The 128,897-nt window shown below is 37.0% G+C and overlaps 1 protein-coding gene across 1 annotated transcript; it reads left to right on the top strand.

Moving 5' to 3' along the window:
* Positions 1-19,374: 19,374 nt before the first annotated feature.
* LRP2 (LDL receptor related protein 2) lies at positions 19,375-127,386 on the top strand (the record flags this gene model as incomplete). The annotated part of the gene is given in 81 exon segments (XM_079538982.1): positions 19,375-19,421; positions 19,423-19,478; positions 19,481-19,672; positions 38,350-38,457; positions 40,680-40,802; positions 41,987-42,103; positions 47,335-47,445; positions 47,564-47,677; positions 48,543-48,659; positions 49,131-49,274; positions 50,408-50,527; positions 52,716-52,844; positions 53,482-53,651; positions 55,983-56,206; positions 56,926-57,132; positions 58,784-58,986; positions 59,602-59,742; positions 60,640-60,843; positions 61,609-61,801; positions 62,233-62,358; positions 62,583-62,713; positions 63,351-63,488; positions 64,416-64,697; positions 65,881-66,120; positions 66,788-66,907; positions 67,270-67,386; positions 68,059-68,436; positions 69,327-69,575; positions 70,492-70,703; positions 71,177-71,361; positions 72,279-72,507; positions 73,562-73,739; positions 75,544-75,672; positions 77,511-77,677; positions 79,362-79,505; positions 80,454-80,563; positions 81,418-81,595; positions 81,942-82,155; positions 82,601-82,840; positions 82,962-83,150; positions 83,728-84,648; positions 85,707-85,872; positions 86,688-86,846; positions 88,025-88,314; positions 89,068-89,271; positions 89,684-89,926; positions 91,309-91,434; positions 92,834-92,953; positions 94,026-94,157; positions 95,094-95,295; positions 95,635-95,930; positions 96,425-96,941; positions 98,799-98,951; positions 99,432-99,602; positions 100,905-101,128; positions 101,549-101,726; positions 102,640-102,836; positions 104,374-104,619; positions 105,151-105,279; positions 106,247-106,366; positions 106,912-107,028; positions 107,297-107,413; positions 107,884-108,021; positions 108,546-108,672; positions 109,602-109,726; positions 110,923-111,054; positions 111,985-112,116; positions 113,566-113,709; positions 114,377-114,542; positions 115,412-115,540; positions 116,331-116,551; positions 116,989-117,165; positions 117,926-118,045; positions 119,429-119,519; positions 120,057-120,124; positions 120,287-120,407; positions 121,962-122,091; positions 124,076-124,195; positions 124,287-124,394; positions 126,207-126,278; positions 127,225-127,386. Coding segments are annotated over 81 exon segments (14,187 nt in total).
* Positions 127,387-128,897: the final 1,511 nt, after the last annotated feature.

Raw genomic sequence — 128,897 nt, 5'->3', positions numbered from 1 at the left:
TAAACCTGCCAGGGTATGATCATCTGAGAGAAGTCCCTAACATAGCCAGGACTTTTCAGCTTCTTTTCAGGACTTGTGGTGTCCTTACCTTGATGCTCCAAAGCATGGGGCTCTACAGATATGCAGGGTGCTGTCCTGGATGCTCTGCCAGCTGTGTTGTCCTGCCTGTGTTGGATGCTCTGTGAAGAAAGGAGGGAGAAGTAGGGTTGCGAGCTCCTGTGAGAATTGGTGTCTTGTGTCAGGAGGGGCCAGTACAGGCAAGGAGAAAGGGGAAGAACAATAATCTTCACTCCCCTTTCTGAGTACCCACCCCCTTTTCTCTTCCTCCCCAGGCTATGCATGTGTCTCTCAGGTTTACACCTCACATGCTCCAGCATCCCTGCAGCCTTTTAAATATACAAAAAGTTCTTGTGCGTACTCACGAACTTATGGATGAGGAGTGCTCTCACTCCAATGCATTTTCCTACCTACCAGCCTATGTAATTTGCTGATGAGATTATCCATCATGAGGAAATAAAATGACAGGCCAGTTAGAAAGCAGTGCAATTGCTTCAGACTTGTCTGCCACACCTGTCCTTTCAAAAACCGTAGAAGAGACCTAGGATTCTGATGTAATGTGATGGCTTCAAAATCTAAGCTAGGTGGCTGTGCCTCCTGAAAGCACTCACTTCTACTAGGGATAGGAGTTTGTCACCTAATTCTTCAAATACCCCAGAAAGCTTTTACAATATGAACAAATTTATCAAACAAGTAGCTTTTTTACATATAATAATTTTTTTCTTTGTGAGCCCATAATGTTCCACTTGTATGCACACAAAGACTACTTGATTCTAACCATTGCCCTCTCCTTTAGAGTCCACCAGTTCAGCCCATTTTCTGTATGACAGCTACAAGCAAGGAGTCTGAGGGGATTTCCCCTGTTTGTACTGACATTTTTAGATTTTGGTTAAAGCAAGAAATGAAAAGACAATTTTTTGCCCTTTAGGGAATACAAATAATATGGTGTTTAACTGAAATAGATATAATAAATCTCATGTAGCTCCTAAATCTTACTGAGGAAAAAATCTAATTCTAGCAAGAAAAAGCATGTTAACTATGGTTGGGATTTTGTGTCTCCTATAAGCATAACATTGTCATTCTTTCAGTTTCACTGCTAATTTTTACCTCAAAACATAACTGGCAAATAATTTCTAAATTATATAACTATTCTACTTGTATGTTTTGTAGCAAGTTCTTGCCTTCAGGGTATTTCCTTTTATTAATGAATAATGTTTAACCTGAGGACTTTTTTTCTTTCTTTTTTTTTTTTTTTTTGCCAGGTGCAACTTCAAAAGCTTAGTGGGGCCTCCACATTTTATAGCTGGTTGTGTAGGATGCATGGTATTAGTCTGTCAGAATTCCAGGTATGTGACATATCATACAGTACGTTTCTAGACTTGCAGTCTTCTGAAATTGAACGTTCTCAATACACACATTATTCTTAGGGTGACATTTTATCAGAACCTAAATGATGCAAATGTAAAGTATGTATGCACTGATGCAATTGAGACAACTCTTAAAAATGAACAGTAAGCTTTTTTGCCTCATTTACTACAAATTTTGCCAAGTTTAATGTTTACCAGTTTTGCTGCTTCATGTCATTACAATATAAATATTTTTAAAATAGAATAAATGTCTTAAAAGCTATGATTAGGAACCATAAAAGGGAAACCTAAGTAATATTATGCCCTTTTTTTTGTTTGTTTCCATTACCAGTGTATAGGCGATAGAAGCAGATAGAACATAATTACTTTTTACCTCTGCTCTCATGGAAGCATTTTGTCTCAAAGAGCTTGACATGATGCTTCTGAAATGTGTTCCATTTTTTTTTTTACCATCTCAGTGTGAATAACATACATTTCTCGTCTGCTGTGAACTGTTAAGAATCTGCATGTTTCACACCATCATGTAGTCTTTCATGGCCTCAAGACAAGTCTTGTCCGTTTAACCTGCCTGGATCATGCTGTAGTAGTATTCCAGGAGTATTTATTTCATTTCACTATACCTGTAAGTACATGACCACTATGCTACCTAACTTTAACTAGTAAAATAATGAAAGCATGTCATTTACAATATTTTGAATTCTGATATTAAACATCAATGTACAAAGAATGTGGTTCGCAGTCCCTTAACTTGTACCACAAGTGTGAATTTTAAGAAAAATAGTTGAAACATTCAAATATTCAAAGTGAATGTAAAAAACTGAAACCAGCTTCATTGAAGGTTGTATGTGAAGAAAGATAAAATGGAAACCTGTATTTGGCTTTCCAACTGCAAAATGTTTCAGCAGATTTGGCAGACCAAGATGCAGGCTGAGGACATTAAGTCTTGATAAATCAAATTGTAGTTGTGGCTGCGTTTTTAGACATTTTTCATTTGGACATACATTTGTGACAAAAGCTGATTGTTCTATATGAAAAATTATGTTATAATGGCATAGCCTTATAAAAACCTATTATGAAATCCTGGCTGATTGGAGGTAATGGCAGAACTATTGATTCCATTAGAGCCAGGATTTATCTTTGCTTTGTGGTACAAATCTTGAGCATGCAGTGATCAAGATAGCTGTATCGTGTTTTCATCTGGATTCATTGCCACAGAAAATGCTGTAAGAAAGGTTTTTGATGTCAAAGAATTAATCTTTGTTCAGCTTCCAACAAATTCGAATGACTCTTTGTGACAAGTGTGGTAAGCACAGCCGTCTCTTTTACAGGTGGTATTTACCTGTCTCTCCGTTTTCTCCTTTTTTAATATTATACTGGAATTTTCAGATGGAGCCAGGAAACTTACTACTCTCTAATAAGACATAGAAGAGAGGGTGCTGTCTTCAATATTTTCAAATTTTATCTCTATGTAGTACAGCCAAAAAGTCACTCTGGACATAATCTACTTGTAATATCAATATGATAGTGTTTTGAATATTTTCCTTTCATTTTTAGTTTCCCTAAGAGATATTTTCTGCCTTACAGCCTGAATAAGTAAACTCATGTATACGTGAGCAATGCTCACCTTCAAGATCTGTGGCATTCAGCCTTACAAGGGAATGAAAGCATATCTATAAAACAGGACTGATACATTTTTAACATACTGGATGTTGACTGAACACTTACAAATACTGATCATTTAACTAGATCAAGAATACTCTTAAAATGGAAACAAAAGGAAAATCTTAAATATCTGATTTGCTGTTTTGGTACCAATGGCAAAGCTCCTAGGGAAGTAATTATTTTGAATTGGCTGCTGCATTTGTTACTTATAATTTGCTGGAGTGTTCCACCTGCCTAACACTCAGCAGCACAGTAACTGCAGCAATACCCAGCTGCTACACTACTCCTTACATGCTTCAGGATGGAAGCTCGGGTGGAGCTGTAGTAGAAAGCAGATGCTTTAATCTCACCCAGCACATCGAGAAGACATGATCTGGCATGTGGGAAAAGAATTAGTCTGCTGGAAAAATGCCTTGTTAGTTACAGCATGTTGCTGTACTTAGCACACAGTATTTTAAACTGAACACGATACAGATTTAGCCAGTGTTTTCAGTGTAAACCTGTGTGTCAGAATTGGCATTTGCAGGATTTTTGGAGTGTTTATGAAAGCATGCATTAGACCCTCCGCACACAGCGGTGCTCGTGTTGGCGGGCAGACCTCGCAGCTGTGAGCGCGCACCGTGCGCTGGCGCTGCCCCGCTCCCCTCAGGCACCGCTGCAGCCCGCCGGCCCCGCGCCTTCCTGCCCCCTCAGCCGTGCGCGGGAGCGGCTCGCGGCTCCGGCTGCCGCTCGGCTCGAGAGGCGGTAACAAGGAAGTTTAACATCAGACCTGGCTGTCTCTTGCTGCCTAAGCTCGGTTTGAGTGCGGAGCTGACACGGCTGCGGCACCTGTGTGCGCACGTGGCTCAACGGGAAGGCCTCCCAAGCTCCGGCCATTTAAGCCGAGGACAGCGTTCTTACGAGTGGAGACGAATGGTGTGAGGGGTGAAATGGCTGAAGGCTTTCTGAAGCCTAGCAAGGATCTGAGTGGATCTCTGTGTCTTGCTCTGAGAACTGCTGTAGAAATCGAGATGTTAATGATGGTGGGTTTTGTTTCAACAATATTTTTGTTTCAGTGAGATTTTTATGTCCTTCATTTGTAGCTGTCAAAGAGTTGTGTTATTTAAGTTGTGTACTTTTAGTCCTGTGCACCAGAGAAGAAAAAACTGGCAAGGCTCTTTTCTATGATAAAATGATGTATTCTGTTCTTTTAACAATGCATAAAAACATAAATATTGGCTTAAGTGAAATTTGTAATGGGATATCATGGCTTTACTGGTGCTTAAGTTAAACCTTAATAGTATATGCAAACACAACTAGAAGAAAAAAGTCTCAGTTTTCTGTTTCATGGTAAGAAATTAAACATACTGAGAAATCTGAAGGTTAATATTGACTTCAGATACTCTGCTTGCCGCATGAACCATAGATATTTAAGGTCAACCATAGCCTAAATAGTATTTACTTAACTGGAAGGCCTTACCTTCCGGTGAAACTCTGCTGCTTTATCTCTGAAATACTTTCTTAGATACTTTTTGTGCAAATAAGCAGAACAGCACTCTGAAAGCTTTCTTTCCTCAGTTCAAGCTGTGAGAGTTCTTGTTGGATACTAAAAGGAAAGAAGGGAATGCTCCCTGTTTCCAGAGCTGTTGAGAGATTAGCTCAGGGGTAGTTAGTCTCTAGACTTCTTTTTAAAGCCTTTATTCTGTAGCACTGTGCACGTGTACTTAACAGCTGATTGGTTAGTCACTTTTAAGAAAACAAATGTATATATTGTACAAGTTTTTAGCTGATTTGTTTTTTTATTTTGAATGATATAGATCAATTGAAGATTTTTCAAGTGGATTTCAGAGGAGAACGCTGACAGTCTGAAATGGAATCTCACTCTGGATTCTCATTTCTTCAGAAGCAGGCAGGTATGCAAAGAATCAGTTAGAAGATATGGCCACTGGGGGTCAGTCTTAAGTCAAGCATGAATGATTGTGGGCCTTGCTGACTGCAGTGGCATGGTTTGAGGTGTCTGGCTGAGCTAGTTGTTGATATTACTGCTCGAATCTGCATACTTGTTTTCCAAAAACATCAGGAAATTAAGCTGTAACACACAGCTTAATGTATGTAATGTAAAAGCTCTATGATTGCAGTCAGTTTCTTTCAGAAATCAACCAAAATATGTCAAAGGGTGGCTTTATTGTGGTGGTGTTCTATCGAATGCTGAGTTTGGGCATTGTACTTGATTTATGGATTGGAAAGATGTAAATTTTCTTCCTTCTTGACCTGTGGAATGCTATCATAAATCATAAATTAGTCTGTAATGGGGAGTGGGCTACTGGAAGTGTCCCTGCATTGGACAAAAAGAGAGCAAGAAATATTTTCTGTGTGAATAGCATTTCCTCCTGATTGACTGAAATATAGGCTTTGTTAGCAAAGCCCAATTAGTGTGTTTACTGACCAATGCATGACAGTTTTCTTTGTATAGTAATTTAGACAATTCTAGAGTTAATCTCACATTGTAAACCTTCATCTTTCACTTCTAAAAATGACTTGAAAAGCATAGGTAGTTCTGTTGCGTCCCAGAAAATAAAGTGGTTTTTGTTGTTGTTGCTTATTTGGGACACAGTTCCTGTACGCTCTCCACAAATGTATCCTTAATTGAGCTCTGTGTAAGGGTCTGTTGCATTTTCTTGTATTGTGCATATCTCTATCTGACAAATAAGGAGGCTGGAAAAAAACTGCCACAGGAGACCTCAAAAACTAGTGCATGAGCTTTGCTAATCCCTGTTGGTGAATGGGGTTTGGATTACTGGTGATTCAGCTAAAATTAGTGTTGATTCAAAATATTCTGTGATGTTATCATGGCTAAAGTAGATCTTGAATAATCTCAAAATATTAAGATTTTTAGAAAAGTATAATTTGAGTTCTTAAGAAAGAATACATAAGAATATTTAAATTAATTTCAGAAGGTTTTCAAAATGAGCAAATTACAATGTTATTTTTCCTGTTTTAAGGAGATCCAAAGGTAGCCTAACTGCTTGCTCCTTGCCCCAGTTTTTTAAATCACCTGAATTTATTGCTTAAACTTTCAGGAATTTTTTTTGTCCTGGTTAAACCGCTTTTGAATAGCGATGTGATGATAGTGGCAAAACTGACAGGACTGGGGAGGAATGTTCCTCACAGTTAAAATGTAATGAACTTCCGAGTGCTGATTTCTTATATTTTTGATACTATATGTTGAACTGAGATAACTTCACATACATGCTGACTGAGTATTAAAATGGCAAGGTACTTTCCATGGGCAGCATCTCAAATAATCTTCATTGTATCTTTTATGTTCTAGCTAGGCAGTTTATTATGTAGACATATCAGCTGCAGATATATATCTTATAAACAATGGTGTTCTATTTTTATTATTTATTTTATTTCTTTTATTTTTATGGAGCGTATTTGACTAGTATGTGTTGATTTATAGAAACCAGAGATGCTGGGAGGCTGTGGGAAAGAATTGCCCCCAACAGTCTTGAAACTCACTTCCATAACTGAGGTAATGACATCTTCTCCTGTGCCTGTGAAGCTTGTTGTATTATGAGGTGATGCTTTTAGGCTGTAGTTGGGAGGCCTGGGAGAAGATGTGTGTTGTAGTAATGTTAGGTTGAAGAGAACAGTGGTACGTTTTCTGCATGCTTGTGAAGCCTGACCTAGTCAAAGCAGTAGCCACTTACAGCACCTAGGCTTGTGGTGTAGCATAAACCAGTGGATTTTGGACCCTTTTATCCCAAGAACATCTAAGGTATATTAATTTCAAACTGAGTTGGCCTTTCTGGAAGGTCTTTAATGTAGGGTCAACAATATGACAAGGAAAAATAAGAAGCTGGTATATGAGCAGAGAATGGTGGTGTGAAAATTTTAGCTAAGGAAACAGGCCACAGATGGAGTTAAAACTGTAGTCAAAGCTGCTGAGCATGCAGCTGTTGCTGTGGATGAAGAGCTGGCTAAATCTTGGATTCATCCATAATGTAAGCCTCTGAGAAACAACCAGTGATTTGTCTTAGTTGCTCTTGCCATAGGCTTCTTGTATTCCTTTTCTGATGTTACTAGTTAGTTTTATTGGCCTGAAGTAGAACTTCTTAGACTTTCATATACTTAGTGTGCTATTAGAAGGATTTAAAAATAAAATGGGGGGGGAGGAAACTGAAACTGCCTACCAAGAAGCGGTTGCTCCTGGTTCTGCCCATTATATATTACAAAGCATGCTGTTATGTAGTTAGGATGGTTACTCTGCCAATGAAAGCAAGAGGAGTTTAGAGAGTTTATAAGGATTTTAATGATAGTTGGTTGGTTGCTGTTTTTTTTTTTTTTAATATTGAGCACTTCTTTCCGATAGTCTTCACTGTGTCAGCTATTTAGCCCATCTCAGCCCTGTCAGTAATGGCTACTATCAGAAAGAAGATAAAGTCAAGAAGAAAGTTCTTTGTCAAAGACTGAGACATTAGGTGTATGGGATATGTGACTATTTTAAATGCTTAGTCACTCATGCCATAGGCCTTTCTGAGTAGGCTCTTGCTGTCCATGTCTGTTGTTCAGATCTGTTAAATGTCACCTGAGAGAGCAGGAAAAATTTCTTCTCCTCCCCTCAAGCCCTGTTAGCCATGGATGGCTGAAGTAAAGACCACTTCAAAGGCAAAGGATGGTTTTTATTTCCTTACTGAGCACTGCAGGGGCAGCAGGCAGTATCCCTAATTTTCCCATTTCAGTTAAATGTTATGACTTAAGCCTGGTACTCTTCATACTTGTATGTATCAGGAACATCTCTTGTAAAAATGCTGGAATTGCTGTAGCTTAAAATCAGTGTTGTGGAAATAGGATCATTCCCTGTGCACATTAACTCCAAGGCAGAAAACACATGTGACTCAACATCCCTTATCTTCAGCTCTAACTCCTTTCAGGAGTGCTTAGATAAGATTAAAAGAAGCAGACTTCCTTCCAAACATCTCCCACTTTTTCACCTGAAGAAATTTGCTGAGAAAGGAGCAGAGTCAGCTGCCAGCATGTCACAATGCAGATTGAAATTCAAGGAAAACAGGGCTCATTTCTGCAAATGTGCATGTGAAACTGAGCTCTTTTTCTGATGTTGCAATCAAATTGACAGAAAAAGTTTTTATTAACTCCTTTTTGTCATTCATTTTCAGTGAAAAGTAGTGTAGAACAAATATTAACTCCGAAATTAAAAAGGATTCTGACAGGCAGTTCAAATAAACTAAAGCTGAATTCAGCAAACTATTTGAGCTGCAAAGATAGGTAGTCTGAAAATGTGAATGTGACATTGCCCACAGGATTTTACCCCTGTATTTTCTTTCTTATCTTGGGGAATCAGATCTCTGCCTTTCTGGCAGATAGAAAAATGCAGGCATAAAGATGAAAATGACATTAAAACTAAATTAAAAAGGAATATTCAATAAACTTATCAGGTAAACCCACTGAACAAAATATTTAGGGTAATCAAATTGTTTTTAATTGTTTGTTTATTTTTGACCACTCTGTTCTGAGTGTAAATTTCAAACCAAGGAATGAGTTACACAACAAGCTGCAACAAGAGTGTGAAGACTACCCTAAAAATACTGTTTTGTACAGAGGACTGAACACAGCCTACTGTCAACTTATTTTTTGCTTCTGCAGGAAAGCGTTCAAACATTTCAAAAATGTAATGAGTGTTGTTGTAGGTTTTGAAACCACAGGCATAGATTCTGCTTAGGAGTCTGGCATGAGAGTTTGTGTTACAGCATTTTTAGACTGAGTGTAGTTGGAAGCATGGGCAGCGGATTAGAAGCTTCAAAGTGCGCACCGATACTTTTCTCACTCATTTCTCTTCCTAAATCATTTAAAATAAAACCAGATTAGTCTGGTGCTCTTTTCTATGTGATTAAGTGATATAATTGAACTTGTACATTGAGTTAACATCTTATCCTTCGCAAGTACGGAATAGATCAAACATAGTGAATGTTCTCAATAAAACTGCATGTGTTCTATGTTCCTGTGTTGTCCCTAGCCTGTGCGTGGTAAAGGCTCCTTACGATTGTGTCTTGCCCTACAACTGGGTGAAAGAATGCTGTGGAAAAGAAGCAGCAAAAGGAAGGAAAGGGAAAAGGACTCTGACTCCTGTAGCCCCTCTAAATCTTCCTAATATCTTGTAGGCTTGTCTGAGGCTAATTTTCTGCCAGTGATTTGAAACCAGAATTAAATAGTAGAATCCTCACTGGATTTTTCCTGTTCCTAGAAATTGTCTGTTTCTTAGTCTCTTTAGAGACTTAAAGAAATTCTTTAAAATGTAGAAATAGCTTTGGAATTTTTGAAATCAATAGCTAGGACTTAACTAGCTGGCAATTGGTGGGATAGAAAGAATGAGTTTATAATTATGTGTAAGTAGGTTACAAGAATCAGTTAATATATTACTGTGCATTCCTGAGCAGGAGATGTGAACTTTAAATGCTATCTAGAATCAGTGCAAATCCATACATAAAAATCAAAGTATTTGTTCAGGTCTGGTGTTCAGGTCTGGACTACTTAAAAATAGTGGAAACACTGTTATTTGCAGTAATTATTCAGCTGTTAGGGGTAAAACAGCTATGAGTATTTTTTCATGTTTATTTGATAGTAGCACCCAGAGGTCCTATTAGGATTGAGATAATTGGATGGGCAGTGTAAAAAAAAAAAAAAAAAAAAAAAAAAAAAAAATATGATTAGGCACCAAGATAGTAAGTTTTAATGAAAAATATTGCTTGAAATAACCTTGTTTCTCTATTTAGGAAAAAAATGTAAGATGAGCAGGGATGATAGCAAATTCTGTAGCCTGAATTAGGAAATAATTTATGGAAAGCTACCTTTCATTACAAGAAGAAAGACGAGTCATCTCCTTCCTTGAAGCATCTGATTGAGAACACATAATGCGATTGTCTCTCTTTGGATAGGGGTTAGGTGTGATAGCAGCATTATTTTTAGATTAAAGACCTATTTGATATTCTAGAATATGGAAAACTCAGTATTCTTATTATTAACCACTAGCAGAATCTCAGGAAGAATGGGACTTCGTGTAGCTTTTTCTTCAAATTGATTGATTGACCTGATTATTATACTATTAAAGCCGAAAGGTCAAACCCAAATGGAAAGCTGCCCCCAAATCCTTTGTCTTTCACTGTCTTTAACTCGGAATGTGTGTGAGATGATGACAGGTGGCTTGAAAGTACCTTTTGCCCTTCCCTAATCCTGGTTTAGGGGGATTTAAACATCACAGACGTACTAAGTAGTCAGCAAACTGCTCTATCTCATACCTAGTTGCCCAGGGATCACTAGGAGCTAGCAAAATACAGGAATTGTATTGTTTTAGCTTCATCTCTTTCTGGTGTGCACTCTTGTGGTCTGGAGTAGAATCTGCTCTGATGACCCTAGTCTACATTCAGTTTCAATGAGGTTTTTATAGTGGTAAGTTGGTTCAAGCCACCTACTTATAGTTGTTAATCTGATCTTTTATCTTGTATTCCAACTCGATCAATGTGTGAGTTTACATAAGAAGTATGTTGTACTATAAAAAGAGTAATAAAAACTGCTGCAGTTATTGATTACATTCTTTTTGTTTGAGGTGCTATTTGCTGTCTCTTGTAACCTTATCTTTAAAGAAGAAAATTAGCATCTGCAAGGAGAAATAAAAAAAACAAGAAGGGGAGGGAGGGCAGGGAGAGGAAATAGCAATTTAAAAGAACGTGATCCATAATGGAATAACTGAAGATATGGCAGCAGAAATAGAGAAGAATGGGATGCTCATTAAGAAAATGGAAAATGGTTCTTGGTGTCATAGCCCTACTAGTAACATTTGGTTTTAATGTTCTTTCGTCAAAAAGAGCTTGGTGTAGAAATAGAAGAATGCAGACAAGAGGTTATATAATTTCTTAATTTGTTTGCATTATTGATTGTAGTCAATGCTTCAGTAATTAAAATAATCTGATGAGAATTGCAAAAGTTGGATGATAAAAAAAAAAAAACATGAGAAAAGTTTCATGTATCTTGATTGTGTCGTAAGTTTTATTGATGCTCACTTACATGAATTAACAGATGAAAAAGCTTCTCTAAAGCTAATATTTTACAAGATACATCAGACTTGACAAAGCCCAAGGTAGATGGAATCAACAGTGATTATTGGCAGTGAGATGCATACAGGAATAGGCATGACTAGTTTGCCTTACCAAGGATGGTGACAGCGTTTATTGATGAGGATGCAAATGTTTGTCTGGAATTTTCACTAGGTATCATGCTGGAAAGAGAGAGAGAGAGATATCTCTATTTCTGCTGGAAAATGTAAACATGAGTCAGCAAAGTTTCTCTTTGTTATCATCATGTAGGATCATATAATCATATCTGTAGGATGATGACAGCTTTTAAAATAACACCTTTACCTTTGATACATGTACTCTTGCTCTTCATTATGCTCAAGAGGTAACAAGCCTTGAAGACTGTTCAGAAACAACAGCTAATCAGATTTCAGGATGCTGTCTGAGAAGTTGATGAATAAACTATTTACTGACTACAGTGACTTTCTGCTTGCATCTAAAACAACTAGATACCTGTTTTCTAACATCATGCCTTTTTTTTTTTTTTTTTGTCTCCTTCTGAAAAATACCTTTTTTTTCTTCCTGCAGTTGATGGCTTTGGGGAGCTGGTCATTGCTGATTAATCTTAGCTGACTACTGAACTTTGGAGCTTTCCCCTGTTGGTATAATAGAGCCAGAGTTTAATCTTATGTCCTCCCCCTTTTTTTTTTTTTAATCCAGGAAAAAAAAAAACAAACTTTCAACTGCAACTTGTGAGAATAATCTGAATGTTTTGAGAATTGAAGACAATCTTAGCAGTGTGTTCCTGATCACCCATCAGCTTTTCACAGGTATATGGAAATGATTCAGTAGTTCTGATAAATTATCCTCTCTTTTTTTCTACTGTGCAATAATTAACTGGTTATCTAGCTTCATAATTCAAAGGTCTAAGATTTGATGCTTGTCCTCTTAATTATTTCTGGAGTTTTGACTACAACACTCCTATATGAATAAAACATTACTTTCAGGTCAATATGAGGTTTCAGGCTCATAGCCTTCCAATTAATGAAACAACACTTCTTCTGTACCTAATCAGCCACAAAGGATTATGGGGACCTAGGGCATTTTCATTAGTATCTCTTAAAGTGCCTGACACAAAGTGATGCAGCTTCAGTTTTTCTGCGAAATTGAGATGTTAAACAGTCGTTTCTAAGGAATGAAAGGATGTGTTTAATGTCCAGGGGAATACAGTAAGAAACCTGCTTTTTCTTTGAATGGCTCGTAGCTCTGACTTAAAATGACATTTAAGGACAACTGTTTATCTTAAAACAAGCCAACCAATAAAACAAAAAAGGACCTTCCGTGCTGCTGAAAACAACAGTAATTACAATGGATACATCGCATAGCTTTGTTTGTAAACATTTTTTTTCTTCAAACTCGAAGTGCGGATCCAGTAGGAATGTAAGCACTGAATGTGTTCCAGTTTCTTGACTCTGCCCTTCACCATGTGATGTAGTGCAGCTGCACTAGAAACTCAAGTGTTGCAGATCCAAATTTTTTAAGCTCACCACCAGAGCAGTAACTCAGTGGTTTGAGGATCGTATTCTGAATAATGTTGATCAGTCTGTCTTCAAAACAGTAGGAGGTACCACTTACTCTGATGGGTTCTTTGCAAGTCTCTTTATGAGGAAAAGATCTTAAATTCTGGAACTGTGAATTATACAAGAATAACTTCTGTATGCAAGAATAGGTGCTGACAAGGAGAAATTCAGTTAGATACCTTGCAAAATACAAAACACACCATTATACTGTTCTTGATGGTAAACTTTCATCTCAATTCTCATTCTGTGATGTGGCTATAAAAATAACATTGCATGCTCTCTTGCTGGTAGCTTAAGTGACTCTAGCTTCTCCAGACATGGAATTTCTACTTTCTCCTGGCTATTAAGGTACAGTCTGATGAGATGTTCACATGAATGCTGAAGTCAGTTCGAGTGCTGTGTTCCTTAGTAGCATTTGCAGCGTGCTCCTGCATTTGTGGAACTGTGCTGTAAAGCAGGCACAACAGTCCCTCTCTCTTGAGAACCCAAATGACTGCAGGGACAAAAGGGATGATGATTTGCAATGCTGCAGCTCAGAAGGATGATAGATAAATGAGGAATAGTGAACTTCTCTAGGCAGTTACCTTGCTTACCAAAGTCTTTGCTCACTGAGTTGTTCTGTATCTTGTTCCGGCAAACAAGTACCCCCAAGGAGAAGAGCAAGGTTGGTTTGTTTGTTTTAAATTATTGTAATCCTTTTTACCTTGTGCATTCATGAGTTTGGTCTCTCCTTGTCAAAGCAGTTTTGCAGGTTGGCTGAATCAGGTATTATTTTCAAAGCAAGAGACTTAGGTACAGTTCTTTAGCAGTCAGCTAAGAATGGCTAAAAATGTAGCAATTATCTTGAATTAATGTTTAGTTTGTTTTTCCATTTTACGTTACAAAAAATATACTGTAAATACCTTACAGCTCAATGGTTGGTATACATAGGGTGTTGCAGGGCACCTGTATTTTAGTCGTACACCGAATATCTTTGCCTTCAGAAAGATTCTTTCATAGGCCTACTGATGTCATCTTTTTCAGTGAGCACAAAACTTGCTCACAAAATTTATGGAATAGTACTATATTTTCTGCTTCTTTAATTAAGTAGGAAGTGTTTAATCTCTAGCTGTCTGAAATATGTAGCAAAACTATAAAAGTCTGTCATCTACAATCTCCTGTACTGCTAAACCATGTTCTCTTTTGCTGTGTGTTGTTTGTTTCTTCTTTGGTCCTTTTCTTTGGATGCCTTTGGGATCTCTGGAGCATTTGATCCTGGCTATTGGAAAAACATCACATAGCACTTCTTTAGCATGTGAGAAACCTATTTTTGAAGTTCATCCTGAACATCCCTGAATTCTTTGATTAATAAGGATGTATGGCAAAGGAAACAATTTAAGATACTGGCACACAGCAGGTACTGTTGTCTATTTGGTAATTAAGTTTTGAAACCAGCTCTGTGGGAAATGACAAAAGTAATTTGTGAGACATTCCAGCTTGTATGCTATATTAGCGAACAGCAATCTTACCTCTTACTAGGTCTACTCTGTTGCCTATTGCAGCATCATATCTGCATTTACTTATACCATTTGCTGAGGTGGATATTGCACAGTTTTATCCTCTTTTGTACAATGTATTTTTCTCCGAGAAGACAACTGATTTTTTTTTTTTTTTTTTTTAATTTTCCTAGTTCTCATCTATAAAGTGCCTGGGAGATTCACCTAGTTTTACATTCAGAAAATTGAGGCACAGAAAAGTTCTGTTTAAATATATCATTTGATTTTTCAAGTATCTCAGTTAGGACATCAAGGACTCGGTTTCAGTGTACTGCGTATATGTTAAAAGCACAGCTCCCATCAATTTTGTTTACAGTACTGAGTACTTGCAGTTCTGCTGGACAGGCCCAGGTGTCTCAAACCAGAAATGAATGCTGAAGTGACTTCTTATACAGTAGGTTGTTGCCTGGGCAGAACTAGAGTAATGTTCTCTAGTGTGGTATACTTCTTTCCTTTCTTGTTTCATTTGTTGTATTTACATTTATGTAATATATGGGACAGTGTACTTCCTTCACTACTTTGTCTTCATTAGCGATGATACCTGCTGGTATATTGGATGAGGCAGCATCCTATGGAAAACTGCAGGTCTGGGCTTCAGAAATGAAAATGCTTTGGCTTTTATTTTGAAAGATGTGCTATGCATTTCTCTCCTTCATGGAATATGATGTTGAGGTGCATAACCTTGAAAGTGGATTGTATCATAAAGGGCACCTAAATTAACGTGGAAAAGACTAATATTTCTGTTATACAGGGAAACCTGAGGTAGATGCTCACTGAGTAATTATTTTCTACTATATGAGCGCTCTACTATATTCACTTATGGTTTTGCAGTGCTGCCTGGACTTCTAAGAATGAAGTCTGTTTTCAGGGAAAATATCAAGACAAGGATTCCAATCTTGAGCTTTCTCAGCATAGCTCAGATTGCTCTCATAGAATGTCTTCAGAGTTACTCCATAGTACCCTACTTCCCTTGTGAGTATCCTAATGAATTTTTAGAACATAAGTTGTTTGGAAATACCTCTTTACTCTGTTCCTTCTCAGCAACAAATTCTGTGTTGCTTCTTTGCATGTCAGGGATGTTGCTGAATGGTCAGTGAACCTGAGCAAAAGTAAGGACTTCCATTCCTTAGAGATGAAGTGCCAAAGAAGCCTGCTTGCAATAAGACAGGTACCAGGAGCTTTGATAACTAGAGCTAAACCAGGGGGAACGCACTCCTATCCTTGTTTTGTGACTGTCTCCAGGGCCCAGGGACTTGCAGTTTGAACCAAACAGCTCCAGCTGAGGGGGGGAGGAGGGAGGAAGGACAGGATTGGGAGTATTTAATCTTTCTCTGTTTTCTTCCACATTTCAGGTAAAGAAACCCCCTCATCTCTATACTGTTACTGTTAAAATCCTTCACAGGCCCAGTGCTGCAAAACAAAAACAAAACAAAAAAACCCCACAAAACAAACAAAAAACCAACAACAGCAAACAGGGCTGTTTGGTTCTTGATGTTGTGAACGTCTTTGCAAGTCTCACTTGTTCAGTGGCAGTTTTCAGAAAGGTGCACAGTTTCCATGAGCTTCTTTCTGTTCCAGGGAGAATCTTTCCAGATAGAAAGAGAAGTTGTAATGTGTTACTAACCAGGAGACCTTGAGAACTTCACAGCACTGGCTGCACCGAGTTGTCCTGACTTAATGGGTTCTGTTCTGGCCTGATTCACAGCTCCTGGGTTGAATGTTTTTTGCGTTCATGTAAACTGTATATCCACCTTCGATCCAGTGTGTTTGTCTTCTGGAAATTCTGTGCTTTAGTGATGAATATGCATTAGATGCTTGAGAACAATGTCAAGTAAGGCCCTCTTTTTCTTATTTCAAACTTAGATGGTTTATTTTTGCCTTTTAAAAAAAGTTTTGAGAAAAATACCTCCCAGGCAAGTAAGTGCCATTATTTTAGGTATTGTGAAATGTGATGTAGCTGATATCAGAAACTAGGTGAATACAAGGGCTGTTTTCTGCTGTTGTGTTAAATAAGTGCGACACTTCACATTATAAAGCAGCAAAGATGGATGGAATCTGAACAATGAACTTGCTGCTGTTGGGTTGTTACGCTATCACTAGGTAGAGATCGAGTCATTTATAGTTTAGATTTGTATGATTTTTTCATACCAGTATTCTTAGCCCGGCCGCAGGTAGCCTTGCTTTAGTATGATTAAACAAAAATAATGAAGTAGCTTATCATACTAAAGGCATGTGATTTCATGATGAAACTTGCATGTGAAATTCAAAACACTGTTAGTGACATAAGATGTTTTCTATTTGGAAAAACTTAGGTTTATTCAAGGACAAATTGGCTACAAGATTACCAAATGCCAGTGACAATTACATTACCCAGTAAAGCACTGGATAATGCATGAGGCAGATCCTGAGCCTCTGTAAACTGTCCTGAGAAGTTCAGAATAGACAAGAAATTTGTCTGACCTGCTGCTGCTTTGAGTGGATCTCTCCCCTCCTCCTTTAACCATCAGCTTTGTGTCTTTATCTAGTCATACATCAACCCTGGTGTTTTTGTCTATTTGTTAAGAACTGGATGAGCTTGGATACTGCAAATTAGAACTGAACTTTGGTCAGAAATCAGGCCTTTCAATTTTTAACTTCAAGTGCTTAGCATGCACCTTTCATGTGTAAGCAACATGGCTGTTTGCTCCAAATTATAATGTTAAGAGCTTTTTCAATTGCTTGCTTACAGCACAAACTAGGCAAACAAATGTGTCCCAACCTATATTTCGAATTTGTAACAGAAGTAATACGCATCTTAAATCTCAAATAATGCATTAAGAAACCCTAGATCTAGCTCAGTCAGAAAGTGTTCAACTGACAGTCAGCAGGAAGCTAAGAGGGAGAGCTGCACTGTATTGGTGGTACAGTTTTGGATGTAGCTACAGGAAAGCCTGGATGTGTTTCATCTTGCAGCTCAGCTCTGCTGAAGTGCTGCTTGATGGTGTCCAGCAGAATAGTGTCCCTTTGTTGAGTGATTAGGTTAAGTGAGAGGAGAAAATGTTTTTTTTTTTTAAGTAAACTGAAAATAGCATGATCTTGTGCTGGCTCCTTAGTGACTCATTCTTCTTCAGCAAAGTAACTGGATAATTTCTGTTTGAGTGCTAAGAATAATGGTGAGGAAGGCTGAGCCAGGAGCTCAAAATAGGGCTTGCCCTCACTGTTTGTGGTGTCTCCATTCATTCCTGTTTGAGAATAGTTATTTCCCTCAGCCCTCTGGGAAATGGTAAAGCCAATGGAGGCAGAAGTGTGCTTTCAGTGTGCCAGCTGTGTGAAACAGGTGCTTCCCAAACCTTGCATCCAGGCCAGCCAAAGAAGCAGTGACCAAGGGTGCACATAGCTCACAGTCTGGGGTTGCAGCTCTCAGGCCCTGTCTGCGCATTGCTGGGGTGTGAGTAGCTTTAAATCATTCCCCTTCTAATTAAAAACAGCGTTGGTGTATTGGCTTTTCAGGTACCCATCTGTACTGAGCGGATCTGCCCGTGCCCCTTCGAGGATCCCTTCTGTCCCTCCCCACCGGCGTTGTTGGGGGATTAAAGCGGCGGCGGCCCCATACACAAGCGCAGCTGGTTCCGTTTGGTCAGCCTGAGCCTTGCTGTGAAACCACGACAAGAATTCCAGTAAGTTGGCAACACTGAAACACAAAGAAAACAACAATAGGAAAAGTCCTTCCGTGCAGAAAGGAATGTTTCAAGCTCCGTTCTCCTACGGTGAAAGGAGAGCGGGTGGGAGGGAGCAGGGAGATTTGAAGAGGGCAGGTCCCCTCCCCCGGCAGCTCTGGATCTTGTGATGGAGAGATCTTATCCTCTCTTTGTGATTCAGAGGTGCCAGGAAGCTAATTGAATATTCTGATCTGCCCCCTGTGTTTCTTGTGGCTTGACCCCGGTGCTGTGTCGTACCACTACACCAAACAGCCCCGAACCTGCATAAATCACAACCTCGCAAAATCCCACACTCCACATCTTCTCCCCTCCTCCCCCCCCCACCTCCCCGTTTCCTTTTCTAGCCCGATAGATAGAAAACCTTAGGAAAGAGTTAGGAGGATTAGCGTCCTGCGGGACCTAGAGAAAAATCTCAGTCTGCCAATAAACAACAACGCGTTCCTTTAAAACTCCTGCAAGTGTAATGCAGGTCTCCCCACCCCAACCTGAAATTACAAGCAAAAAGAGGTGTTTGGTTTTAAATACCACTTTTCAAAATCACTTTAAATTCTGTTGCTATCAAGCAATTGTAATGAGTGTGATGTGAAACAAACAAGCGATATAGAGACTTTGTAAGGGTGGTGTCATTAGAATTCATCTGCCCAAATTTCCTGCAGGACAAACAGACCATCTCCTTCCCACTGTGCATATGCACAGCAGTCTCTTTTTCACACACAGGTCTGTGTGAACACGCACAGAAAGGAGCAGCTTGGCATATCTCAATTTTCTATACTGAAGCCTACTCCTCATGAGTGCCAAACAAAGTAATTAAACTTCACTGAGTGTATCTATAACATTTCTGAACTTGTGCAGAAAGCATCCCAAGTGCATGCCCTTTTCCCAGGCCCATGTTTTGTCCTGAAGCACCTGGCTATCTGCATCTTTCCCTGTGCCCCTCTGTACTGCTCCAGCTTCATTTGTAGGTATGTGATTCCTGTGACAGCAGTGATAAAACACAAGCAGGTGCCTCACCTGTGCTGTAGGTAGAACCAGAGGAAAGTGCCCAGCTGGTGTTTTCAGCATTCTCAGCCAAAGTGTTTTTCATCCTGATTATATCTCCTAAGAATGAAGTAATACTGTTTATGCTTTTCCTTTTGCAATACTAATGTGAGGAACGGTAATGACCAAATTATAAGCTTTATTCCTTGCGTTTGCTAACTGGGTATTTCCAAGTTGTCGGATACACTTCTCTCGTTCGGAGCGTGTCGCTGGGACGCTAAAAGCAGGGACACTTACCGCTTGCAGGCGGACGGTGCCCCGCTCTGCCCCAGCGCGCAGCGCTGCGAGCTGGGACGCGGCGCCCGCTGCCCCGCGGAGGGAGGGGCGGGCAGTGCGGCCACAGGGCCCGCTCCGCGCCTCATTCTCTCATGCTAGTTCCGGGGCCGCGGGGTATAAAGAGCTTTATGCAATGTCTGGAGGGTGGGAGTTTATAGAGAACGCGATGTCTCAACAGGGGAGCGCGCCTTTCTTCTGTAACTAGCGGGATAGGAAAAAGATCCCGAGTTCTCTGTGCGGAGCGGCATCCGAAGCGGAGCAGCCGGCCCGGAGGGAGCTGGAGCATCCCAGCCCAGATGGGAGCTCGGCAGCAGACGGGTAGACGAGCAGCAACTGCCTGCAGAGTGCTGCTGTTGCTCGCTGCGTGCATCCTGCAAGGCAGTTGCCAAGGTAAGCGCTGCTCCCGTTGCCCGGGAGGCTGCGAGAGCCCAGCGCCGGCCGCCGGGGCAGTGGAGCTGGTGCGGGTTAGCAGGGAGCTGGCCGTCCCCAGGGCCGTGTGTTGGGAGTTCATTCTGCCTTAAAAGAGCCTGCAACCCCCGTCAGCTCTTCGCTTTCCCTTATCTTGGTACTAAGTAGTTATCCCGGGATGGCTTTTCTGCTTTGTACAAACTTTTCTCGCGCTGCTGGGCGCAGAGGGGCCGCTTCGGCCGTGCAGCACTGCGGTCTGCCCTCCGCGTGCCCGGGCACCCGTTCTGGCTCTGGGCGAGATGAAGCCCGACAGAACTTCGCAGAGCCTTGTTCCTCGCGGTCCCTGCTCCCTTCTCACCAGCGAAGCGCGTTCTGCGGCACAGAGCGTCCCGTGCCCGGGAGCGCCTTCCGGAGCTGTGCCGAGTGCCGGTGTCGGCGGGCAGCGGGTCCCGCACGTAGCCCGAGGCGGCAGCGCCTTGCAGCTCCTCGCGGGGGGCGGCCCCGCCGGTGCCGGTCACAGCTCGCGGCGGAGCGCCGTGGCTGGGCTTTGCCGTTGCTAGGCGACCGGCAGCATGTGACTGGGCGCGGGCCGGCGCTCGGGGCTGGCGGGACCGGGACGGATGCGCTCTCCCGGCTGCGGCGGGGTGAGGGGCCGCAGCTTGCCCCTGGGCCCGGCTGTGGGGCCTAGAGCCGCCGGCCGTGCGTGTTGGTGCGCTGCGTGTGCGCCCAAATGGTTAATCTTCTTGCCTTGCTCAACTCTTAGCTTAAGCTCCTTAGACAGAATCAAGCAAGTAATTATGCAGCAACTGCTGCTAGCAGTTCTCTCTTAGAAGTGGAGAAAGAGGAGATGGCTAATGTGCAGCAGGAGCCCTGCAAAGGCCCTGGCAGGGAGGTCACACTGGGAGGCCAGCTAATCCCTTGTGCTACTGCACGCTGCGTGCAAATGGGGGCTGCGGTTCTGACCTCGAAGTGTGTTTTCTTGCTCGGCCACTTTTAGCTGTTTGGGACGTGCCCTGCAAAAGGTGTGATGGGAGAGGAGTGCAGGCTCTGGAACATGAATCTGCTCGCAGTAGAAACAGAGTATTCCTGATTCCTCCCCGCAGTGCCTACTAAGGAAGTAAAATAAAAATAACTGCATAAATGAGGCTGTCTACTATTAGTTGAAGCGTAACTGATCTTAATAAAGCATCTGGGTGACAATCCTGGCCGCATGGTGATTGTTCTTGTAAAGTATTTGATATCCTTAAGCTGAGCTCCTTGAATCCTGAGACGTCAGACTCTGATTTAAAAAAAATAAAATAAAATTAGTTGAATTTTGAAACCAAACTGAAGCTTAAAAAGAAATTGGGGAAAATCATGTTATCATGCCTAATCCTCTTCTCAAGGAAGGCTTGAGATTAGCAATATCTGAGTGTTCCCAGTATGTGCTGGATGTTTCTAGAATGAGCTTCATCTGTGCACTTGCTCAGATGATAATATCACAGTTCTCCCTGTTAATTTAATTCTGGATTTACTAGACGTCAACATAGCACTTAAAAGCTGAATAAAAATACCTCCCCTTCTGTTCCTTGTCATGCAGTGCCTGGTTCTGTAGGCCTCTCTAGGCCTCGTTGCCCCTAAGGTAGCAAATGTTGCAGCTGGAATCTGAAAAACTAACGGACTAACTCCAAGAAGGAGGGTCGTGGGACTGATGTTAATGTTTGTTTTGAGGAATTTGGAAGGCCATCATGCTCATAGTCACAGACGCAGGATGGTTGTTGCACTCTCAGCAGCTTTGCAGAGGGCACATGAGCTCACTAGGGCAACTTCTCAGGCAAACAATGAGTTCTTTAATCTTTCTGCAAAGCATACCAGGTCTGTATGTTCATGCAGTGCTCCGTGTACTGTCTGTTATTGGCCTCACCTTATCTAGCTTGGAAGGCCTGCTGGACTTCTGTTGAGGGAAGGATTTAGTACCTGAAAGTGGTTAGAGATTTTTTTGTTTCTAATAGTTTGGGGCCAGTGGAGCTGTCTTAATAACATCATTCATATATGTGAAAATCACATATAAATCATTCATAAAAACCGGTTTTTCTTTATAAAAAAAGAACCCTTCTCACTAAATCTAAAATATTAAGAACATTCTTTCTAAACTTACTGTATTTATTGTCTCTGGAGCCCATGTGTCTTTAATTTAATTAAACTTCCTTTTTTTTTTTTTTTTTTTAGTGTACCTTAGGTCTTGATGAACTATTTCAATACAGATGATGTAAATCAATAATTAAATATTTTAACTTTAGTGCTGTTTCTTGTAATCAATGCTCTTAAATTAGTGCATGTTGTAAAACGTTACCATCCTTCTGTTTTTCAGAATTACACATACTTGCACGGAAGCTTTGGCTTTGCTGTAATTTATTGCAAAGTACTAAGTTGCTTTTTAAGGCCAGACCTTCACTGTACTATGTAGTTTACAACATCTGAATTGGGGTTTGCTACTCAACACTCCCTCTTCTCTGCTTCTGATGGATCTTTTTATTTCTTCAGCACTCCTCATGTGTGGAGGGCAGATTCACGCTGCTGTGAATTATATGAAATAAATGATTTCTTAACCAGGCAGGTAATCATAGTTCTAGTGTAAACTTACAAATTCTTGGAAATGTGGCTGGAAACCTAAGCGTTCCTATTGGTGGTCTTTCTTATTACATACATGCTAGTTTTTTAATTTTTTGCATTCTATATTGAGCTAAGAGCCCAGAAGATCGCAGCTAGGTTGACTTTCAAGATGTATTTTTCCTCCTTTTTTCTTCAATAATTCATAGTTTTTTTAAAAGTTCCTGTTCTAATCAAGTCCAGAATATAATTTTTTTTTTTTTTTTTTTTTTTTAAGGAAAACCAGTTACTTGTATTCTAGGCATCTTGTCAAGATGTGATTTGCACAGCTTTGCCATTACATGAAATTTGTGCATCACATTTGATTTACATCTTAAATCTCCAGTGTGAAATTGTTGGTTTAAACACAACTCAGACTTAAAATTTGTTCTGTTAAAAGGTCTTCATTTGTCTATGGGAACGAAGACCTGTTTTAAGACCAAATCTTTATGATGTTAAATCAATCACAAAGAATGGTTGCATGAAGTGAGGCCAGTGATGCTTAGAACATGTATGGTAAATCCAAGCAGGGAGAAGAATAGCTTGGAGAAACACGCTTTTCCATCAAGTATTGTAAGAATTCAATCTCCAGATTAATAATTCAGTGTGTTTACAGACACTATCTTGATTCAAATCTGTGTGATGTCTGTAAGATGACGTATAATGACATTGCTGTAGGTGACAGGCCAGAGCCAGTGCTGGTACACCGTTGTATGGCACAGTGTATGTTTCTGTGACAGAACAGCTTGTCTGTGAGATTATGTCTCTGCCAAGACTCACTGTTAAAAGACCTTGAATGAGGCTTTCCTCAGGGACTAGGAATTTGGGAGTAATGAGGAGGAAGAAAGGATGGCAAAGAAAATGACTATGCCAGTGCAAACCTTATGTACAGTTTAATAGGTATTGTAAATGATCTCTGGGTTGCAGCATTCTTCGTATTCCTGCACTTGGGTTATTTTTTTTGTTTCTCTTGGTGATGCACTTGGAAAACATCAGGAGCAAAGCTTGGTGTCTGACTAGTTCTGAACTTTTTCCTGAGGGCTGAAAATTTGAATGTGTATCTTGATAAAACATATTGTAATCTTCTGGCATGTTAATTAATGAGTTGTAGTTCTGTGCTCTGACAGTCTTTTTTTTTTTTTTTTTTTTTTTAAAGGCTCTTTTTAATAAGTAGCCTTCTTTTAATACATATCTTGACTTTTCTTAATAATTTACTCTTTCTGTATACTGTTCAGCAAAGCATAGCAGGAATTTGCTAAGTAATCAGCTAAAGTGAAGAATGGGACAACCCCCAAAATTTTAGTTAAAAATTGAAGGCAGTAATAGGCTGACACCTGGTTAGATTGTTAGACTTAGGTTCTATGCCAAATGCTAGAGTTGCAGTAAATAATTAAGCTACAGAAGTCGAGGCATAGAGGCAGAGCATCTAAGGAGATTTTAGCTAAGATAAATGTGTGATGCTTGTGTTGCTTCAATTTCCCTGTAAGACAAACCAAAATCTTTCATATATTGAGCTGATTGGAAATTTGAGCAATGAAATCCCACTTTAATCCAGATTTACTTTCCATGTGTTTTGCAGGAAATCAGCAAAGATTCATTTGGGGGAAAGGTAGAATGCAATTTCATTAAAGCCTATTAATTTCCTTTTTGGGCTTCCTGGATTGATATGAAATCAGTAAGAGTTTTTGGAGCTTTTTCCGCTTGCCATCTTGCAGTGTTAGATTATTGTCATATTGAAGTACAGTGATGTTTGCTTTTAATTTCTCAGTATTTAGTATGTAAATTGGGGGTTCATTTGTCAAGACTTTTCTTGCTTAATACTCATATTCTTAACTACTCACTAATCGGACATTATAGCAGTTGGGGGTATTGGGTTAAATGCAATTGCCTACTAAGTTTGTTCTGAGACCTTGTGAAAACATTTTGGATGGGCAGATACCATGGCACTTTGAATCTTCCTGTGCGATCACATTTTTTAAGAGTGTTTGTTTCTCCTATTTTAAAGCTTTGTTTAATAAGTAGGGAAGTCATATAGCATTTTGGATGTGAAGGTGTCATTGATGGAAAAACATTAAAGGTCTCTTCTAATTAATGATCTACAGATTGACGTGTAAATAAAGAGAAGTTGATGCTTTTATGCTAGATTAGGTCACTGTGGTTAATTAGCTATGATAATCAGATAATTTGTTGGTGTGTTCTAATAGTTTACGCTGAGTGTGGCAAATAAAAGTCAACTTCTTTTCAAATTACTTTGAAGTGCTTCTGCATATAATTCAATAACTGTACTTTGTTCATAAAATATCTTTAAGTGTTATAGATTAAGAAAAAGTAAGGGCTCTTCTCAGTCAAGCTAGTGCAGCTTCTTTGATTTCAAGGAAAATACCCCTGAGTTGTACTGCTCTTCGAGATGGAAAATAGGATTTGGTGGAGAGTAAACATCTCTTTTAATAGCTTATTATTGCTTGAGATCCACTTTAAAGTTTACTTTCTTATGGTAATGTTCTGTTAACTGTTGTTCTTTTTTGTGTGTGTGTCTGTGTTCCCTGAACTCAGCACATTTTTAGAACAGTTGAAGAAAATTAAGTTTAATGAGTAAGCATAGAAATGTTTAATGGAATGGGTTGCCTCTAGCGGGTTCTATAAGCTTTTACTGTTGGTTTTGAGCCCTTTAATGTTTTCTTTGTTTTACAATGCTTGAAGTGGATTAGAGATCTAAGGATCACTGTTACAGAGTTTGCTGGGGATTAATAAAATGGCATAAAAGAGTTAACTGAAATTGTTCTTCCTTTATGCACTGTTATATTTTAGCTTTTAATATGAATAAATTGCCTTTGTTTTGCACTCTAAGAAGTCAGATCTTCAGCAGAAGACACTGTAAATCAGCACTGTGTTTGTCCAATTATTTTCTTATGCAAGCAGGTCATGTTGCCACATCCTGTTGTGTGGAGTCCAAGAAAGAGTCCACTGCAACAGGGACTTCTGTGGCTGATGACTGCAGGCTCACACTTTGGTAGATCAAGGTGAGGGATGGGGTTTTTAGTTAAGTTCTGTGGCATCTTTACTAAAAACAAAGACGTGTAGTACTTAAGATATCCCAGGAATTTCCATATTCACGTTTACAATCTAGGTGATGGATTTCATCTTTGGAAACCACTCAGATGTGCATACCAGGGGGTTTGATTTGGTTTAGTTTAGTTTGAAGGAGTATAGCGTTGGCAGAATTGAAGTGCCTGCGTGGATAAGTAGTCCTCCACAGGCCTGTCCAGAAGCAGGAAGTTGGCTGCGAACTTCACATCGATCATCAGCGGTGGGATGCCCCGCTTTGGGGTATCTAGGCCCTCTCATACCATGTCACCTAAGGGTATTTTTTACAGAGCTGATAAGCCAATTTAGCAGCTACTGCTACTGGGAGCAGGGGACTGTTCTTCTCCCTCTTGCAATGACATGTTCCCGTGTTACTGCCTGTGTTCCTGCTTACTTTATGTTAGTGCTTCTATCAGACCTCTCAGTGAGTGACTTTCATGTACAAATCTGGTGGAAAACTAAACCAGGTCTGATGAATTGAGTACTTTCTTGATGGCTTAGTGAATTAGGACAATGCAGAGAAAGGTCTGGTAGTCACTAGAGGCTGGAAAAGCAAGTGAACCTCAGCATTAAGTGGGAGAAGGAGTGGTTTTGGAAAGGGGAAAAAAGAGACCCTTTGTCTATGGTAGTGAGTCAGTGGGTTGGCTCAGTTGGCCATGCAATCACTGCTTAATGCTACTGTAAGGAAATTTAGGAAATGGTTGGCTAGCATGCTAGTTAAAAGAATGGTCCCATCAGGGCTGTAATGGTTAGCATTGCTGGAAACTCTTTTGAAAAGTTGTCTGGTGTAAACAGATGGCTTGACTTGAATGGGACTGCTCACGTGTTCACTTTTGAGCAAGATTGTAGGGCTGTTCTAAACCTGCAGTACAGTAAATGAGTTGGACAATAACCAAGTGCTTGGAACGCTGCAGCAATTTTATTGGTCTTCTGGCTGAATGAATAAACCTGATTTTTACTACTGAGAGATATAGCAGGTTTTAAACCATTTCACTTGAAACAAATGAACTGTAGTTAGTGTCCGAAACTAGTGACAGTTTGTGGTGTCTTCCATACCTGTACAAGAGCTGTTCTGTTAGCTTTGCAGTTTTTCTCTTCTGTGTATGAATGAAGTCAGCCACAGAATGCACTTTAAAGCCTGATGACTCTCACCAGAAGTGAATTTTAGTCTCTAATGTTCTGTTAATGTACTCGAGTACTAAAATTCCTTTTGTTACCTCTGCAGTATGTGAAAGATATTTAGTAGTGTAATTAAACTGAGCCTACTTAGTTAATAATCTGAGCTTGACAAGTAGCAGTTGGCTGAACCAAGAGGGAGATCTGACTAGTCTCAGACATAGCTCAATCATGCCGTCGCCTTGCTGGGGCCGGCTCGCCATCTGCCTTGCTGGGAGCTTTGCCTGAGTAAAGGATGCAGCAATGACAGCCGGGCTTCTTTGGCAAGTGCAGTAGAAGTGGTGGTGTTTCATGAGATTTGTATTGTAATTGCAGACAATTGGGAAAAAAAAAAAAAGACAATTTAACAGTGAAAATATAGAAATGATATTATTAGTCTTCATTATTCTTGTACTTCTGAATTTTTAACCAGCCAGCTGCAGAAGGCACTTTGAAATGATTATCTTATAGTACAAATATTAAAAAAAAACAAAACTGCACTCAAAATCGTTTAGAAATTTGGGCATCTCTTCAATTCATTTAAGGAAAAATTAAAAGACAAATAGTGAAATTTAGTGAAGTAATAACTAAGAGTGAAGTGAAAGCTGTGGTCTTGCCGAAGTACTTTATCCATACTAAGATCTTATTACCTGTTAGATAACAGCTACCATTCTTCCCTATTTCTTGTTTGGTTTCCTGAATGTTTTAACAGTAAAGAGCTCTCTTTTTAGATATGTAGACTTTCTAACTTGTTGGCCTACTCAACTTTTTTCATGGAGTTGAGAATTCTCTTAAGAAGTCACTTAAATTCCAAGAAATTTCATGAGGTAGCAGAGCGGGGGAGAGAGGCACCCCGAGTTATTGCCCCATTGAGGGAAAATCTCAGCCATTATATGTTCTTCATAGAATGCTGACTTTTTGACCAGCAATATACCTGGTATGGTTGGGGCCCTCTTCCTAGCACATATTTGGAAAGACTGATGGGAGCTACTGCTATGAGAAAGGGATTATGATTTAAAGATTGCAAATGTGTATGCAAACTCAGAGGGCTGTAGCACTTCTCCTATAAAGAAAGGCTGAGAGAGCTGGGATTGTTCAGCCTGGTGAATAGAAGGCTCCAGGCAGACATAAAGTGTCCTCCCAGTGCCTTCAGGGAGCCTGTGGAAAAGCTGGAGAGGAGCCCTTCTTTAGAAGACTGTAGTGAGAGGACAAGGGGGAATGGCTTTAAACTAAAAGAGGGGTGATTGAGATTAAATACTAGGAGGAAATTTGTTACTCAGTGGGCAGTGAGGCCCTGGCACAGCTGCCCAGAGGAGCTGTGGGTGCCCCATCCCTGAAGGTGCTCAAGGCCAGGTTGGATGGGGCCCTGGGCAGCCTGGGCGGGTGGGGGCAATCAGCCTGCAGCAGGGGGGGGACTGGGTGGGCTGCAAGGTCCCTTCCAACCCCAGCCATTCTGTGATTCTGTGCTGTGCTGTGTTTGCTACCACCGTGAAACTTGGGAGAGAAGCGATGCCTTTTCTGTTAATTATGATCACATATGATAGGATAGATTTACTGCATTTATCTGCTTTTGATGAACTCAAGGATTTTGACTTTCTACTTTGAGATGGTTATTAGTATTACTATTAGTATTATTATTCCACTGTGAAAAAAACACATTTAAAATGATGATTTAATTCTTGTTACTGTTTTTCAAGTCTGTTAAGATAAAATTGCATTCTGTGAGAGTATGTTGGACAACGTAACTGCTCTAGTTCAGATGGTCCTTCTTTTCTCGAGGAATTTCTTTTTCAAGAAGCCTGATAGGGAGTGACTAGCTGTAACTATTAGTTGCTAGCTGAAATTGCATTACTTCAGAATGAGGGAGAAATGTAGCAATTGCCTGTGCATCAGAAGCAATATCTGTAGTTGTGCTTGACAGCAGTAAGCAGCATTATTATGTCTGTGCACATTGCATGCTTGTAGCATATGATATATCTATTCTGCACAGACATTTCAGTTCTTCTGTTTTTCTGAAAATGTTTTCTGAAAATATTTAGTCTTCAACAAATCACAATGACTTTCTGGGTTCAAAATGATGATTGGGTACCCTGTGAAACTTTGGTACGCAGATTAACATGTCTTTTTTTTTTTTCAAGAGACTGAATAGGTAGGATGATACTACTTAAGTTGTGAAGAGTTTTGTTAGGAATATGGGTTCTGTGGTGAAAAGAAAAAATAACTTTTGATATGCATGCTTACTGTATTTATTATCTGTAAGGGGAAATAGTTCGTTTTTCTAATGACAAGTTTCATTTTTCATTTAATAACCTATGGTATAATACTAGTATTATACCTAGTAAAGTTTATGATTTGGTGAAGTGTTATATATTGCATAGCAATTTTCAGTCTTTCAGTGCGTAAGAGAAAATACAAATGACATGATTTGATTGTCACAAGCCAGATTGTAAGGCTATTACTGAGGCAGATTCCTTATACTGTAGTGACTCATCAGCTTTCAGGAGAGCATGACTGAAAGGAATGCAGCTCACCATCTCAGTGCGAGGTTTAAATTTGAGAACAAACAGCACATTGGTTGAAAAATTTATTTAAAAAACAATGCAGGCTCTCAGTATGGGAGTAGCTCCGTGAGCAGGTGATTTTATCATCTGCTACTGCATCTGTCAGATTTTCTCAATGGCATATGCTGTACATGTTCTCTCTTAAATTGTTTGAACACTTTTTTTTTTTTCCTTCTCCATTTTCCTTGCACTGTGTAGCTGTAAATACTTCCTATTCTCGAAGGTCCTTCTCATTTGGCTATCTTCTCCCCCTCCTTATCACCGCGCCCCCCCCCCCCCAGTTTCCCAATTGTTATTCTACAGCAGCCCTCGGGGCCATTTAGCAAGGCCCATTCTTACAGAAATGCTTGGGATGCTTCCTTCTGTGAGTAATTGGGGGTGCCTTTTACTTCTCCTGTGTTTGCTTGTTCTTCTTCCTCATCGTGTCATTTGGTCAATTAGAACAGATTTTTGCATATTTAATGTGCCCTTCGCGAAAAATAAGCTTCTGGGATTTAGGAGAGCTCTGAAGTGTGCTTCCCTAGGGATCATACTGCTTGCTTCACTTACCCACCTAACACCATCACAGTTGAATTATATGTGGATTAAGACAGCTAATGTCGGGACAACTCGTTAAGGTTATCCAATTTAGGGCAGAACGTGTTCTTTACACATAATGTACTTTGAAAGACATTTTTGTATTTTGGAGGCTAGTATTTCAGTACCACAAATACTAGTTTATTTGAGTTTGACCAAACAGTTAATAACTCTGCAAGAAAGGACTACAAATAATTTTTATTAGTATCAACAATGCAAATACTTTGTATGCAGTCAGGTTAAAGAAAGTGTCAAAGAAAAATTAGTAACCGAGAATCAGATGTCACTGAGATGTGGGAAATGTAACAGTGACTTAAGCTGGAGGAAGAACACTGGTATAAGAAACACTATCAGTGGAAAGGCGTATCACATCCCCTCTATTAGAATTTAAAGTTTGGGTTGTTGTGTTTTTTTTTTGTTTTTGGTTTGTTTGTTTGTTTGTTTGTTTGTTTACATTTATGTAGTGAATAATTTAAGGCTATTGCGCTTCTTTGTTTTATTTTTTTTCCCCAAATTGAGTAGTTATAAAGTGATGCTGCAGAGACCACAGTTATTTTGTTCTGAATATCAGCTTAAACAGACAATTTATTTTTCCCACGAGGGCTGCATGGGACTTAACAGAAAATTCAGAGCTTGTTCTCTGTATTGTTCAGGTTTGTACTTGAAAAAAATAAAATCAGGTTTTCTGTTTTCTATCAGGCTGTTTACATTCATTACTTTTTCAATTAAAAAAGCTAAAGTAAGGTAGAGAGAGGATGAGGATTACGAATATCTTTAACGTTGCTAGGAGGCATTTACAGTGTCATTCCTTTGAACTTGATGCCTGCAGGAGACTTGAAACTTTTTCTTCCTCACAGGAAAGCTTTCCTGCTTAGTTTCAGTAGATGAAAATGCTGAATGTCTTTAATTCCTGGATTTATGTTGACGCATTAGCAAAAAAGAATCTATAGTCATTTTTGTAACTGTACAAACTGAAAGCAAATAGTTTGATTATTAAGTATTCTTAAAAGAGTTTGCGTGTGAGCAAAATGAGTTTCGATGCCTTAGTTTTAGCAAACATTGTAGTTGACAAGTGTATGTGCAAGAGTGTACAGACAATACACAGAATATACTTTTAGAATACAGAATTCAGTAGTGTAATTCTATTATTTCTTCTTATATCTAAAATGGCATTACTGTTTTACAGCAGAAGAGACTGCTATCTCCAGAATTCTTTTTTTTTTGCACTGACAGAACAGTGCTTTTTGGCAACTGATTTTGAAATGGAAACCATACCTCTTTCTATAATGAAACATCATATTTTGAAGTCCACAGTGAAGGACAAAATTTTCACTTTTGTTCTTGAATTTTAAGGCGTTTGTTGTTGTGAATTAATGAATAATACTTTAAAAAGCAGTCATTGGGATGTACTCCCACAAGCAAGATTCATTTATAACAGCTTCTGATACTGAACATTCCACTGAGCTCACAACATGGGTTGTTCCCAAGCTCTGCTCCTGTATGGAATATTTAGTTCAGATAGAGATAGAACAGGACTCTGCTTGTCCAGTGAGCTTTATGGAAGAAAATAAACAACAACTAAAGTTTTCCTTCTGTTTCCATTCTGCCCACCCTCCTTATAAGTTCTATTTATAATCCAGTAATGTTAAAATATGAGTGGATTCCTAGGGAGAGATGGGTTGGAAGTGTAATTTTCTGTTAGTTTGTAAAAACAGACAAAGAAACAAACAAAAAAACCTGGCTAGTTTATTATTGTTAGTGGGTTTCTGCTATATTTTGAAGAATCTACATGATCAGGATTTGGGAGTCAAACCTCATTCCAGTTACTGTTAGCAGAAAAACAGATCTATTGCTTTAAGTTCAGTCCTCAGTGCTGTATATACAGAAATATTCTAGTTATATGAATTGAGAGCAGACTAATTTTGTGCTGTATTTCCTTTGATGCTATCCATTATTTCTTTAACATGATGGTCTTCATGGACATGTAGATAAAAAAATGTTTGATGCTGTGTGGGCTTCATGATCAAAGATAAATCTTGCACTACTTTCAGCAATACCTGTTGATGCTCATGTAATCTGATTATTAGTAATTTCTGAATCTGAATAGTTTGTATTAAATATTGAATATAAAGACATAAATAAATACTATCTTAAGGCAGTGGTGTGAAATATAGCAGAACTTTGACTCCATTCTACTTTGTAGTTCAATCTTTGTTTATTCTCCTATTGTAATTGCTAGCAAAAAACTACTTTTTGGTGTCCTAGAGTGTTTTACAAAAATATGCAAAGGTCTTTGTCGAATTATGAATTTTATTTTTTTCTTCCTTGGTGTGGGGGAATGGAGCTGGAATTTGCAGATGTTCTGCTTCACCTCCCTGAGCATTCCAACAGCCCAAAACATCGGGCTGTTTGAAGTGTAATTAGGCTAGGCAAAAATCTGACATCAAAGTGTATGAAAGGTGCATCTCCAGGACTTTACCTGCAAGGCCACCAGTGAGCTGACATGGTGCTTTCTCTGTTTGGGGGCTGAATAGGAACAAAGAGTACCCTTTGTTGGAAGGTAGAAAGAAAAGAGAACCTGTCAATTACTTTTGTGTTGTAAGATTTATACACAGAGGCTTGTAATGCTGTTTGTTAGCACTTCTAAATTATTTTTTAAATGAAATGCCGATGTATTAAGACTGAACGGTTCAAAGGAAGAAATTACTGCCTTGAAGGATGTTGGTCTTTTAAAACATTAAGAAAATTGTGAAAGATGATTCCTGAAATGAGGAGTCATCACAGCAATGTAAGTTGCACTTCTGAGTAGACAGTTTGAGTGGTGCAATCTGTTCTGAGTTTAATACATTCTACGTTAAGTCTTTCATTACAGCTTAACTGTTAAAAGAGGTATTAGCAGTTCCCAAAGATACAGTGAATGTGGGGAAGAAAGGGCTAGTGATTTCTCTTGGTCTATTCTATGTAGTCAGACAGTCACGATGCCTTGAAAATCTGCAGATGATGTAGTTGATTCAAAACACATGGAGTCAGTAGTTGAAAGCAATGTTGAAAAGGAAGATGGAGAAATGCTTGGAAAGAATTGGAAAAGACTAACAGCCTAGAGAGCAACTGAAAGGAGTCAAGTGTAACTTGTAAAGTTGTACAACAGTATTGTTTCCATTATGAGTCAAAAAAATTATTTAAATTCTACTTTTATTAATAATAATAATAAAAAAAAAAAAAAAAAAAAGGATCAAATTTAAGTTTTTTAGTTCTCAATGTAAGTAATTTAACACAAACATGTTGGAGCAAATGAAGCACAAATAAAATTGAGTGGGCATAATGGTAGTCCTATGAATTAGAGCCATTATGCTGTGAAATGTCCAAAGCTATTAACGTCTCTTTCTCCTGATAAAGTTTCATAGGACTTAGTGTGACATGGAACAACATCCATTAGTGGTGTAAAGATTGGCTACCAACATCTGGGAGCAGTGGAGTTTGTCTTTGGCAGTGGTTTAACTTCATTCTTATGCACTGGTTGTTGCAGAGCACAAAGTTAATTGTAGTTAATTGTGTAATAGAGTTTGTATTGCATTATTTCTGTTGTTCAGCAATACGTACGTGTTTCATCACAAATTGAAAGGCTAACATTGTATTTTTATTAGTGTTTTGTCCTGTCTTTGCTATGACAAAGTCACTATTACATTTCTTTATTTCCTGGGAAAATGGCTACCTGACATACTCTTTGTCCAAGTGGCTTAGCCAGGGCCTGGAGTGTTAGCCTTCATGTTTTTAACTGAGCAAATTCTGAATCTTAAATATCCGCTCAAGAATGGATCCCAGGCACAAAGAAGCACAGAAGAGGCAGTGATAAAATCAGCATAAAGCCCAGAGATTGTTAAGAGTAACGAGAAGGTTAGGAGTTGTGCTCTTGGGATGTATTTTTTCAGTGAGAATTCTGATCTTCGATTTTCATGTTTTGGTACCAGACTGGTTTGTGTTAAATATCATAGTGTTTCCTTGGTGTTTTCATGAATATTGAACAATTGAAATAGATACTTACCTTTCAAAATTCTTACTGTTAATGTCCGTGAATTCTTCATGGGAGGGCTGCTCTGAAAGTACTGCCTCCTATTTTAATACGTTAGCCCGCAGTGTCAGAGGCAGATGTTGTTGGTATGGCAGTAGAGATTAAACCTTCCTGCCAGTATTCCATTACATTTTGTTGCAGTGCAACTGATGGAGCAAAGGGACAGTCTGACAGTACGATGTCAGACATGGAAGTGTGCTTGGAGCAAAGGTGTGTCGTTGAATTTCTCCATCTGGAAAAAATGGCACCCACTGACATTCATCAGAGCTTGCTGATTATTTATGGTGACCAAACAGTGGATGTGAGCAGAGTGAGGTAATGGGTAGTGTGTGTCAGCAATGGTTACTGTGACAGTGGGTCATCTCTGCTGGTGCAGATTCTGACCAGAATGGCATACAGGCTGTTGTTCATCATGGGTGAAAATGCAGAGCTAATGGTGGTGACTGTGTTGATGAATTGTTTTGTAGCTGAGTATCTGTTGTAGTTTCCATGGAGATGAATAGCAGAAATTACTTTCAGAAGGACCTATCTATATGTTCTGGTGTGATTCGTAAAGGCGAAGTCATGTATTTTTTCAGTCTGTCACAGTCAGAAGACAAAAAAATGCATTATAGTAAAAATAAAGCAAAACAAAAAAATTGATCCTATCTGAATGTTGAACTTTCAAAAGTCTCCTAGGTACTTTTCTGTTAGTAATTTTAAGCATGGCAGTAAAGCTTTAAACTTTTAATTGGTTTACTGCTTGTTTTTAAACTCATTGGTTATTTCCTGCAGGAATCATGCTGACAGAATTGTGTTTGCCTGAAAGAGGTGTCTGGTTTTATTAGCATCTGTCAGAGTAAATCAGAATTTCTATGGAAATTACCTCATTAGTATTAATTTTTTTGGCAGTGTCTGATTTATGAGCTGCCTTGCTATTTTTAAAAAAAGTTTCTTATGGAAAGCAAAATTTTTCATAAAATTGCTTATTGCTGATCCTGTAGTAAATCAGGGCTTCAGATAATGGCAGCAAACAAGCAGATGCCCCTTGTCTTCTGACAGTTCCCTGCGGAGCCAGGTGCTGCAGGCCCACCTCGCATAGACTGAAACAATGGAAGCGGTCCTTGTGGACTCTGTGTGCTTCTTCTGCAGATTGTCACTATTCACTGTGAGCGCTGTGTGTCTTTTATGTCAGATAACTCAAGTCACAGTTGTTCAAACACACGGTTGTTCAAATCTCTTAATTTTCAGGTATTTGTTTCTAGCAGAACGAGTACATTCAGTTGTAGAGTAAATGGTCTCTGTAGTTGTCTGTAGGAACAAACCTGGTTATTGCTGTTACTGTTGAAGTGGTTAATTTTATTTTATCCTGGATATTTCTGCTGAACATTGGTAGTAATAGATTTTGTAATTCATTTTCCACCCATTTACTGTCTTTGTTAAAAAAAAAAACAATTTTTGATCAGAGATGAAGCACAGGATTTTTAGAGCTTTGATTATGAGTTTTGGAACAACTTTTCACCTTTACTTTTTCTCTATTAGTTTCAAAGGCTGACTTTTTAATGCATTGATGTCATTATTTACTATGCAATTTTCTTTGTTACAAAGATATTATAGAGCAGTGGTACGTGAAGTGTCAGTTGGTTCTGTATTTTTCTGAAGGTGCATCAGAGCTGCATGCCTGCAGAAAGAAAGCACAGAAGATAACATTTGAAAAGGCTAATGCCATAATTAAATGAATTATAATAGGTCTGCTGAAGAATTGTATAAACAGACATTGATACAGCATTTACTGTACGTAGGTGTGAGCAACTTAAACTTTAATTCTGTGAGGAATTACAGTGCAGGAGAACTGCATGCTTTGTAGATTTTCTGTTAACATTCAGTTACCATTTCTCATGCTATATGAAGGCAGCTATGTTTATAATGCTTTCTTAAAAGTTTATCAGTGTTATCTCCTCATTTATATGACTATAAGGATATGATTAAATATAAGAACTTAGTACAAGATAAGCAAAATGAATTAGCGGTTGTATGTAATACTTGGAAATTTTTTCCCAGTTATTCTTTACAAATAATATACAAATTACGGTGTAATTACTTGCTTGTTTGTAAATATCTTTTTCATTAGGAACTCCATTTGTGGGTATGGATTTAACTCTGTATTGTAACTTCTTTTTAAGTAAGTGACTATTAATATTCCTGTGGTTTTCAATGGCAGTATACGTCAAATATACGAGCCCATTTAGTTTATACTTTTTTTGTAGTAATTCCAACAGAGATGTGGTGTTTTAGGTGTTGTGTTTATTAGACTTTTAACTGCTAATCTCATATGGAAATGTTGCTTTGGAGGGCAGAATTCAGTGAGAGGGCCTGGGATTCCAGAGTGAACTTGTACATTCCTTCAGGGCATTTTTGCAAGGGAGGTTGTTGTGTTTTAAAGGTAGTTGATAAGAGACCTGCACCACCAACCCCAGACCTGCACCACCAACCACCATCATGCATTAGACTATAGAAGGTATTTGGGTGAACGTACTCCTGTACCACTCTGTACCACCATTTATCCAAGTGAAATTTTTGACCATTTGCAGGATACATTATAAATCAGGATGTCACTACCAGACAATCAGATTTGAGCATTCCTTGCATAAAGTAGCTTGCCTATATCCCTTAAGAATACATCACTTGGATGTGTTTATGTGACTGTGTTGATATGCCTGGTTTTACATAAAAGTTAGGGTAGCATGTTACTTACGTCATCACAAATTCAAAAAGTAGGTGGTGGTATTCAAAGATACTGAGGTTATCTTCTCTGGACAAATCATTCAGAATAATTGAAAGATGTTCTTTTATCCTATGATTAGTAACTAAACCAGGAAACTGTTTTTTCTGCAGAGTTGGGCTTTGCTGCTGCCTTTTTTTTTCTTTTTTTTTTTTTCTTCTCTCTAGACTTCCCTGCTCGGATGTGCTGACAACAGATTAACATGAAACAGAGTGCTGTTGAGCCTAATTATGTTATAGCTCATTGTTCTGGGGACCTATAAAGCTGTTCACTCCTTTTTTACAAGGCTGTAGTCACAACCAAAGGCCATAAACAGTGCATTTTTCTCTCTGCTGCAGGACTGAAGATTTTGTTAGATGAGTCTAATAAATGCCTGATCCAGCTTCATTTACACCTGGGATGAATGTTTCTTTAATCAGTTCTTAATCCTTAGTAAGTCAAGTGGGATAGAATGACAGCAGGCTAGCTTTTGATCAGCCATAAATGTCTAAAAGCTTAATTTCTTTTAAAATTATTTGCTATTTAAATGTTGACATGCTTTCCTATGCTTTAGAGGAAAGACTTTAAAGGTATTATAAAAACAAAACAGAATGGAGGTCTTTTAGACTTTCAAGCTGGTCACCAATACATGGCTTCTAAAACAAGATTTTCACACAGAATCATAGAATTGATTTGGAAGGGACCCTTTAAGGTCACCTAATCCAACTCCTCTGCAGTGAACAGGGACACCTACAGCTAACTCAGGTTGCTCAGAGTCCTATCCAGCCTGACCTTGAGTGTCTTCAAAGATGGGGTATACCCCTCATCTCTGGGCAACCTGTTTCAGTGCTTCACTACAATTATTGCAAAGCAAACAAACAAAACTCCCGAACTTCCTTATATCCAGTCTGAATCTCCCCTCCTTTAGTTTGAAACCATTTCCCTTTGTCCTATCACAGCAGACCCTGCTAAAGAGTCTGTCTGCTTCTTTTTTACAGCCCCCCTTTAGATAATTAAAAGCCGCTCTCAAGTCTCCCCAGAGACTTCTCTTCTTCAAGCTGAACAGCACCAGCTCTTTCAGTCTGTCCTCATGGGGAAACTGTTCCATCCCTTGGATCATTCTTGTGGCCCTCCTCTGGATATACTGTAGCAAGTCCATGTCTCTCTGATAAGGAGGACTCTGCGTCTGGATGCAGTACTCCAGGTGAAATCTCACCAGCCCAGAGCAGTGGGGTGGATCACTCTCCTTACCCTGCTAGCCAAGACGCGGTTGGTTTGCTGCCTCTTGTCCAACTTGTCACCCAGCAGTACCTTCAAGATAAAACTGTGCTCTATCTTTATGTTCCCCAGCTTCCCCAGCTTGAATTGATAGTGGGTGCAGAGGGGATAATTTTTTATTATCCTCGCAGGCTTTGGGGAGATCTGCATGTTTAGTAAGTTTAGCCTGTAGAAATCATGTGGAAAATGATCCCCTACCTTTATGTAAGTCTCTACTGTCTGTGAATTTAAAATGGAAGTATCTCCATTAAATAGGCTCCTGTAGTACAGGTGCTCTTCTGAGACTTTTTTTTTAATCATTTTTGTTTGCATAATAAGTGAGTGTATTAAAATTATTCACAACAGATTTACAGCTGTTTATTTTCTTTTCCTTTTTGACTGGGTGTATAGAGCATTGGCCCAATTCTTTTTCATGTAGTCTTTTTTTTTTTTTTTTTTGTACATCATGATGTTCTTCCATTTCTGTGTTGTAGTCATGAACAGAACAGTGATTTGACAGGAATGCACTTTGGTGTCTGCTTTGATTAGCTGGTTCTGCTAACCTGCTTGTTACTTTGTTTTACCACAGGATGTGGAGGCGGGCAGTTTCGCTGTGGAAATGGTCGCTGTATTCCTGCAGACTGGAGATGTGATGGGGCTAGAGATTGCTCAGATGATACAGATGAAGCTGGTTGTCGTAAGTGAAATACCTGTAGAGCAGCTTTTTGATAATAAAAAAAGTTCTTAGCTCTCAGTGTGCTCCCAGCTATACCTTGTGATACAAGAATGCACTTTATACAGAGGAAAAAGGGGGAGAAAAATGCTGGTTGTTGGAGATGACTGTAGAATCTGCTCAAGAGTCATCTCTTCTCTGTTAGCTTTGGTAGTCAGGAAGTCAAGTAGTGCTTGACTTAAAAGCATGACAGCTTTCTCTTTAAAATCCAAGTCCTTCTTGGAATGTCACTTCTTCTGGTGACTAATGGACTGGCTTCTAGGTAGATGTAGAAATGTATTGTGTTCTATTGTTGCAGTAATCCTGAATATACAGGGTACATACACACTAATACTTCCAGCATGACTTGGGCTCAGAAGCTTTGAGAATCCAGACAATGTACCTATAACACCTCAAGAGGAGTCTTTGTTAGTTGTCTGGAGTTGTTGTCTTGTCCCCAGTATGAGCAACTCAGAGGCAAAATTGCATTCAGCCAGGCTGTAAGGTCCATGCACAAAAACTCTTAAGCTAAATATGAAAATGAAAATTTGAAAATGAAGGAATTCCCTCCATGGGCTGTTTTCAGAAACTGGCTTTCATTTTTTCTTCTGGATTCTAGTGTTCTTTGAGGTCTTGTGGGCTGGTGTGGTTGTTAGCCTATTTATAGGTTAGGCCAGCTTTTGCCCCTCAGCTGATAAGGAATGCAGAAGACTACTTCATGTTCGCTCTTTTCACGCTGGATTGTTTCTTTGCTGCTTGACTCATATAGTAATTGGAGTTTATTTGCACAGCTTGACTGGCTGATTTGTTGCTTAGCATTTATTTAGCTCCAAAATAATTGCTGTTCTGGTTGAAGGATGCCATGAACTTGCAAAACAGAATGGTCTTTTCCTATATCTTGCTCTAACAACTCAGTTTTGAACTGTGACTGAATAGAAGTGGTTGGGCTTTGAACGAAGGGTAGATGAAATTTGTATGGACTTTATGAAAGCTAACAGAAATCTGACACGTGTGTTTATCACGCTTAGAAGCACGAGGCTGAATTGTTCTTCATGGAAAAAAGATGAAAATTAAATTTTACAGGCTTTTTTCCTTCAGTTAACTGTGCTCTCAAAAACAGTGTGTTAATATGCTGTAAGTGATGAGGTACATGCGTCTAGGATGATGGTTCTGAGTGGTTTAAAACTGGCCCATGCTTGAAACTATATTCCAAGATTATTCTTTGATACTCATGTCAGGAATAGAAAAAAACAAAACAAAACAAAACAAAAACCAAAACCCACCAATTCACATTGTATAGTATGTGATTGATTTTATCTACTTGCTTTACCTGTGATATAATTTTGTACTTCTCAGTGCTAAATCTGTGAAGTTTTTTCATTTTCTGCCTTGAATGTTTAGATTATGTTGATAGTTGTGCTTACATTTCATTCCATGAGCACAAAGTATTTCTAGTTGACTTGGCAGCACAGCAAAAACATGATCCCAGGAAAAAAAGATGTTTAAGGCCAGAGTCCTGTCTACTGGGCTGTTTTGTGCTATTGTCTTTCCAGGATTATTAACTAGGAATGGAGCAAGGAAACAGTAGCTAATTTCAACCTTTCTTTCTTTTTTTTTTTTTTTTTAAATACTTTTCTCTCTAATGTTGTTGCTTTACTGTTGAAAAGTGCAGAGTAGAGCTGGGATGACAGCAGTTGGGTTGTTCTAACACTAATCTAACTTTTGTTTTGTGAATTAGTGGAGAAGAATCATAAGCTTATTTTGAAAAACCTTCCTACCAGGAACAGAACACCTGGAGTGGAGTGAGGACAGTTGATCTGACTTCTGTGAGCATAGCGAAGCTAACATGACTCTGTACATCAGTGAACAAAAAGAGGCTTTGCAAGAGGGTAGTTCCGAGTCTTAAGCTTTTGCTGTGCCTCATCTTCCTCGGAAGCCTGTCCTTCTCCATAAGTTGATGCAGAACAAAATATACGTAAAATGTTCACTAAACTAAAATTTGCCTTCAAACATTCTTCTGGCCCACATTTATGACCCTGATCTGGCCATTTTCTATGGTTTGTCATTGTATTTCTGTGGTTTGTTCATGTATTCACTGGAAATTAGTCAATGGATATTTGAATCTTAAGTCTCTATTTTTTGTTTTCTTTGAAAATGCTTTACCAAATGTCTGTGAAATGACATTTTTATTCTTTCCTTACATTTAGCTCAACCGACCTGTGAGGGCAGTCAGTTTCAGTGTCAGACTGATGGTGAATGTATCCCACGTTCTTGGGTATGTGATGACGAGGAAGATTGTGAAGATGGATCAGATGAACATCAACAGTGTCGTAAGTATTGAAGTTCAAATGTTAGTCCAAGGATGGAAGAATTGGAACTAAGGTTAACTGCGTTTTGCTTCCCTTCTCCTCTGCGAAGTTGTTGGCACAACCACTGGTTATGTGTTAACTAAGGAATCAGTAGACAGAAAAAGCAAATGAGCAACAGCTCTAGGTTACTTTTGAGCTGGATCAATTTAACTTTGTTCTGCATGTACTCATTAATAATGAATGTTTTGAAAAGGCTCCATCAGCTGCTGCTTTTTTAGGGCCTGGTATGGGACTGTTTATCTTTGCACTTGGGAAACCTGGAGGATAAGAAAGGGGGAAAAAAATCTCTTACCGTACTGTCTTGAGCTCATTTTCCCTAATGACACTAGTATCTGATTATCTGAGATTTTTTGGGGGAGCACTTCTGACAGGAGAAGGAATAGACCCCTGTAAAGCAACAGACTAGGTGCCAGCATATTGACTGGTGTTATCTTGAGACATGAGTTTAAAAGAACAGAAGTGCAGGTGGCAGAAGGGAAGAAAAGTTATTTTTCAGCTGTATCTTCATAGACCCAATTAATTTGCCTAAGAGGAGCAGATTGTGATTTATCCCCAGTAGGATCAAAGTAGAATTGTACGGTTCTATGTGGTTGCCTTCCACTTTCATAGTTGTCTTGAGAATTGACATAATAATTCTTGGTCCTTTATTAGTTGTGAATATAAAGTATACCTGAATATTGAGGTCTGGTTGTATTACAGAGAAGTGCCTGTTTTGCTCTGCTGTTCTACATAGTGGCAGTATAGAAGAGTGCTTGTTAATTCATTATGCTTGGGTTGTTCACTGAATAACTGACATGTACTGACAGATTTTGAGCCAGTAAACAAAATGACAGAGAAAAAATTCAAGAAGAAAGAATCCGTAATTAAATCTTTTAGGCAGAACACTTGGAGGTAATTTTTAACCTAGAGGTCAGCCCTGCTGGTGGAGTGAAACAGTGACTATGCAGGCTCCAGAAGGCCTAACAGAGTTATGTTATCTGCTTTTTAAGTGTTGAATCTCCATGAGTATGCAAAGAAAAAATGATATGCTAATGTTTGTGAGAAAGGTGGAGTAATTAAGAAATGAAGAGAGAAAGTAGTTTTCCACCTTAAAAAAAAAATCCCAATTGAAGGAAAAAAACCTCACGAGTGCCTGTTTCTTGCAGCGGGACGGACGTGCTCAAGCCAACAGTTCACATGTTCAAATGGACAGTGTATCCCAAGTGCATACAGGTGTGATCGAGTAAAGGACTGCACTGATGGAACAGATGAAAGAGACTGCCGTGAGTCTTTGGTTTTAGCACTTTATCTAGTTTCATCTCATCTCCCTCTGGCATTTTAATCAATTTGTAAGATTAAAGGGCTTGTTGATGGACAGGATGGCCACAATATGCTTCTTGTTATTAGAGTTTCATTGCAGATTCTTTTGTGTATTAGAGCTGATATTCTGATACAGTTTCATTATTGCAGAACTCAGATGCTGACTGCTACCTTGGTGTCGAGACCTCTTGTTTGTTATTGTCTAAGAAATAGTGAAGTGTTGCAGTGGGGAAGAACAACTGTGCTTAAGTGGCTCAAAGCCTTAGGAGACTCAGAGTGAATTTTGCATTTTTTTTTTTTCATATTCTCTTTGAGTATTCTTAACAGAAATCAGTGGTAACTATAACCTGCATAGAAGGGTAGAATTTCATCCCAAATAATTTCTTTGAGGGACTTTAATCCTTTTCTAAAACTGCATTTCCCATGGAGGTGAAGCAAGGTTCGATTGTACTATATTAAGAAAGATGTTCATATTATGCCAACAAAACAGAAACAGACAGGTAGGTTTTTCAGTCTGATGTGGTCAGAATTGAGACTACCTGACTGTCTGGTGACGGCCTCACTAGGTATTGGTTTAGGTTGAATACTGATGAAAAGTATAGCTGGCCACTGAATAGAGGGTACATTTTTCATAGATACTGTCATCTAATAGCTGGGTTTGTAATAGCAATTTGTTACATTATTGATATAGGAATATTGATAAAGGAAAAGCTTGACACATCATAAGAGTGACATGTAAGGTAAGAGCTACTCTTTCAGCTAATACAAGTTCGGATGCTGCTGAGAAAAAGGCCAAGCTCTAAACTTTGTTGAGAACATCTAGGTGGGAAAAATAGGGGTTATGATGTAAAGGAATAGGTGAAGAAGTAGGAAACAAAATGTTAATGATTCTACTTAGAGGAAAAGAGGCATATTCTCTGTAGGGAAAAACCAGCATATTACATGGCCATCCAACTACTAGTGCATTTTATCCCTGACTCACAAGTGGATAAAATGTTTGCTCTTTAAAGAGAAAGGTGATTTAGAAATGAATCATAGTTCGGAGTAGAAGGTTGCTGAGGCAACAGGCTTGGAACTTACCATGTCATAGACCCATAGACAATTTTAAAGTCACCAATACAAATTACTAAAAGCCGAGATCCAAAGTACTACATATAATTGCTGATAGAATATCTTCTATCTCTATGGGTTGCCGTTTCTCTCTTAAAATTCAGAGCAAAATAATTTCGTAACTTAATTTAGGGAATGTGTGACACAAATTATTGAACATACTTGTTTGAAAAATGCACTAAGTGTGAATTCGAAAAGAGGAACTGCTCATATTTCTGAAAAGTCTCTGAATAGTCCTTGAATAAGGTATGGAATAGACAAGTTACATGATGTAATTATCTGAAATTGCTAAATTTGTAACAGACTAGGAGATTTCCAAAAGACAATGTCAGGATTCTTCCTTTGGAGTAGATGCCACATTGATAAGTGAAAGCTGAAGCGCACATTTTATTTCACACTTAACATTGTAAACTGAATAATTTAAAAGGCAGTTTGGAAAGAGTTCTCTAGATACCTTAACAGTGCTGCTCTACTGCTGTATCGGCCAGTAGGCCCCATGACTGTTGTGAAGGCAGCATATTTAGCCCCAGGGAGAGAAAATGCTTCGTATCATTCAACAGCCGCTACTTTGGTTTATTAGAATATGTGTTGACAGTCCCTCTAAGACAGAAGAATGACTGTGACTTGGAACATTAAAAGTAGGAGTGTTGGACTAATCTGAAGAAATGTGATGATGCTGAAGACAGGAAAATCTTGAGGATTGCAATGACAAGACCTTTCCAGGAAGGCTGGATAATTTTATTGTCTTTCTGTCTTTGTAAAGCTTAATACTTTAAACAGAAGCCTTAAATGCTAAATGCTAAATGTCACCAATGTGAAGTAACTCAACAGTTAAACAAGTAATAAAACAGAACAAGGGGATTCAAAACCTTAGTCCATTTTGCTGCTAATGGGATTAACAGCAAGGGGAAACTACCCAGGCAGAGGCTGTGATAAACATCAGAACAATGTTTTCAGCTATGGGTCATGTAATTAGTGCATTGAAGCTGTTTTAATTTCATAAAATGAATGCATTTCTTTTAATCTGTTGAATATGTATATTGGGTCATTTTTCCAGCTGTTGTACTATTCGACAGCTAGCAAAGACTTTCATTTTGAAACTTAAAAAATGCACAGTGAAATGGAAGACTATTTGTGGTCACAAATACTTGTTTCTAAAAGCAGCAGTGCTGATATCATTTTACTGTGTTAGTTACCTTTATTTCTTGCAAATAAAGCTAGAATTCTGTCTCCTACCTCAGCTTTGCATTTGAAAAATGAAAGTCCCAGCCCTATCTATTTTTCTCTGTGGTGACTGGCAGAACAAACTTCCTGGATATAACTCTGGTGACTAAGCACTGTGCTGAGACCATAAGAAAGAAAGGAGGAGTCTTTTAATGATGTATTTGTTGAAGCTGATGAACTGAGTGTGGGCTAAGAAATTCTAGATTCTCATTTCTAATTTGGATGCTGAGTTGCTGCCACGGGTCAGCTGCCTAACCAGTTAGTTCTTGCTTCTTGTTTCCTACACTAAATAGCTGTTGTGGTCAGGGAGTGAGGAGTTATGTCTGGGATGGATTTGCAAAGGTGAGCAGAAATCAAGAACTGAAGAGATCATAGAGGATGAAGAGATCATAGACCAAAGAAGAAGAAAAGGGCCATGATAAGAGGCTGATGTTCTTGACATTGGACAAATTGTAAGTAGCAGCTACAGAATGAGACTGAAGGAAATGTCTACACTAGGGAGAGTTCAGGTAAGGGAAGAAAAAAAACTGAAGTAAAAGGAGATGGCAGCCAACGACTAGAATGGCAGTGATCAAAAGCAGGAATTAAGGCCAGGAACAAAGCTCTTGTTGGTCTGGCAGTTCTCAGAGCATTGTTGCTGTGGACTCTGCGTCATTCAGTGTAGCTCAGTGGAGTCTTGATCTTGGGGTAAGTCCTCCTCCTGATGTCTGTGTTTGCTGTAGGGCAATATGATCACTGTAAGGTGGTGACTCATGGCAGTCAAAAGGTCTTAGTTTTGTTTTGTAAAATTTTTCAAGTATTGCTGTGGTTTAAAAAAAACCAACAAAACACAAGAAACAGCATCATCTAGAAGTAGGAAATTACCCTTCTTTTCCTTTCTCGTTCTTGGAACATGGGTTAGATTGGCAGAAGGTAATTATACATACCAACTGTGTGACAAAAGTGGGTGTCTGATGAACCCAGTATCAGTTACTACTGTTTCCTGTTTGTGTTTTTGTGTGGATGTATTTTCAGCTTGCAGATGAAAGGCATTAGTAAGAGTAATTAGTAAAAGCAAAGTAATGTAGCTTAGCAATTCCTATGACATACCTTTCCACATGTAGATACTAAAACATGTTACTTCAGTATATTTACAGCTTTTGCTCCTAAACAGTTTTTGGGTCTCATGAAGAAAAAAGTATTTTATCTGTCATTTGTGCTGGTGTCTACTAGTGTGATCGTATTTTGCACTGAAGAGCTGGCATATCACAGGTAGGCAGATTGTGGAGAAGTATTTTGGCTAAGAAAAAGAGATATCTCAGAAGGGGAGAGAAGAGCTCACTTTCTGCCAGGACACTGGAATGAACATAGCTGAGTTTCCCCGTTTCCACAACGCTTGTATTGTCTTCTAGAAATAGTGATTACTAGGAAATGATCTCCTCTTTAATGAGTTTTCTTTAATAAGTCAAAGGTTCTTAGAATGAAAAGACAAATTAAACAATGTTTACGTGAAACATTGGCTTTTCACAATTAAAGCAGGGTAGGAAAAAAAAAAAGAGGGTGCAATTTACTGTCACTCCCTTCGCTTTTCTCTCCTAACTGCATGTCCAGTCTTATGCTGCAATCTCCTCGCTCTAGTTTTGTGTAATTGTGTTCTCAGACTTAGATTCACATTAACCACCTCATTCATCTTTTTACTAAGAACCATTTCTATCCTATTCAGTTTTTTCTAATGCACCAGTCACTGACCTAGAAAAAAAGCTATGTGTCAAATTCCCAGAAGAGGACCCATCTATTGGCTTTTTTTTTTTGTCTATCTTCAGATTACTCACAGAGTTCTGCCACTTTTTCCTTATACATTCTAGAACAGAGGCAGTATGACCAGCTTCTCAGCATCATTTCTTGCTCAGTTTTTTTTTTTTTTTTTTAATGGTCACAGAGAAATCTCAGTTTTAAACTGAAAGTTAAGTAAAAGCTAGAAAATGTTTACTGTGAAAGCCCCAAATGCAGTGAATAATGTGAAACTTTTCTACTTAAGTTCAAAATGTTGCAGTACTCACCTTCAAAATTTTCTTTGCTGGTGAGCTTACTGTAAAACTACGTTGTGTAAGTACTTCAGTATGGAGGGCTCTTTTTACCTTTCCCCCTGCAAGGACCTGATTCTTCTTTTCCTGTTTAGGACTTTCTGTTTGGTGATATGGAGTAGAAGAAGTTGGCTCACTCATTGCTAACGCTCTCTAAATATAGGAGATAATGAGGGGAAGTTTTAAATTCTGTTTCCTATCAACAGTAAGGACAGAAAGGTTTCTGTTTCTGGACTTCCCTGTGCAAGATAGACAAGAGTTGCTCCTTGATTTTCAGATATCCTATTAATTTCTTGAAGTTTCTTCCTTTGTTATCTCAACACTGACAGAATTCACCACAAACAATGGTGTAGAGGATTCTTCTGTGTTACTTCCACAGGGGCCTTAACTGGAAGCTGTGTGGATTTGTATGAAAGTGTAGCATAGTGTTTGGCCCTCACAGAAGCCAGCATTTCTTACTCATTTATTCTTTCTTTGCTGCTTTGGAATGGTTATCCCAACTACTGTGGGCTGTACCTAGAACGCAGATGCTGTGTTTTGAATTTCAGGAGTATGAATTGAAATATGCCTAATCTCTTGCAAGGACCTTTACTAACTACCTAGAGAATATTCTTAAATAATTGTTAGAGAAGACAATATACTGAATAAACGGATTGTTTTTCAGTACTAATGTGGCAAATTGTGTATTCCTGCTTTGTTTTCTAGTAACTCAGGATGTTCTGGTGACAGGGTATATATGACTCATTATACTCTACAGTCCAATACCCACAGTAAAACTGAGGGATCTCTTATTGCAGGCTACCCAAGATGTGAACAGTTATCCTGTGCAAATGGAGCATGTTTTAATGCCAGCCAACGATGTGATGGCAAAGTTGATTGCAGAGATACTTCTGATGAAGCTAATTGCAGTAAGTGCCACATGCAGAGAGATCCTTAACAAATTACCTTTAAAAGAGATATAAAGTATACGATTTTAATTTTGTGACGGATTTCTTGTGTGTCTTTTTATTCTGAAATCTCTTTCAGCACATGGATGCACCAGTACACAGTTTCAGTGTGCTAATGGAGAATGTATCCCACAAGCCTTTATGTGTGACCATGATGATGACTGTGGAGACAGGAGTGATGAAAACTCTTGCAGTATGAGGGTTTTTTTTTCTCTTTCTCTAAACAATTTACTGAGAGTTAGTTAAAGTGCACAGAAGAAAACCAAAAGTAAGTTGCTTGGCCATGTGACCATCAGAAGTTTGTTGGATGTTCGTATCAGTTGCTTAATTGGCAGTTCTCTTTCTGGGAATTTCTTGCTCATTCCTATATTGTGGTCTGATATCCCAGGATTTTACATCTCCAACTAGCATCATGGTTGTAGAACTGTCAAATGGCTGATCTGTGTATTTACAGAGTTCCCCATTGATTCTAGGATCTGAGTTACTTTTTTTTCTCCTGTGCTTTTGGAAAGCCACATGTTGTTATTTAGTTTCTAGCACAATTTTTTTGAATCCTCCCCACCCCTCTGATATTTTTCTGATATCTATTTGGCAGTGTTTGGCAGTGTCATTTGAAGTCCCACAGATATTTAGGAACTCTTAGCAGGGAAAGCTTATCACCTTGGAGAGCTTTAGGCATAAATGTTCATGGAGTTTTTTACTCTTTTCTCTGAATACAAGTATCTTTATCTCTAATGTCTTAAGTAGCAACTGCTTTTTAAATCCTCATTCAAAAATACTGGTAACAAGGTGCTGTTCATCTTGTTGCAAAACTAATTGAGAAATTCAGCATTTCTTCTTATTTCTATTAAAAACAAAACAAGAAAAAAGCCTAGCACTCTAGTATTTTAAAATAAAGAGCAAAGCAGAACAAAACAGCACTGTTTACAATATATGTAAGTTATGGAACTAGCTCGATTTTACAGGTGTAAATGACAGTTTATCTACCAGACAGGACTTCTGTTGCTAACCTTTTTGTCACTCAGAGTAGTTTGATTTACTAGTGTTTCTTTCCTTAGCTTATGCAACTTGTAGAGGCAACTTCTTCACTTGTCCAAGTGGCCGCTGCATTCATCAGAGCTGGATATGTGATGGAGATGATGACTGTGAGGATAATGAAGATGAAAGAGGATGTGGTATGTAGTAATGCTTATTGCTAACAATGATATTTTTAGAGGCAGACCTCACCAAGTTACTACTTTGGAGTTTTGACCTGTCAGGATGTTCTGAATCCATTTTCATTCTGTGAAAAACTTTGAATTCCATCTTTACATCCTTTTTTTTTCTTCTTTTTTTTAAACTTGTACAACCTTTAGTACATTGTTGTGTATGTGAGAGTTACTGCTGTGTGACACAGATACTGCTGTGTGATACAAAATGTGGCGCAAATTAAATTTAGCGTATAGCAAGAGTAGTTTAATCTTGCTTGACTATTGAAGTTGATGTTTTTGATGACTACTGTAGTCAAAAGGCAAGTTCTCACAAAGAATTGTAAAATATAAACTTAATAATGAGGAGTGTAGATTCTTTGGGCATCTTTTAGGGAAGAGATTTTTAGGTGTATTTGAAACATACCCCTCAATTATACTTGTTTCTCTTTTCCACAGAAAGTAATTATCATGAATGTTACCCGGGAGAGTGGGCCTGCCCTGAGTCAGGACGTTGCATTCCAATAGGGAAAGTGTGTGATGGAACTGCAGACTGCCCCGCAGGAGAAGATGAAACAAACATCACGGCAGGCAGACATTGCAGTATGTATTAGAATCATAAGTACATACAGAACAGCAGAAACATCAGAATAGATATATTTTTACATTCACATTTTATATATTGAACAGCACAGAAATTTTGTAATCTATTTTGCACTGTGTTGATTGGGTGGTCTAAAAAGGACATACGTGAAATTTCATAGGTGGGAATTTTAATTCCCTCTTCATATTCTGAAGTGCATTCAGGAAGGCATGGAAAAGTGTGCTATATGCCTTTTTAGATAAAATATCTGTGTTTTTCCCTTTTTATAAGCAAGAAGGAAAACTGAGCAATGATAGGAACATGGGACTGAAGCAGTGTATTCTGAGCCTTGGTTAAGTCACTTGGATTAGGGTTTTCAAAAATATCTTTTCACCTGGAGTATCTGGTTCTTCAGTTGGTGTTGTTACTGGGTTTTGTCTCCTGGAAACAATGAGCTTGCATAGTTTTTCTATTAATTTCACTCTTGTGAACATTGATTCCCTCTGGGATTCAGGATCCAGTGTATTTTACGTTTTCAATTTCCTCATCATATTAATAAAACCCAGTACCTTTTGGAATATGAGGACAGGAAAAAAATAATAGGGACTTCAAACTTTGTCATAGAATAGTACCTCTTGCTTTGCTGATTGATGTAACATTGGATGTAGGCTGCAAAATGAAAAGTTTATCAAGATCTGTAAGGAAAAGGAAGATGAAAAGAGTAGGAAGTAGTCAGCAAATGCTTTACAATCGTAATTTCATTACCTATCACTGCTTTTAGTTACAAAGAAAGGGAAGAGTGATGAAGGAATTTTTGCCTTCCTTCTTTTGAAAGAAGGAAGGAAGAGAAGGATAAAGTGTTCTTCCATGGACGAAGTCCAAACAATATATTCTGATATATTGGAGTAGCATGGATAGTCATCTTAATATAATGCAAGAGGTTATTTTTTCAGCATAAAACAGCAAATGGTGAGGTTATGTTTTATGGAACTTCAGACGTCTTTTCTGGTGCATACTTGTTTTAAGAAGCTGTTTCTGAAACTGGAGACTCATCACAGAAAAGGCTATAGCTATGTAACTGTCAATAGGGCAGAACTGTTCTGCCAGTAATAGCTGTAATTGTATTTCTGAACTATTTCATTTCCTTTTTTAGACATATCTCACTGTGCTGCTCTGAGCTGCCAGTATCGCTGTCATTCTTCTCCTTCAGGAGGGATGTGTTATTGCCCTGCGGGATATACAATAAGTAGTAATGACAGTCGTACTTGTATTGGTAAGTGAAATGCAATGTTGCAGATACCTAGTACCTTCTCATAGCTCATTAGGAAAGCCTGGATTTCAGGAAGCTAAGTTTCAAGAGGATGGATATCCTGGCAAATAGAAAATCTCTGAAGTTAGCAAAAGAATAAATAACTCAGTGCAACAGTTGTATGATGACAAAGAAAGAAACCAGAGAGATATTGTGAAGATCTAATTCAGTAAGACATAGTGAGAGCTTGATGATGTTTAAGAGGATTTACACTTGGGTGTCTGTTTTATTATCAAATTGTGTTAGAAGTCTTTTAGTGATTAGCTGAGGAGAGTTTTCTGCTCCAGAGGTGTGAGGTGTGAAGTATGCCTAGAAAATCAGGTAATGATGTTGAAAGTTTTTGAAAGTGACAGTGAAAGTGAGATGAGAAGACAATAGATCATTTTAATTTTAAATGGAAAGAGTGCATGTATTTGTGCTATTGAGTGGCTGTAACTCCTATGACATGTTGGTATATGTATTTACATGAAAATAAGGAATTTTTGCAAGAACATAAAGGAATTATTTTGGTGCTACACTTCTGTACCTGCTGTAAATTGGAAGTATAAGTTGCTGGTGGTATATATGATTTATGTCAGCAAACGGAAATACAGTAACTTTAGGATCACGATGCTTAGCCTAGTTGTATATGCTGAACCAGATTATTTTATAAGTTTTAAACTCAAGCTGTGGTTCTTGTGATATTAAAAGTATTCTGAGCATGCAGTTTCTCATGAGATTTTTGTACTGTCAAGAATACTGTGTAACCTAGGGATGTATGAGCTGCAGAGGCAGCAGGGTTGCTCTTAGTAGAATGGAGGAATCAATACAATGTCTCCAGGTAAAAAATTTACTTTTTCACTCTTATGTAGAAAATAAGCGAAGGACATGTTTGCAAACCTGGCGTAGTTTTAGTGAGTCTTTTGTTGTTGTACTTGACTACTCTGTAAACTTGGCTGTCTGATTCTAGCTTAGAAATTTTAATCAGTGTATTTTAGTTTGCAGAGATGTAGTCGTGTGTGTAGTGAGAGAAACAGTTGTCATGGAGGAAGAGCCCACAGTCATTAGTGTATAATTCCAGATCTTAGTTTAAATCAGTGTAACTGGTTTATGGCCAAAATAATTGAACTGTAATTTTTAATTTGTCTCCATTTGCTTCTGGCTCATTGTAGACTGATGATTTTAACACATGTGGAAGCTGGAAAGCTACTGACAACATGTTTTTCAGTACCAAAATGTACTGTGTAAGAAACACTTCACTTTTACTTATGTATCAACAAATGTTTAAAAATACAAGTTCCAGTAGGAAGAATATTTGAGATTTAATTTTCTGCCTTTATTTATTCATTTTTGGCCTAATGGTGGAATTCTAGCACTGTAATGTACAGGTGCTGCTCATAGGTTTACAAGTGAAGGAGATCTGGCTTTTAATGTCTCAAAACTATTTGTTAAGTAGTATTAGAAATCTTCTGGACTTCAGATAATGACAGATAAAATGAGATATTTAGGAAGTTAGGTAGATATTTTACAGTTCTGGAAATAAAAGATTTTGCAGCAATCCTAGTAATTGCTTTTTAGAGCACATCTTGAGAACTTGCTGGGTTGTCCTTGGTGCACATCCTACCTGCATATTATTTTACATGCCAAAAACTTCTTTCTTTGTTCTTTTTACTGTTCGGTTCTGATGCGCATCCACCTCTTAATTGGAAATCAGACACCTGTGCTGGCAAGTGTCTGACCTAGTAAACATTGCCTTATTAACTTGAGCTTAGTACTACCCTAACATTAACATGCGACTTGCCTTAAATCCGTCCAGGTGTGCATGTGTGTACATAATGTACTTGCATCTGTTGCAGCAAGAATATTGTTTAGACATACTCTGTGTTGTGGAAAGTACACAATGTCATACCTTCACTTCCAGAGATTTTTCCTCTTTGCATGGCAGTTTTTTATTGGGTAGGTCAGTAGGTAGCAAACTCCAGTTTTTCTCTTATCTAGAAGTAGAATATTGAAGATTTATGAAAAAAACATCCAAAATCTTCTTCCATGCTACCGTTTTGCAAACAGATGAAAAGCAAGCAGAGAGGGCAAACTTGAAGCTTCCCAAGAGTGATGACATCCCTCTGATACATAACTTTTTTTTTTTTTTAATTACGCCTCATTCACTTAACAGATTTTGATGACTGCAAAATGTGGGGTGTCTGTGACCAGCTGTGTGAAGATCGTGTGGGACATCACCAGTGCCACTGTGTGGAAGGTTATTTTCTAGAGCATCATCGACACTGTAGAGCCAACACTTCAGGTTAGTATATAGAAGTGCAAGAGTCTCTTGCTTTTGTTGGACTAGTAGAACTTCAAATGGGTCAGTCTGCAAAGCATCACTTGAAAATCTGATCTTAACTTCGAACTTACAGTTTTAAGGTTGAGAAAGCATTCAGTACATCATCAGAAGACAACAAGAGACCATGTTTGCTGGCACCTGTAGGCTTGTGGAGCTGGCTGCCTCTTCTGAGGAGATGAGAGAATAAAGAAGGTGAAGAGAACAGTTCATGAAAAACTAGGGACAATGGCCTGCCTCCTAGAATTAAAGAATATCTGAATACCATCATGCAGAAAAAACTAGAGAGAGTTTATACTTTGATTAAAGGAGATAGAAAAATAGAACAAAGTCTTTAGGATTTATGACACACAGAAGTTTTGTCAAAGTCTTACCTGACTGAGTTTTAAAATATACTGCTGCCTGATTTGTTCCAAGGCTGAAAACAAGGGCAAATCAAAGCAGGTAAGAAGTCACATAGAACCACATACACAGGTTGTAGCCTGAATATCTGTTTAATCCTTTGTGTCTGCTGTGTATTACCTGTATGAATATATTTCAGTGACATTTTTCAGATAGCTTGGTCACAGAATAGTCATGTATTTATCACCTCTTCTTTCAGCTGGTGTTGCATCAATTATTTTTTCCAATGGCCGTGATTTACTGATTGGAGATCTTCATGGAAGAAATTTTCGTACTCTGGTACAGTCGCAGAATCGTGGAGTTGCAGTTGGTGTGGACTTCCACTTTTACCTGCATAGGATCTTTTGGACTGATACAGTGCAAGATAAGGTGAGTAGAAATTGCAAGAAGAATAAATTTTTGTGTATGTGGAAGTAGAGAACAGCCGGGGGCAGAATGTGTTGATAGGCTTTCATTTTTGAGAGCAAAATTTGGCTGTACTTTTGTCTTCTGACAAAAAAGCTCCTTGAAAAGTTTTATGTTAATGACTGCATTTTTCAAGCTATACTATTACATTTGACGTATTAAACAAAGAATCCTATTGTATGGGAATATCTTGAGCAACTTTTAATTTTATTTGAGATGGAGTCCAAAAAACTAATTAAGAGAAATAGTAGACATTCTTTCAAAACTGAACAAAATTTTCTTGGTAATTTTTTGAAACAAGATCATTTTAAATGTAAAAGCTTTGTGCCTTCCAAGATGATAAAAATCAAATTTCTTCATATGCTTCAAATAGCACAGTAATTGAGCTTTGATAACAAATATTGACAGTGTTTGGTGTAATGAGCCAGTGTCTTGTTACATTTTTTTGAAGAGGAAATATTTTAGCTTCAAGGTAGAGAAAATAGAGGCATTAAAAAAAAAAACATGCAAAAAACACAAGTGTCTGGAGATCCTTGAGGAAGTTAGACATCACCCTCATTTGTTCTTCTCCAGGCATATCCTAGAAAAACAAAAAAAAAGATTTAGATCAAGTGTTAAAACTCTAGAATGCCCATCCTTGTGTTGACTGCCAATTAGCATAAAGAAGAATTCATGGTCTGCCTCCTGCTGACACCGTGTATGGATCGATTCGGTATCACTGTCATTATGAATCTATACTCATAGCTGAAAAGTAGCATTTCCACTACTGTGCCACATTAATTCTGTTGGAAAGCAGGCTTCAAGTTGCACAAGAGGAGTTGTGCATGCACCTTTTGGATTGTTCACAATTCTGGCATTACCATTTTCGCCGTGTTGAGATCACGTTCCTGAGATTGCATTGACAGCTGTAGTAAGTCAGGGTCAAGTGTGAACTTTCATGAGATGGGAGATCTATCTCATCTCTGTAAAAGCAACAAAAAGCAACAACACAAGGTAATATGTTTTTTCCCACTGTGTATACTGCACATGGCAGGGACTGTCTTTTTAGTTACCCATATATAGTTAATCCTAAGTAATTCATTAGGATTAATTAATCTAGTTAAGTCCTAACTAGAATGATCTGAAGAGAACATTGACGTTAAGAATATTATCATGTGATGTGTATTTCCACCTTGATGGCTCATATGGTAAGTATTACTAGGGGATTGTCATTTTTTTTTCTTTTCAAAGATGGACATGAACTAAAACAGGAAACCGTGGCTTGTATGCAGTGCCACCTTTATCTCACTTAGCATATTGGCTAACCTAATGCCCTAGGCTCTTCTGTATACAAGATTTACAAAGAGCACTATAGCTGCTGTTGGTTTGCTTGTTAGTATTACGTGAATCTGAAAAATACTTTAAATGATACAATCATTTCTGCTATTTTTTCTTGCATATACTTACTTGCTGCTATTTTTTCTTGCATATACTTACTTGTGGTGGTCTGTTTTCATATGGATATGTTTCAGACCTCGTGCTGTTGTTCCAAAAAAAAAAAGGAAATAATGATTCCTGGCTTTTCATATTGCCTTTTGTTGGAATCGCATGATTGCTGTATAATAAAAATTACTGAATTTATACTGTTGACTTCATGTAGCTATAAGCTTGTGTATAAGATGATGATGTTTCTTGAGCACGATGGTGTTAAAGTTAGGCTTCTGTCTTTATTTTATATAAGCCTAATTGAATCTTCTCCTTTTTGTCAGGATAGAGAAATTTCCCTTGGTTTCTTCACTTGGCAAAATATACTTTCCTTGCCATTTCCCTCTGATAGTTGGTACTGTAGGGGCTCCCCCTCTTGTTTCTGGTCTGTGATGAGAGCTTTGCTAAAGCTTGTTAATTTGTTTCAATTAAATTGGAAATAATAGTTTTTGCTAGATTCCAGGAGAGCCAGGTGCATTTCCCATTTCCCTCATGTATTTTTTAATCCAGCAACTTGCCATGCAACTTGCTAAAGCATAAAGCTGTTTTAGCTTGTTCCTTACTTCATTTTGTTGAAATGCTACTTGAAGATCAAGCTTCCTGTAATTTTTGCATTTTTTTTTTTTTTTTTTTTTAAAGAAACAGACAGCAATAACAACAAACACACATGCATACAAAAAACAAACAACACCCCCCCAAAATCCAAAGCTGGACATAGCTTAGTATGTGTCTTGGTTAATATCTAGTGGTGAGTCTGGTGTGATGATAGGTGCCATGTGACTCACAATTAGCAAAGCGTAACATTATTGATAATATTTGTATTGTTTTCAGGTTTTTTCTATTAATATTGATGGCTCTGATTTCCAAGAAGTTTTAAATGTTTCGGTTGACACTCCTGAAAATCTAGCAGTGGATTGGGTTAACAATAAACTGTATGTGGTTGAGACCAGTGTGAACAGAATAGATATGGTTAACTTGGATGGAACAAACCGTGTCACTCTTATTGCCGAAAATCTGGGAAATCCTAGAGGAATAGCACTGGATCCAACTGTTGGGTAAGTGCTAAGTGTCAGCAAATGGTGGAAGATACCAGAAATTCCTCTTACTCACATGAAAAGGTGGAGAACCGACAAACAGCCCAGGCTAGTTATTTTAGAATCTTATCTAAAATGGTTTATACACTTACATTCTATCCTCAACTCTTGTACATGTTACATTATTATGGGAGAGCTGTACGTTGCTTTTGTTCCCAGTGCATGGAATCTGTTTTGTTGCAGCCATGAAAACAGGCGGATAGTGGAGTGACTTCCAAGACTAGAAGTTATCTGTAAATTCCTGTTAGCATCCACAGACCTCATATTATCTGAAATAAAGCGGTGGGGTAAAGCTGGGGAAACTACTGCCTCCCAGATCAGTGTGCTTCAGTAGCTTGGATTTGTCAGTGATTAATTTCTGGCAGCATGCTTAAGTCTGTATTTTACGAGGGGCACTCAGTAATTCTGAGTTGTTTTGGGTGAAAGTATGTTTTTTTCTGGATTTGTTGTATAAAAGAAAACGCATATCAGTTCTTGGGCAGAAATTATGAAGTGTGTTTTTACTATATGCCAAGTGTGAGTTAAGCTGACCTGAAAGAGTGCTGGATTTAAATGATGTCATAGTTTCTAAATTCTGTGTACATTTTAGCTTTTTTGTTTGTTTGTTTGTTTGTTTGTTTGTTTTGTGTGTGTGTGTGTAAAATCTAAAGGAAACACGGGACTTTATTTTTTCTTTATAGTTACTTATTTTTCTCTGACTGGGATAGTCTGTCTGGTGATCCTAAAGTGGAAAGAGCCTTCATGGATGGCACAAATCGTCAGGATTTGATAAAAACAAAATTAGGCTGGCCTGCTGGAATAACTCTGGATATTGTATCAAAAAGGCTATACTGGGTTGACAGCCGATTTGATTACATTGAGACTGTAACTTATGATGGGCTTCAAAGGTAAGAGAAATATTACCCCTTGGAGGTTACGGATACATGGATAATTTTCTAGCTAGTTCTAAGTATTCCAGTGTCTAACAAAAAGTGATTCATGAACGGTGTAAATTACAATAATGAATGTGACATTCCTTGATACCTGTGGTATCGTACTACTTGTTGAAAATCCGTAATTACTCTGTCATTCTTTGTTCAGTTTCTACACTGAATGCCTGTTACGCTTTTTTTACAATGTACACTTCTATAGCCAATCACAACTAGTATGCATTTTTGTGTCTGCTTTTTATTTTTGAATACTCTACATTGTCTTAGATCATCATCCTTTACTTCTTTTTTATAAATGAATTTATTTAAACTATTAATCTATAAAGCACTACTTTGTTTAATGGGTATTAAGTCCTGTGGATTTTTTTCTTTTTACACTTGATAAATTTTTGCTGTCAGAAATTAAAATTCATCACTCACCCTACTGTGATGCGAGGGAAACTATCACAGCATGCAAGAAAGGAGACTTGCTGTTGTTATGGGGCTGTGAGTGTAGTGTTTAGAAGCCTGCTTATCTCTGTATTTGTGATTGGTCTCTGTTACTCAATCACAAGAAAAACTTGTTTACTTTCAACATACCTCTTACACTGTGACTTGAAAAACAGTTCTCTGCTTCATTGGCAAGTTTATTGCTCAGTGTATTCCTTTACTTGGAAAACTGCAAAAATAATGTTGATATCTTTGATCTTCTCCTTAATCTGTATTTTTCAAGGTTGTTTTTGCAATTCTGTAAGGCAAGGAAGTGCTTAGTAAAATCTCTGTTTTTCTGTAGAGGAAAACTTGTTGCTAACAGCAGCACCAGAAATTTTCTAAATGTTGTGTAAGCAGCAAGAGGCAATGGCACAACGGCATATCTGCAGACAATGTTAAAGTATGGTTTACTCTCTACATGATCACATCTCTTGTGCCTGCAGCGTGAACTTAAATCATCCCGAAAGCTGTTAGAATAGAACTGTAGAATTCACATGATTTGTAGACCTTCCTACAAGACTACACAAAAATTATATCAGTGTTACTGTTATGTGTTACTTGAGGACTTTAATGTCTTTCTTATCTCCTGGTGTTTATCCAGAAAAATACTGTCAGAATTTCTTGTGTAGAATACGTATGACTTGTTAGCATTTGATTTTCTTTTGCTTTGCATAGGTACCTAGTTTGGGTCCCTTTTCCATGTATTTCCTTTTTCTTTTCTTTTATTTATTTTTTTTAATGCAGTCCATGGATTTTTTTTTGGGGGGGGGGGGGGAGCAGTGGCAGACATGTATCTTTTACATTCAAGGCTTCTTGAATATATTAATGTTACAGAGATCTTTAATTTCCTCTATTTGTTTTTTTCTATAATTTTCTCTCAATTATTTTGATTACTTTTTTTTTTAATCACTATGTTTTCTTAGAAACAATTTTTGATTTGTTTTATGCTTACACATTCTGTATATTTAACTTAATCTCTTCAGTTTATTTGGTTTTTTGGTTTGTACTTAGGCTGCTTTGATGTCTGTAGAAGCAAAAGCTGGATTATAAATGAATAATCCTGTGCCTTTTAGTCTGTTAATAAAATATATTTTCTATATAGTATTTTGTAATTAATTAAAGAAAATCTTTATAACAGGAGAACAATAGCTCATGGTGGCTCGCTGATTCCTCATCCATATGGAATTACTTTATTTGAACACAATGTTTATTTCACTGATTGGACAAAAATGGCAGTGGTGAAAGCTAATAAGTTTTCAGAATCGAACCCCCAAGTGATCTACCAGTCTTCACTGAGACCGTATGGAGTGACAGTTTATCATGCTGCCAGACAGCCATACGGTAAGACAAGAATTTAAGAATTATCTTATAAAAAGTTGCTAAAAATAATGAAAGACTTCCATTTTGAGACAAAGAGCTAATGATTGTGGAACATACATTTTTAGGATTGGACTCTTCTATACAGGACTTTCATCGAGCTCCTCTTGATTATGATGAGTCAAATGCAACATTTTAAAGTGAGGATTACAAAATGTGTTGGTATTTGGTGGAGTCAAACTTGTACTTGAACAGTTTTGGCATTTGGGACTTCTCTTCCTAAACAGTGCAGTGAGGGTACAGTTGGAAAAGGCTACCGATATGAATGAATTTTGTGAGCTATAATTATGAAGTAGATCTCTGTGGAAGATTATCACCTTGATGATGCCCTCCATGCTGTGCACTGAGCATTTCTGTACAGAATTGAATACCTTGAGTGCTAGTTACCTGTGATAGGAATTCAGTGCACTCCAGGGTGGAGCTTGTGTTGTATGATTTCAAAGTATTGTAATTCTTATGAAGTCCGTATGTTTTATTGTGGATGATTAAAAAGTCTTCTAAAAATCATTATTTTGATTTTTCAGTATAGTAAAAATATATACCAGATGAAGTTACAGTCCTGTACATATTATTTTTCAGTGAGAAATCCTTGTGGAAATAACAATGGAGGATGTGAACAGATCTGTGTTCTCAGTCACAAAACAGATAATGATGGACTAGGTTATCGCTGTAGGTGTATACTGGGCTTTGATCTGCACATAGATGGACGGCACTGTGTTGGTAAGAAGGGCCTACGTGATTGTTGGAAATAGCAGTGTTCTGTTAACTCCAGAGATATTTATAGAACCTGTTCCTTCTCTTCAATAGCAACGTGATTTCAGTATGCCAAGGACTTCGTGTTTTTCTGGTACAACCCTTGTTGACAACTTCAAATGTATGCTGCTGAGGTTCATTTCAAACCATAACAACTTAAGCTCACCGCTTTCTGTGAGAATTTTAAGAGAATTTGATATGGAATGTGTATAGAAAGCAGTATGATTAAGCTCTTAGCCCTAAAGTCAAGCATGGACACTTGGAGATTTTACATTATTTGAATGTGGGATCTACATAACTAAAGTGTTGTACAGGATAAGTTGTTCTTCTCCCTTTATGGCAAGAGATTCAGACTTGGGGTTGTGAGCTTCCATCAGCAATCTGCTGCTCTCTGGATTAATTGTTACTGGGATGTTTACAATTGGTAGTTATTGGCAAATCAAGCCATGTATCTTTATCCATTTCTGCTGTTTAATCATGTAGTTATGCCTCTTGCTACTCAGATATGGCCTGACTATATGGTGATTCCACAGAACCCGAACATTTTATTTATATATGTGATTGTAAAGAGATTAGCATGAGAGATTTCTGTATCCATAGGGATTTTTTTTGTAAAGGTGTATTAGGACCACAGTAACAAGGCAAAAAAAAGACCTGGGTACATCACTTAATATTCTATGTTGAGTTTCTTCTATTCATTTTTTTTAAGTCTATATGTATTTAAATTTATATTTTCTTATTCTTTCTTTCTTCAATTTCTATGATATTAGTGTTGTGAAAGGAAAATAAAGTTTTAATTAATTAATGCTCAATTTTCTTTCCCTGTAAATAAGTAAAGACTGTGTCTTTTCTTCTCTTTTGCAGCTGTGCAGCAGTTTCTGCTATTTTCATCCCAGCTAGCAGTGCGGGGAATCCCGTTCAATCTTTCTACCCAAGAAGATGTGATCATACCTGTAACAGGAAGCCCTTCATATTTTGTTGGAATTGACTTCTGGGCTCAAGAAGACACCATTTTTTTTTCAGACACAAGTAGAGACATGATCTATAAACAGAAAACTGATGGTTCAGGTGAGAATCATTCTTAAGAAATACAGTGTAATTGTGATACGGAGAGTACTATGTATATCCCTAAAAAGCCACACAAAAAAATTCCTTTGTGACATATACAGAAAAATCTGCATCATCTCAGTAATCTGAAAAATGTCTGTCAAATATTGGTTCAACTCATGTTAAGCTCATAAAAGCAGTAAAAAATTGCCTTCAGTAATTTAACAGATTTGATGAGTGTGCTTGCGAATGAACAATTTTTAGCACTTGTCACAACTTGCATTTGTCATCCTCAGACTATTACATCTTTTTATAGTATAAGACTTAGTTTCTCTTTTTTATTTTCCTATCTGAAGAGCAAGATGTTTGTCATAAAACTGCAGTAGAAAAAAGGAACTTTACTGTTACGAGATTTTGGGAGTCCTTTTTGTGATAGTATGAAGACTATTTCTATCAAAGTTGTAATAAAGATCGAGTGTGTAAGTCAGTATATAGCCTCCTGAACTTGCATGATGCCTTGGATCAGAGTAATGGTAATTGCAGCTCACCGTCTGTTGACTAAGATGTAACTTGGGGACCAAACAATGCCGTGTCTTTACTTTTCTTCTCTTTTGGATTTGTGCTCCTTCACCTGGAACAAAGGGCACCCCTAAGGGCTTTATACAGGTAGCACAGAAGCAGCATTTTTACCAGGGAAACCATTATTTTTGTGAATAGAATAATACTTTTGGGTTATTCCTTCCGATCTTGAATGTATACAGTGATTGTATCTATTGTAAATTCTAGGAAGAGAAATTCTGACAGCTAATAGAGTGGAAAGTGTTGAAGACTTAGCCTTTGACTGGATCTCAAAGAATCTATACTGGACAGACCCTCGATACAGAAGCATAAGTGTAATGAGGCTTGCAGATAAATCTAGAAGAGCTATTGTTCAGAATTTAAATAATCCTCGATCAATAGTGGTTCATCCTGTCATTGGGTAAATAATCCTTGAATTCTGTCTTGAAATTACGTGAACGAGCTAAGTTTTTTTGTTCACTGCATCTCAGTTATTTAACACTAGCCTTAACTCTTGGACTGTATGCGTAAGTCAAAAGGATCAGGAGCGAATTCTTTGTAATGTTCTTGTGTACTTGCAAGTATTACCTGAAGAATGCATTTTTGCTTGATTCTTCCTCCTTGTAAATTAGTTAAATGAAATCCATAACAGTTTTAGCTGAGTATCATGTTGAGAGGCACAAATAACTTAAGATCATTTTGGAAATCGTCGTACACAGGGTAAATATTGTCAGTTCCACTAGTGACTGAGGAGAGGGGGAGGCCATGGCAAAATACATGGGTTTACTGAAGTATGGGGAAGGTAAGTTCTTACGTGTGTGGGCTTATGTGTATTCTGGTGTGTTCTTTCAGGTATATATTCTGGACGGATTGGTTCCGTCCTGCTAAAATTATGAGGGCCTGGAGTGATGGATCACATGGCTTACCAATTGTGAATACAACTCTAGGCTGGCCTAACGGCTTAGCCATTGACTGGAGGTAAGGACAGTACAGTTGTGTCAAGTTATGAGCGCTGGCACTGCCTTGCTGAAGATGTTTTTTTTCCAACTATATAAAAACCTGTAAAATGAAAGGTTTTCTCAGACAACACCCCTTTTCCTCCACTGTATCATCTCGACTGATTTAGGATTATTATTAAATGTTAGTTCTTCATAATAAATATCATGTCATTTGAAGAGATAAAACATTTTCATTATTTCTAGTTCTCTAAGACTGTATTGGGTGGATGCCTTTTTTGATAAAATTGAGCATAGCACCTTTGATGGACTGGACAGACGAACTCTTGAACGTATTGCTCAGATGACTCATCCATTTGGCCTTACTATTTTTGGAGGTAAGTCTGGCATTGAAAAATACTACCTGTTAATATCACAAAATGCTGTTCATGTGATGATATGTGAGTATGTGAGATAAAACAAGTGTTTTTTGCAATATTGTGTTTTGACTAGATATCTAACTCAGTCAGGTGAGCTAACTCTTAGTGCAACAAAACAGGTAATTATAGCTTTCAAATTGGGATGCTTCTCTAGAGATGACTAGCGATTTCAGGATTTTAGTAATTATATGTAGAGTTCATTGGATTCATGGTGTGTGCAAAGAAGAATGACAGCATCTGACCACATTGGATATTGTGCAAAAACCTCTTCAGAATATTCTAACCCCTTCAAAAAAAAAGTCTTAATGAATTATTTTAAAAACTGTCCTAGAATTTGAAATATCACTAGAGTCTGTTATATCTTGTATTAAGCAATATCTAAGAGGTTTTTTTCTTGTTTTTCCTAAGTTATATCTGTCTGTAACCGTAACTTCACTTTTGCTGTGAATGATGAAGTCAGTTAGTCTTTTTCAGGAAATAATTATGAAAAAATACTACATTTACATGAAATGCCTTGCAGTTCTATCTTATGATGCTTGATATCTTATGTCATTTTGCACCGTAACTATTGTTTGTTAAATGTCTTTCAAAACAGGCTATGCCTATTTCACTGACTGGAGACTTGGTGGAATAGTTCGAGTGAGAAAGTCTGATGGAGGAGAAATGACTATTATTAGGAGGGGCATTAGTAACATTATGCATGTTAAAGCATATGATGCACATTCCCAAATAGGTGAGCTCATTTGTTGTACAGGTGGAAGATATGAAATACAGAGTAAGAGAAGATATTTTGGGACATTAATTCAAGATGTTTCGTTCTCAATTTTAAAATGGCTTTTTTAGTCACAACTGTGATGTGTGAGAGAGACAGCACAGACACATACAGTCTCAGGTTCTACATTTGAGTGACTTGTGACTGCATATGGTTTTTCTCCACTGTATCTGTTTCTTTATTTAATAATCTTGACAAATGGAATTTTTATTTCACTGTATCTTGCGTGACCTTATCACCAATTCCAGTCTTGTGTTTATCTTTACCCAGTAGAGGTTTTAGTTAATCAAAACTACTTATTTTGAAGGATTGGATAAACTAATTAAACTAAATTAAATTATATGAATTAAAATACTATTCTTAAAGTAATCACTGTGCATAAGTCTTTTTTTCTTCTTTTTATTCATCAAATATATGCAGTTATATGATCTAAAATAAGGATTTGATATTATAGTTATCTTGGTAAAACACCCAGTGTGCTTATCAAAGCTCACGCTAAGGTTCACTACCTATGTGGTGTCCAAACACTGCATCAGGTATGCCAGTCTTGCTGACACAAAAGTCCAAATTTACTGTAGAGTATTCATTTGCAGATATTTGCCAACAAATAGCAGAAATCTTTGAAAAAATTGTGTAAGGTGTTTTTGGTTTTCTTTAACACTTGTGTCATTGAAGACTGTATGGAATGAAGGGCTTATTTTTGACTTACTACTGCTATTGCCAGTAAACTTCACCTTATTTGGCATTGTAAGCAGAATCAGATTTTGCTACAGCATCTTTTTTTTTTTTTTTTTTTTTTTAAATTCTTTTGCAGTTACTCTGCACTTTTAATAGTTTCCAAGCTGTTATCAATAGTGTACACATACATCTTCTCTATCACTCTTTAAGGCTCTAACTACTGTAACAGAGGAACAAATCCCAATGGAGATTGCAGCCATTTCTGCTTCCCAGTACCAAATTTTCAGAGAGTTTGTGGTTGTCCATATGGCATGAAACTGGCTTCAAATCAACTGACGTGTGTTGAAGATCCATCTAATGAGCCACCAACTTTGCAGTGTGGCTCATACTCGTTTTCCTGCAACAATGGAAGATGTGTGCCTCGATACTATCAGTGTGATGGCATTGATGATTGCCATGATAACAGTGATGAACAAAATTGTGGTTCTTTAAGTAAGTGCTCCCTGTAATTTACTATCAGTATTTGGTGATTTTATTTCTGAAAGTTTGATGTGTCAGTCTGATTTCCTTGGAATAAAATCTGATTTTTTTAGGGTTCTATTTGTGGATAAATCCTGAGACCAATTTGGAGGATAAGTTACTTTGAAAGTAACAGGATAACTCATAGGGAATTCAACACTGGACAGTTGAAGATGCACGAAAATGTTAATGTCTAAAGGGATTCAACATTCATTTAAAGAGTGACAAAGATGTCTCTTCTACAGAAAAAGTCTACATTTATTCTTAGTTTTTTGTAAATTTGAGAGGCATTGAAATATCACTTTCTTGTTTTATTTTAATACCTGGAGAAGGACAAAAGGTCTTAATAAAGTTGAAGGCATTTAAAAAGAGCACCATAAGAAAAATAACAAAACTGTGTGCATTGCCTAGCCTACTTCTGAGATTAAAGCAGTGCCTTTATTCCATTTAATAGCTGAATTAAACAGATTTTTTTCAGATTTTCATTATGTTTGGGCACTTCTGAACTATTTGTTAGATCTTCTTTTTCACAGTGAAATGAGTTAAAAGTTAAATGAATTCATTTCCTGCTTTTACTGTAAAACAACGCAAAAAAAAAAAGTTACTTTGTTGATCAACTGAAATGGAGAAAATAAATTAATATCTGTATTTCTTAAAGTACTGAAGAGTTCTTGGCTCTTGTGGCATGTTTGGTGCCCCTTTAGAGTTAATTCTTTCAAATTACATACAAGAGAGCAGCACGTAAGAATTAAATGTGCCTCTTAATGCACAGAAGTATGAGTAAGTTATAAAACCTGTTTCTTATTAGTAGGATATTGTAGAATAAATCTATTTTGGGAAAAGAAGGTATAAAACAAATGGTTACTTGAAGAATGATTTTTCTTGCTTTCTTTTTAGATCGGTGTGAAGTCTTAGTAATTTATAGCTTTTATTCATGCAGCTTAAAAAAAAAAAAACTTACAAGAATTTAGTTTGCTTTTGCAACAGTTTTGCAGCATGACTGACACTTTCATTTTAAGCAAGGTGCGTTGTAGAATGTGATGTGTAATTTAGATATTCTGTAAGCATAGTAAATATTTAAATATATTTAACATGCTGGCAGGGAAGGTACATTTTGGAGATCATTATAAGTGTTCTCTTTTATTTTTTTGTTTAGACAATACTTGTTCCTCATCAGCTTTCACCTGTGCCAGTGGACAGTGTATTCCAAGTCGCTGGCGTTGTGATAAACATAATGACTGTTTTGATGGCAGTGATGAATTGCGTTGTCCCACACAAGGACCCACATCATGCCCTGAGACCCTGTTTACATGTGACAATAATAGATGTATTCCTAGGATCTGGCTGTGTGATACTGATAACGACTGTGGTGATGGGTCAGATGAAAAGAATTGCAGTGAGTATCTGAACTGTCTTTTTAAAACAAACAAACAACGAACATCTGTGTATGTCTATATGCACAAGTCTAAGAATGAGAAATGAAATTAGGAAGAAAGCTCTAGTATCTAAGTGGGATTAATGTTTTTCAGTATGTAAGATGTTGAAAACTCACCTACTTCGAGCTACCAGAGCCATGTAGAATGAAGAAAAATAATGAAAAAGCAGTAAGACTGTGCAGCTGTGAGAGTTGTAATCATGGTGCTGCATAATGTTACCCACTACAACTTACAGCAAAAAGCATCTATATCTCACACATTCAAAATACATGCTTAATGAGCAATTTCAGTAATGACTGATGGTGTGGTCAACTGATTTAATGTTGATGTTTTTGTCCAGAAGTATCTGTAATTATTTTGCGGTGAAGTAAGACAGTTTCTCTATATACTTCAATTTGCATTATTTCTCACTAATTGGAATGGACTGTTTCTTTTGCATGAGACACAGTCTACATATGAATAAATAATTTCTTGATGTTAACGTAGCAGTGCTTGTCATTTGGATGTTTACTAGCTGCTTCATTGCAGACTGCAATTTAGAGATATTGTTTGTATGCTGTCTCTGTATTATGCTGATTTCAGATGAGAGAAAATAAACAAGGCTGTGATTACTGTCATTCTTAACAGCTTTCGCAGGTACTTGTGAGCCCAGGCAGTTTCAGTGTCCAGACCATCGCTGTATTGACCCATACTATGTCTGTGATGGGGACAAAGACTGTGTAGATGGTGCTGATGAGCATGACTGCAGTAAGTGCAATCTTTGTTCCACCTCTTTATTGTTTCTCACTGTTGTGCCCCGAAGGGTATTTGGTGACCTCATATTACGAGCTCTAGGATAGCAGATAGGTGCAATAAACCTATCCATAAATTAGCTCTGTTAATGATACTTGTTTTAGTATTTATTGTAAGCTCTTTGATCTTTTGGGTGGTTTCAGAGGGCTGAAATCTAAGTTTTCTGTAGATTTCAAAGTCATTTTCTGTATCGCATAGAAATTGCAGTCTTCAGTGGGACTTGGACTTCTGGTGCCATAGCTGCCTTGTGCACCTGTAGAAAAATATGGCTCAGTCTAGCTCTGAAAATAAAGTAACTAACTTTTTTCCTTTTTTAGTATACAATTGCAGTGGCACAGAGTTTAAATGTGTAAGTGGAGACCAGTGTATCAGTTCTTACTACCAATGTGATGGTGTTTTTGACTGTAATGATCACTCAGACGAGACCGATTGCCGTAAGTATAGGGATTTATTAGGTGATGCTGTGCAAAATTTTGTTTATCTCCTATGTCAGATAATTTGAAATACAGTCATTCAAACTTGAAAATTATTTTTAGATAAACTTGCTTGTAAATACTTCTTGTGAGCCAAAATTTCAAACACGGTAGATTTCAGCTCAAGAGTAGCTTTCTGGCAGAGTGGTGCCTGCATTCCATTTGTCTCTCAAGTTTTGTTTTATTTGGCACCATAAGGGTTAAAAGTAAGGCTTAAAAGTCTGTTCAGCTAGGAAGCTGGATTTTTTTGCTCTGTGAGAGTTATATTAAATTTTTTTCCCTTGAGATGTTATTTACATTTAAGTTAGTATTTTTCAATATGAGATGGTGAGAACTTATTTCAGAGAATAATTTCATCTTGTGTTGGGTATGCTCATAGATATCAGTATACATAGATAGCAATGTGTGCTTGTTTAAAGCATAACCATATATTGTTTTATTCACTGTATTATAAAGTAGGAGCTAATTTGTCCAAATTCTGGAATGTCATGTATATTGAATGACTGTGATTCTATGGCCCGATTTAAAAGCAGCAGAGCTTTTTATAGTGTTGTAATTACTTTGGCAAGACAAGAACTGAAAACAGTAGCTCTTCATCTCCAGTTTCTGAACTTTTGAATGTCACTGTTTTAGCTACAAGACCACCAGGAATGTGCCACCAGGATGAATTCCAGTGCCAATCAGATGGCAATTGTGTTCCTGCTAGCTGGGAATGTGATGGCCATCTTGACTGTGCAGATGGCTCAGATGAACATCACAGATGTCCTGCCAGGACCTGTCCTCCATCCCTTTTCCGCTGTGACAATGGCAACTGTGTCTACCGAGCATGGATCTGTGATGGTGATAATGACTGCAGGGATATGAGTGATGAGAGAGATTGTCCTACGCAACCCTTCCGGTGTCCCAGCTGGCAGTGGCAATGTCCCGGCCATAGTATCTGTGTGAATCTGAGCAAAGTTTGTGATAATTCTGCTGATTGTCCTAATGGAGCAGATGAATCCCCACTGTGCAGTAAGTTACTGTTCAAGCATCTGCAATAACCTACAGTGTGCTGTGACTACAGGCATAAAATGCAGAGTATCCACAGAACAGCTATGTTATATTCAGCATGTGTTGTTATTGTAGCAGCATTTCTAGCAGAAATTGTAAGCTTACTGTAATTAAAGCACTAATTATGAAGTGGAACTTCCTTGCAGTGAAGGGAGACTAAGGTGAACTCATTAACTATATCCAATCTTACACTCTGAATTATATGCTGAATTTCACTGACTACAGTGGCTTTTATGTAACTATATTGGAATGAGGTTTGTTTTCTCAAACAGATTCACTAAAGAAGGGTATGCCTTACGTTCAGATTAAACACGATTCAGTCTTCAATACTTTCTTTTAAATTTCTAATTTCAAAAATCACAAAAAAAATCTCAAAGTTTATCTGTATCTATTTGTAGCTATTTGTATTTGTGTTGATTATTATTTGATTTAATTGTAACCTTTTTCTTTCTTCCCTTCCTTCTTTCCTTTCTTTCTTTAATCAATGCGCATTCTCAGATGAACCCCAGCCAGGTATGATTATACGTGATTTTAAATTTTTGTGTATTAACAAGATTTTAGTGCTGGAGTTGTACAGCAAATATTTTGTATAATCTAGGTATGTTTGAAAACATTGTTGCAAGTGAATTCTGGGACTCAGTGGTAAATGCTGTGTTATCTGCCTTCGTATGCATTGTGTATGTTGTATTTTGCATAAGAGCCTCAACCTGCTCTCACATGCATAACTGATGATTGTGCAGCATGTTTTAACAGCAATTTCAGGCTGGTACAATGCAACAGCAAAGTAATAAATTTAGCACAGAGAGCTTTTGTTAACTATATGCTTATTTCCTTTCCCAACCCCATTTCAGATCAGGAGAGCTGCTCTGATAATAATGCAGGCTGCACTCATGAATGTATTCAAGGACCTTTTGGAGCTCAGTGTACTTGTCCTGTTGGATACCAGCTCGCAAATGATTCTAAGACCTGTGAAGATATTAATGAATGTGATCCTCCAGGCTTTTGTAGTCAGCACTGTTACAATGAGAGAGGATCTTTTCGATGTTACTGTGATGAAGGATACATTCTGGAAACCAATGGGAGGATTTGTAAAGTGGCAGGTGAGAAACACTGGTGTCAACCTTAAAAATGGCAGTGGTGCTGGAAAGTGTCTGGTTTTTTTTTCATTTTCATACTGTTATCTTTTGAAAGAGGAGATGCAACAGCTACTGACCGTCATTCATAGCAGATTATCCTGAGTATTAAAACAGCCACTCGGGGTTAATTGGAAAGTATTATTTTGTTGAAATACAATATTTAGATTAACATCCTGGGTTATTAAATCCACAGTGGTAAAAAAAAAATATATATATTCTGGAGAAAAGCAGTGCCAGGCACCTCTAAATCATAAGTTAAAATCTGCTCTTTTATGAAGTTCAGTGCATTGAGAGTGTTTATAACCCAGTCTTTTCATGAGGGTTTAATGTCTGTGTTATGGTCTTAATTCTGGAGAGCAAGGAAGACTGAGCCTGCCCAGTTCTCTGTTGTTCTGTATCTCTTACACAGTGTGCTAAAGGAACCATAAACCCATTGTTACCATAAGGTTCCTGGTTTAGGGGTATCCTCAGGTTCTGCAGTCTGAGAAGGATAACTTGTGGGACAGAGACCTTTGCAGTTTCAATCAGGATTGGGAGTTGAAAGTGACTCTGAGGGAAGTAAGTTCTGGCTCAGTTGCAAACTAAGAAACCAAGGTCCCGATGTGAGTCTGGAAGGAGAGTCTGTTGGAATAAATGATGGAGGAAGAATAAAAGAAAGCCGGAGTAGATCACAAGGTGTCAGGATAGACAGAATAGATATGATAAAATATATTTGCCTGGGAGTTGATTTTGAATTTGCCCTTTCAACTCATGCATCTAGATATAATTACTTTGATGCTATAAAACCATGTCTAATTACTCAATTACTCATTGTTACTTGTCTAACAGAATTACTGTTGGATAGCTAAGTGGTTTATTTAAATTTCTTTTTCTTTAACAGAGTCTGGGAATCTTCTTTTGCTAGTGGCAAGTCGTAACCAAATTGTTGTGGACAACATCACCTCTCAGTCACACAGTATCTATTCTCTCATTAGGGATGGGAGGAATATTGTGGCTATTGATTTTGATTCAATCTCAGATCGTATCTTTTGGTCTGATACAACACAGGATAAAATTTGGAGTGCTTACCAAAATGGGACTGACCGAAAAATAGTAAGTTTCACTGAGTTTCACTTGTCTCTTCACTGTTGAAAGAAAATGAAGACGTTGTATCTCCACTTAAGAGGCAAATCCCCTAGTATTAATAAGGGTGGTAGGCTAAGTGAAACAATTCAGTAGATGCTAAGCTAATGTTTCCTATACCTTTTTGAAAAAGGAACCTGAATGTTTTTGGGAAGCTTTGTAACACTAGACTATACACTGATTTTCCCCATAGTAAGTGCATACTTCTTCTGTACGGCTGAAGTTAGTAAGAGTGGGTATATGCCTAGTAAGCACTCTGAGGCTCATTCTGTATAAAAGGCCTAGAAAACAGTTGAAATTTGGTTACCTGTTTTCTGTATTTACAGAGGAATAAAGTGTGAGAAGTGATAACAATTAGTTTTTTTTTTCTCTCTCTCTCTCTCTGTCTCTCTCTTGTTTTTTTTTGTTTTGTTTTGTTTTTTAAAATTTCTGTTGTTAAACAGGTGTTTGACAGTGGTGTCACCGTGACTGAAAGTATAGCGGTAGATTGGGTAGGACGCAATCTTTACTGGACAGACTTTGTTCTGGAAACAATTGAAGTCTCTAAAATGGATGGGAGCCACAGGACTGTGCTGATTAGTGAAAATGTAACAAACCCAAGGGGACTAGTGTTAGATCCCAGAATTGAGTAAGATTTTTTTATTTTGTTTTGAGAAGATACATATTTTATGATAACAATATTCAAACCTGAGATATGCCCAAATGATATGGTAATTATAAGTGACAAGTGGAAAACTGAAAATACAGTTTTTAAATGATGTGTTTAGAGTGTTCATTTTATATTTAGTTTCAAATGATCATTATTTGTAATGTGTTAATCTGATTTGCTCTAACAAGATATTTGTCTTCCTCAGAAACAGATCTTCTTGCTAGGTACAAACATTAAATTTAAAAGTTTGGTATATCATTAGTCAGTGGTGTGCCACAAATAAGTGTATGTTCAGCATAAGGTGGTATGCCTCCCTATTTCTACCTGACAAAGGACAGGTTCCCTTGTACCCCCAAATGAAAAATAATTGCCATCATGTGTTAATGTCATCACAAAAAATACCTTTCTGTTTTGAGCAGCAACAGAGTAAGTGAAATTTTCTAATTTGAACTGTTCATGTGCAGACTTCTGTTCTACGAACTCTCCAGTGTCTTGAGCTCTGCTTACTGCCAACCACGTGGAGCTCTTCAGTTATAACTCTGGTAGCACGATCAATGTACCTGTGAAAGCACAAGCCTGCATCAAGTTAGTGTTTAGGAAACGGAATCGCCTTACAGTCAACATATGCAGTCAACAGTAATGATGATGGAGTTTTTACTGTTCTTATTTACACAGGAAAATAGCTCAGGAAGCATTCAAAAGTTTTTACAGCAGAAATGATGGTAATGTCATGAATAAACATATTGCTGATATGAGTGATTTCAGTATCATTGGTTAGGACATTTCTTAAACATCTTTCTGGCTAATTAAGCTTTATAGGCAGCTTGCTTTTTTCTTTTTCTTTTTTTTTCTTTTTTTTTTCTTCAGATTGGTAACTCTTAGTTACTTTTTTTCAGTGCTCATGTGATGTTCTGGACTGACTGGGGCCAAAACCCCCGAATTGAAAAAGCCAGTATGGATGGCAAATTGCGAACAGTGATTATTAACAGTAAAATCTACTGGCCCAATGGACTCTGCATTGACTACCCAAATAAACTTCTTTATTTTGCTGATGCTTATCTTGATTATATTGACTTTTGTGATTACAATGGGAACAACAGACGACAGGTGGTTGCAAGTGATTTGGTAAGACGTTAATTGATAAACAGTGTTTTTCTGTCTCCTTTCTGATACTGCTCAGCAGTGTATTTGCACAATCATAGCCTTTCTGTTCAAAATGTTCTGGTGAAGTAAGTAGTGAAGTGTTCTAGCTGCTTGTTACCGCTGGAAAATTAATTACATAAACCATTCAGTCTTCTATATTTTCAGTGGAATCTAGAGCGAAGTGTAGACTTAATGCTGTAGATCATTCTCATTTGTTCTGTCTACGTGTGAAGTCTAAAAGTGACATCTGACACTGCTGTAACTCTAATACAATAAAAAACTGGAGGACTTCTCCTTGCCACCTTCTATCAGTGATAACTGTAGCAACAGAGGATGATCTGCTGCTAAGATTTGCTATTTGCTGGGAATGTTGTGAAGGGAGAACTTCTGACAGGATATCTTTAAGCAACGTACTGCTGTCAATTGACAGGACTGTGTACCAACACCACAGTTTACTTATTCTTATAAGCTGGTATGAATAGCAATGTGTATTTTTAAGAATTGAACCTTGGGATCCGTTTATCTTTGGCTAAGTAGGCAATTCTTGTGCATTAGAAACAGGTGCAATATTTCTTGCCTCAATCTTCAGAAATTTCATTGAGCCATCTTCTTCAACAATGTGGTAAATTATAGGGAAGCTTATTGGAACTGAAAGGTCTTTGCAGATTCTATTCTAAATAGATCTATTCTAAATAGATAACTATTGCATTTTCTCTTGTGCCCATGAAAATCTGCAGTTGGGGTCTTTATTTTTTGTTTGCTTGTGTTCTGCCTTGCAGATAGACTGCTTTATTAATTCCTCATACTGTACATACTTTAAAAAAAAAAAAAGAAAGAAATGCTCCCTCATAATTGCTGCCTTGTTTTCAGGCAGTAGATGATATTTCATACTCACTTGGTAAAAATAGCTTTTGAGATGGCAGCTTTTCTTTTTTTTTTTTCTTTTTTTCTTTTTTAAATTTTTTCTTAGCTCTGTTATTAGAGGGCAAGCTTTGCTATCTCCAGAACTAAAGTGATAAACATTCTTGCCTCACAGATTTTGCAACATCCTCATGCTCTAACTATCTTTGAAGATTTTGTCTACTGGAGTGACCGGTATACTAACCGAGTAATTAGGGCCAATAAATGGCATGGAGGAAACCAAACAGTTATGATTTATAACATTCACCAGCCTTTGGGGCTTGTGGCAGTTCATCCTGTAAAGCAACCTTATGGTAAGTTCAGCAAAACAACTTTGATGATTACAAAAATATGTCACAAAGTAATGTCATGCATTCTGGAATCAGTCATGTCAACAAGTAGTCTGGGTTAAAACAAGAAAATAATTTATGCCACTGACTTAAAACTGAAAATCTTTTCAGTCTTTCCAACCTGCTGAGTAGTCCAGTGTTTAGGAAAGTGACCTAGGGAGCATATAAGCATAATGAATAGCCGAAAAGAATAATAGGAAAATAGCATGTGCAGCTTTTCTGCTCTTTATTTTGAAGTTTTTGTCATAAAATTCTAGAATTTTTGAAAATATTTTCATTTTAAAAATTTCTCTGTGGCAAACAGACTTGTTCCACGTATATAAGTTATATCTTACTTTTAGGCAAATTACTCTTGTCATTCCTTGCTTGATTTTACTTAACGAAATAATGCAGTAAAGGATTTTAATTTATTCAAGACTGACTTTGATTTCTTCTGCTCTGTATCTTGTGTTGGGGATTTTTTTTGCAAATAAATATTGCAGTGACTAACATTTTCTTTTTCCTGAAGAATTCTAATGGGGGAGGGCATAGTCTTGTATCTTATTAATGTGCTAGTAATTTCTGGTGCTATGCTATGTGTGCACTTTTTTTGAACAAAACCTTCCTCAAGCATGTTCATAGCTAAAGCTACTTTGGACTGTTGTTAAATTATTTAGTCACAAAAGGGTAACGTTAATTTATACATTGTAATTCTGATTTAATAAGTTTTAATTTATAGTCTGGAGCTTAAAAACATTACTACCATTGGTGGAGAAACTGGCTTATTTTCTTTACTGTATTAAATTATTTCATTTTGTGATTTTCTTTCATCAAATCCTTTCAGGATTTCAACAAATCCTTTCAGATTTTTTTGTTTTTCTTTACATGGACAGAGAAAGAAGAAAGCACTTACCAAATAGTTCAACACTGTAATATTGCAAATGAAGGCATGATTTTTTAACTGTCATCCATTCTTCTTATTTTGTAAATCATTAGATTTCACATCAAGTAGATTTTAGATAGAAATGAGCTATTTTCTTATAGTTTGAGTTTTGAGTTTATCATTGTTTTACTTGCCATCTTGTTGAATTCTTCTCAGTTCTTTTTATTTTTTTACTATCCGGGATAATTTGTCATTTCCTCAAATATAGCACTTTCAGAGTAAAACCTGCAGCAGTTGCTAAGGGTATTCATTCATGCAGTCTGATTTGTATTTCATGAGGATGACTTCTCCTGTAAAATTCTTTTTAACATCATTTTTGTGGAAGCAATCTAAATGGTTGAATTTTAATTTCTAGTAATAATAATAATCATCAAAGACTTTTTAACTCTTCTATTTCGCAGACTTCAGGTTTCAAAGTGATACAAGAAATTATACATTAAGTCCCTACTGCCTTTAATGATGCATAGTCAGCCATGTTATTTCTTTAATTTTCTCCAAAAAGCTTCAGTAAATAGTTTAAACCTCCCATCCAGAAAGGTTATTGTGATCAAAGTCTGAAGGTTCTGCAGGCCTTCAGATGCAATTAACAAAATTTGGAAAAGGAATTTGACAGATTTTTGTGCTAGGAAAATGAAAAGATCAATATGATAATACTGCTGGTTTTACAGTAAAGTTTATGTTATAAGTGTATTGTATTGCATGTGATTCTTGTAAATAACTTGATATTGAATTTCAAGGAAATACTGAAGCTGATTTAGTGCAGAGTTGACATTTTCAGTAGCACTGAATAGCTTTCCAGCTTCTTGTATTGTTAACAGTTGCTAATAAATTTATTTTTCTTTTCAGGTATCAATTCCTGTGCATCATCACCCTGTAGCCACCTCTGCTTGCTTTCATCATCTGGACCACTTTTTTTTTCCTGTGCTTGTCCTTCTGGATGGATGCTTTCTCCTGACAACAGGAACTGCATGCGAGGTAGGGCAGTAGTTTTGAGACATGAAAAAAAGACTAGACAGATTTTCAGAGCCATCCCTCTGCCAAGCAAAAAGCTTGCTTCAGAACTGTGAGCTGTACGCATGAAATCAAAGTTTGGGATCATTCCAGGCAGACTTCACTTAGGAAGGATGGAATGGAATGTACATGGCCTAAAGGCATGGAGCCAGGTTCTGGAAAGAGCTCAAAGAGAGATATTTCTTCATTTGGGAGAAATGGAAGAAATACTTATTTTTAAGCACTATGAAAAAGCTACATTTTAAATTTTCTTAACACGTTAAATGTTTTGCAGTTACATCTGAAAGGAGCAAAGCATCGGTTAAAATTGTGAAGGAGTATTCTGGCAAAGTGTTGTCCTTGGCATTATAAATATTCAGCCTGGAAGCATGTTTTAAAGAATTGTACTTTTAAGAACATGGAGGTGCAGATCTAGGAGGGAATTGCTTGATTAATCAGGTCTCCTTCCTTCCTTGAGTACCACCACATAAGGTGTTCCTTTTTAACAGACAGGCTCCAGCTGGACATTAATTTGGTTTCTTGCTCCTAAACTTCAATGAACCTCACAATTTTGATGTCTGGAAGCCATTTTGTTTTCAGTTCAAGTATATTATTTCCCATTTCTGTCCATTTCCTATGCCACTTCTGTCTTTTGGGATAAAAAACATTGGTAGTTCTTCATTCCTGATATATATTCTGTGTATATTTTTAAAATGATTTATCACATTCTCCCTCAGTTTGTATTTTGCTTTGAAAGAAATCATGTCCTTTGGTTTCCCCTCATGTGGGAGGGGTGTTGTCCTTGCTTCTTGTCACCCTCTCCAGCCTATCATTTCAGGTGTGTGTATCTCAGCAAAATTACTCTATTGCTCATTATAAGAATGAAGAATAGTTAAACATCTCCATAGGTGTTAATGTTGATAGAAGCAATCAGCAAAAAATTTCTGAAAAATATGATTGTTTTTAATGAGACAATTAAATTTCTGAAGTACTAACAGTCTAGACAAGAGAACTTGCATATTCATGTTTCAGTAGGATTCAGTAGTGTTTTATGCTATGTACAATTTGAGAGGGAATAATGACCCTCAGAGTCTTTTATGCACTGGAACAATTTGTTATGAATTTAGCGGTTCCATGTAAACTTTTTGTAGAAGAGCCACTAGCATGCTGCATTCATAAGAAAAAAAACCAGCAACATCGAAGTGTAAAAGCTTCAAGAATTTCACAGCTAAGTTTTTTCAGACAACTGTTTGTTGAAATTTGATTTTGACTGAGCATGAATGATATCTAAGCTTTTGTCAATTTTGACAACAGTTCTGGCTGTTAGAGAGTAGGGAGAATAATTTTAGAAAAGCACAATGATGCTGTAATGATCAGCAGTTGTTTCTGCGACATTGTACATTTCTTTTGACTCCTGCTTAGCAGTTACAATCTATCTCAGGCACGTTTTGACTCTCATTCCTAGAGTTCTGAAGAATCTGCTTGTAGAAGCTGTGGCTGAGTGTACTTCTCCCCTTGGCTAGCAATAAATGATCCTACACTGTTTACTTCCTTTTCAGAATTTGCTTGTATGTGCGTTGCGATTACATAATGCTGAAACATTCAGTGTTAAAACATTACAATTGATAACCTCAGTCTTGTGAGGTAAAAAAAACAAACGTAAACTTGCATGTAAATAGTTTACAAAGCATCATAGATAGTATTTGTTGTCTTTGTTGTCATTAAGGAACCTTTGATAGAGCTGGGGCATATATCAGTGCAATTTTTTTAACAGAGGAAATGTGTTGAAAGCTAACTCTGACTTACATTATATGTTTTCACAGTTGAACACCCTTTCCTTATTGCTGTCAGAGATAATATAATTTATGGAATTTCTCTGAACCCTGAGGAGAAGACCAATGATGCTATGGTTCCAATAGCAGGAGTTCAAAATGGTGTTGATGTTGACTTTGATGACTCAGAACAGATGATCTATTGGGTTGAAAATCCAGTAAGTTAGTATTTGTGTTCAGAATACACACTAAAATAACACTTCTTACTTTAAAGTAGTGTTTATGATTTAAATATATTAGCATTAAAGGTAGGAATTTTAATAAATATAGCTGAAAAAAATGAAAGACTTTTTCCCTAGGATATATGAGAGAGACTCCATCTCATTTGAATGTTAGTTTTCATATTTGTCCACCAAAATATTTTATTAATGCTCTTCCTTGCAGGGACATGAAGATCAGATGGTAGTGACAGAATTGTACTCTCAGTCCTTTGCTGTAGTCTGCTCTTTTACCTATCTATTGGCTTAGAACTTGACTCTGCAGATAGAGCTGAAAGAGTTCGCCATGAACATATTATATTGAACCAGTGGCACTAAATTTCAAAATGAAATTACCACTAGAATGAAACTGCATGCTTGCATTATTTAGTTTCTAGTCTGAGCATTCCATGAAGTAACATAGTACGGAGGCATCCTTTTCTTAAGTAGAAGAAAAGGATGGAAGAGTCACAGGCAGCAAATACAGGGCTAATATTTTTTAAAACTAGTTCAGAATAATTTTTAATAGATCATTATAATTGTTTGAAGAAGTCTCTTTAATTACTCTATGGAAGCCAGGGAGATGGATCTGATAGGAAACATGATTCAGCAGTATGTCTCTTCACTCTTGGAAACTTAAAAGCAGTTGATAAATTCTCAGGAATCTATTTGATCCTCCATGCAGTTTGAAAAAATATTCTTGACATGTCTCAGCAAGCAGATAGGTACAGCTGACATTTACAGGAGGTAAAACAGTTTTGTAGGTGGTCATGGGCTTATGTATCTATTAACACAGCTGGCAAGTGAAATGCCAGGAGCCTCGGCAGGCTGAGTGCAGATAAGCACTCTATTAAGAATATATAAGAATAAGACTATACATGGACCTAATGATTCCTGGGTGTTTTTTCTAAAGCAATTGTTCTGCAGAACTTCTGTAAAACTGAAGCAACTGGATGAAAACTCAGATCTCAGTGTAGCTTCTCTCTGAGTTTTGTCATTGTTTTTGTATCACGCAGCTAAGGTGTCTATGATGTAGCTGCATTATGTGGCTAACACTATTGAGCCTGCAAGTGATAATTTGTGAGATAATTTTGTGAAAACTGCAGGGTTAATCTTAGTTTTGATTCTTCTGTTACAGTTAGAATTTTGGTTCTTCTGTATTTATGCTTGTAGAGAGCACTATTTTCCTGCACTGAATTTGAGATTTATTCAAGCTGGCTAATTGAGATATCCTGTTAATAAATCTTTTGAGATTAGAGTACAAATTACAGTAGTGTGTCTACATACAGCTTAAAAATAGACTGTTCAGGCTCATTTTACATAGCCATTTTATTTCTGTGAATCACAGAAATAAATATTTGATAAATACTTGATATATATAATGAACGTTATAGTTCATTTGGTTAATGAACTATAATTCCTCTTTATGCCATATTGTTACACTTGACAGTATATTATATTTTTTTACCATGCTTATGAATTGAGTATATAAAAATACTTTACTACTGCTGAATTTTCATTTTTCTCAGAAAAGATTGCAATGTAAAGTATCTGTTCACATGGTTGCAGTAAATGAGGTTTTCTTTTATTTGTTTGTTTCTGATGAAACTGCTCCGGATGTTTATACTTCTGTTATTTTTCCAAGGGTGAAATTCACAGAGTGAGGTCAGATGGATCTAACAGGACGGTTTTTGCTCCAGCAGCTGTTATTGGTGCTCCTATTGGCCTAGCATTGGACTGGATGTCTGCAAACCTTTATTATAGTAATCCAGGAACACAGTCAATTGAGGTAAAATATAAGTACAATTGTGAAAATTAAGAGCCTCGGTATTTTGCTGCTACAAATATACAATTTGAAATTAGAGCTGTTTTTTAGTGAAAATCAGAAATTAGATTTATTTTTTCTAAAACATTTGGGTAGTATGAAGAAAAGTGATTTGCACACTTGGAGAAAAAAACCTAAATTTGTGCACAGCTAAAAGATTTTAAAAGCGATGTATTCTTGGAACTTTATTTGCGTATGGATCTTTTTTTCGTCAAGTCAGGAGGCTCCTACTGTTTCACACATAAACTTCACTAATATAGTAATTACTATTACTTTCCTTGTTATTTTCACTTCAAGTCAAAGATCCTTCTGCACTGCTTCTGACTGTAAAGAAATGTAGCCATGGAATGGAGTAAGATCCAATCCCCAGTGCTCTGGTATCCTATTCTGTATCTTACTGGAGGCGAGCAGTGTGACAGCATGGGAAAAATGAAAATGCCATTTAGAGTAGGGAAATAGAGGGTAAGCAACATGTAATTAGTGATAAGTATGAATAAGTTGCCATGAATTTTCTTGTCCTAAAATATAAATATGCACTTTAAAATTAAAACCTACCTAATTTAAACAGATACAAGATAATACATGTAAAATCAGCCTTTTTCAGTGCCTTCAACCTGTAACGCTCAACATCAATATATTATGGAGGCTGAAAGATTAGTTTTTTTTGTTACTATTTTTTATTTTTACCAAGGATACTTCAGTATTACCATAGGCAGGTTCAGAGCTTCTTCGTAGGGTGCATGTGAGAGAAGAAAGAATATTAGAGTAGTAAGCAGCTTGCTTTTCCTTCATAGTGTTTGAACAAGTTTCCTGCAATTTCATCACTTGGTGGATTTAGACTTTCTTCCTTTGATTTAGTTATGTATCTTAAATTCTGTATTACATGCTTTGATTAATTCAATATTTGCTTAGGTCCTGAAGCTGCATGGTGAAGTAATGTACAGAAAAACTCTGATTACCAACGATGGTACCTCTCTGGGAGCTGGCACACCAATTGGTTTGACAGTTGATCCAGCAAGGGGGTAAATTACTAAAATTGCAGTTATCTTTGCACTTCAATATGTATTCTACATTTTTCTTAATGTTTAAGGTCATTAGCTTCGATCCTGGATTTGATAGAGGTTTGGTAAAAAACATCAAAAAAAAAAAAAAAAAGGCACTGTAAAATGGGGGCACAGAGTAAGGAAAATTATTAAGTATTTATTAATAAAGGCATACTACATGCGAAAAATGTCAGATGCTAAACAGCATATACTGAACATGACTTTAGTACTTTGTCCTCAGTACAAAGGTGCACTATGATGCTTTTTTTTTCCTCCCAAAATCAAAGTGTTTCATAGGACCATGTTAGTAATGAGATTGTTCTGCTGGTGACCTGTCAGTCTTTCAGATAAATGAATATCTGCTTTTTTGTCTCTTTTATGGAGTCTGTTTACTGTGTCTCCTAGCTGCTTTTCAGCAACTGGGACCAGAGCAGTACACATATTCCTCAGAGCCAGTTTTTGAACTTGCAGTTTTAATTCTAAACTGAAACCAAACTTACAGTTGAAACTGCAACCATCTATAAAACAGAATTATTGTTCTCCTGCCTTTTATTCTACTCCTTACAATCTTCTGAGCCTACCTCCTGACATACAGTGGATGATACAGGAAAGAGTATATGAATTTCTAAAAATGGTTTAACAAGAATTATTCTTTCAAAACAAGATCTCTTTTTTTCATTGAGGTTCAGTTCTTAGTGATCTCTATTCATCATGTGCCAAGGTATTTGGCAGAGAGAGGAGATGGATTTAAGCATATGCTTTATTGTCTGTGGGCTATTGATTTCCATCACCAGCTTTGCTAATAGGTGTGATAATGTTTTCCTGTGTTACAGGAAGCTGTATTGGACAGACCAGGGAACTGATAGTGGAGTTCCAGCAAAGGTTGCCAGTGCAAACATGGATGGATCAGGTATTCAAACCCTCTTCACTGGCAACCTGGATCATGTAGAGTTCATTACTGTTGATATTAAAGAACAAAAGTTGTACTGGGCTGTCACAAGCACAGGAGTGGTAAGTGATGCTTTTGTCATAGTTGGTGTTACTTGTTTATTTGTGTGTTTGTGATTCCCAAGAATAATTCAGTTACTTCAGTTTACTTACGTAACTGGGAAATGCAGGACCAAGCAAAATCTGAATAACATTTATAGATTACCTTTAAAAATAAATGATGATTTGAATGAAGAAACAAATCTCTATTAGCATCCTGCTAACCTATTCTTCCTCTCTGTGATAGGTAGATGAAAATTTGTCCAAGGAAAGATTTTAGTAGTGTATGTTGTATTTTAATTTTGTATTGTAACATTGAATGTATACTATTATAAGAAGTGTAATATTAAGCTTTAAATTGATTTCTTAGATTGAGAAAGGCAATGTGGATGGTACAAATCGTGTGACTCTTGTGGTTCATCTTTCTCATCCATGGGGAATTGCAGTGTATGATACCTTTCTATACTATACCGATCGAGATTATGAAGTTATTGAACGAGTTGACAAGTTTACTGGAGCAAACAAAGTTGTACTGAGAGACAATGTTCCAAGACTGAAGTGCCTACGAGTGTATTATAGAGATAGTGAGTATTTACTAAAGAGCTGTTTCAAGATTTCCAACTCATGAAAACTCAAACTTCCATTAGAGACAGAATATATGCTCCTTAAAAAAAATTGTTTGATGTGCCAGAAGCATTTACATGGTTTTACCCAGAGGTGTTCTACTGTCCTGTTAAGGCATTTACTGGCATGGGAAATTTTACTAAAATATCATCAACGTGAAATTGACTAAACAAATAATTGTTACTTTAGCTTTAAATTTATGGGTTTTTGTCTGATTCTTTGATCCATTGATCTTAAATGAGAAAAAACCAACAAATTGATTACAGGCGCATCATGCTTGAATGGCAATTAAAATATTTTTTGCTGATCGTTAGTGCTCCACAAGTATATGAATTTGTTGTACATCTGCTGGAGTTTGTGATGATACAGTTCAGATTTCTGTGTTTCCACGTATTCCTTTCACAGATTCTGCTGGTTCCTCAAATGGCTGCAGTAATAATATTGGAGTTTGTCAACAACTTTGCTTACCTGTACCTGGTGGATTATTCTCCTGTGCATGTGCTACCGGCTTTCAGCTAAATCCTGATAACAGAACCTGTTCTCCATACAATTCATTTGTAATTGTTTCTATGCTTTCTGCAATTAAAGGATTTAGTTTAGAGACGTCTGATCACTCTGAAGCCATGGTACCTCTAGCAGGAAGAGGTATGTGACAATTATAGTAAGATGAGAGCTTATAATACCTAATATTTTGGCACTTCTTGCCTGCATGCCATGTTCTGAGTACGTTAGTTTATATTAAAGATGATTAATTACTACTTTTCAGGACGGAATGTGCTTCATGTGGATGTTCACATGCCTTCTGGTTTCATTTACTGGTGTGACTTCAGTAGCACAGTTTCTTCTCAGAATGCAATACGTAAAATTAAACCTGATGGTTCTTATTTTAGAAATGTTGTTACAAATGGAATAGGACGAAATGGAATTCGTGGCATTGCAATTGACTGGGTAGCAGGTAAGCATAGCAGAATTCAGAGACTTATTTATGCAATAAAGTAGCTAGTATTTGATCAGTATTATACACATGCGTACTGTATTTGTGTTTTTCAAAAGTTCTTCTGGAGATTGATAGGCTATTTGGGACAGATTTTAGAAGAATCATCTACTGCATGCACTTTGTAGTTACTGTATTCAGTGCTGTGCCACAACACAAAATTCATAGTTTTATGTTGTAAAAGGTAAAGAGTATGGATGTGCAAGCCAAAAGCTGCTATATAATAACAATAGATATTTGAGACTGAAAAAATAAATAACAACTATGGTTAATGCATTTTTGATCATTAGCCACTGATTATCTCCATGGAAATCAATAAAGATGTAGAAATTATTCCACTATTTTAATTTTGATCATCTCTTACTTTACTTCCTCAAAATGGAGCCGCATACTTTGTGCTCTTAACTTCTGAAATGTTTATGGATATTCATTTTACAGTTTAGTATTTTGTCAGTTCATGTTTCTCAGGTGGTGATGCTGTGTACTAACTTTTGTCACTTTCCTTTGTTTTTTTTTTTCCAATTTGTTTTAAATGCAGGAAATCTTTATTTTACAAATGCATTCCTGACAGAGACTTTTGTAGAAGTTTTACGTTTAAACACAACTTATCGCCGTGTTCTGCTTAAAACTACAATAGATATGCCAAGGCACATAGTAGTAGATCCAAAAAACAGATACTTGTTCTGGGCAGATTATGGGCAAAATCCGAAGATTGAACGTGCATTTCTGGACTGCACCAACAGAACAGTTCTGGTATCTGAGGGCATTGTCACACCTCGTGGGTTGGCCATCGATCACAGCAATGGCTACGTTTACTGGGTAGATGATTCCTTAGATATGATTGCAAGAATTCAACCTGATGGTGGTGATGTTGAAATTGTGCGTTATGGCAGTCGCTATCCAACTCCATATGGTATCACCATCTTTGGGAATTCAATGATCTGGGTGGATCGGAACCTGAAAAAAGTGTTTCAAGCCAGCAAGGAGCCAGGCAATACTGATCAACCAACAGTAATACGAGACAACATTAATTGGCTAAGGGATGTTACCATTTACAATAGTCATTTTCAGTCACGTTCACCCCTTGACGTAAACAACAATCCTTGTTTGGACAGCAACGGAGGCTGTTCCCATCTGTGTTTTGCCCTGCCTGAATTGCAGACACCCAAATGTGGTTGTGCCTTTGGCACACTGGACAGTGATGGCAAGAGATGTACCATTTCAACAGATGATTACTTGATTTTTGCCCTTGAGAATGCCCTCAGAAGTATTCACCTGGATCCTGAAAATCACAGTCCTCCCTTCCGTGCAGTCAATGTGTTAAGAACTGCAGTGGCCTTGGATTTTGACAGCATAAACAACCGAATATATTTTACCCAAAGTTATCCTTCAGGTGCTGGAAGAATCAGTTATATTAGTATTTACTCAGGAATTGGCACTCCAGTAGTAGTTGCATCTGGTAAGTGAATTGAATTGTGATTCAGAATAATTAGATACTGGAAAACGACTGGATTAGCTCAGCTGGTAGTTTTATACTTACAGTGAAGGTAGACTGATTATTTAAGGCAACTGATGAAATGATCGTTTTCTCTTCAGTGTTTTCCTCTTATGATAATCTTATCATATCTTGACAAGAAAATATAAAACTGGTTAAATATTGTTACATGCTTTCAGTAGTTTTGAGATTGCAGGAAGTGTAGAGACAGAGATACTATGATATTACCAATATAAAAAGACAAATAATATCTGTTTAATAATAATAGCTATTGTAGTGTTTTTTGTTGTTAAACATTTTTGAATTATTATGATTCTTGACAATCTGCAGTTTTTCCTCTGACTTGCTCTTTGCTGCCAATCAAACAACTCTGTGTTAGATCTTCACCACAAGTGAGATGAAGGAAACAAGGTAGCATTCTGGGTCAAGGAGGGCATTTAGTGAGCTGGAAGTGTGATGAAGCAGAGTTCGGGGGGAGAATGAGACGACTAAGGCTGTGTTTTCAGAAAGCCAGTGTCAGGTTGAACTGTTTATGCTGGACTGATGGACAGCTGAGATCCTTATGTCAGCGTACCCTGCTGTTAAGGGTTGTGTAAAACTGCACCTTCAACAAGTTTACAAGGTAAACACAGGGTTTACATCTTCAAGTCTTTGCTATTGCTTTCCTCTCTTCTGTCACAGGTGTCAACTTGATCATCTCTTTTAGTGTAAGCACAAAATAAGGACAAAACAATGCTTATTTTTTATCTGCCTCTGCCTGCCTTGATGCTCTCTGAATTTACAGGATGGGAGCGAGGGATGATTCCTGTTACTTCTTTAGCTCTTTACAACCCTACTGCATGCACAGGACTACTGAAGTCAGAATTATTAGTTATGTAGATTTTTTAAATGATCAGATTTGCATTGCCATCAATTGTATTTCAAGAAAATCTTTTTGTTGGTGTGTTATAAAAGATGAGCTATTGCAGTATCTCAGAATACTATACTCAACTGTTTTGTTTGTGTATTTGCATATATCTAAGACCTGGGAACTCCAGATGGCATAGCCTTTGACTGGATCAACAACAGAGTTTACTACAGTGACTACCTCAACCAGACTATCAGTTCAGTGGCTGTGGATGGCTCTAACCGCACCGTGATTGCCCGGGTCCCACGACCAAGAGCTGTAGTACTAGATCCCTGCAGTGGGTATGTGTTGTACTTTGTATGCCTTATCTTCATTGTAGGTGAAACTGTAGTTTGGACTTAGATGAAGAGCGATAGATGTTCCTATTCTAGGCCCTAGATTCCAGCCATGCAGAATTACCTGAATCTAAGTATTTAAGTTTTCAACCTGATCTCAGCCTTGGAGATTTTAATTTTCTTCATTGATTTTGTTTTTTTTTAAAATCACGTACGAATATGTAGTGAATAAAACTCCACTAAGTGAGGTTAGGAGCCAGGTACTGTGTGGTAAATAAGAATGATTTTTCAAAGCAGCTGTTCTTCAAGTAACTAGTCATTCTCCATTCACTGAGGCAGAGAAACAAGGGGCATTTGTTGAAACAAAGATTTCTTCAAGAATGTTATGTTCTGATAATGAGATGGTGCTACCAAGAGATCTACCTAAAAGTCGTATATAAAAAGTCATATATATGTAAGTTCTTTCCTACTGATGTTGTGCTTTGTAAGTGTCTCAGAAGAATTTTTGGTTCTTAGAAGTTAGGGGCAGTGTTATACTATATATCAAATGAAGAAAGATTAGAAAGAGAATATTTGATTTCACTGGATTCTCACAGGAGCTGGAAGAACTCATCTGAAGTTCATTCCAGTGGAGCCCAGTGATCCCAGCTAGAAGATTCCTTTGTAAACGTGAAGTAAAACAGAGGAAGTAGTTCTTTTTCCCGTAGTTTTGCACTCCACAGTTCAATTGGCTATACCAGAGTGGAGATATCCTAGGAACGTTAAGAGCTCTGTGAACTTTCTTTGCTGTAAAAATAATTTTTCAATCATGTTACTGACAGCTATATGTACTGGACTGACTGGAGCTCCAATGCGAAGATAGAACGAGCTACACTTGGAGGAAACTTCAGAACACCTATTGTAAGCACCAATCTGGTGTGGCCAAATGGGCTTACCCTGGACTATGAAGAACAGCAGCTATACTGGGCTGATGCAAATCTGTACGTATTGATAACACGGTTGTTGATTCACATTAGGTTAATTTGAATAGGCCTATCATCTCTTTTTCCTGCTTTATTTTTTTCCCACTGTTTTCAACATTATAATTAAATTCAGTAATTTGTATTGTAGAATTATAAGAAATACTTTATGGCAGCAAAACATTTTCTTATATTGATGTGAAACTACTCCTCAACAAGAAGTTTTGTGATGTCACAAGGCAGATTTTGTTCAGTGCTTTATGTCACTCATCTTAATTTCAACTCATTACTTTTATAAGCATCTTCTCCTGTGCATACAATCGCAGTGCACATTTCATATTCACTGCTCATGGTTAATGGCCGTCACCTGTAGAATTTGGCATTAAGTTCTTGCTTTTCCAACCAGACAGATTCTTACCCTTCAATGTAGACCACCAGAATTTCTGCCACCAGCAGGAGAGCTTTTAAAAATAATTTCATTTCCATCTTCAAATTCACCCATGTTCTCTGAGAAATCACTGCAGCAATCAGACGTTCCTCATCTGGTTCTTTCAGAACAGCAATTCTTTTGTAGACGCCTCTGCTGCTGTGACAGAAAGATGTCTGTAATGTAGTGACTCTTATAGTCTGTGCCTTTGTGGGATCTTCTGAAAGGAAGGCATCCTTACATGGATACATCTGTGTGTAGGGAACCTGAAATGGGACCATCTGTTCTAAGGATTCTGTTACAGATGCGTAATGTCAGATAAGACATTTCTCTTTTAAATTCTAGTTAATGGAGGTAGATAGCAAATAGTTAAACAATACCAAGTCTTCTATAATCTCACTTTCAAGTACAGGGGAGATGAGTTCTCTTTTTCTTAAGGGAGTCCTTTACCCCAATTCAGAGGAGCATGAGGTAAGATATGAGGACCAGATGTTCAAAGAATGGCAGTGCTCATTAGATCTTAGTGCATGAAGAGGATACAAAGGCCAGACGTATAGCCATAACTCCTCCATTTTTCCTTCTGCTTATTCTCATTTTGTTTACACTATTCCCCCAAAGATGTCATCCCTCCTTCTCTAAAATAGCGTTTGAGTTCTTAACTTGGTTTGTTGCACATCATTAAAATGGTAAATAGTAGTCACATGACTAATAAGGACATGTATCTACGTTGAAATACTTCCTCTAAGATGACATTATTTCTTTATTATTTTAGGCAAAAAATTGAGCGATGCACTCTAACTGGTACAAACCGTGAGGTAATTGTTAGTACTGCTCTCCATCCATTTGCAATGACATTGTTTGATCAGCATATATATTGGACAGATTGGAACACACGAAGCATTTACCGAGCTAATAAATATGATGGTTCAGATCAAATTGTAATGATCATGAATCTTCCACAAAGACCAATGGATATTCATGTCTGGGCAAAAAGTAAGCAACAGCAGTGTACCAACCCTTGTAACCAGTTCAATGGTGGTTGCAGTCACATTTGTGCACCAGGTAAGCAACTATGCTTAATGACTGTAAGCTGTTAGCATTGCCTATATTAGAAATCATAATATAACAAGTTTAAGTCACATGGAGACATCTGAAATAGTCCTTAGTATTTCTAAATGTTTAATAATTATTTCATTTATATAATGCAATCAAGATGATTGCTGTTCAGGATCATGGTGCTTTGCCAACACACTTGACGATTTTTGTTGAGAATCTTCACAACTAAAAGTCATGTGTTTCCTAATTTAAACAAAAACATTTTTTTTCTAAAATTTTAATTTCTGTTTCCTCTGAGGCAGCATGTGAAATGAGCTCAGCAGCACACCTTAATAATATAGGTATTTATAATATTAACCAATATGTGCTTTTAGTATACTGATACCTTAGTAATTTATAGTGGTGCAGTATATATTGAACAGATACTTTTTATCACATTTTGGGGGATAGAGCTAGCTCTGATATTTGAAAGTGTTAGAGATCATTTTGCAGTCATTGAAAAATGATTTGGACAGCAAGCAGTTAAGGTGTTCCAAGTTCTGATCTCAGTTTCTGTAGGGAACTCTAACTTTCTTGGGTTTCAGTGGGTTTGAATATGCTTAACGGAGGTAAGAATCTGGCTAAGTAGCCACATTTTTAATCTAAGCAGATAGTTACAGGGATTTCATTGCATTTCATTTTCATTGCGTTTAGGGCTGTGAACAGTTTTAACAAAACCCTTTCTAAAACATGAGTATTAATTATCAAATATGAATGTAGGTCCAGCTGGTGCGGAATGTCAGTGTCCATCTGAAGGTCGCTGGTATTTAGCCAATAACAACAAGCACTGCATTGTGGATAATGGTACCAGGTGTGACACTGGTTTCTTCACCTGCCTGAATGGACACTGCATCTCAGAGCGGTGGAAATGCGACAACGACAATGACTGTGGTGATGGAAGTGATGAGTTGGAGAGTGTGTGTGGTAAGCATTTAAAATAACTGCATGTGAAAGTCATGCAACTTCTGTCCTGGCTGTCTGATGTTTTCTATTGTTTGCATGGCTCTATGATCACGGGTTTTCTAGCTGTAGTTTGGAAATGATCTGTTGCTTGCCTGCTTGTAGAATTTGTTGTGCATTATTAGGTCTGAATGGCAGCAAATTTGCTCTAGAATCCAGAAATGCTGTAGTATTAACTTCTTATATACCCAATTTCTCCTTTGTTTAATTCAAATATGTATTTTACTTTTCACGCAGTACGTTTTGCAGCTGTCTTTGCCCTGGCAGGTAAAACTGTTGTGTTTTGATTTGTTACTTTGTCAGAGAACTTAGATTATGCTTTATCCATGTACTATATTCTTCATTAATTTATTAAAATTATTTTTTATTTGTTCAGCTTTCCATACTTGTCAGCCAACAGCTTTTACCTGTGGTAATGGTCGGTGTGTGCCCTATCATTATCGCTGCGATCACTACAATGACTGTGGAGACAACAGCGACGAGGCTGGCTGTTTATTCCGAACTTGTGACTCCCACACAGAATTTACTTGCAATAATGGAAGATGTATATCTCTTCAGTACGTCTGCAATGGAGTAAACAATTGTTACGATAATGGCACATCAGATGAGAGAAATTGCCGTAAGTTCCTCCAAATTACTAAGTGCACATTTGAGTCTGACTCTTTAGACCAAAGAAGAGACAAATCTCCTTGAGTGTGAAGAATTATGACAAAGGCAGCAAAAAGGATAAAAGGTTTTTATATTAACGTTATCTGGTTTGTGTTATTTTGAAGCAAACTGATCCTTGAAAGATACTCTTGAGTACCCTGAGATCTTTCTTAATAACTGCTGCTTTAATCTGCCTTGACCCAGCAAATACTATTAGAGTCCTTAATGTTAGCTATTGTAGTAATCCCATTGACTTGAAAAAGATTATTTGAGATAAATTGGATGCAGGACCTACATCTATGCAGAATTCACGTGGAATTTGACAGCAGATTTTTACCATAAGCTTTGCAGCATGTTATGTTAAGTATACTGGATTTAATCATGAGGAATGAATATGTGACTCTTATACAAGCATGATTTATATTTATTCTGCTTAAAATTATATTCCTTATAGTTTTCAAAAAGTTATCAGTTTTATTTGTTTTCCATAAAACACCAATTTTATGGAATCAGCTCAGTAATAAGTACTAATGCAGTTAATCAAGTTAATCATGTTTGTTTTTTTTTTTTTGCAGTAAGATTGTTAAATTCTTAGTGAAGTAGTTGATTTAAAAACTAAAAAAAGATTGTTTTAACACTGTTTTCTTGAAATATTATTTGTGACTCATTTCACTTAAAACTAAAAAAATCTGTACATTTGAAATTCCCATTCTAATAGTCATTTGTAGTTGATGTGGTGATTCACACAGTACCAGCTGGTTGCAAATGCAAGCATTACAGTGTGAATGCTTGTCAGTTTACATTCCCTCACCTCTGAGTATTAGCATGTATTTCTTTGATCATGTTTTTGACACCACTTTTCCCAATAAAAGCAGTGGCCTCGTTGTTTCCATATAGAACAAGAGGTATGAGTGCACTTCAGCATTTGAGCAGAAATGAGAGGAAAATGGTTTGTGTTATTTACACATTTCTTTTTTAATTTTCCAAGGAAATTTGAAGAGAAAGATGGCAGTGAGAACGTATAGTATATTGCTTTACTTTTAATTTAGTATTGTTTTGAGTGGGTGGAGAACATCTGCAGCTGTCTCAGCTCTGGGAATTTTTAAAACTAGTTCAGCTTCTTCAAAGACTTTTGGTTACTTCAAGTGAAAGGGATAGTGAATCACTGGCAGTCTTACATCTGAAAAATATGTGACAAAAGGCACTCTGGATTGATCAGATCAGTCCACTCTGGATTGATCAGAAAAAAAAAAAAACAGATCAGATTTTTTGTTTGTTTGTTTGTTCTTGCTTTTTTTTAAACAGTGTTATGTACGTGTGTATCAGTGAAATGTTTTTGCCCTCTCTTTAAAGCGGAACGGACTTGCCAGTCTGGTTTTACCAAATGCCAGAGCACAAACATCTGCATTCCTCGAACTTATTTGTGTGATGGTGACAATGACTGTGGAGATATGAGTGATGAGAGCCCTACTCACTGTGGTAAGCTGATAGGGCTTTTAACCTCCTTGCACTTCATTGATTTATTTTGGTGCTCTTTACCTTTCTTGTAACTACAGCTGTTCTCAAAATCTGCTCTTTTGTAGTATTGGAGAGATAAAAGGTGTAAGTGTTGTATTATTTAATCTTGTTCGTCTAACTTCCTTAAAATCTTATTAGTCTTTTTTGCACAGTTTTTATGCAGTTTTCGAGTGATGATTTTTTTTTTTGCGTATTCTGCTCTGTATCTTTTTTTTGTTTGTTTGTTTTTACAAAACTGGCACTTCAGTATTAGTGAATTGACTTTTTTCCAGAACTTCATTACGAGAATATTTTCCTTCTAATTAAATGAAATTATATGTACTCCTAAATGTAATTTCTTTTATGGAGTTATTTATGCCTTAAGAAAGGATTCGTAGTTCATTGTTGATTCCAACTTTTATGCAAAACTGTGTAGCTTTTAATAAACTTCAATTACAAAACAGCATATTTTTGCAAGGTAGTAGGTAGTACTTCTTTAAAATGTGCTGGATCTGTTTCTAACGTACAATGGGTATTTTCAGACAATGATTTATTTTTAATATTGTTTGAGTGGATTATGTTTGCTTTGTCTAGTTTTCCTAAAGGTGCATGCCTCGAATTACCCATGCCACAATTATTCTACTCAAAAGATCAACACTTTTATGCAGGGGCCTCTACATGTCAAAAAAATGTGTCTAAATGTATAGACATAATAACCTGTGTACTGCTCATGAAAGGTGTGCTTATTCCTTTCTACTGTTTTATGTCCCATCCCTATTGAATTCTAAAATTGAGAAGAGATGAAGGGGAAAAATGAGGAAGAGCTAGGGAGAATAGAAGAATAGAGAATAGAGGAAGCCCAAAGATATTAATGAGAAATATGTTAATTGCCTTTGATTTCTATCGTAAAGGCACATAAAGTTTAAAGGCTAAACTAGGTCCTTCTTGGTATCTTGAAATCATCAGAGGGTACAGAATAGGATCAGTAACTACTGAAGAAATTAGCAGACTACCACATGTAGTCTCCTACCACCTACTTTGGGTGCTGAAGAAATTAGTACATTGGTCTGTACTCATTTTCTTGTGCACTAAGCTTGAGTATAAATATAAAACATATTTACAATTGTTGTGTGCAATACTACTTGCAGAACAAATTCTATTTATTAAGTGGTATGTGTGTGTAAGAAAAGAATGTTTTGCATATGAAGTTCAAACTAGTTTGTACAAAGAGCTGTTTGCAGACAGGCTACTAAGACCTTTTTCCTAGCATATTCTTATGTTTTTGCATAACACAGACTCAAAAACAGCTTAAAATGAGTTGAAAAGGTAACAGGAAGAAAGAAGTCATGTGTAGTTTTTTTTTTTTTTTTTTTTCTTCCAGTCTCGATGACTTGCACAAACAATGAGTTTCGTTGTACGTCAGGACGCTGTATTCCTGCTCATTGGTACTGTGATCAAGGAATAGACTGTGCTGATGGCTCTGATGAACCTGCCTCTTGTGGTAATGTACATTCAGAAGATACATACTGAAAGACAAGGTGGTTTATGGAGAAACTATAGTGCTTAGAGGCAACAGGTTGAATCCAGACGAGGTGGCTAATAGGTGTCTTTTGAGATTTGTTTGCTGACTAAGTAATCTGAGTCACTGAGTAATTAGAGTCAGTAAACGTACTTCATGCTATGTGTGGAATATGAAGATTTTTAACTGCAAAAATTGATTCCTCTCAATGTATAACCTTCTCTCTCTTTTTAAGACTCTGGTGGTGGTGAATCCAGTGATGAGAGTTAGCAAGTATTTTTTCATGTCAATGTTTTGGACGTGAGACCAGATATCTTATTTTACAGGAAGTATGTGCACAATATTCCATTTGGGGGAAAAAGGAACACGGGATATGGAGGAATGTTTTTGACTAGTATGCAGAGGAGTATCATAGAACTACAATAGGCAGATACTTTACATGCTGATGGTGGTAGTAAGCACGGGGAGGAGGGAAGAAGGTGAGAAGAAGTGGAGTAATCTCTAGGGAGAAAGAAGAGGGACTGACTGAAGCATCTGAGAAGTATCATGACAGCACAGTCATTACTGTCACTGTGAAAGGTGACATAAGGCCTCTGTGATCTAAAAAGGACTGGTAGCTCCCTTTGCACGTTTCTAGAGCTGCACCTCAAGCTTGAGAAAATGTCTTGCATCGTATGCCAACTTCAAATCCTCATTACGTAAATAATATAAAAGAAAACAGGGTCATTATGTGCTGACCGCTGTATTCATATTGTATTTAATGCTGCTTTCACGTTTTAGTCTCCTGGTCTCAGGTTTCTGAAGCAGGGTGCTTTTGAGGTATTACAAGATCATCAGTATGATAATACAAACAGTACAGTGTTTGTAGAGATTGCCAATATAATTGATCAGAGGGGAACTCTGTGCTTTTAGCAGCACATCTCTTCTACTTAAGCTTTTACTTTACATTTCAAATTTCACAGTCATAGGATTCTCCATAAAACGCCTCCTTTATTGTAGCAGTATTATATAGTATTGTAGTTGAACAAGCAAAGTGATTTTATTCATTTTTAAGAGCCTCACCTGCGGACTTGTTCAAGTGACCAATTCAGATGTGATGATGGCAGATGTATCCCAGCAACATGGATCTGCGATGGTGATAATGACTGTGGGGATATGAGCGATGAGGATCAAAGACACAGTTGTGGTAGGTGTCTAGCATTACTTTCTTTGACAGACATTTTCCATTAAAAAAAAAACCAAAAACACACAAAAGAAACACACACAAAAAAACTGATATGAAACAACAAAAACTCTACCATTTTTTCTGTCTATTAAGGTACACTTCAAGGTACATGAGGTACATTTTTCCTGTCCTCAGTTCTCCTTGTGTTGAATTAAAGTAGATAAGACTATTGGTTTAAAAAAAGAAAGAAAAATATTCCAATTATGTGAGTACTCTTCTTTGAATTGGCAAATTTCAAGTGAGATATTGTTTGTATGATTTAGGCAGCAACTTCACCAGAGATACTCCCTAACAGCAGAGATACTCATCACACACTACATCTTCTGCGTATTAATATCCACATATTTTGGGCATGATTTCCTTACAAACAAATGAGCAAAATAACATGTGGCAATTTAGAGGATGAAAAAAAGAGAAGAAAGTTAGACAAACCTGATTCTGCTCCTTGATTTAACAACAGCTGGATTCAATTGCAGTCCTTGCACTATTTAATTTCAATGGTTCTCCATCTGTGTGATCCCTGGAGTATTGAATACATTGAAGAATGTGGGAGCTAGACAGCCTAAGCCTAATATCTGCTCAGTGGCCGGAAAATCTGGCCAGACGTGGAAAGCTTATACTCAGTATCTAAGATTCACAGTTCTTCAAGTGGTAGCATTGGGTAAGCAGTTCCAAAGTGCCTTGACTCTTAGCCTCAGTGAAGAGCTATGTCCAGTTTAAAACTGATGGAAATGAGTATGACTTTCATATATGAAAGTGCAGTGATACCTATTTCTGCACATGGAGAAGAGCATGGTCCTGTTGTGGGTTATGTGTTGTTATCCAGGCTGTGTGTTGGGGGGAATGTTTTACACCTAGAGTGCAACTTGCTGACCTGGTGAACGTGCTCTCTATCAGCAAACCGCAGCTGCACAGCTGCAGAGTTCACATGTGCCAACAATCGCCCCCCGCTCAGGAGGTGCATTCCTCGAGCATGGATCTGTGACGGTGATGCTGACTGCAGTGATGCACTTGATGAACACCAGAACTGCACACGAAGATCTTGCACGGAGAATGAGTTTACTTGTAGTAATGGCTTGTGTATCCGAAGCGCATACAGGTTTGTAACTACCATTTATCTACCATGCATTTGTGCATCAATTTTTACTTGAAAATGATTGGGAGTCTTTCATGTTAATATTCCCAGTGCTCAGCATTGGCATTTAATTTTCTTTTTCTGTACCTCTCATGAGGTGATTCTATTCAGCTTGTAGTGGATGCAGAGAATACAAGCAGGACTCACTGGATCAGACTCTGTGATGTGCCCCAGTTTTCTGAAAGTCTCTACTGTTAGAGCCAATAATATGTGGCATCCTTTAGAAATCAGAAGAGCGCATCTAGCACTGGAGAATGGTGTCTGCCTTCTTGTATTTGAAAAAAAGTGTTCATTCTTCTTCAGGTGTGACAGACGGAATGACTGTGGTGATGCCAGCGATGAAAGGGGTTGCATCTATGAGCCGTGTCAGCAGCACCAGTTTACTTGTCAAAATGGACGTTGCATTGCCAAGGCCTACATTTGTGATGGAGATAATGATTGTGGTGATGAGTCTGATGAGCTGGAACACCTCTGTAGTACACCAGAAGCAACGTGCTCTCCCCATCATTTTAAATGTGACAATGGAAACTGCATTGAAATGGCTAAAGTCTGCAATCGGTTGGATGATTGCTTAGATAATAGTGATGAAAAAGGATGTGGTATGTTTAGGTTTATTTGGACTATCTTAATCTGTTTAAAATGCATTGGCAGATTCAACAGAAAAATGATCTTAAGATAACTTCACAATTACAATTATATCTACTCCGTGGTGGTGGAGGAATGTGTACATTTAATCTTTTTTTAAAATTTGTATTAAATCACATCAATTATATATTGTTTTGACAAACCATGGAAGTTAGCTAATTATGTAAACTGCAAATGCAGATTATAAATTGTTTCATTATTGCCCTTACATTTCCAAAATCCACCACTGGTTTGTGTATTTTTTGCACTCAGTGAGTTTGGCAGCAGACTTCAAAAGAGCTGAAATAGTTCTTTTTTTTTTTTTTACGTACTGCCAGCTGAGATTTGTATTGAGCATTTTCAGGAGAAGGCAGGGAGAGAGAGATAGAAAGAAGAGTATGTTGGAAAATCGCTGCACTGTTTTCTCTGTAAGTCAATTGCTTGAGTAGAGGTTTCTTTCCTTCGCTAGGAATAAATGAATGCAGTGACCCTTCAATCAGTGGATGTGATCATGACTGCACGGACACCCAAACAAGTTTCTACTGTTCTTGTCATTCTGGATACAAACTTATGTCAGATAAACGAACTTGTGATGATATTGATGAGTGCAATGAAACTCCATCAGTATGTAGCCAGATTTGTGAGAACACAGCTGGCTCCTACATCTGTAAGTGTGCCCCAGGCTATATCCGGGAGCCTGATGGAAAAAGTTGCCGACACAATAGTAATATCTCCCCATACCTTATTTTTAGCAACCGTTACTATCTGAGAAATCTCACAGCAGATGGCCAGTCTTACTCTCTCATTTTGCAAGGACTGAGAAATGTGGTGGCACTGGACTTTGACAGGGTGGAAAAAAGGTTGTACTGGATTGATGTGGGGAGGAAGGTCATTGAACGAATGTTCCTAAATGGAACAAATAAGGAGGCTGTGATAAGTGACGATGTGCCGAATGGGGAAGGTATCGCTGTTGACTGGGTTGGCAGGTAAGAAAACACATTTTCTGCCTTTCTGAGCTACTAAGGAAATTGGAGGGAGTTTGCATTAAGATTGTTCTACTTTGTACAAAAACCTCTGAAGAGCATTAAATCAATTTGGATTGCGGATGCAGTATTACACAGCTGCTCTGGAAAATTTATGGGCTTATAATACCTTGCATAGTGCATTTGTTTAATTGGTCTCCTGTCTATTCTACCAAGGTTACATCAGAGTTAATCTCTCATCAATAACGTAGTGCATATGGCTCACGTGAGAAGCATGTTAGGAAATGATCAATGAACAGATGAGCTGAGCAGGCAGCTGGGAAATTATATGTTCCTGGGGGTAGAGATTCTGAGCTTAGGCTAGTAGGTGCTATTATTTGCAGGTGCTAGCAAAGGAAGAAAGGTCAGGACTGAAGCTTCGGTCTTTGCATAACAATATGCTATAAGAGATTACTAAATTCCAGTGAAGAAGTAATAATAAACATTAATGAAGAGCATGTTTTTCTGCTCTTGAAAAATACATCATTTTCTGACACTCAAACCATAGGTTGACATCATTCGCTAAACGCGGGCATTATGAGGACAAAATTGGAAAGCACTTTGCATTGTGGTAATTTTTTAATTGCCTACCATGTATCATAAAGTAGCTTGATTTATTTCCACGGAAACTGCTGTTGTTTGGTGCCCCTTCATCAATTTTTCTTCCTTTTTTTTTTTTTTTTTTTTGCCTGCATTGCTCTAAGTGTGAAAAGTTCAGTGCTCTTCAGAATAATGAGAGTGATTCAGAAGGTCACAATTGGGACTTACGAGAGCGTGATTTTATTGACGTATTCACAAATCAGTTTTTTCACTGCTTTGTCTCTGAAACTAATTATAGTTATTTTACCAGTTGCTCCAAATGCTTTGTGGTTGATAAAGAGGTGTGGAAGGAAAAGACTAATTTTAGCCAAAGTGATCCTATTGCTCCTTTAATAATAGTTGCTGAATTAATTCAGCTACCATTAGATATGCTTTTAGTCAGCTTTTGTTTAGGTGCCTCAGAAGGGCTAAAAGATCGTACAGTGGTGGATAAGTTGGTCTGCAAGTTTCAGTACAGGGTGGGGATTGGGAGATATGAGCTCCAGGCTGGGGAAGATTATCTTCTCATTTCTCCTACCTCATGGGAGTACCACAGTGGTGATCAGAGTGATATAGGTAGACACTTCAGGCTGTTTCTGGAGTGAGTCTGTGCACACTGGAGCTGAAAAAACACTGCAGGCAATTTCAAAGTAGCCTACCTTATTTCTAATTAATCAAATTAAATGCTTTATTTTGTTGCAGGCTTTCAAAAATCAATGCATGTTATCTTTGATTACAGATACAGATAATTCCTAGGCAATGTAAAAGAAAAAAAAAATTGGAAGTGAGATTTAAATTAGGCTTTCAAACCGTAATAGCTAGCAATTTTTGAAGGAGAGCCAACTCTTTAATTTGTTTGATTAGAGCAGATGTGGCAGCCTGGAAAAGGCGAACACTTTACAGCTCCAGTCACAGTCCATTATACTGCCTGTGTGTTTTTCTGTTTCTCTTTGGCTGTTGTGGTAGGAAAGGAGAGAAAGAAAAGATTGCTTAGTAATTTATAGGTAAATGGAATATTATTACTCAACTGGGGAACTGCAAGTTTGAATTTGATACCCATGATTGTGGACACAAGTACAGAGGAGTAAAAAAGACAAACTGGAGCATGATATAGAAGAGATGTTAGTACACTATGTATACTCTTCCTTTATTGTGGACATTGCTTCTAGAAGGAAAAAAAAAAAAAGTGAAATTCAACATGAAGTAAAATGAAGAAAGTAAATTAACTCTAAAACATTTCAGAAAATTGTACTGGGTGGATGCCTACAAAGATTGCCTCTATGTCTCTGAACTTGATGGAAGATTCCAGAAAAAACTGGTGGATCGATGTGTGGATATCAACAACACTTACTGCTTTCAGCATCCCAGAGCAATTGTTGTTCATCCAAAATATGGGTATGACATTTCAAAAGTCCTTTTCCTTTTAAATATTTTTGCACTGTCTCTGAAAATATGAAATAAATTTTGGCTGTGTGCTCTTTGATTTGTGTGACATTAATCTTAGCTGGAGCTTTGAAAAACAGAAGCTTGCTTTTCGTAGCTTTATATGCAGGGCAGCCTGATATTGAAAGTGGAATTTGGTTGCATGTGGACAAGGAAATGTTGTTTGCAAGGCTGAAAAGGTTAACAGGTGCCTGTGCAGCTTGATATACAATGTGGTACTGATTGCATTCTTTGAAGATGATTGTGCTTGCATGCATCTACTTGTTTGCTGTAGTGATTAATGTAACAAGTAAATGCATTAACCTTTTACTTATCTTCCTCGGTATCTGGTTTAATGTTTTTGCAAGAAATGCTGTCTTTCAGATCTGGCTTCTTGTATTTACTTCAGCATATTTTTACTATCAACCTAATTAGTTGTGTTTATTTGAACAGACAGGTTTACTGGACGGACTGGGCAGATCGAGCCTATATTGGACGAGCAGGCATGGATGGCAAGGACAAGACGGTGATTATCTCTACAAAGTTAGAGTGGCCCAATGGACTCACCATAGATTACACCAACGACAAGCTCTACTGGGCAGATGCCCATCTAAATTACATTGAGTACGTACACAGAGAAGAATAAAACAATTAAATAATTTGCTCATACTGGATTTCAGTGGTAGCCTTTGTAAATGCTGTAAGCACAATGCTTCTATCTATTGATGCTATAGGAAATTACAGTCAGGAAGTCTGGAGCAGTAGGTGAAATGAATGACACAGTAGCCTCGCAGTGATAGTTCATATATTTGCATTCCAGGTCCTGCTAGAAATGTTCCAAAACTATTGAAAAACTCAGGTTAAAAAAGTCATAATCTATGCTTAAAATATGCAAGTTACCAATATCTGTACCTTGCCTGAGTCAAGGCAGAATTGAATGTAAAATAACTACTTGTGATGCCCTTCTGTCTATATGCATGAGTTCAGCTGCGGTGTCTAAACTAGTTATGTGCTAATAAAACAATACACAAATCATTAGAGGATGTCTGAAAACTTATGTGTAATGTTATCCTCAGCTTTTACGGAGGTGTCCATAGATACAGTATGAAATTTCCTGTTGGCACATAGCTTCTTCTTGTCAATTGATAAAAAATGTATTAGTGGAAAATTGGAAAATTACCTCTTAAAGATCTGTTAAAATCCACAAGTAACACTCTGGTTCTTGTGAAGGCATTGAATCACTTCAAAACAAATCCTTTATATTCATGTTTATATATGTGCTTAGGGTTATGCTTTCATCCATTTTTTTTCTTTACATTTCATTCTTCTGGCAGCCATTTCTATGCTGAAGTATGAAGAATATCCTATTTTAAAAATATATTAATATCTCCATTTTTCTTAATTTCTCTTGTATTTCATGATTTAACCCTATATGGTAAGATCACAACAAAAATATTAAATTTATTAAAGGCACCTTATCAGAGGAGGCTCTAAATCATCAAGTCATTGAAATTTATGAAATTTATGTGTATGAAATTTAAAGATTTGGGAGACCTATTGTGTTAAGTATTCAATTATTAGCAGTGTGGATGAATCAGGCAAGCCCGTCTCTCATGTGGCAGAAATAACTTACTGTAAAACATTAAGTGTGCAAAATGTCTTTGGACTAGGTGACATACTTCTATGGGAAGACTTCATGCATCAGTGGATGTTCCCCTATTACACTTCTTTACCTAGAACAACCTGTTTTACTTCTCTGCATATCTTAAAATTTATTTACTGAGGACAGTGCTCTATCATAGGACTAAAGAAGCTGCAATTCCAGTGTTATATGTCCTGGTCCAATAAAGATCTAACATTAACATATAAAGATGAAAAGATTGTATAGCATTTATCTGAATGTTTTGCACATTTTCCTTTATCTAGGTACTCTGACCTAGATGGACATCATCGTCACACCGTATATGACGGGACATTGCCTCACCCATTTGCAATAACCATTTTTGAAGACACAATATATTGGACTGATTGGAACACAAGAACTGTTGAAAAGGGAAATAAATATGATGGATCAGACAGGACTGTTCTTGTGAACACCACGCATAGGCCATTTGACATCCATGTTTACCATCCATACAGACAACCTTTTGGTGAGAAAACAGAATTATATTTGAATTTAGAGTGCCAGCTGTTATCTGGAAACTAATGTAAAAAATCCTGAGTGGACTCCGTTTTCTCATTCACTCGGGGAAATGAAATGCACAGAGTAAATGTACTTCTCTGCTTTACACATACAAATGGTCCTTGATTAACTGCTGAAATAGAATCAGATTGGAAATGTGTTATTTTAAATTAGTTTCTTAAAATTCAAGACCAGTAGTATACGTTTCTTGCGTGTGAAATCATATGTGTTTATCTCTCTGAGTGCCTGATAATCTAGGTTTTGTTTTTAGACCTACTACATGTAAGTTTTCAATACAGCATGAGAGGAATCTATTGAAGATTGAGCCCATTATGTCCTGGGATTTGCAATTTGTGGTAATATTTATTTTTCTTTTTTTTTTTACCAGTTAATAATCCTTGTGGCACCAACAATGGTGGTTGTTCCCATCTGTGTCTGATAAAAGCTGGTGGTCAGGGTTATTCCTGTGAATGTCCCGATAACTTCATGATTGTACAGTTTGGCAGTACAGCACACTGCCTTCCAACGTGCTCCAGCACCCAGTTCCTCTGTGCGGACACGGAGAGGTAGGTGCTGTTCACATTCTTTTTTCTGATACCTTTTAAGGATACATTCCACAGTTTAGTCTTTTGAAAAGGGCATTAAAGCAGTAATTCCTCTATTATTCTGTGGTGTCCTAGGAAAGACAAAGCCAGGACCAGACAGGCTTTGTTTTGGAAAAGTATATATGGACTCCTAGTTTAAATGTTGTGGGTTTTTTTTTTTTTTTTTTTTTTTTTTTTTTTTTTTTTTTTTTTTTTTTTTAACTTTTTTCCCCACTACACAGCATTGCTGTGTAATGCCTGGAACTTTTCTTATTTGCACATCTTTTGTAACACATCTCTTTCTTCCAAGTACATGCTGTCTGGGAGTGTCCTAGGAAAGCAAACAACAACAACAAAAAAAAGCTTTTAAAAGGTGTGAGGATGTGTTTCATACCCCTTTCTCTGAGATAGCTGCAGTGGGAGGTGAGGAATGTAGCCTAAGAGCTGCTGTGCTGACACTGTATCACTCTGGAGATTTTGAGACTGTTGTGTTTGTAGGGTGACGTTTTGAAGCAGTGTTACAATGATGATCTCTTATAAAATTCTTGTGCTGAACAAGTGAATTATTAAAATGTTACCTGATAAAAAATCTAAATGAAGATTGATTTCAAAAGCTGAGAGATGGTTACCATAAGCACACATTAAAATTCAGTCCTTATTAATTTATTATGAACACCTTTTAGAGATCAGCCAGTATCATTTGTTTCTAGAGAGTCTTTTGGCATCACTCGTTAGCACTTGACATATGAAGCAGAAGAGATGAAATTCAAGGTGTCTTGGCAGTTTTAAGAAACAGACTGAGACAAGACAGTGTTCTGTGCTGTGAAAGGATGTTTTTCTGTTTGTTTTATCTGTAGAGACACTTCCTCAACAAAACATTGTTCTCTCTTTGTAGGTGCATTCCTATCTGGTGGAAATGTGATGGACAGAGGGACTGTCGAGATGGCTCTGATGAGCCCCCTACCTGTCCACACCGATATTGCCCTGTTGGTCAATTCCAGTGTAACGATGGGAACTGCACAAGCCCACATTTCTTATGTAATACTCAGTCAGATTGCCATGACAGATCAGATGAAGATCCTGTACTTTGTGGTACGTTATCAGTAATAATTCTAAGTGAGTTTTGCCAGTACAAACCATGCAAACAAAATATATTGTTATCATTATCCCCTTCTTATGGGTGAAAATGGTAGGTAGAGAGATACAGGTCCTAACTGGCTAGTCTAGCACCCACAAGGATGATTTATTTCAGTACAGAAAAGAACGAGAGAGTAAAAGTACACAAAATGTAAAAATGTCTTATGCCTTTGACTCAGATTTGCACTGGAAGTAGGATCCATTCTGTTTTATCTAGTGTAAATCCATGATCTATATTATGAATCTAAGCCTTCCTAATCTGTCCATGGGTGTACTCATTTTTCTCATATTGAGCTTTGCACGACAAGACAAAATTATTTCTTTCTCTGTGTTGCTCAAAACCCAGCACATGTGGGAGACTGCTTTGGATTGTAGCATTTTGGCAATAGATCCTAATTATGCTTGTGGAGAAATATTGTTGCCTTAGAAACCTTTTTGCACATACTTACATCTAAATTATAAAGTGCATCAGTTGTCTTCTGCTTGTAAATAATTTATTTCTGGCAGTTCTGAGCATAGTAATATAAAGGAGAACAACAGTGTGCTTGTGTAATTGATAGTTTCATTACCATTCGTTAGCAAAGTCTTTCTAACAACGATAGAATTATATGAAATTACAGTTTTACATGAGTTTCAAATAGCTAAACTCTTAAATGTGGCACAGACGATTATTTAAGTGTAAAGTGTAAATTTGGCAGCTTCATAGCATGTCACTGTTTCTTATGTACTGGGTATGCTTTAAAGTCAGTTTGGATCTGTATAGTTCCTTCTATTCATCATCTTGTGCGTGGAAATAGAATCTTTCAGTTTGGAAAATATGCGGAAATCATGATGTATTGCTTCCTTTTGAAGAGTTTTTCAGTATATATGAAATAGCAGTATGGTAGTGTTCAGTGAGATATAAAAATTCAGGAAGTTTTGTACGAGGCTAGTGTTGACTTTTGTTTTCATAGATCTTGAAATATCCCCCAGTTCGCCAGTATTGCTGACGTTTGTGTTCCATGCCTTGACCTGGCAATAGAGGGTATACATTTACATACAGATTATGGAGATGTCATTAGCATGATCTTCTGTTTCCTAGCCCATTCCTTCATAGCTTAGAGGAACTAAGCAAATCAGACAAAATGAATCTAAGTTGGTAGCATGGCTGGAGGCACAATATCACTTCTTCTCTGCTTAGTGGCTGGGAGCCCCTGCCTCCATAATATTTGAATACTGGGTCTAGTCCCTTCTGTTTTTAGGAGAAGATAGTGCTGTCTCATTCCTAGAAAAACTTAGGGACTTAGTGAGCTTGTGGGAAGTTTACGCTGTAGCATCAGAAATCTGTACCTGAACTGGGCGAGTAGATTCTGGTATTTTAGATGTTTGTTGACTTAAAGATGAAACAAACAAGTGTAGACGTAATAAATGCCCAATTGAGGTAACACTGCTGCAGCAGATTATTTCTCTAAGTAAGTTTCAGTATCATAATAGCCAATTTGTTTTGTTTCAGCTAATCATCAGTGTGAAACTCATCAGTGGCAATGTGCCAATAAACGATGTATCCCAGAAGCCTGGCAGTGTGATAGAGAGGATGACTGTGGTGACAACTCGGATGAAGATATTACTCACTGTGCAAGCAGGACCTGTCCCCCAGGCCAATTTAAATGTGACAATGGCCGCTGCATCCCAGAGTCCTGGAAGTGTGATGTGGATGATGATTGTGGCGATAACTCTGATGAACCATTCCATGAATGCAGTAAGCATTTAGCTGTAGTAAGCTGTCTACATTATGATGCACCTAAAGCAGAGCAGGCTGCATTACTTAATTTTTCTGAGGTTGAAAATTAATTGGAAATAAATATTTCCTTCAAGGTAGTTGCTGACATAGAAGAAGAGTACTAGAAAGCATAGATTCTATGTGATAATTCACTGATTTATCATTCTTGCAAATGAGGATGCTTAATTATGCTGACTTGCTTACCAAGAACCGACAGTATCTCACACTGACCTCCTTCACGCTGGCAGTGTCATTTGCTTGGTCCTTAAAAACCTTTTTTACAAACCATTATGTACCTACATGATCTATTGCCTGTATAGAGACAGCGAATGCCAGTTCACCAGTTTCTACCTTGCTCCACTTTGGAGTGTGATATATGCCATGCTTTTTATGGAGAGACAAAATAAGTCATGACAAGTCCAGTAGTAGAAAGTATTGACTAAATGCCAATTGTATAAGGCAGAATAGCAAGATCAGTTTTCTGGCTAACATCTACTACTTGTGTTGCAGTGGGCCCTGCTTATCGTTGCGACAACCACACACAATTCAGCTGTAGAACCAGCTACCGGTGTGTACCGCTGTGGGCAGTGTGCAATGGGAATGATGACTGCAGAGACAACAGTGATGAACAAGGCTGTGGTATGTCTGGAAAAGAAGATACATTCAACATAATTTGTGCCAAAAAGATTTCTTCAATTTGAGTTTCTGAAAATCTTTTCAGTGATAATGAATCTGTTTGGTTTTTTTTTTTTTTTACTAATATCATCTAATTGCACTGGTAGTTACATGTCTTGAGGAAAACTTCTGTATTTAGTGATTCATTGTGCAGCTCATGTATTTACGAGCTCTGAAGACCAGGATTATATTATTTTGATTTACATGTCATCAAATGAAAGAGGAAATATTTTTACTTGAGCTCAGCTAGTATAGACTGTTAAAACTGTCAGTGTGTTCTACATTTATGTAACTACTGTACTCCAGAAACCATTAGCATGGGAAGTATAATGATACTTTCCCAGACTCTTACATTTATGTTGAAACCTCTCATAAGCTTTCACACAAAATTTATTAGGAAATCAGTTCTCTATATCAAGACCAGAAAAGAATCAGAATTATAGCATTCTATGAAGACTTTGCAATTGTTATTCTCTGCTTGTAGAATTAATTGTAAAAAAGCATGTCACCACAAAACATGCTCCTTCATTCAGAAATGCTTTTCTTTGGGCTCTTTATTAGCAGATTAATACAATCCATACATTTTAGTAGCTGTTAATGTATTAAGTTACTCTTTCATGGATAGAGGTGCTCCTTTAAAAGCAGGATAGAGGGCCAGATTTATTAGAATCCCTCATACTGGATAGTGGCACTGTAAGGAGCAGTCATTCTTTTCCTTTGATAGCATTATATAGCATTTATTTTTTTGTTTCTCTGTCTCACTTCTATATTGTTACTTCAGCTGTTTCTTAATCACTCTTGTCATTTGGCCCAATTTTTTACACAACTGCCTTTATCTACTTCCATTATCTTTGGTGCTTTTCATCTCATCCAAAGATTATACTAATATGTGCTGGTCTCATGTTTTGTTGGCAAACATCTTATGCTGCAGAGGAGATGACTTGCAGTCCTTCTGGAGATTTCCGTTGTGACAATCATCGGTGTATCCCACTGCGCTGGAAGTGTGATGGAGATAATGACTGTGGAGATCAGTCTGATGAGCACAACTGCAGTGAGTTCTTTTTTGGCTATAACAACATAGTCTAGCTTTTGACTTAACTAGCCCTTTGCTTCTTATGAAAATGTGGCTGACAGATCTCAGTTGCAATCACTCAGTGGATTTACTTCAGAGTCTTTTATTTTCTTTGCTGAACAATCACGATGACGCCTTGAGGCATTTTTGACCAATAAAAGAAACTAGTAAATCTAGTAATCACTGTAAGATAAATTCACATTGTCTGCTAGGAAATGAAATTTGAATTCTGCCCTGTGTGCAAATGTAGGAGCATATAGTTTTGTAAGGAGTTAACCTTGATTACTTTTTCCTAATTTAAAATACACATTACTCCTGTCTAAGTTTGTGATAATTTTTTTTTTCCATGCAATGAGGAATAAAGTGCAAAGAGTATGGAGAAGAGCTGTTAAAGTATTATTCAGTTTTAGTTTATATTACATCACAAGCTAGTATTGCTTTTTTTTGGTTTAGTAAGGCAGGTGTGGGTATTTAAATCAACAACTGGGAAAATTTATAAGTTTGTACTTCTGTTTTAAATGAAGGTCCCCGTGAATGCACAGAAAGTGAATACCGTTGTGACAATCTGCGCTGCATTCCTTCCCGCTGGGTCTGTGATCACGATGATGACTGTGAAGACAATTCAGATGAACGCGATTGTGGTGTGTATTGCCTGGATGCTGCCTCTTACATGTTCACACTTTATTTCTAAATTAGTAAGTTTTCTGCAAAATGATATTTTATTGGAAGCATCTTTAGTGGAGTAACATTGACCATGTCACTTTAGTTGTTTTACCAGAAGTTGCAGTTATCACAGTTTTAGTGGTCTGGGATGTTGCACTCTTCTGTAGGATGATGTTCTCTAAAGCTGAACACTTAATAGGGTTTGAATAAAGAGAGATTTCAACAGTTACTTCTGAATCTTTTCAGAGCTGAGGACCTGCCACCCAGGTTATTTCCAGTGTAATAGTGGGCACTGTGTTGCAGAGCGCTTCAGATGTGATGGAAATGCGGACTGCCTTGATTTCTCTGATGAAATAACTTGTCGTGAGTTTCAAGTTTCGCAATTGGTGATCATTGAGCTTAATTCCAGAAAGAGATGCACTTTACTGTCTTTTTACATGAGGTTACTCCTTAGAGGTACTGAATTCTGCAGCAGCAGGTGGTGTCAGTAGAAGTTGAGGAGAATAATGTTCTGAATCAGCTTTTTAATAAATTAGTAGATTATCTTCTCTTACGTTAATTGTAAGGACAGTTGTAATGCTAGGAAATCAGTATGCCTACCAGGTTCAGCAGAAGGTATACGTGATTGAATTAAAATTCTTGACTATCCCACTTATACTGCAAGGTCCACTGTTTCCAGTTGACCTGCATTCTAACAAGGTTTTGTAATGGAATGGGATTTTATAATGCTCAAAGGAGTGGATAGCTTCTATCTATTGATTCCTTCTATTTATTGATCTGCAGTGAAGAAACACCCTAATGTTTGTATTACAGCATAATTTTATATTTTTCAGCAACACGGTATCCTAATGGTACATACTGTCCACCCATGATGTTTGAATGTAAAAACCATGTCTGTATCCAGCCATACTGGAAATGCGATGGTGATAATGACTGTGGAGATGACTCTGATGAAGAACTTCACCTTTGCTGTAAGAGAGAAAAGTGATATCAAATGTAAAAATGTAGAATAAAACATATAATTACAATTGGAGGAGTACATCAGAGAGTAAGGATGGTGCTTTATATTTTCAAGTGAGATAGTTAAAATAAAGGCATAAGTTTGCCTTTGAAGTTATAATTCAGGGAATGTATATTCTCAAAGGTGAGCCTTCAAAACTGTAAGAGTCAAAACATCTTTCTAAATATAGATGACCTCTTAATTAGCGTGGTGAGTTTTCTGTCAGCTTCCTTAAACAAATCTAGCAACCTCAGTGTTACATGTAGTCATAGGATATCCTTTTTGCCAAAGATCACATGCTGTCTTCTGACAAAAAAAATATGTAGTGCCCTGACATGATCACCAAAATGTAGAGAAAATGTTCTTTTGAATGCGCCAGATTGCATTTTAAAATATAGGAAATGTTTCAGTGTTACAGGTTAAAACTGAGCAGGATAGCTTGTGACTCAGTGGCATGAAGTTGTCTGTGTGACTGACTTGATCTCTTCTTTTCAGTGGATATTGCTTGTGAATCTCCATTCCGTTTCCGATGTGAAAACAATCGCTGTATATATAGTCATGAGCTGTGCAACCAGGAGGATGACTGTGGAGATGGAAGTGATGAGAAGGAGGAACATTGTATGTATACACAGAGAATTTAGCAGCAAATAGGAAATTCAGTAATTGTGGTGTATTTTAATAGTGCTGAAGACCTTCAGAAATGTCAAAACCAAGCATAAGTATATGAATACTGGTTCTTAAATATGAAATAATTTGAACTGTTATTATTGGTACTGTATTCACAGCTCTCCGTATAAGTTGCAAAAATAAACAGTGGTTTGCCTTATATGTACAGAGTATGGTTTTTGAAATAAAACTTTATTATGAACTTTACTAAATTTATTTACGATAAAGTCCTTTTAAAATAAGAAGAAAAAATTTGGTTGTATTATGAGATAAGAATGTGATGGATAAATGAGAGTTCTTTAAATAGATAAGTGGGGACTTCTGAATTTATAGCACAGTTATGTAAACAGTAAATTTTGGTATTTAAGGCCTAATCCTACAGAAGATCTGTTAATGTTCAGTAGGGTTTTGCCCTCAGATGTTTTATGTAATTCATATTGACTGTGCTGATCTTTGTATTATGAAGTGTAATCGTGTTTTTTGTTGTTTATTGAGCAACCAAAATAAGCCAGCTTACTTGTTATTGCTATTGTGCAATAGTTAATAGTCAAGTTAATAGTACTAGTATCTCAACCTCTTGAAGTCTGTAGTAGGTATATAAAGAGTTAAAGGGTATTAATAGGTTTGCACTATTAAAAAAAATAAATTAGCTATTAACAGGAAGAATCTACCTTTTGCCTTCATAAGATAAAGGGCATCTTTCAGTTCACTGAGGTGTGACTAGAGGTCAGAATGCCCTAATTAGCTCTACTACAGACTTTCAGTGTCACTCTAGTCATTATTTTACCAGATTGCATCAGCCTTCCTCATTAAAAATTTGTAATAGCGCTGTCTGTGTAACTGAACTTGTGATACAAGACTGCTTATCTTTTCAACTGTAGGTAGAGAACCAACTCCAAGACCTTGTACAACTGAAGAATTCAAGTGTAGTAATGGAAATTGTATTCCTCTACATTATGTCTGTGACAATTATGATGACTGTGGAGACCATTTTGATGAAATGGGCTGCAGTAAGTAATAATAGAACACAAAATTTCAATGCTATTAAAATAAACATTTCAGGAACAGTACATATTTCTTGGATAGAATACTAGGAATTGTTAATGTTTAATTAGCCTGTGAGGGGTTTAATCTGATTAGCCATGGCAATATCATTTTTTAACTTCTTTCAGGGAAAGCTTAAGGAATTCAGTGCTGATTTCTCTGTTTCACATACATTCCGAGTTGTCTTTAGGTAATAAAACCCAGTGCAGTGATGATTGATGAAAATATAAAAATACAAAAATAATGTGAAACAGTGAAAATCAAAGACATATCCTAACATTCGGCATTCTGCATTTGTGGATAGATGCAAATGCAGGTCAGATGTTAATATTTGTAACCTTCCCAACATCAAAAACCTGAGATGTTGAGAGAAAAGGTTTTTGTCTGTTTCTACATATATATTGAATTGAGATGTTTATATTAGCACTGGGATGTGTATGTATGTTACAAGTGAGATAATGAGCTTAATGTGATGTCTTAGTATCTTTTCATACGCTCTGTCAATAAACATGTGCTTCTTTCCTACTTACATACAATGAATAGGAAAGAACTTTGTATGTATGTGAAGTACGTAAAAATCAATTTAATTCTGTATGTACTCTGAGAAGAATACAATATTCTATCTGTCACATATTATCTATCATACTTCACTTGCCTTTTCCATTATAGGCATGTCTCAAAGGGTAGTGCATTTTATGCAGTGACCTATATTGACTTCAGAAGGCTTTAAATGAGGTACTGGGTGAGCAAGCTGTCTGTGCCATGTATGATAGCAATTAAGAACACTTTTTGCTTAGATGATAAGGAAAGAATAGATAAGAAGGAGGCAGATTGGCCAAGCTAGGAGCTAGTCAAGTATGTTAAATAGATTCTGCAGTTGCTGCAGATACTTTTGAGGAGCTATACTTTTGATTATGGCTATTATCCTGACCCTGATCACCTGCTTCTACAGGTGAAACTATTCTTAGTTGACTCTTGACTGGTGCTTGCTGTGGGCTGTAAGTTACTTATGCCTTAGAGATAAGATGTTCACATTAATTGGATTTTGCTTAGGAAAATAATACTACCATTGAAAATAGCTCTCATATAGACAATGATCAAAATTATGACTTTCTTATCACTTCATTTTTATGGTTATAAATGTTTAATTTGTTATTTTCAGATCCTGGAACAGAACGAACTTGTGCAGAAAATATCTGTGAACATAACTGTACCAACTTGAGTGAAGGAGGCTTTATCTGTTCTTGTAGGCCAGGTTACAAGGCCAGTGAAAATAACCGAAACTCCTGTGATGGTATTTTCAGTCTTCTAAACATCTTCTCCCTGACAAGTGTTCAATGACCTATCACTTCATCGTTCTATATGGCTACTTATTCTTGCATTATAACAGGATGTTTGTACATTTACCAGATGCTTCTTAAACCATTTTGCTGCTTAAACATGTTCGCTAACATGCAGGTCATTCAACAAAGGCTTGTTCCACAGTTCAGATTTGTTCTAGTCTTTTATTTTATTTTTATTTTGTATGTCTACGTTTTTGGTTTTTTGTGTATACGTTTAGTTGTATTTTTGCAAACTTAGGAACAGAAATTTTGCTTTTATTTTTCCTTACTGAAAGAAAACTTACTGGAGGCTATGATTCTCATTTTGTACTGTTCTCAGTAAAGACTTGTGCTGTTTTTTTGCCTTGATTATATGTAGATAAAATATTATGAGGAGTTTACCCAAAGGCTGTCGTTGGTGGTCATGCAACATAGTACCTTCATGTTTACCATTTCAGTATGTTCTGATGTGATTGCTTCTTGTTTGTTGATCCCAGATCTGATGGATGATTTGAATAGTTTTATTAAATATGGTACAAGGCCATTCTTCCTGATCCTTCCTGCTGATACAGTTTCTTAGGGATGAAGTCTTTTTTGCTTCACCATTTCTACAGGGTTTTGCTCTCGCATCTCATTGTAGTTCACCAAAGAAAGACAAAAGATGAGGCAGATTTAACAGAAAAATATGTGATCAAAAACGTGCCTCTGAAAAGTAATCTGATAAGCAGGAGCTGGAGTTCTTTTAGATAACTGATATTGATGTTATTGAGATTAAAGATTTATTAGGTCATTGATCTTTTAGAGTGTATGGGTAAAGGCTATACCTACAGCGTCATAGAGTAAAGATGGTTGACCAAGTTGTGGAAGAAGGAGATTAAACTCCATATACCTTCTCTTTACAGATATCAATGAATGCGAGATCTTTGGAACGTGCACCCAGGACTGCAGAAATTCCAAAGGAAGCTATGAATGTTTTTGTGCAGATGGCTTCAAGTCAGTAGGTGATCAGCAAGGGAAACAGTGTGCAGCTAATGGTATGTTAAGCAACAGCAAGATTGATTGCTACCTATAAAGAGCAAGAACATATAGAGAGTTGGAGCAGCAGATAATAATAATAGAACAGTAGTACAGAGCTGTAGGAAAAAAAAAGAAATAAACTGATAGCACATTAGTATTACATAAAATACTGAAACAATTTTATATTTAGATAATTACTTACAGTGTAGCATATAGCAGATGACGTAGAGGATGACCTCTTCTGTGAAGAAAGGTTGAAGGAACTGGGCTTTTTTAGCTTGGAGAAGAGAAGGCTCAAGGGAGACCTCATTGTGTCCTTCCAGTGCCTGAAGGGGAGCGTATAAACAGGAGGGGGAATGATTGTTTACGTGGATGGATAGTGATAGGGCAAGGGGGAATGGTTTTAAACTGAGACAGGAGAGGTTTAGGTAAGGTATTAAAAGTTTTCACTCGGTGGTGACACACTGCGACATGTTGCCCAGAGATGTTGTGGATGCCCCATCTTCGGATGCATTCAAGGCCAGGCTGGATGTGGCTTTGGGCAAGCTGGTCTTAGAGGTTGGCTACCGTGCCCACAGCAGGAGTGTTGAGACTAGATGATCTGTGAGGTCTTTTCCAATCCAGTCTATTCTATGATTCTGTGATATGATTTTTTGCTTGATAGCCTCTGTATGTGCTAGTATCTGAAATCTAGTTCTTGAAATACCTTTTCCATAGGAAGAAGCATCTAGACATCTGACAAATCTGGAAATTTTCAGGGCTCAGTGACAGAAGATAATATGATTGTAGTTGGTAACATTATAAAATCACTTGTGCCTGAAGTTCTACTATGTAGATGTGATTAACATAGGAGGAATTTTCCAGAATAAGGCCTAAGATCCAAGTCCGTGACTCCCAGCTGGACACTGTCATTAAAAAAATTTTTCTCAGAAGCACAGTGAGCCAGATGGGACTCATACCCCTGTGGAGTATTGAAGCTAAACCCAAATTAACCTGTGGCCACATAGGAGAGTATTTATTAGTAGTTACCAAAATTGTTTCCCATTCTGCGGGGTGGTAGTATCTGAGCTGTGTGGTGTATACCTGCATTTCACTTTTGAGATATGAGGTCACATCTCAGACATGCCAATGTTGTGATGTTTAACAATTTGTTAGGACTTCTTCCTTAGTGATTATGTCTGTGCAAAGTCTATGGTGAAAAGGGTAATACTCTGCTCAGTGATAAGTACGTCCAGAATTTTTAATTAATTTTGCAAAGCCAAGTAATTTGAAAGCTCTGAAGCTTTAGAAGCAGAACTGTGTCCCTTCTACTTTCTTATTCAGACAAATTGTTAAAACTCCAGTTCAGTTTTGACTGTAAGTGAATTTCATTCTTTTTTTTCCCTAAAAATAAATGCATACAAGAAAAATGAGTTGTCATCATTAATTAATAAAAATATATTAAAAAATAATTATCATTTGTCTAGGTAATCCTCCATTGTTGCTGCTGCCAGATAATGTGCGCATTCGAAGATACAATATCTCTTCAGAACAGTACTCTGACTATATTGATAACCAGGAGCGCATCCAAGCTCTGGATTATGATTGGGACCCTGAAGGGGTAGGCCTAAGTGAGTATGTGTAGAAAATTAGTACTCAGTCATGCAGTGGCTAGTTGAAAAAGACATATTTCTATGTCATAGGTATATAATTTATGTTGGAAATCAAAATCAAACTGGGTTAACTAATTGGACAGATCTTGTTTGAATATGCCCATCCCCTCTCCTTGTTCTTCAACATCAGTGTAGTTCCTTTTAATGCTTTACTTTGATCTTATATAGTTTTTGTTCTATTTTCCTCTTGTTTTGGTATGAATTCAGCTGTGGAATTGTTGCTTTTTACAATTATGCATTAGTAGAGGATTGCTATGAACAAGTCCCTTTCTTCTGGGGCTTCTGTTGGTCCCCAAACCTGATTCAAGTCCTGTGAAAACTGAATTAAACTAGTCAGTATCCTTTGAATAAGGTTCAGAGTTAAGGTCCTATACTCTTGAAAACTGTGGTATGCATTTCTTTATAATCTATGTCAAGATGATTTCAGGTGTGCGTATCAACTATGATAACAGTTTGACCACTACCACAATGTATGTGGTTTAGTTGAACAAAAAATTCTGCATTCTTATGAGTAAAAAATTGGAAATAGTATCTTGACATAAGAGCCCTGAAAAATAAGAATTTTCAAAAAATGTGGAATAACTAGACATTAAAAAATATCTTTTTTTGTTGTTGTGTTGTTAAGGTGTTGTATACTTCAGCATTCTGGCACAGGGTTCTCAGTTTGGAGCCATCAAACGTGCTTATCTGCCCACCTTTGACAGCAGTAGAAACAATCCTACAAAAGAAGTTGACTTGAATCTCAGATACATAGTTAATCCTGATGGCTTAGCTGTTGACTGGGTTGGAAGGTGAGTGTACTGAAAAGCTAGCAAAATGTTGTACACTTACTATGTTAAGGATCTGGCAGGAAGTGCAAAATCCACTTTTTATTTTTCTTATGAATTCTCTCTCTTTCAAGATATTTGGTTTGAAAGTAGTCCAAAGGCATATAGTAAGCTTTCCTTGCCCAGACAGCAGGTTAATAGATGAAATACATGTTGAGGATGGCACCAGGTATTCTCAGGAAACTTGCATTGTTCCACAAGTGGCAGATCAGTTGTGTGTCAGTTAGCGATAATATGCCAGCCTTCGTGAGAGATGAAATCTTTTTTGAGGACTCAGGTAAACTTGAAAACAAGTTTTCACTACTGTTGAAAGGAGATCTTCCCAATCTGTAATAGAGTTACTTTTCTCTTTTCTCATTTCTTACTGCCCTTGTGCTATCTCAGCTAGTCCCAAAGCAATGCTGTATAATCTGATGATTATACATGTGTTCTCAGAAAATGATTGTTTCTGTAATTGTGCCTGAAAGAAAGATGTTTTTTCCCATCCTTTTCGGTTGTGATTGTTCCTCAGGCTAAAATATGGCAAATTTTTTTTTTTTTTTTTTTTTTTTTTACTTAATTTCAGAAATGATGAGATCACTCCTAATTTTTTTCTCCTTTGGAGAAAAATTGAAAGAAAGTTGGGCATAACTTTTGTAAGTTTAACTCTGATGTTGATGGTGTCAAAAAGTTCATGTTGATGGTGAAAATTTTCAGATGTAATCCATACAGTTTCATTTTACTAATTTTGTTCAATTTTGATGTAGCTTTAAATTTTATTTATTTTTTTTAAATTATTTCTCTCTCAAGTATAAGCCATTTACTTTTGAAATGTTTTGATTTCTGTATTTTAGACATCTTTACTGGACTGATGCAGGGACCAATCGAATAGAGGTGGCAAAATTAGATGGACGGTACAGAAAATGGCTTATTTTTTCTCTACTGGATCAACCAGCAGCTATTGCTGTCAATCCAAAACGTGGGTAAGTTACTACAGGACTTCTCAGAGTTATTTTCAATATCACTCAGTGAAAAAAACAACAACAACAACAACAACATGAAAAATCACAGTGATGAACTTTATAGGAAAGACTTAAGGGTATATTTTGCTGATTAAATTCAGGTTTTTCTTTTTATTAATGTTAGGAAATTTATATCCATGGAAATACATTTTAGGATTAGATTGGTGATGACAGCAGGCAGGTCAAATAAAAATTTCCTTTTTATAATGCTGTGTGCTCACCACATTTCTGTATAAATTTCTGTGTTACTGCTGACATTTTTTTTCTCTTTTTACTAACTTCAAGTAGTGGGGAAATATCGTCTTTCAGTGAAAAACAATGTAAATGCTTGAGAGTGTTAAACAGCAGTGCTTGGGGCATTTTGTATTCGATGATGGATCATAGAACATTGTGCTGTGTGCTTCTAAGCTGAAGTAAAGCAGCACATTTCCTCGAAGTCATTTTTGGACTCTGTAGCTTTATCTCGAATGATGAGTGCTCACATATTCACTCATTTTTCTTCCGTTGAGAATAAAAAATTGTCACTGAAACCACTTCTCTCCAAATCAGTACATGAGGTGCAAACATCTTTATCTTCTGTACTTGTAACATGCTTATTCTATGAACTTGGTGTGACTTTACTAATCGCAGCTGCAAAACATAGCCTGCTTCTGAGCGGCTTTATATTTCATGACTGACCTGTTCATTTAAACTCTATTGTTTGACTGTGGCAAATTCTGTACTATACTGAATTCTGGTTGTGTTCTTTCAGGCTCATGTACTGGACTGACTGGGGAAGGCAGCCCAAGATTGAATGTGCCTGGATGGATGGACAACAAAGACAAACTTTGGTCTCTGAAGACCTTGGCTGGCCAACAGGTCTTTCTATTGATTATTTGAACAATGACAGGATCTATTGGAGTGACTCCAAAGAAAATATTATTGAATCTATGAGACATGACGGGACAGACAGAACCATAGTATTACACGGAGGTAAGAATTTATTGTGGAACTCACACAATAGTAACCAAGACGTGTGCTTAACAAGCACTTTGTTCATACGTGTATGCTAGATTTTCAAGAGCATTTCAAATAACAAGTCTAGGTAGCATTTTCACCTCCATTATACAGGGATATGTAGCATACCAGGTTCAAAGTTCACAATACCTGGGAACCAGGTTCTCCAAGAGTACATGACCAACTTAGGGACAATATAGAAAATGAGTTTCTTGCTCTTTTAAGGTATATTATTAAGCAGTTTGCAGACACCAGTGTTATGAGGTGGTCAGTCATGTGATGATATTTATCTTCTGCTATGAATGTCTTGAAGTGAAAGGATTAAATGATGTGTTTAGTTGAATAATAGCAGTTGTATTGTTTTTGGTAGAGATTTGCTTGCTGACAGTATACTGTTTGGTTCTTTTGAGAAGTAGGCAGTCCATACAGCCTTGATGTCTTTGAAGGCCATTTATATTGGATAGCTAAAGAACGAGGAGAAGTCTGGAAAAAAGATAAATTTGGAAATGGAGAAAAAGTAAAAGTTCTGACTGTAAATCCATGGCTTACTCAAGTGCGCATCTATCACCAGCATAGATACAATCAGTCAGGTAGGTAATCGGCATCCTGGATAAGCCCTTCATTTCTGTGAGATTGAAGTTGGTATCATTGTTCTCAAAGAGCTTAGTAACCTTCTGATATCATGTCAGTCAGCTTGTGATTTTATTTCTGAAAACAAAAAAATGAGAGTCTGGTAAGTATTTTGTACATAAAATGAAATCAGCAGTGGAATAGCATACACTGCTCTTCAGAGTCAATTAGTAATAGATCATGGCCATGTCTTTCCATTCTTATCTCCATCTTGGAACTGTCTGATATGACACTCAACAATATGAACTTATCCCTGTAATATACAAGTATTGGCCACTTACTATTGCCCTTAGGGGGATGTTTTAACTATGACATGTCTGGAGTAATCACAGGGGAGAGATATCCAGAAGAACATCCAGCATTGCACCTCTTACAAGATGTTTTAGCTTTCAGAAACAAAAGGCTTCCTGTTGCTCAGAAATGTTCTGTTTCTTCACTTCTGTACTGGCTTCCAGCAACTGTGGTCTCTTACTTAGGAAGAATGTAAGAAAAGGCAGACAGAAGGCTTTGGTAGAAATGCAGTGTTTGGGCATCAGTTGTTTTAAAAAAAAAAAATCCAAAAAACAACAACCTGGATTTAGACGTGTTTTGATTTCTGGTATGTGATATTGATGATACACTACTGACTATGCAATACCCTGCTTTATTTCAGTAACTGAGATATGCCTGAGCTGCTGAACTTTTCTTCAGCTGCCTCTACCACATTTTTTTATCTTTCAGTGCCTAATCCTTGTAAAGATGTCTGCAGCCATCTCTGCTTGTTGAGACCAGGAGGATACACCTGTGCTTGTCCTCAAGGGACTCGGTTTGTAGAAGGCAGCAGCACAGAGTGTGATGCGGGTAAAATAATTTGTGAAACTGAAAATAAAAGCAAAGGAAGTTTTGCTTTAAGAATACAGTAATGCGTTACTGAATTAGAAATTTAGAGGGATGACAGAGTAGATGGTTTTAAGTCAGGAAATATGGCTTTTATTCTCAGCTGTGTTTTGTGGTCAGCTAGTATACTTCATGGATACTTCATGTGTACTCTTTGTCTTTGTGGCTTATAAAATAGATATAGAAATACCACTCAAATGTCCAGTCCAGACTTAGCTGCAAAATTACTCGCAGTTTCTAAATCTTTTAAAAATTTTAAAATACATACATCAATTTTAAAATACATATCAATACAAATGCATTGATTTCAGAACTAGAGAATTTCTGGCAAACTGATTAAATAAAATGACTTGTGTTTATAATTCTGTACAAAGCTATTGCATGATCAATATAATAGAATGTGTTAGACACTGGAAACAAAGCTTAGAGGACCCACAGTATGAACAGAGATAACTTACAGATCATCATATACTGGACAGCCTTTTAAGCACTACAGGTTAGTGCTTGGTGGTTACAGAGCAGCAGAGCCCCCCATAATACATCCAAAAGCACCAATAAGGTAGAATTACTCTGCCTTTCCCAAAAAGAAAGCATACTGCTGAAGGATTTCTCTTTCTTTTAGCACTCTCAGCTTAAAATGGCGTGAATGGTGGCTAAAATGTCCTTGTCCTTGCAACATCTCTCTAATCAGTTGAGCTTATAACATCTGGGATCTTTTCCCATTCTCTCTTTTTGCTTTTACACAGCCTTTCCTCTTACTTGCATTTTCTTAATAATTAGTGATGCTGTTTTGTTGCCACAAAATGCAAGCTGCAGAGAAGAGCTAGTAAGTTGATGTAATAGTGAATGAAAGCATACGATGCACCTTCAGATTAGAACAAGTAACACTGTTGATTGCATTTGCTATTAGTTGCTGTGAATGTGCTTCCATCCACTGGTTTTCTGAATAAATAAGTACGTGGCAGGTTGCTAGCTCTCTGTATAACTTCCAGCTTCTTGGATCAAAGGCTTTGCAGAGGAGGTGAAGTATTGCAACTTTCTGAATAGAGAGCCTTGAAAGATAATGGTCTGCATTGATCCAGCAAACAAAAGCAATGAGACATACAACTTCTGAGTTGTTTTTGTGCACTTATATTATCAACCCTTATTTTCTGATAACAGTTTTTGCTTCAATTAAAATAAATATATTTGGCAGACGTAAAAAAACAAACAAACAAAAAAACAAAGCTGCTGAAAAGTATCCTAAAAGTTTGTATACATAAGTTCTGTATAAATAAAGTGCCTTATGCTTATTACTTATTTTGCTGAAGGTGTTCTGATAACACATCTGGCTTTCAATTCTTGCAGCTATTGAATCCCCTCCCACAATGCCACCAGCGTGCAGGTGCATGTATGGAGGAACGTGCTATATAGATGAAAGTGGTCTTCCAAAATGCAAGTGAGTAGGTTGTTACGGTAGCTTAGGGTCAGATTTTGTTCATTTAGTCATGCACAATCAATTCAAAGCTTTTAAATGTTCTGGAACTGCTTCAGTAAATATCATGCTTTGGCAATAGCATGTTTGTAACAATCACAGAAAAACATGTAAGTGTAAAAATATCAGTAAACAAGCAATGTAAAATTGCATCTGTTTGGGAAAAACATCAGAAAGGCAGACTGCTATGAAGGCTAGTAAAAGTTATGCCAAAAAATGTTAATGGAGAAGTAAGGCTCTGTAAATACAACTTGAAACAGCCACTAGGTGCCACCAGTGTTCCAATGAAACTAAATCATTTGGCTTCAGGGATTGTAGTTCTCTGACTCAGCAGATTTTATTTCCACTTTTTATTCTAAGCAAACGTACCATCTTTACAGTCAGTGAAACGTTACTAAGCACAGAGTTAATTTATGACAAGTGGATATATATTAAAGAATATAATAATGAAACTGAGGTTCTGTACCAAGTAATCATCAGCTGTTCTACTTGTGTTTTCAGATGCTCTTATGGCTACACTGGAGATTACTGTGAAATAGGATTGTCAAAAGGAGTTCCTCCTGGAACAAGTAAGCTTCAATTATATATTACACTTAATGTTTTGAGTTAAGGAATATGTAATATCTCACAGTCATAGCTGTGGAAGGATAGGCTTATAGTTAGTTCACTGGGCTCTTTTGTATGTGCAGCTTTGTTGCTTGAATGTTTGCTCATTTTTCTGTCTTTGATAGCAGCAGTAGCAGTGCTGTTGACAGTCATACTAATCATAATAATTGGAGTGTTAGCAGTTGGAGGCTTCTTTAACTACAGACGGACAGGCAACATTTTACCAGCACTTCCCAAACTACCAAGGTATGTTTCAAAGACTTTTATGACTGAGCACCGAGAATGTATTTGTGCGCAAATATTTCTGAAAAATCTAGTTTGTTTGCCATGTGCCTGTTTCACTGGAATAAGGCATCAGCAGTTTTGTGGCAGCTTCATTGAATTTTTTACTCCAAGCAGCAGACAAAGAACTGTTGTCAAACTCTTCTACATTCTGAATTAGTGATAGTGGAGTTCTGCAACTGTTTGAAAACATGGGGAAGTTGCAAAGAACCTTTGTTTTCAGGGCATGTGATATCTGTGCATTTTGTAGGCTCTTACTGTCCTGACAGTCTCAGTATGCAGTGAAAACCAGCCTTGTGAAATGTAATTTAAAAATATTTGATGTTTTAAATTGAAGGAAGATGAACTAAAATGATTTGTAATGGCTTCAAATAAAAATTTTGTTAAAAAAGATGTATTTGTATTCAGCTTTAAGCTAATTAGGTGTCTTTAAAGGTATTAAGCTACATCTTTGCATAGGTTTCACTGTAGTAACTCTTAAATCAGAGTGATAACATTATTGTAATGAGGAATGCAGATGTAGTTATAACTGCTTCTTCAATGCAGTTCTATATACTGCACTAAGTGTACTGAACAAGTTAAATTTATTTATGAATTCCTGTAGTTAAATTGAGGCAAAATTTTGATGCAAATTAACCCTGTAGGACGAAGAGTTTGTGAGATGTCTTTAAACTACACAGTGAAATTCCCTGCTTCCTGCTTTGTTGAAAGGAAATTTTCTCATCACTTTTCAGCTATACTTCTCATATATGTGAAATGGAGAGTTCGTTTGTTTTGTGGTTTGTTTTTTTTTTTTTGTCTGTGAGGTTAGATTGAGTTTTCATTTCTCTTGCAAATATACCATTGTGCAACCATTGTTAAGTTCCTCATTAAGTGGTTATGTTAACTGCAGAGTTTACTCAGGCTATAGCTGTTACCCCTAACTCAGGATTTGTCCTTGTATGAGAATCCTAGACTTAAGCTTTTAAAAATTGTATTAGGTATTTCCTATAAATACAGCATACACACAGAACACCGGCTCCATTTCCAGTATTTCTTATGCAAACTTAGTGTGTTCTTGTGGCCTCTGTAAACCTATATGGAGAATGAATATTTGCATTTACAGTCCTATAGGTATCTTCATGATATCTGGAATTATATCCACAAATTTTTATGCCATTGCAGCTTCATTTTTTTTTAATCAGTTTCTATTAGTTTGAACTTTGGAATTAATTTATACATTTGTCTGTAAAAGAACAGTGAAGTAAGAGTAGTCAAAATGTAACTTCTTGAGCCTGTTTGGTGTCTACATAGGCACGTGTGAAGATGTGTGATCATTCTGAATAGGGTAACGGGTTAGAAAAACTACTGAACTAATGCAGACGTATAAATGGTCTCATTAGCTTGCTTATAGCCAGCAAAAATTCCAAGTGATGGATATGCTTAGAAGAATAATTAAAAGAAACTGTTTTATAAACTTTTTTTCTGTATAATATATATATATATATATATATATATTTTTTTTTTTTTTTTTTGTAGCTTAAGCAGTCTTGTAAAATCAGCTGAAAATGGTAATGGGGTAACTTTCCGATCCGGTGCAGATGTAAACATGGACATTGGAGGTTCTGTTTTTGAAGGAGACTCTGCTATAGACAGAGCAATGCAAATGGTAAGATTTAGTATATATATCTTTTAATTGTGTCCTTTCAGTGTCATTTATAGCTGACAGAGGGAAGTCTTCTATGTAAAAAACATAGTGAGATGATAAATGTGCTCAAAAAGAAAAATGAACACACAGATTTTCTGAAATAGATTTTTATAAACTAAAAATGAAAACAGATTGTTCTTTAAAATAACGTGGCTGCCATTTCTCAAGATTTATACAGTAGGAATTAAGTCAAATGCCTGTTTTACTATTTCAGCTTATTCTTAGTGAATGCAGTGAATGAATTAGACAAATAAAAATATTGCAGGGAGGAATTTCTTGAGGGCCTTCATGTTCTGTAGAACAGGTAAATATGTAGTTTTCAAATTCTAATTGTATGTTGGAAAATTCATAGGTGAAACTCAGGACTAACCATAGAATATACTACTTAGTACAGCAATTTTATACTTGGACTGTCTTTTATTTTAGTGAGTTCAAGCAAATCAGGTTTAAGTTTTGAGGACATCATTGAGTGTAACTCTTACTTTATCCATATGCTGTTATGCATATCTGAGAAATAACATATCATTGTGTTTCCTGTTCTGTATAGTTTTCCTATGGAAGAATATATTCCCCAGTTTGCTACAATATGTACAATGCTCAAAAGATTTTTCCTTCTACTAAACAAGTTTCAAGCATGTTTGAATAGTAAGCGCTTGCTGCAAAGTGTGCATTGGAAACTCCCTCAATTTTTAATGTTAAGTTTCAAACATAACTGACAATAAAATGAAACGAAACAGCTAGTGAAGACAAGCTCATAATATGACCTTTTTCCAGACAAAGAAGCACACTGATTGTTAGAACTAGGCAGCTTTTGTAATGAAATAACCATGTGAACATTTCAGTAAATACAGGGAAATAGCTCTAGGCTTGAATATCACATCATTTGTTTGTTTTCTTTTTCATGTATGGAAAAGCTTCATGGTGCTTTACAATTTTCTAGCCTAATGTTGACATATGCTGAAGCCCAGCTAATGCAGTTTTTATGTTGCTTGTAATATCCAGGTCTGGCTACAAAATATTTCTACTTAAGTGCTATTAATGCGCTTTATATAATTCAAGCTTGCAAAAAATAAAATAAAAAATAGTGCTTTACCAGGAAAGAAATTCAAAGAGTTTGGTTTATGGCAGCAAAGAATCATAGGATATATTTTCTGAACTTTTAACGTCGCTTATGCATAAATGGATGTTGGAGAAATGTTTTTCAGTGTTACTGTTCTTAGCCAAGCTAGCCTAAATTGATAGAGGCAGTTGTGAGGTAAAAAGCACAGGTGTGAAACTTTTTGCTATGGGGCATTTGCTTGTGGAAATGAGGCAGGTTTAAAGAATTTGCTGAAGTACTCTTCTCGTTCTCTTTCCTGTTATTCCTGTGATGAGGCTGTCACAAGTAGCAGGCTAACTGAGCCTGGCTAGGATTTTGTACTGCTTTTGTTACCATTCCACCTGTTAGCGCTTGGCTGGCTAGCCCTGGGTGACTGTGCCTGTGTGGTGGTAAATACTTTTAAGATGAATTAATCCCATTCTTTTACAATTCAGATGCTGCTTGATAGTTTGGTTGTCAGTCTGAAGCCTCTAAAATGAAATATTTATTTTTGATAATTCCTCCCTACTGAAATTGTGATTTATGGAAGTCATCCTTCTCCATCATAAGCTACTCTGAGTCTATTAGTCAACTGTATATATTTTTTTTCAGCTAGAAATTGGAGTAATGCTGAAACACAGCGTGGTCTATGCTACTAAGTTAGAGAGTAAAAAAAAAATTATAGTAAACTTCACATTATGCTTTCAATAGATGCTAGATTTTGTCTAACCCTATGTGAACATGGATTTTTCTCTGAAATGAAAAATCAGTCTATAAAGTGGGAGTGTGGATGTGCGGAGATATTCACTGTGCTGGAGTTACTGCCTTTTTTTTTTCTTTCTTTTTTTTCTTTTTCTTCCTCTGAAGAATGAAAACTTTGCAGTAGAGTCAGGGAAACAGCCAATCACATTTGAAAATCCAATGTATGCAACCAGAGATAGTGGAGCTGGTGGAACCAGTGAAGTTACAGTCATTCAACCAACGCAGGTAAGAGAAACCTAGGCTTGCCTTTCACTTTCCATTTTTCTTACAACCTTCTTTTCTTTGAAGAAAGTTGAATTGCCTTTTTCTCCTCCAGGTTACAGGAGCTGGTAGTGTGGAAAATGAAAATTTTGAAAATCCTGTGTATGCCTCTGCAGTATCCGCTAGGCCTAAAGAACCGCCTCCAAATACAGACACAGCTCAGGTAGTTCTACAGATGTCTTTTTTCCTTTGTGCTTGAAATCAGAGGAACTGAATTGTGAGGGAAACTGCAATATAGTTTGTGTTCTATGTAAGTAGGGCCATCAAGTTGGCATATGCAGTGTAAGAAAGGCAAATAACTATTTAAATTATTTTCAAGCTGATCAGGAAGTGAAAGGAAAGGAATGCAAGTGTAGAATGGCCATGGGCACACAGTGGGGGTCTGTTGAGATTAAAAACTCAGACTGGCTCACCAAGATACCAAGAGTGGGATGGAGGATTTTCTTTCACTGTCTGCTGTGCTCCATTTTGAGGGCAGATACTAGTCAGAAAATTGTAATGTAAGGCTACAAATTGTCATTGTTTCCCAGCAGAAATGAGTATAACCAAGATTTTACTTGGGACTTCGTTTAACAGTTATATTAAAACTGCTGTACCTCAACAGAAACATCAGGGAATATTTTTTTTTCTATAACACACCAAAAGAAAACATAAGGAAAAGTACGTTTTTGTTTGAAATGGGGAGAACCCAGCTCTTTTTGGTACTGAAAGTTGAAGTAAGACATTTACTCATTGTGTATTGTAACCATTTGGAAAATATTAATTTTATCCATATTTAAAATTACTAGAAATGATATTTAAAGCGTTTGTTCTTTCTGTTCTTACAGGACATTTTAGTGATCAAAATCCATTTATTATCTCATCTAGATTACTTATGAATTCATGAAAGATAAATTTTTTTTTTATGTTTTCAAATCCATCTGCATGAGCTGATGGTGTCTTGTTTTCATGTTCTTTACACGCTGTGCACTAAAAAAACACCTCTGAGCTTTGAAATGACATTTCCATCAACCTGATATTGTAATTTCACGTCCTTCAGTAATTTCTCTTGTGTTGTTTCAAGACAGTTTTTGACTCTTCAACTTTTTTGGGGGTGTGCATGGAATGATAGTTAATGAATTAACTTAGTCTTGCCTTCTGGTCTGATGTTTTGAATACTGCCAGTTACCCTTCAGAGAAGAAAGCTGAATCCCTTAGTTACTTCATCTGTTGGTATCTGTTGAGTTACAGTGGACACATTATGTGATCATTTTGTTTCCATTCCTATCTTTTATCATATTTCAAATGCACGCTTTTCTGAGGAGATGCCTTGTAAAATGGAGCTCTCGTTTTATTTGATGTCTTGATGCTCTTTCAAGTAGAAAAATGTAATCAATAATAAAGGACAAAGAAGTCTAATTGAGAGATCATTTGAATAACATGACATAGCATTTAAAGAGGTAGCCTGGAACGTGAAGGTACAGTGTGACTAAAAGTTTATTTTGATTATTTGATAATAAAAAACTGAATTTTTTAATTTTCCTTTGCTAGAAATGTCTGTTGGATAATATAGTGAGGCCAGTTGTCTAGTGAGAAAGTAGAAGCTGAGTATTGAATTATGATATAAATGACCATTTCAAATACTTTTTTGTGACCTCTTGTGGTTTTTGTGATGAGTCTCTGATGCAGTCAGGACAAGATAAATAAGACTCACACTCCCATCTGCAGGGAAAAGATGAGTTCTAGATCATTCACCTTTTTTCCTGTGTTTATGATTTGTCATGTTAAAGATGGCCAGAAAACATTGAAACTTGAACAGGCATTAAAATATTTAAAGCAGTGCAATTAATTAAAATTACAACATAGCAGCGTGAGAACATGCAGTTGAAATTACCAAGTTAGCAGTCAATCCCAGTGAAAATCATCAACTGTGCTGGTATTTTGCTGAGAAATGGTGAGAAAAATGTCTAAAGGTTTATTAATTTGTATGTTTCAGGAATCAAAGTGGAGTTTCTTCAAGAGAAAAATGAAACAAAACACTAATTTTGAAAACCCAATATACGCGGAGGTATTGCTTAATACTGTATTATGCTATTTTTCAGCTAATGCACTGCTGGACTTAGTTTTTACTTTTAGTGGATAAAGGATATGGACAAATTTTACTGCTAAGTGAACTGCCATATGAATTCCTGCTCAGGTCAAGATGGATCTGACATGGTTTTGAGAAAAATTACCGAATTTTGTACAGAATGGAGTGCTCAGCAGACACCCAGTTCAGGCTGTACAGCAGCATTGCTTGCCTCTCAGCTTTCCCAGCTAAGCACGGTGACCAACTCTTGCTCCTGGATCCCAGGTGCATTCTTGTACAGCTCAGAGTCATACCATACTACAACTGGTATGAAAGTGTCTAGTGCCTCTCAGTCCTAGATTTAGCATGCACATAGTTAAGCAGGCTGCAGCCTGCTTACATGAAAGTCCTAGGTTTTTTTCCATCCATGTAGTAAGAGGAGACCTTTCTTTTAAGATGTTATGCTGCATGATGTTTGCTGGAGGAATTCTCCCATGGTGTGTTATGAAGCCTTTGAGTTCTACTGACTTGAGCCAGTAGTAACAGTTTTTGCCTGAATGAAGTGAGAGATTGAGAAAACCAGAGGTTTATTTCCCCAAATGTAATAAGCATAATAATTTGCAAACAATGGTGATGCCAGTATAATCTACATTCGTGTATGCACGTGTGGACTTGTGAAGTTAGTCTCACATAACCATTGCTATTACTGGACTGACAGTAACCATTAAAACAGAAATCCCAGTGTGCAGAATAAGTTTGAAGTAGTTATTTCCTCGGCAGAACCTTCTGAGGTGAAATTAGTATTTGACTTTTGTTAGGGGGTGATTTGCATAATTCACATATCACTTAGTAAAATATTTGTATATTTAGTTAATATTTCTGAAAGTTGAGGTTGAATGTTTTGTATATTAGAATGTAAACCTGGATTTTATGATTATTGTTTCAGATGGACAAGGAACAGCAACAGGACACAGAAAATGTCCCTCCTTCCTCTCCTTCACTGCCTCCCAAGATTACTCTGAAGAGAGACCAGCCATTAGCTTATACAGCAACAGAGGATACATTTAAAGACACCGCCAATCTTGTTAAGGAGGACTCTGTTGTATGAGTAGGTAACTGGTGCAGGGAAAATGAGACACATCCATTTGCACATATATTTTTTATAAACAGAAGAGTAAGGTTCACATTCAAATGCTTTATAAAAATATATACATCTTTTAGTCAGCGGCTGGAGATGTATGTTGAAACTATGCCTTGTTTTTTGACAAATGCCAATTACTATTTTTATGAACAAGTATCATGGTGTACTATATGTATATCTTTGCACTGAACCTGTCTGAAAGTAATGTTATAAATATATTGTAAATTTGTAAATTTTTCAAAGATTATCTTGTTTTTTTGCTAGTAGAAATCTGTATGGAATTGGTTGCATAAAGATGGGGTAAATTCATTAAGTAAGGGCTTAAGCTAAAAATACCAACAAGGTGAGTATAGGTGAGTTACTGATTTACAGGATCTTTTGCATGTATATTTATAACAGTACCTTTTAAAACTTCTACGGGTGCTCTGGGCATCCTTACCACCATTTTTTATCATCTGCTGGATGTAGAAATGAGTCTCTCTGTTTATCTTGTGTTAAACAAAAGTCAATGCAGCATCATTATGCTGAATAGCTATCTGTGCAGAATGTTGTTCTTATGTTTTAACTGCCTGGGATAAAACAGTCCATTAGACATACTTTTCCACTAGGATCCAATTAAAACCATTCAATTAATAGCGTTCTTTAAAAGATTTGATATATTTAGATTTTAGTGTCACGAGTGCTTAATTTAATGAGATTCTCTCCTGTACATCAGTGGAATAGCTCTGTTCTTAGCTGGAGTCTCTGGAAGTTATTTGTACTATTAAATGAAGTAGCTAGATTTCTGTAAAAGCTTATTTCTAAACAGCAAAATACAAAAGATACTGCTTCATTTAAGAAATTATTCAGGTTTTTTAATGTGAAAATTTAATTTTATTGACTATTTATTTCCAGAGGTGGACATTAATAGAAAGGGAAACAATTTCTACTAATGCAGTCTTTGTAGTTAATCTGCTTATTTTCATAACCTTCTATCAGCATATACTGTATGTCTTACCAGTTTTTCTATTAATTAGCCATGGTAGTTTCCATAGCATGAACAGTTTGAGGAAACTTTGAGTACCACTACAGGAACATGTAGCATTTCTAACTAGTTACTCATATAATTTAAAAATTCCTAAATTAAAATCATTGAGACTTCTACTATTTGATTGTTTTATGTCTAAGTTCTCAAAACGTATACTATCTCTAATTAGAATGCTTCTAATTATTTTGTAATGTACTTTCATTAGAAAAGACTACTGGAAAATAATGCTGCTGAATAAATTTAATAAATGTATTTTATCATATTCCTATTCCATAACTTTTTGTCAATGCTGTATATATTTTGCCACTGTGGAGATTTCAGTGCACGCTGAGATGAAAACAGTCTTGCTTTAGGTAAATTCAGGTAAGAATAGGTTGTGACTTTACACAACTGTTTAAAGTTTTTTTTATATAAAATCACTAATATTTTATCATTACTGCCTTACATGTAT

Source organism: Tetrao urogallus (assembly GCF_951394365.1).
Source record: "Tetrao urogallus genome assembly, chromosome: 8".
Taxonomy (NCBI): Eukaryota; Metazoa; Chordata; class Aves; order Galliformes; family Phasianidae; genus Tetrao; species Tetrao urogallus.
This window is presented reverse-complemented; position numbering and strand designations above follow the sequence as displayed.